General features: G+C 38.9%; 1 long non-coding RNA gene across 2 annotated transcripts; it reads left to right on the top strand.

Annotated features, from left to right (window-relative positions):
• Nucleotides 1-2,012: 2,012 nt before the first annotated feature.
• On the top strand, nucleotides 2,013-102,935 carry LOC117247433 (uncharacterized). 2 transcript variants are annotated; one of them, XR_013492268.1, is made up of 4 exons: nucleotides 2,013-2,142; nucleotides 2,588-2,707; nucleotides 102,479-102,585; nucleotides 102,715-102,935. It is a non-coding gene; the product is annotated as an uncharacterized LOC117247433 (long non-coding RNA). The 2 variants fall into 2 exon arrangements; XR_004500824.2 differs by having other exon boundaries at nucleotides 2,028-2,404.
• The last annotated feature ends 41,244 nt before the right edge of the window (nucleotides 102,936-144,179 follow it).

Raw genomic sequence — 144,179 nt, forward strand, 5'->3', positions numbered from 1 at the left:
GAACCAGCAACCCTCTTGCTGTGAGGTGACAATGCTAACCACTGCATCAGTGTTGGAGAGTAGTGAACTGTTTGTAATTAAACTAGTAGTTTAACTACATTTTACAGTAGCTCGCTGGTAGTTCCGCTACATTCATATCTGCACAGTGATTCAAGTACTTTTTTGCAATTTTTGTACTACTACTACAATTTTGGTCCATTAAAAGAAAAGAATGTTTTTTTGTATTATTTAATTTACAATAATGACTGTCACTGCACACCGATTGAACAGCCCCACCCCATTTTCTTTCATCCTGACCGCTGTGAAGACACGCCCAGGTAATGCATTCCTCAGACAGAATTTGTAAAGCTAAACTTGAATATGTTAGTTGTCAGTTACTGAGTATTGATTATTACTATTTTTAATAAATATTCAGATAAATTGTTGTATCTATGCTATTTTAGCATAGGTATAACTATGCTGTGCTATTTTAGAAGTTACATGGCTAACTGAGTAAACCTGCGTGGTGTGTTACTCCCACTTGGACCTATGTAAGGCAATTGTCTGACACTGTGAAGCCTACAAAACCAAATTTGAGATTCGTATCACATGTTCATTGTCAGTTTGATCATTCCTGCACAAAGTATCTTGAACTTAGTTTTCTAAGTAGCTTTGGTCAACCAAATCTGGATTTCTCCCCAGGCTAGCCTTGAAATAGTTCACCTTTCAGTGTGAAGTAATTGTTAGCTTGCAAAGCTATGCTTTCAAATTAGCTTCCTCAGCATTGCATATCCTCATTTTAATTTCTCCTAGCTATTTGGGATCAGTAGGACCCAATAAGTATAAAAAACTGAACATTGTCAATGATTATTGAGTCATAATGTCCTCAAACGAGACAATAATTAAGTCCCAATGTCATCAAACAAGACGATAATAAAGTCCCAATGTCTTCAAACGAATAGTTCCTACAGCAGCTTCTTAACTTGTTACTGGTGCTAAAATTTGTCAATTTTTTGCCATTTCTAACTACAAACATTATTAATCATAAATAAATGAGTTTCAACCACAAAATGTGATCAGGTTTTGGACCTTGTACACTTTTGTGTCGGGATCGGCTATAGACTAATTTTGCAGAGATGGCTGCCATCTTGTTTTTTGCTCTTACTACCACTTGATGGCACAACAAAGTGTCCCAAACAAGGACAACAGGTCTAAGTTAAGCAGAATGAAGTAAGGTCAAGTAAACCCAAAATGTGATGTCCTCATATGAGGACACTGGGTTTCAGGAGGATATTCCTGTTGCAGGTGTTAGAGGGATTTTACTGTTATTAATCGGTCAAAATAAAGCTAATTTTGGCTAATTCATGTATACTGTTACCGTAGATAATCTTTACTGAGTATATTTTACATTTATCAATATAATAACCAGTAACTATTTAGATAAATATATTGGGGTAAAAGTACAATATTTTAGCCCTACAAAATGTATTTAAGTAGAAGTATAAAGTTGTACAAAACTGATTTACCCATGTAGGAAGTTAGCACAAACAGCTCAAGTACAGTATTTGTGTTAATGTAGCCTAGTATTTGCAGTTTGCCAAGCTTTAGACACCATGTTTTTTTGTTCTAGGGTTTCAATATCTGAGTTACAGAAAGTACAGTTATTCAAATCCGAATGAAACGTTTGGTGTGAGAAGTCATTACATGTGTAAATTATTTATTTATTCACTATTTTAAAGAAAACTCTAGTCTTAGGTGGACTTGGAAAAGAGAAGCATCTGGTTCTTATTTTAACTGTAAAATTACTGCTGTATCCTTGGAACATGTCTTCGCTTCAAGGCTAATGGAAAACAAACTGAAGTGAGAACATGCACTGAGAATTTATCACTGCATTTTGGTTTAGACATCAGCTTGTGTTTTGTTTAGGCTCCCGGCACAGCACACGCGCTTTTTGCTCAGGTGACCATAAACTAGTAGTTGAAACCACGCCCCCATTTGCGCGTGCGGGTCAACGTCAGGTTATGGAGTCACCCAATTGATATGGCAGGACTTTGTTACCGCAATGCGCAAAAAACGTAGTTTGCTAAATTGACTTAGTTTCCCCTTGACGCAAGTTTATATCCTAATGGAGGCGAAGTGCAGCAGCGTCTGGAGGAGGCGAAAGTGAGTAAAACCAGAGAGTTCAGAGTTCAACAATGTCAGCGAAGTTTAAATCTTACCGGCTAGCTTAAATCAGTTCAGGCCCCTCTCCTACGTTCCCGCTGCTGCTGCTACTCTTTGGTACTGCAGCCGACGACCCTGAGTTATTTTGGAGTTGACAAATGAAACTGACGTGTACGTCTTTGTACACCGTCACCGAGTCAGTTTGTACAATGAAACCAGAGTCTTTTCAGAGAGCATGGCGTGAGGACAGAAGCTGGCTAAGGTAAGTCCTGCATAAAGGCGTTGTTCTCACAGTAATTTCAACATTGCTCGAGCAGCAGCAGCAGCAGCATTAGTGGATAGCCTTTTTTGTAACTTTTTCAGTAAGTTCTGACTTTCATTGCCACGGTTTAAAGTTTACCCCCCCCCTCCACACACACACACACACTTTTTTTACGAAACACAGGAGAACCATGCTTTACATGCGGAGGGCCCATTTTGTGCCGTTGAACTTAGAGAGAAACTTCACCCCAGGTGCACCAGAGACTGGAGAGATATTAACACTGCCCCCTTCACGAATGAAATGGTGAGTAACATGTTTTTTTTAAGTAGGCTATCATGGCATTGTTATTTTGATGTGTTGTTCAGCATATAGCAGTGTCACTGTCATGGTATTGAAACGTGAATGCAGCAAGACAGCCAGTGATGTGTTGGCTCTGCGCAGTGTGTATGTGCTCTCTGTGGTTGTTTAGTCTAGTATGTTCACCTTTTAATAGAAGAGTTGACTGGTAATTTCTCCTTGTTTAACATTCCCTAAGCTTGTCTAGAAAACTTTTTGAAACCTTTGTGCATGACCCTCTGTGGAATGACTTTCATTTGCCAGTTCATTATGTGCACCCAGCTAAAAGCATTGCAATCTCATACCAAAACAATAAAAACATATACTGTACTACACTACATTATAGGGGTGGGAATCACCAGAGGATCCATGACACAATTTTAACACAATACTCAAGTCACAATACAATAGTATTGCAATTTAAAATATGTTGTAATATGCTGAGTATTGTGATATATTGTGATTTATCACCCTTTTTCAACTGTAAATAATGTCCCCAAAGGAAAACTTTGTCAACATCTGTTTTATCTAATAAGATAACATTTTTAGACTCTTCATTTCACTCCAGCCATTTTTTGTAGTAGCAAAATGTATCTAGTGGACTGAAAAAGCAATTGATTACATTATTCTAGTAGGCTACCTTAGGTTTAATTTGTATTTGTCATATTAATGATTTATATAATGAAAAAATACTTAGCATTGTGGGACAATACAATATATCCACACAAAAATGTTGTGATACTATGCTGTTTGGATTTTTTTCCTCCACCATTATACTATACTATACAACACCTGCAGGTATTTAATCTACCCTCATTGAAATAAAGGGGTTGAGCAAAATCATTGAAACACTTAACACATTATGATTCAGCAGCACCACAAACAGTTTGAACAACTGAATGTTACAACTTTATTGAAGGTCACAGTCGTTGTTGGGTCAGTGTGTTTTAGACTGCATTAGTTTTAGCAAGGTGTATTTCATAAATTGGCAACTGACTGCTAATCTGAGGCCTGTCCATCTCACATTTGCTCTGGCTCAGACTGTGTGTAGGGCACCCCTTACTGTAAGTCTTGAAAATAAGTTTTGGACTTGGTTATTAATTGTTCACCCCTTAAGCCCAGTAAGGTTAAAATATGTCCATCTTCTCCACGTCTAAGTGACGTTTACTCTACGTATGCACTACATGACTGTATCTTAGCCCATTAGTGCAGCTTTTCATATGGGCTCTGCTGTGCTGCATTGGTCTCCAGGTTCTTGTTACATGCTGATTTGTTCTTAGTATTTAAATTTTCACTTGCATTTTAATATTTCATTAACATTCTAATACAGCAGCCTGCCTTTTCCATTGTTGGCTCCTTAAATCTCTCCTCTTGTTCTCTATCAGCCCAAACCTATTATTATGTCAGCCCTCTGCAGAGTGTACTCCTCTTACAACAGCCAATCAACAACTAGCAATTATTAACCAAGCATACCTAAGTAAAGCCTTTTTTCCCCCTAGTTTTGGTTCTGCTGAGCTTTATCATCTCCTCAGTGACATAGCTTTCATGTCTCTGAAGTGCAACTTGCCACTTTGACTCGTTTGTGTCAGTGCTTCAAAGTAAACAAACTGAGACCTTGATAGTCAACACAGCATAAGGTTAACTCTGACCGCTACCACACACAAATGCACACACACACATACACTTATGACACATATCACATCCTGTGCACTGAACAAGTACTGTAATAGCTTTCATGAACTGTATGTAATTGGAATAATGGCTACTTTACAGCTTCTGGTTATAGATTCTATCAAAAGAGATTTTCTTGGCACCCCATGTTTAACACAGTTTTCTCACTAGATTACTAAAGCTGCATTAGTAAAGTCAGAGTTGTAAGGCTTTTAATGTAATGGCAATATTGGTTACGTTACTATACTTTCAAGTCTTTACCATATCTTTACAATATGCAGTATGCTGCTATCCTGTTACATGGAAACTCGAAGGACCTAAAACTAATATTTAAGATGTCCTCTGCCTAATCCTGGTAAACTGTATGAAACAAACACACAGATAAATCCCTGTATTGTATTCCTTTTTGGTCTTGTGTGTTAAGCAAGGTCTTGGAAAGCCAGTCTAAAATAATAAGCAAAACAATGTGTTTTTGACCCTTGCTTTCATCAAAGAACCAGTCAGCACTTGTGATAAGAGAGAAAACATCTGTTGGCTTTGAAGAAAATTGCATTCTGTAAGATGCCCTGGTTGCGATAAAAATGCTATATTCATATACCACACAAGAGCAAGATGATAAACCCTATCTTAAAACATTACAAGAAGAACAGGTCATGTTCAATTGTGCAGACAAGCTTTGCTGTAAAAATGCACAGTTTTCTTTAAATACACTACACAGTAAAAAAAAAAAAAAAAAAAAAAAAAAAAATCCACAACACAATGAATTATAAAAAATAGTGATACTATGAGGACTCATATTAGTTTTAAAAAAGAAAATCCATAAAATAATAGAGAACCATAATAGGTTTTTATGATATAGATTCCCAATCCCATACCTGTGCTGTGTCTCTTTTCCCAATCTTAAATTTAGGAGGGAAAAAAAAGCGGTGTATACCTTGCTGTGTGAAGCTAATTGGCACAAATAAGGTATCATGTTGACAGAGCTGTATTGGCTCTACAGGCTAAGGGCTCTTTTTTGATGGCGGCACAATGAGCAGTACAAGCAGTGCTCCAATTGTTTGATGTTTTCCTTCTGTGTGGTAGTTTGGTGCCCAGCGCTAAGCGCATGGTGCACTGGTTGGTAAAGGGGTGCAAAGAGATGGGAGGTCCAGGTAGCACAAAGACAGTTCTTGGTATTTTGGTAAAAATTGGGTCTCAGACTTTGTGCTCTATTAAAACCTTAAGTTCATTAAATACCTGCAGCCTCCTGAAGGCAGCAGGAGAAATATGATTATAAATCTGCAGCTTGGTATTTGTGAAGTGCTGCGCTAGAGCGTAGTGGTATAATGCACAGCCATTCACTGCATTTACCTTACATTACATGTAAATGAAAGTGGGCTGCTACAAAATAACCACACTCACCTTTATACACATCAGACAGGTCTGTTATAACTCAGTATTCAGCCTGTTTATGTCAGAGACATCAGACTACTGGAACTCATTAATCCTGTTTATTACAGCCTCTTTTCCAACAACAACAACAAAAAAAATCAGTAGCAGTACAAAGCAAATGCTGCTGTGTCACATTTTATGATATGATGTAACTATGTACAACAAGAATTATGACTGAATTTGGGTTGGAATTATGCGATCAAATAAACGGCTTTACTAAACAGTTTTATTAAATCATTGTACAAATTAGATAAAACCCACTTCATCTGCCTCTGGATGCAGATTGGATGTGTTGTGTGTTTACACTGTGTCACTGCACCATCCAGACAACAGTGTGATTTTCTAAAGAAGCATCTTTCCATTTGTTCAGCAGTTATTGTCAAGCGTCACTGATTGGCACAACTGTTGAAACCAGCGATGTGACTGGCTGAGAGCATATGCGTTAATCACCACACCCTCCGATCTACATTCTGCATCACTTAGCCCTCCTGCACTTTGCGCTGTTGCTCTTAACATGAACTGAAACAGCAGGTGTGCTTGGAGATGCCCACACAGCCTGAGCATTTGATACCAACTACCCTAAGCCTGTTGTCACACTTGTATGCAGGGCCGCCCGACCCGAGCCTTGGGGGTATGTGCGGGGCCGGGAGGTCGGATGCTCCCAGAGAGGGGAGAGGGAGAAATATAGCTAAGATGAAAATAGAAAAGAATGTCTCTGTATTTTATTTCTGTTTTCAGTGTTTAATTAAGGTGGGAGAGGTGGAGGGCTGAGGGAGATCGGACGCCTCCAGAGAGGGGAGAGGGAGAAATATAACAAAATAAGATTAAATAGAAAAAACCTGTCTCCCTCTTTTATTTTATTTTCAGTGTTTAATAAAGGGTGGGGGATTGAGGTGGTGGAAGTTACTTTCTTTTGATGAGTAACTGATGGCTGTTTGTGACTCAGATTTGTTTATTTATTTATTTCAGTTTGAAGTTATTTTTATTTAATATTTATTTATTTCAGGTTGAATTTTTTTTATTTTATTTGACTCATACAGCCAAACTACTGTATCTACAGTACATTTGTTATTGCCAGTAAAGGTTGTCAAGTTAAATGGCAAGTTGTTGTACGGTCATTTTGTACCTATGATACATTTGGGATGGGGGCCTCCAAATAAAATTTCGCTTAGGCCCCCAATTTGGTCAGGGGCAGCCCTGCTTGTATGATTAACATAGAGTCCTGCCTTGGCTGAATGAAAGTAACTGAGAACACTGGATTTCATAACAATGTTGAAAAGAAACTAATTCATTATGGATCAGTCACGTCTGGGCGACACCCGATATGGTCCAGTGGATCAAATCAGTGCATTCCTATTTCCCTCTGTCTTGTGCATACATACATTATATTTAAATGTTAGCAAGAATATTCTAACTATACATTATGTTGTTATCCAAAATGTCACTTTAGTTAGATGGTTTACTGAAGTTTCACTTTCTGTTGGCCTGACTCTAAGAGCATTACATTTTGTAATATGTCTTAAAATGACAATATTATTGTCATTAATAATACTGAGGATGGTAACAGTGAATTTACCATCACTACTGATTTTGACCATGTTTGTTGATCGTCATTTGAAAATATAACATCCTAAAACTGATTGTTTGTCAGTGTGTTCAGCTGTTTTTCAGTCTAGCAGTCTCACTATAGCTTCATATTGTCCTGGATACCACTCATATTAATTCAGACATCAGTCATGTTGGTGATAAATTTTGACTTGTACAGTAGATGAGTAATATGATGTATTATTGTATGTGTGTCTTAGGATGTAGGGGTTATATTACAGAACATATTCTTATAATGGGTGACGCTCTTTTCACTCAGAAGATCCTCTGTTGCCGCCTTTGGATGTCCTCTTGATTTATTGTCTTATTTCACATCGTGTTGGAAAATGTCTTACTGTTTTTATTTATAAAGGCCAGTCAGTGTGACAGGTTGGTCATTTCTGTGAACTGGTCCGGGACCCATCTGTCCTCCAGTATGAGTTCTTACACTCCTAAGTTGTTCTCTTTTAAAATTAAAGTTGGTGTGTGGTAGTGCAAAGGCTAAAGGTCGTATACACATTATATCAGTGTCAATGCATTTAGATTTGAGTTGTGGAAGCAGAGATGTCATTTATACTGTGGATGCTGAGGACATCGGGGACTAGGGATGCATGATATTGGATTTTTTTGTTGATATCTGATATGCCAATGTGTAACAACTCATTTGACCGATGACCGATACCAATATCAGTGTTGATGTATCCACTTGTTCCCCTCCCTAATTTTAGTGATCATCAAGTCTCTTCTCTAGTGGAATGAACATCATATTATGCATACATACTCCTACTGTGTCCACCAGCTGCTGCCCACCAGCAGATGGAGACATGAAATACAATGCTTTCCAATGTATGTAATATTCATTAATTGTGCAAATTAAGAAAACGCATGCTGGTTGTTTCTGATAGTTCATTTTAAAGCCAGTATCAGCCAATACCGATGAAGTGCTAATATTATCGTGCATCCTTACCGGGGACATGTCCCCACCACTTTTTGAAAAGGCAGATTTTGTCATCATTACGTTTTAAAAGCACAATTTGTGTAGGATGTTTGGAAAAATAGCTTGCACCAAGAAATGATAACTAACAAATAAGAGCACTTTGAGAAAGGTTTTTGCACAATAAGAAAACATCCAGTTTAATGCAAGTATAGAAGAAAGAAATGTACATTGTCCAAAAAAAGTCACGTAAGCTTTAAAAAATCCCCCCAGTCTGCTGATTCTAAAATGACCACAAAACACTCAGTAACTTTAATTATTTTGACTGTTTCTTCTTGTCCAAGTTTTCCATTCTCTGTGTGTGAAAATAACAACACATTTAGGAGTTTATAAATGAATTAATGTTTCAGTGATGTGAATAGGTGCCACATTCACATTGAAAGAAGTTACTTCCCCAAACCAAGAGAATGAAAGGGTAAATCATGTAAATCCACATGTGTGTTGACTCAACAGGGATAACATGAAATGAGAAAAGTTGATCTACAGGAGAATAAATATTTTTATATGTCAGGGAATGGAAAGGAATATTGTAGAAATGTCTATAATTATGTAAAGGAAAACAGAATGATTTCCATTCTGTTTTCCTTTACATAATTATAGACATTTCTGTAATTATGTAAAGGAAAACAGAATGATTTCCATTCTGTTTTCCTTTACATAATTATAGACATTTCTACAATATTCCAAATTTCAACAAATTTCCTAGAGGAGGTACCCCAGCTTCTTAAGCACCCCCCCAATGTTGAAATGAAACCTATATTGACAGTTTTAACGCTCTGTTTTTTCCTAATCGCCATAATGAAATGCTCTGATCTCTTGCCAGTCACCCTATTACATTGCCTAAGATCGCACTTGTTGAAGATTTTTCAACAAAAAGTAACGCCCTTGTACGTAAGCACTGTTTGTGTTAATTTTACACTGTAAGAATTAAATAGCCACTGTGTCAGTTTTTCCCTGCAAGGTTCTGTTAACTAAAAATAGACTAAAGATGCAACCCAAACTGCTCCTTTGGAGCTTTTTTTTTTAGAGTAGTGGCTTGGCAGTAGTGAAAAAGTACAATAAAACTTTATCAACTTTCCCTGAATAAATAAGGTTTCAAAATCTGTGCAGTGAAACATCATTATATACTCAGCTGACCAGTGAGCAGCAAGTTGCAGCCTGAGAGGACCTTGTGAATGAGACCCCTGTGTCTGTCTTTAGCTCATGTGCCAGTCACCATTAATGCTTGTTGCACCAACATGGCTTTTCCCTCTGCCTGACACTCAGTTGTACTCAGTCTACCCTCAATTGCTGTCACTTGTGTCCTAAAGGCTGTCATCTCCACTTTGTGCTCCATTGCAACCATGTCTTCTCCACTGCTCTATTTTTCTCAGTTCAGTCAGGCTTGTGGCTGTTTGTCAGCAGAGGCTGATAGCCCAGTTATTTGGTTTAGCTGTCTGCCCCCCTGTTGGTCTGCCACTATATTTTGACTCCAGTGAGACATTTCATTATCTATCAGTGTCTCGGCATTTCTTACAGTACCTCATGCTCCTCGTTTTGCTCAATTTAATAAACTAATGTCATCCTATCTTGAAACGTCTATGCAGTACATACAGGCATGCATGCCTACAAACATTGCTTGGTAAGGTGTGTGTGTTTGTGAGTTGTAAATTATGATAGTTCATTTCAGTTTTTAGTTCAGATAAAAGCACCTTAATGTTCTCAATAATTTGAAGTGATATCTATCAAGAATGCAAGGCAGAATCACACCTGTAGAGGTCAGCATCTGTCTAATCTTTTTCTAATGGAATATGGATATTATGTGAACAGAGTTTTATCAGCCTTCCTCCTCAATAGCTGGAACAATATTTTCACAGGGAAAACATTTCTCTCCCATAACCATGAATATGGCTCAACAAAAATAACAAACTGTCTAAAATAAGTGATGATTCCCACATATTTGCTTACCAGACTGCAATGTATTGTTCATCATAAGGCTAGATTGTTGATTTCACTTGCAATGTATGATTTTTTTAAATGATTGGGCTAGATTGCAGATGCAGATTTCAACTGAACTATCCACCAAAGCTGTAATACTCCACTGCTTCTGTACAGGGATTTGATACATAATACTCAGTTCAAGAAATAATACTGTTTCAGCATATCAGTATTTGTGCTTATGATTCTGCCGTCTCAGTATGGTTTATTCTGTGGAACAAATAATATTTGTTTCTTTGGCACAAAATAACAGTGTTGACCTATGAATATTGTTAATTAGCATACTTGGTGTGATAAAACAAACTGATTACACAGCATATGATGACTTTCTTAATATAGGTAATTTAAACAACACTTTGACAGGTGAACAGCTTGGGAAAATATTCATAAATCTTGAAAACAAGTTAGCATACATTTTTTTTTGCAGCTGCATGCCAAAATATTTAATATTTATGTGTCAGTTCTTGTTAGTGGCCATGTCATACCACTGCCATTTTCCAACACAGTGATTCAAAGCCTTAACAATTATGAGGCAGAACTCGTCAGAACTAAAATGCTCCCTGGCAATTGGCATTTCTCAGTATAATGTCCTTGATTAGACATTAAAACATGTGTCATTTATATATTTGAAGTAGTGTATATGTACAAGGTGTACCATTTTTATATAACTTGCTTCTCCCAAAGTTCCTCCTCCTCTTTTCTGTATTTGGAGCAGTTATAGGAGTGCTTCATCTAGCCAGTTATAATTAGCTGAATGTATCAATGTCATAACATGCCAAACTGGATTAATATCTAAATTTGTAAATGTTCATTGCTTCAGGTAAAGCCTGTAACATATAAATTAATTACCACTCTTTGCAATTTAATTGGCAAATTAATTTGCACTAAAGAAGTGGCACATTTTCATGGCTGATTGCCAAACCAGTATATTTTTCAGTTGTAGGCCTAGATGAACAGTACATCGGCTAATCTACTCTGAGTAATCGGAACATCCCTTGTAGATACATACACAAATAGCCCCTTTGACATGTGTTTAATTGCAAAGTCAGAGAGCAGGATTGCCTCTACTGCAGAGCTGCTTGAGCAGTTTGGGCTTCAGTGCCATGTTCAAAGGGACTCCATAGAGGTTCTGTGTAACATAGATGCAATATCAGTCACCCTCCAGTCTCCTGCGCGTTGTACACCTACAGGTTGCTGCTACCAGATATCAAAACAGCAACCTTTCAGTCATCAGACAGCACCCCTACCCCAACCTACTGCCCCAGGAGAGTTTTCATCGCCAGTTGTCAGCAGGACATAGGTTTTGAAGTGTTGGTGAATAAAACGATAAACTCCTCTACCCCTGTGTTATAAAGAGCATGGTATTCCATGAACTTCAAGTGAAGGCTGACACGAGGATTTTTTTTTCTTTAAATGAATAATATAGTCTAGTACAAACAACCGCATGGGACTCTCTCAAACTCTGCTGAGCTAGAACGTCCATTTTTATGAAAGCACTGCTTCACACTGATATATGGTATTTACACTAAGGAGGCACTGAGTTTAACAACTGTGTCTCACTGAAGGAAACTTTGGAGCTTTCTTCCATATTTCCTGTCCACAACCCCACTACTCACCGCCGTATTGTAGTTTCACTGTTATGAAGGATTTGACAGAAGAAAAAAAGCAACAGTGACATTATTCCACTTGCCCACTAACCATCTACATAGAGCAGATCAGTGTATGTATTGTCCTAGTTACCAGTGGTAGGCTGACTACCCACGACATGTTTCCCACCACTGCAAGTTAACGCACAACCATAAATCCCCCTTAAAAAAGGAATTAAAAGATGGAATAAATAATAATGATAATAATAATAATAATAACAATAATTATAAATGAGTATTGATGAGTATTATTGAATAATAAGAAACACCACATGCTGAAAGCTGCAATCAAGAGCAAGTAAAACTAGTTACTAGCAAGCAGTGGAGTCAAAATAGATAGCCAAAATGTATATAGAGGCTTAAATAGTTGAAGCGCCTTGCACTGCCGCTCAAAGTGGTATTACAGTAGTACAAATGAATGGACCTATGCATCAATATGTCGAGGATGAAAACATTTTAACAATTGTGACTGTGAATTGAACTACCGACGTGAAAGCTAAGCAGTGCACTGCTGGGGATGGGGTGCAGCAGCAAAATGTTTGTTTAGCAACCTTAAAAAATCATTATCAGATCAAATGTATGCTATTTAGAGTATTAACACTACTTTACCTTTAACTGAAGCCATCAATGGCCTCAGTTCCCCATTTTTGTGGTTGTCAGAGCTACCAGATTCCATTGACAAAACCAGTAGTTTTTGTTTACACTTACTGAATAGAGGAGCTGTTGGTCTACTGCTGCCTTGATCACTTAGATAGCTTGTGTTATTGTGTGACTTTCGTCAATCCCAACTCACCCTTCTAAACGCCAAAGTCACAACAAACTCTTGTGTTCACTGATGTTAAATCACCTTTTTTCTCAGTGGAGTCTGGCTTTGATGAGAGCTATATGTCAATTTCAGTTCCTCACTGAAAATCGCTTTCCAAAGGTAAAGCAGTGAAAATATATTAAGAGTATACTTAAACAGTTTTTTTAGGTGGGACTTTTTTAGGTTGCTAAAATGTTTTGTTTTTGACCCCTCCACTGCAGTACATTGCTTGGCTTTTCATGTCAGACTCCAACCTGCCTCTCCAAACTGGGGGCATGCCAACTGACATCTACTGTATGTAATACACTATGGATAAGTACCTCATACAACTTCAAAAGAGACAAGATACTGAACCATCCCTTTAATAGTGTTAAATAACATCCAGTTTAAAATAGATTCAGATGTGAACACATTAGGACATAATGGGTGGTGTCAGTGAAGGTGCACTTGAGCTCAGCTGACAGGGCTGTGGGAGTATGTCAGATAAAAAGATGGTTGGGAATCACTGGAGTAGATGATACAGAAACCTACAGGACCACAAAAATGAGTGTTAAAGAGAGACAGACTTCAGACAAAAATAAATAAACGGAGGAAATTGGATTGAATCTTTAATCTCACTGAAATTGTAAACCATTAGCAGAAGAATTTTTCTTTCTGGAAAGGTAACAGTCCTGTAAAGCAAAACGTGGTAGTACAACTAGTTTTAGTGGGTAAACAGAAAAGATCATTCAGCATATAGGGTTTGTACTGAGGCAGTCAGTTGAGAGATGTAGTTCAGGTTGGAGGGCTAGCTGAGTAGGCGGACAGGTATTGGGAAGAGGCTGCAGTAGCGGCAGGCAGAGCCAGTGGAGATGGACTAATTCCACCTCCCACAAATCCTCCAACAGTTGATTGCCTGGGTGGGCAGTGTCGGAGGCAATCCTCCCTGCCCTCCTCTTTGCTCTGGCATTAGGCGACTGCTCAGTGGAGAGCAACTGGCAAGCAATGACCCTCTCAGCTGGATGACACACTGCAGTTTTTTCCCTGGAGCAAGAAGAAATGGAGCTGTGGCGGACCACAGAGGATATCAGGACAGTCTTGATTGTCGATCTTTATCCTCGGACAGGATATGTTCTGATATGTTTATCCTCCTTATTTGTCACAGAGAAAAACATATGTACTATTCTTTTCTTTTTTTTTTAAAGAAAGCTGCAGCTTTTTTATTTGAGCAAGTTGGAGATGATGGTCAGTAGTAAATGTTTTAGACTTTTTGCTAAAGATAGTATGAATTCATGGGTGCAAAAGTCAGACATTGTTTCTGCTGTTTGATGTGCTGACCATAAATGTGTTTTTAGGACACAGTGATGCCCATTAGTGTTACTAATGCTAATTAGTATTCAAAATATGAGCTTTGTCATGCCATGGTCTAAAGGATTTTAGGTGAGGCTCTATGTTTTTCATACTGTGTGCTGCTCACTGATTGCAATCATGCATTAAATGCCAGAATATTAACATAAGTGTATCCAAATTAGAAAGGTCATGTTTTTCACATTTAGGATTTGGGCTCATCCTAGTTACCGAAAACACAATATGGCATTTACAATATATGTTACAGATTATTAATGAGCATGTATAGACACTGACTGTGCCATCTGTTGTAACATGCCTATCCTGGTATAGTAGATGTGCTGCTATCGATACATTTAGATACGGCTGAGCAATATGGAGAAAATCAATATTGGTTGGCCACGATAATGGGCATCTGTGTTCTCTAAAACAGAACTATATTCAATCATGCAATGCACGTTTGAATTTGTCACTATATTCAGTGTCTCTCTTTCTCCTGCTTTCTCTGTGCTTCACCCATACAAATAGAGTGAATAGAAATGACCGCCGTGGTCAGTCAAGTTCAGAAGAAAATGGCGTTTGTTGTTATGTTGCCAACAAACGCAAAGTGTGTCACACTCACTAGACTGAGAACTTTTGGTCTAATTGTACACCAATTTCCTTACTGAACAGAAAAATATAGCTGTATACCAATCTTAACATCACCTGATTTGCCTAGTTAACTCATCGTAAAACACACTTAATTGAAACTCAACAGAAACAAAGTAAAATTCATCAACACCATCTTAGTTAGTCTTGTTAGTCATCTAGTTAGTTGATCCATGAACTCTGGTTTGCCTGAAATAAAGCCTTAATTCACCAAGATGTGAAAACATGCTGATCTGCACGCTATTTATCCTCGTAGTCTCTGCCTCTCAGCTGTTCACTGGGAAGCGGCTCTCCCTTGTTCATCTGAGGTACCTTCAGTACATCATGTTTCAACAAAATGCCATTAATGGCTAGGGTTGTCACAATACTAAAATTTCAAACTCGATATCGATACCCAGGAAAATATTCAATACTCAATACCATTTTCGATACAGCAGCAAAAAATTAAGAGGCATGTCATTTTTTAAATAAAGATCAGAACAGTAACATCAATGATAACAACAAAAAAATCCCACAAAATTAGGAACAACCAGAAACAAGATCTGTCCATACAAATGTATTTATCTACAGCCCTGTTTATTTTAAGTGCTTCTGGTGAATTGGCACCATATTTCCGTTGCTGATCAAATAGAGTTGGTAGTTTAGGAAACCAAACATTTTTTCAGCTTCAATCTGTGACTTTACAGTTAACATAACCTTTCAGACACACATAATTCTGTTGTCCTGTTAAACTAACATTGTCTATTAATGTTACAGACGGGCATGACTGATAAAGTTTTCTGCTTAGCTCCCACAATAACGTTAGAAGTTATATTTTAGTTTGATGCTGGCGACACCAGCTGCTCGTATGCTCAGCTGCTAGTGACGGGAGGGGCTGTACCTGCCGTCTGCAGCGTGCTGTGTTCACTTCACTAAATATTTCCAAAGAGCGCTTTTTCCTTTATCATTTTTGACCAAAACTGGCTGCTCTGATCCTCCTGCAGCCGCGCTGGCCATATTACAGCAACAGAAATGTGTACACGCATGCACAGCGACGACAACAAGCCGGGTTACAGCGAGGGCTCTGTGCCTGCCAGACGCTGCGTGCACAGCGCGTGTCCATCGGACCCGTCGTGCGCACCCGACAGGTGCAGAGGTGGTGTGCACTGTTAGTATCGATACTTTTGTAAATTAGTATTGTATCTGGATACAGCGATTGAGTATCGATACTTTTCAGAGTATCGATAGTTTTGACAACCCTATTAATGGCAACAAACAACAAGGAATAACAGTTAGTGATATTTTTCTTATTTGAAAATGTACTGCTCCTCTTCTCACTTGGTCGTTACTGCAAAACCTCACCTCAGTGAGTTTGTGACTTGCCGCAAGTCGGTTTGTTTCAATGACACATCTTTTTTATCCCAATTCTATATATTCAATGTTGATAAACGTGTTATGAAGTTAAAAAACCCCAAAAACATTACAGTTGATTGATTTGGTTTATTGATCTCAGCATGCTATTGTGCAAAATAGCGCATACTGCCTATTGGAACCAATTAAGGGTATTACGTCATATACTTCTCTATCTGTATCTATTTGTAGCTATGTGTGCTGGGTAGCTCTCTCCTCAACTTTTTTCATGTTTATAAAAATGTGTCGTCAGTGGGGGCATTTCAATATTGCCCAACCCTATTTGGACCAAATACCTCAATACTGATATTGTGACGATATTGCATGTTTGACTATTGATGGTTTCACAAAATACGTACGTTTTTTCATAAATAATTATCAGTAATGTGGATATAATGACTGGGGGTGGGTAAAGGTAAATAATAGCAGCTAGAGCAGTCTGATAAGTTAAGAAAATTACATCACCTTACTTAGCCTTTAAATCCAGGCATAGACAACACTTAGGATAGTACAATATCCAAAATCTAAGACAATATCTTGTCTCATATCTAGGGATGCACCGAAATGAAAATTTGTAGCCGAAGCCAAATAAAATTAAACGCTAGGCTGAATACCGAATGCTAGGCTTGTGCCGGTTTGAAAATTTTCCAACTGGTTTGATTTAAAGGCAAATATCTAACCGAACGATATATCAAATTATATACCTAATTTTACCACTGGGGGTCGGATTTGAGCTATTTTTCCCAATAAAAGCCCATTATAGGTGTAATGCGCTTCCAATCCACTAGGAGGCGGTAATGCTGTATTAACCGCCAACACACACAAGGTTACACAAGAAGAAGAAGAAGAAGAAGAAGAAGGACACCAAGACGTTAGGGCAAAGACGGTGGATTAACCAGTAATAATAGTAGTAATAGTACAGTATAGTATATACTGTATAGTACAGTAGTAATCCAGTATCTTTGGTTAGGGCAACAAACTGAATGACTGCGGACTCCCTCGTTCAGTCTACCATTGGTACCAGTATACTCCGCAACACTACTCTAGATAGTTCAGTATTACATTCTTTGCAAACTGCTTTTCTTCTATTACTCCCCAACACTTTGAAATATCGCCACACTGCCGACATTTTACTCCGTCCGTCACCGCACGCTGTTTGATTGTGTCATCAAAACACGCCGCTATTATTCGGCCTTGTTTTTCACTTATTCCACAGAATACTGAATGTGTGTTTTTTTTGCAATATTCGGCCGAATATATTTGGTTACCGAATATTTGGTGCATCCCTACTCATATCACTATATCAATATAATATTGACATATTGCCCAGCCCTACATTTTAGTAAAATATTACTTTGTATGCAGCAACTATTTTGCTACTCTGAAGTTTGCATTAAAACTTATGTCAGACTTTTTTTCTGTATAATGGCAAAAAGTGAGCTTCTGTGATTTGACAGAAGCTCAAAATCCAGGGCCTTCGATTTTTCATGAACTGACGTATAGAGGATTATCTACAGGCTCTTGATGAGATTATAATTCAACTTCTTCGTAACCGTCCTCATTCTGAATTACTCACTCTTATTTCCTTTCGTTTTTAGCATGTAGAGACTTAATACTAAATATCAGACGGATGAGTACAACTCATGAGTCTCATACATCAAGCGCACATCTAAATGTCACACTTTGAGAGACTGAAGCAATCTCTGGTTCTTTTTCTTGCACACACACACACATACACACACACAAAATTCAGTTTTGGAGCAGCCTGTATCAACAAGCAAAAAACAAATGGTAGTTATCAAGATGAAGCACGCTGATAATAGGTTCACCTTCTCTTTTGACCTAATGGGGAAAATCAAAAGCAGGGGCTGAAACGGATTGCTGAATCGATATAAAGCACTTATCCAGATTGGGTGCTACTATAGGGACAACAGTGTTAAAACTGGTAAGGTGGTCAGCTCCCTTTTATATGCTGCCTTTCTGTTGTCTCCTTTTCAAACAAGGAGTGATCCCTGTTAAAGAAATGATTGTGTGCACACTCAAACACTGACACACACACTGAAGCTAATTTTTTAAAAGGCTTGTCGAACATGCATTGTTATGTGTTTCTGTGGTATTCATCTTTTAATACAACACACATCACTCAGTAATGAACAACATGTGCTTACTCTAAATTAGCATTGGTGCAGCTGTCAGGTATGATTCAGTACATGCACTACTATCCCTCAGCTCTGTAAATGGAACATGGCCCCTAGCCTCGAACATGTTATCAAATACAAGTGTCCATCTGCCGAATGCTGAGCATTTGACAGTTCATCAATAGTGATGCTATTAATAACTGGGTTCTAACACAACAGCCCAGGGACTTGGTTAGATAAGAAAACATTCGTCTCCTCAACAAGTCAATCCATTGCGCAGCATAAAAAGGCACGATTGCAATTAACAGACAAGGTACTTAATCAGCTGCCATCTCAGCAGTCATTCCACAGTTATCACATAAAACAAAGTGCACTTAATGAGGTAATGCCCAAGTATAGACTGTCATTAGATTTAATTATCTATGTGATACTTCTTGTAAGATACATTAAAAATGAGATTTCCATTCAGAAATGACTGAAGGAATGATTAGTCACTTGAGCTGTTAGTTTCAGTCTGAACATATCTGAACCTGTAGTCTGATAACTACTGTACTGGATTGGAGTGGTAACATTTTTTTTTCTTTTAAATTTTTTTGAAAAGGGTTATCAAGTACATACTGTATACCGCAGCTACAGTGACATTTTGTAGCTGCTACATGTCCATGTCAGGTTTAGGATTGATCTTTGCCTTGCCAGTCTGAAAGACCAACAGCTTGATGAGTCCCAGAGCTTTTAATTTGATATCCTCAAACATCAAACTATACTCACTCAGTATAGTTTTGGCAAGTGGAAGCTGTTTTTTTAACAGTAATGTATGCATGATGTGATACAAAGGTGCTGTCCAATAAAATCAATGAGCATTTTAATGGATGTGGGTCAGTTTGTCCAATAATGTTATATAAGTCTCTTACTGTAATTCAAGGCTAATTAAGCTAGGTAATTTAACTCACTCCCCTACTCCAGACTCATCGATCTGGATATACATGAAACACACTAAACACCACCAAGCATCACTCATAAATCAGTGCTGGGCAAAACAAACAAATAAAAAAAAATGCTTTTTTTAAAAAAAAAAATCAGCATCAGTAGATGTGCTGAAATACCAACATACCAGTTGAACACAAAGTTTCCTGTTGCATGCACAACACTGAATGAATTCTACATAAAATTATGTAACGGTAAGACAAGATGGCTTGTTTTGGACCTGGTTCATTACACTTGTAAGGGAGATGGCTGGGTTGAAACTGCAGCGGCTAAATTGCTGATGTTTTTAATGGTCATTTGAATTGATTTCTTTATCAGGTGAACTTGATGTTAGACACTTTGTTGAAGAGCATCTTACCAGTCGGAAAGGAAAAAATTAAGTGGTTAATGCTAAATCACAAACCCATTCCTTCAACATTTACCAAAGAGACCACTGCTCTCTTTAAGCTATTGGATAATGTGTGAAGTGCTGTATTACTCATCCTTTTAAAAACTAACACTAAACATTAATCATACTGAGGGTAAATCCTGGGGGGAAGTAAACTCCACACATGATTTTCTCTGTTTTCTATCAAACAAAATGACCTGGTGTGTTCAGCCTGGTTTATTGGGACAAATTTGGTCTTTATCAGGTTTTACAGTTCTAAATGTATTTGGGCACCTGATGGAAAAAAAATGCATGGAGAATCCCTGCTACCTATGTGCTGATGACATGTCTCAGTAATACAAGATACGTTCATCCTTACTGTTTTAATAGTGCCTCTCCATGCCAACTTATCTGATGACATCACCGGGTAATGCAATTCTCTCCCTTGTTTTGCCTGGGTGTAAGAATTGAATTCTCATGTGATGCAATTCATAGCAATGAGTTTTATTCTATTGAAAAATAAAATAATTACAAGAATCCGAAAATTATGTCAGCAGTATACTACTTTGTAGTATAAAACTGGATTTATTTTCACTTTGAAAGAAAATCAAAGCCATTTGGTATTTTACCCTATCCATTTACACTTTCAGTGGGGAAGTTCATAAACTACACAGTTTATGGGTAACTTAAATCCAAATATTTTTATTGTTATGCATTACCTTTTGCTTAGCAATTCTATATTTATGCTACACACCAAAATGTTAAGCCACTTGCACATTAAAATTTTAACAATCACATTGTCACATTTGTGTACCAAAAAATAAGGGATCCGCTGATTTATTGGCTGCCCATCAGTGTAGGCCGATATTTGACTTGTTGACAGTCGTTGGTAGTGGCAGTGTCCATTGTTTTCTGTTGTCACATCAATTTTGCACAGGCAAAAAAAACAGGGCTTGAAATGAATGGCTTCCCGTTGTCGCGGGGACAATAGAAAACGTGTTTGGGACGAACAGTGATCTTCCCTGGGACGCCATAGGGACAAAACGATGCAGAAAACTCACTATTGATGCGTCAGGGGATGCACCCTATTGTTTTCTGATTATGCTACATTGTGAACAACAAAACCGTGTTGACTTAAGCAGGAGGAGAGCTAGTTAACCTTGGCAGTTAGCAGCTGGTGGCCAAAAGTGACTGCTGACGGAAGTAGCATTGAGTTCCATTATAATGTGTTCAATCTCTCTGTGGTTTAAAATGAGTATTGGGCAAAGGTAAATACTATTGTTCTCATGATGTTCAAATGTGATGTTGTAAAGTGTAGTTTTTGGTAAGAAACTCAAGTAAATACAGTTGTTTGAAGGATACATTTGTTGGTGTTTTCACAGCAATATATAATAGATATTAGAGAGGAAATTATGATATTAAATATAGTAAAAAGGATTTTGAAGCAGTTATTAGTTTTTTGAAAAAAGATTTTCATATTAAAAGTTGTTGTTCCATAAAAATGTATTATTGGATTTGTGTTCATTTAAATACAGAGTAATGAAGGACCGAATGGCTCTAAAACAGTTCAGTTTTGTTGTTGCTTTTGTTGTTGTTTTTATAATGAAGATTTTTTTGTTTCCCTGGCACAAAAGGGGGAATAAATTACAACAAAACTAAAATAAACAGCATCTACAAAAACAAAACAAAATAATAAAAAAAAACATAACTTAAAACATTAATATCAATATCAGATATCAGCAAAAAAATGTGTTAGTTTAGTTCACATAGGTGCTCAATTCTGAGTTGTGGAATTTAAAGTACAGTATAAGAGATAGTACTCTTGAAAAATGTTCTACTGATATTGGTGAAAAGGCAAGAAAGATCACTGGCACTTGACAGTCCTTAGGCTAAACCAAATAGATTGAGGTTTTGATTTATCCCATCATGCGTCATATAATTTGCCTCCCCTATATTTTGGACTATTCACCTGCTGCCTTAACTACCTTGGGCATTTAATTTAGCACTCCTTGCATTTTTTCCCTTTCAGTGCAGTTTGTTTGCGTCTGTGTTTATGTGTGTAGTGATGTATGCCTCGAAACACTAATGGGTGACATTTGGGTTCATACAAACCATCATTCTCCAGACACTGAATGTAAGAATACAATGTGCCTGTGATGATAATTGCATCACTACAAAAGCATGGTCACGTGATGCTACCAGAGTGATGAGGTCATCACTGTCATAACTGCATTTTTTTTGAGTCAATATAGTAACTTCATTGAAAAATGCACTGCTTTGGCTTCCTAACTGCCAGACTGTTGTGAGACATAGCTTTCTCACTGTTGGAGGAAAAATCCATACTGTCACAGCCCTAAATGTACGTCCTCGTCACTCTCTCTATTTAACTCACTACATTTATATGGTTTTATGCATGAGCATACAGTATGTGTGTTGCACACTGAATATGTTAAAGTGAAGGGCTGAATAATTATTGTGTTAAGATTTTGACTGGAAATGACTAATAAAGGCTGGGCGCCAGGGAGTGGAGTAAGGTTGTTCAATCTTAAATTTGGCTTTGGGCACTAAGTGAACCAGCTAAATGTACCCGACTTCCATGGTGAAATTGCACCAAAGAGCCCATTTATAGTGACACAAGGGTGATGATTTATGTTGTCCTTTGGAGCCCTCAGGAAATGGACTCTAATGTCATCTATATACAGGTGAATCACCTTTTCTTCACTGTGCTTGAGCGTTCAGACACAGTAAATGTAAAATGCCAGCACGATGTGAAGGATACCTGATGTTAGATTTGTTACCCAGAGAGACAAAGGTGGGACAATTATGCAAGGACAATATTGTTGACAATCAGTAATTACAACATAGACTATTAAACTCTAAGGGAGTGTTTGCCAGTGAGGCAATTTGGCCCCATGAAACAAGGAAATGAATGGTTTAATTAACAGCTTTTTAAATTTACAACTTGACAGGAATTTCAGAGACCATTTTCCCATAGAGTCTTTTATGCAGCTGTTTAATATGTTTTTTAGCTAGACAAAATATGCATGCTGACAAGTGGGGCAAATGTGTTTTCCAGCCATATCATTATAGATTAGATAGATAAGATTTACCGCCCTCTTACAGACTTCATTGGCTTTAACATAATTGTGCCTTCCTGCCTTATGATATAACTATATGCAAGTTGACAACCGTGACAATAGTATATTAATGCATTTCCCATAAGAGCAAGCTGGGTCATAGATTTATCCATAATCGAAATGTATCTGTAAAAACAGTTTTCATAGGACACAAATGGCAAGGATGATCAGAGAATGAACAAACAGAGCCATGTTTACTATACAAGAATAGAGTGGTCTAACGGCTAATGAAATTCCATTAAGCTGAATTGTGAAATAGGATTTGATTTGAGGTCACTATATATTGCTTTAGTGTTACACAGTGCAGGTTTTAAAGCATATTAAGATAATTAGCTGATATTGTCTTCCTGTCAATATGTATACTGTGATGTTCAGTAATATGTATACCTTTTATTAAATAAAGGTCACTGGAATTAATCATCCTGGTATTAGTTATTGAAAAATAGTCAAGTAGGTGATGAAAGGAAAGCCATTCATTGTACTTGAAAGCAGGATGGATGCAGTGATTGGATTGATTAATTTACTTCTTAAACTGTCAAAGCAGAGACTCGGTGATGGGGAGAACCATTTCAAATATTCAAAGGGGCGAATGTTCTTGTGAAACACCTATTAATCATGGAGATTTTGGCCGAGCAGATGAATTGTGGTGTCGGTTTTCTATGCACGCTGCCACAGAATCATTAGCTACAACAGTCGCTCAAGCCAGAACAGACATGGAGGCTAATCAGCAGCTGTAATGGACACACTTCATAATTGTCAGTCTTTTGCAGTATGGTAAAGAGACCTAAGCCGGGGAGGCTGAGAGCATGCTATGAAATGCAGGCAGCTTTGATCGCATGAGCTGAGAAAGTGATGTGCCTATATACTCATTATTTTACCTCAAGACTTGTGTCTAAAGAATACAAAGGATTTTCAACATTTAATACCACAGTATTTTCAAAGTACAAATGTCGTCCTTTTCTTATAGTTACTGAAGCGAAGTGAGTTCCCTATAATTAAGGCAACTTTATAGGCACTGTTCCCAGGCGAGTGTATGTATGAGTACCTGTGTTAGATGTTTCATCTTTATTAGCCAGAGCATGGTAAGCCTAGCTCTTCATGCACTAATCCCCAGCTAAAGAAACAGCTTTCAAGGAATTAACATCAAAAGTAAAGCTTTGCGTGCCGGCGGGGGAGCTTTCAACAGAGCCTGCCTCAACTATCTCCTAAGTATTTTCAGAGCCTCGGGGATGAAGTGGAAGTTAAGTTTAACTTGCTCTGTGTTCTCCTGCAAGTCTTTGACCTTGTTCTCAGGTCTCTTAATAATCCCTGATATGTTTGAATCTGTACAGCGTTTGGGGCATTTCCGTGGGGCGCTGCCAGAGGGTGAGGATTTTTTCACAGGGGCCCATTGCCCATTCTTCCCTTTAACCATAATTTCTGTGATCAGCAGGTTGGGGTACATGCAGCTGAGGTTTTGGATCAGCACCTCACAGACATGAATTACTTACAGTATCACCTACTGCGCGCAGTCAATCTGTGAATTTCCATATATATGCAGTACACATTCATTATAATTAGCTCAATATGTCATTTCATTAAAGGGATACTTTGCAGATTTTCAACCAGTTTTGTATCATATCATAACAGTGTGGTTAGTATGTGTAAATTATCTAGGTTTATCTTTCCTTTACCTTGCTAGTGCGAAGATCTCTTTCCCCATTTGCCAGCATTGTTGCCAAATGTGGGGCTGTTGTTCTAACTACAGATTGTACTTCCTCATTTTTGTATGCCTGCAGCCACCATGGACACAAAGAGTATAGAAGCAAATCGAGAGAGAGTGCTGCCCCTCTCTCTGTCTTTTGCTCTCTCTTTCTCTCAAACTTAGACCAAACTTGGATCAACTGTTCAGCTGTAATACAAGAGTTTGTGAACAGGAAGTGGTCGCCATACTGTTTACTTTATTGTGAAAACGGAAGCTGAAAAATCTCAGATCAAACAGTAAAACTAGGCAGCACTGATTTATGAAACAAGAATCTGTCTCTGCATTGCCTTTTTCTCAATTGGGGTGGGTTCTATGGCCCAAACATAATGTCACGGTATTTCAAGGTATTTTTGCTATAACAATATTCTTAACAATATGACAAATTAGTAAAAAAAATGTTATTAATATAAGAACAAACATTGCTACAAAATAAGTGATGAATTTTTCATGTTCACCTAACAGTTTGTCTTCAGTTATTCAGTAAAAACTAAACAAAAATTATCTCTGATTTCCTTAGATTGTAAACAACAACAGTAACTCAAGAGTGAGATTCACATTCTGTATACAATATTTAAAGCACAGCAAAATAAAATCTACCACAAATGACACATTTAACCAGCTCCCAAATACAAAGAATGTAACCTGGGATCTATATATATAAATCAACAGGCAATTTCCTTCTGTCTCAGCAAAATCCTAATTGATTGAGTTGTTTTTTTTTCCACCTGGACATTTATGCTCTGCCATTTCTCTTCCAATCAGTACGCTGTAACCTGTGACAGGCTGTTAGGCTACAATAACTATTAGACAATCACATATATGTAGTTTTTGTTGAGCCGCAAGCATCACATAGGTTTACATTACCAAAGGTTTATGACAAATTCACTTGATGACACCAACTCCTGTGTCACAGCAAGATAGGAGAGGGAGAGACACTGTGCTGCTACTAAAGGACCTGCTCAATGAGATCCCTTTCAGTGGTAACTCGCTAAAAGAGTCAGAGAAGTCTGCGGCTATTCATAAAACTTTAAGGATGCCCCAGGCCTCATGACACCACAGTTTATTCCTCACTACTGAAGCTGCTCCTCTTTTTGGAACCACTGCGAAGTCGGTAATAATTTTGCTTTCAGTCATGCTTGTTGTTGCCGTGCGTAACAGTATGACATCAATATGTCAGCAAGTTGAAATATTGCAAATATCACACAAATTTTTGAAGAAACATATTTTAGCTCACTGTTTCACTGCAATATGAGACTGTTTATTACCAGCTGGCCACCATATTATTTTCAGGTGGTTAGCTTATGTCACCCAACAGCAGGAGTGTTTATGGTCCAGTGTGGTGCAGAGATTCTTGTAGCCCTTTATCTCTGTTATCTCTGGTCATGTAGCACCAGTTTCAAGAGTATTTGTGTTTTCTACTGCATAGACAGCCTAGTTTTGTGAAAAGACTATATGTCCAGCAGTGAAACACTTCTTTGAGTAAAAGTGTCCACACTGTTATTTCACTGTTAACTGAAAACATGCATTTTACCAGTGAAATGTTTTTGAATGGATCATAAATGACAAATAATCTTACATTTATGTCATTATTTACCTATAGATGTTGCAACAGTCATGCAAAGAAATATTAAGTAATTTTGTGGCACCATATTCCCATTCATTTAAATAGCATTTTGTTGCCATCTTGCTCCTTCCATCCATTCCCTTAGATCTACAGATGAAGTGAACCAACAAGTGTTTGGAGCCTCTATAATGTTTATTTTTAATGTTTATATATTTGAGCCTGTAAAGCAACACATCACTGCCTCCCAGAGCCCCTTTCAGGAGATGGTTCTTTGGCCAGTGATGATTGCTTTCACAATACTTGCTCTTGCTTATGTTCCCATAACTCATTTACTCTTTCATAGACTGTGACAGCTTGGATTGAGCTAAGGGACAGTGATGACTGATTCATTGTGTCTTTCCAAAGTACAGTTGGAGAAAATGACATTGGCAGCTTCGCTTTGTAGCTGAAAGCAAAAACAAACCATATATCTCCTATTTTGTGAGGTCCACAATGAATTCTCCATGGTACAATAAATCGCTTGTCTACCTGATGTTAACATCCCATCAGGCAATCATCAGGCAATCTTCTTTCTCCTCTCTAAATCTATTTATATGGCTTTCTTGAAAGAAGTGCGCCGGGATTTATTTTGTCACATGTCACACAAGCTGTGGGACTCTGAAATAGGCTGAACCTCAGGTCCCGTCACAATGTCTCCATTATACACTTATGACAAGGTGAGGTAGTTTGACTGGGACATTGCATTATGAATATCTTTGATAACATTTGAAAGTCCCAGACTATAAAATGGTGTGCCAGAGCAAGAACTAGAAAAATTTTTACAGCAGCAACATGGTGTGTATTTTTACAGCTGCCACATCTCCCACAAATGATGTTACATTACCATAATATGTTGTGTGGGGAAATGTAATGCCACCCAGTTTATGTATTCATTCCTATTGTTTTTTAGTATCCTTCAGTATCTCCACATGGGTGCTAAGTTATGTTTTTTAATGAGTTGCTTAAAAGAAGTCACATATCCAAATGGTCACATATTCTAATGTACAAACAGAAATGAAATCTTAAGAAAAAGCTAAACTTAACTCCAGCATTCTGGCCTTGAGAAAACGCTGCCCTGAGGGTTTCTATTGAATAGGTCTCCAGCTGGAGGAGATCTTTGAGTCTGGCCCTCCCCATCACTGGTGTGTTTTCGAAAAACTTCAATAACCTGAACTTTAGGTCAGTTTGGCTTCTTGTGACCTGCATCTTTGAAGTTCTGGTTTATTGGATGGTTTGAGTTTTGAGATCAAACTGCATATTCATATTTTGTGCAGACTTTGAGTGCGTGTTTTGTGTGCCCAATATACAGCAAAGCAACCAAAATCAAACTCTGGCATGGTTAAAGATGTGGTGTTGCAATTAGCAAAGTCATTAGTTTGTGTGCTGTCAGTAGTCATGCTATCAAAATGGGCAAAATAGCTGCCCATGGGTTTTGGGGAAATAAGGATGTGGCTTGTATAGGGGAATGAATATTGCTCCTTTCCGCTTTTTCTTTTATTGTTGGAGCCCTTATAAAACAGTAGACAGGACACTTTGGGAGGTGAAGGTGGGGTTACTGAGAAGAATGCTAATTTTTCATCTTATTATCGGTCTGATGTTATACACTCGTGTGTTGTTCTGTGTAATGGAAAAAAAAATGTGCTGGAGTGGGATCACTGGGACTCGTTTTTATTTTTAGATTTTTACTTTTCAGTGATTTGGCCCTCGAGTAAGTTCACTCTTACAAGTGTGTTTTATAACCCCTTAGTTCAAACTGATAGATCATCTATTGCTTGGATTTGTATAAAAAAATCTTCTCTGTATATCTTAAAGCCTTCAAAGTCATTGCCAAAACAAATATTAGAAAAACCTCCTGAGGTGAAAACAGTGTTTACTTTAGATACAGTAGATTTGTGCAGATGTTCATAATAATTGACAGAGATTTTGAGGTCCAACAAGTGAAAAGTAGTTAAAGCTCTAAGCTGAAGTAATATTTTGGTTGACTTTGATGAGGAACTGATGGGAATCAAAAAGATGTTTTTGAGCTTAAAAAATATGAAGTATACTCATATATGATTTACTGTAGAAACAGCTTCCTTCCATTTGTCCTGGGGTGTGGGATTGAGGTGGGGGCAACAAACATCAAAGTCTTTTTTTTTAAATTTATTTATTTATTTTTTGGGGGGTGACGTTTTTGCATCTGCCAAAGGGCTGGGTATCGTTTAAATAATGAAGATACCTGTACCAATAGTACCCTTACAGTCATAATGATATCAATAAAGTACTTCATTTGATACATTTTTTTCCTACTTCATCCAATACCCGCCACCTGAATGGAAGCATTCAGCTACGTAAAATACCACTAGATGCCACAGGCATGTAGTATAGCCATAATTCTAAACACTATAGTGGCGTGTCTTTACACTGAGCTTCCAGCTCTGTCAAATACACCACGCTTGACTTCACCACACTGCAGACTGTAAGGTTGAAGCTGCTGCAGTAGTGGGCCAATCACACATTGCATTAAATCAAAGAATGCTTGCAGTGATTGGCTGTGAGAAAACCATACACATACTTTTTTTTCTAGGTCTGGATTCAAAAAGGATTCAATTACTCGTTACTAGGTTATTTCGGTAAATAAAGGTATTGTGTATTGATACCCAGCCCTAGTCTGAAATTTCTTTATGTGTATTATTTTGTGCAGAGCCTCTAAACCCATGGTAACTTAAACAAAGCAAGTAGACAGCATCTTTCAGATTTAATATGAAAATGTATGCATTTAACTGCTGGTTCAGTGATCATCCTAGTGCCACTAATTAGGACACTAATAATAGGTCTGTCTCTGTGATTGTTTAGGTCTCACTATGGGTCTTACAAAGCAGATAAAAGAAAGCCAGTGGGGCAACAAAAAAATCACATTCTTTCCCCATGAACCATTTATTAAGCATAGTGGAGACAGATATGTTTTTGAGTTCAGTTTTGGTAAGTTGCAATATTTTACAGGAGAGAGGAGCATCGACTTCCCTATCACTGAGCTGTCTGTGGGTTTCATCAATATATTGTTTCTTACTCCAGATAACAGTTGCACCCCCATTGTCAGATGTCCTCATTGTGAGATCGTCATTATTTTGTAACCACTGTTTGCCTTTCCGCTCCCCTGGGGACACATTGGAGGCAGCCTTGTCCCTTCCTTTCTGGAACAGTTTGTCAATATATCATACAATATACAATGTATTATTTTCTTAGAGAAAGTATTAAGTCAGACAGGGCTGTTCATAGGATAGTATCTGGTTTTAGGTCTTCATACACTATTCTGCTGTTTCTTTCTTTTAGTTGAGGGTCTCACCATTGTGTTAAGAGAATTATTATAGAATTTTAATGTGTATAGGTCAGCCTTAGCTTGAATTGTTTTATTGCAAATGGGTGCAAAGAAAAAGTGCTTACACTTTAAAGCCATACAGTCATAGGATAGAATTGTATCTGCACCTCTCATGCCTTTAATCTTAGTCGCCCCAGTCTTTTTTGTTCTCTCTTTCAGTATTGACTCACAAAAAACAAAAAGAAAAACAAAAGATACACAATTCTGACAATGAGTCAACATACAAGTGAGTCTTGCTGTTGCAAACCTCCTCCTCACCAGTATATAAAACTAAACCAACCCTTTGTCAATGCACCTCTCAAACAGTAGCACTCATAAACAATGTAAGTTGCTTTCACTTTTAACTGTACATTCAGCTTACAGCACAGGTACATGTTAATTTTGTACAACAGCTCAAACAGAAGATGAAGACAACAATTCTAAGTTTATATCAGAAAAAAGGGAAAAACATTTAAAAATGGTTGGCTTCGATTTTTTTTATTTTTCTTCCCCCGTTTTTTTTTTTTTTTTACCTTTATTTACTTTTATAGCGACAATAAGTACTTGCGCCCATGTTTCAGTGCATCCTGTCTTATTATTTTGCAGTCTGAAAGCTACCTTTTTTCAACTTAATCGTTTGTATTGCTGCAGTCATCCATTCTTTCTGAGTTAGTATATTTAAAGCAATTCAGTTTTTCATGATCACCGTCTTTGTGACTATACATAACAAGAGAAAGATCTTTTTATTCTTTGAGTATACTATGCTGACGTTGCATGCAAAGCTCCCAGTATAAAGTGCATTCAGAATGTTTTCAGACCCCTCCACTTCTTTCCCCTCATCAGTCTTCACTCAATACACTCAATAAATAATGACAAAGCAAAAATAGGATTTTAAAACTTGTAGCAAATTTATGAACAATGAGAAACTGAACTATCACACTGGCTACAGTTACATGATGGCTTCTCATTCGGAATGAAATAAATCTGAATGAAATCATTCGGAATTAAAGTTTTTCCAGGTAGTTTACATGGGAAATATTCATTCCGAATGAGGGTTTACACGGGAGATCAGTTTAATCGCCTTTATTCAGGTCTGCGCAAGGTTTGGGGCAGAGAGGGTTTCTGACTGGATAGGGGGCAGGGCGGATGTTACGTGTTTCATGTTTACCGGAAGAAAACACTGTAGTCCTTGCTCCGGATAACAAGATGCTTGACGACGCAGTTCTTAGTGCCTTTTTCGGGCGTGTTTTGCTTATATTCTTGAAGCAGCAGTATGACAACAACCTTGTTCTTCTAATGCCTCATCTGTTGAGGAGGAGAAGGGAGGTAGAAGACCGTGCTGTGGCGAATGGAAACCGGTGATTGCAATGAGTCCGACTGCTCTATCTCAGCCCATTGCTATGCAGCCCGTTGCTATGCGCGCTATATACGTCATCGCACCAGAAGGGCAAGGAAACGAGCATGCGCAGAAAGACCAGAATGAACTTAAAGAGGAATGAGTATATACATGCACACAAAATTCTTTCATTTGGAACGACAAATGGAATAAACCACGCCCTTTAATCGGATTTAATTTTCAATCGGAATGACCATTTTTCAATTGGAATGACCGTTTACATGACCACTTTTAATTGGAATGGCCTTTTATTCCAATTAAAAGTGGAATTAAACTGTCCATGTAAAAGTATTGACTAACATAAGTACTCAGACCCTTTACTTAGTACTTAGTTGAAGCACCTTTGGCAGTGATTACAGCCTCAAGTCTCCTTGGGTATGACGTGACAAGCTTTGCAAACCTGGAATCTGGGATTTTCTGCTATTTGTCTCTGCAGATCCTCTCAAGCTCTGTCAGGGTGGATGGGGACTGGTGGTGGACAGCCATTTTTAGGTCTCTCCACTCCAGAAATATTCCATAAGGTTCAAGTCAGGGCTCTGGCTGGGCCACTCGAGGACATTCACAGAGTTGTCCATAAGCCACTCCTGTCTTTGCTGTGTGCTTAGGGTCAGTGTCCTGTTGGAAGGTTAACCTTCATCCCAGTCTGTGGTCTTGTGCGCTCTGGACCAGGTTTTCATTAAGATATCTCTGTTCTTTGCTCCGTTAAGCTTTCCCTCAACCCTGAACAGACCCCCAGTCCCTGCTGCTGGAAAACACCCCCATAGCACGAGGGCATGGTCACACATGAGTGAAATTAACATTGGTGAATATTTGCTCCAGTTCACCTTCTGTCAATACGAGCAGAGGGACAAAATCCCCCCCCAAAAACGTTCTCTTTCATGGCCAAGCAAATTTGTATCTTGGCATCGCCTAGAGTTCAACTTGGGTGAACTTTGACCGGTAAAGTGGCAGCCTCAACTAATAGCAAAGGAATATGCTTGGAGGAGGGATTGATTGTTGCTGTGTTTGACAAATCAATATTGTATGATGTTGGCCATGAAAAATACGAGCTGCCCTTAATGAGATGCGGCCTAAGGTGCTTTTTTGCAAGCTCAGAGTTGGCTTTCCTGTGCCTTTCATTGAGGAGAAACTTCTGTCTGGCCACTCTGCCATAAAGCCCAGATTGGTGGAGTGTTGCAGTGATGGTTGTCCTTCTGGAAGTTTCTCTCATCTCTGCACTGGATCATTCTCCGCTCAGCCACGGTGACCATTGAATTCTTAGTCATCTCTCTTAGCAAGGCCTTTCTCCCCCGATCGCTCAGTTTGACTGGTCAGCTAGCTCTGCAAAGAGTCCTGATTGTCCTTAACTTCTTCCATTTAAGAATTATGGAAACCGCTGTGCTCTTGGGAACCCTTAATGCAGCAGATTGTTTTTTCGAGCCTTCCCCAGATTTGTGCCTCAACACAATCCTGTCTCAGATCTTGCAAGCATTTCCTTTGACCTTGGTTTTTGCTTTAATATGCATTGTCAGCTGTGAGAACTTCTATAGACAGGTGTTTACCTCTTCAAATTATGTCCAATCAATTGAATTTACTAAAGGTGAGGCTGCAACATAACAAAATGTGAAATAGTGAAGGGCTCTGACAACTTTCTGAAAGCACTGTACATGATTGAGGTGTGAGTGGAATGGCTATATTAGTGTGGATTGTCTCTTCCTTTGTTCTGCCAAACCAAATATTCTTAATTTTATTGCAGTCCCACAACAGATGGAGCAGTGTTTCTTCAGCAGCACCACATTGTATACATTTACTCTCATCCCTTGTGCCCATTTTATATAACTATGACGGGATGTAATATTATCTGTTCAGTATTTTAATTTGCCTCAGTTTGTTTTTTTCGACAACAGAAAGCCCTTTTGAGTTTGAGCCTTGAGTTTTTCTTCATAACATTGCAGGAAATATCATCCCCTTTATTGTGGAGGTCCCTGAACCATGTCATCACACAAGTCTTAAATTGGTTGTTGTTGTAAATGTATAACATATTTAGCTATATTTTTGTTAAAGAAGCTGTGGTTAAAAAGTATATTTTCAAAAGTTTTGTGTGTACGTGTTCAGCTTTCCTATGGTGATATTCTTTTTAATAAAATGCTGTAGAGTAATGTGATTTAAGGATTCACTTTTTGGGATATTATATTAGGTGATTAATTCAGTAAAAGGTTTTGAAACTGTTATTAGAAAATACCCTATGTGATAGAGCTTAAAGGGATACTTTGCCAATTTTCAGCTAGCTTTGTATAATAACAATGTGAGTAGTATATGTAAATGGACTGTGGTAAACTTCCCTCCATCTTACCGGCAGCATTTCCCTGCTCATCTCTTAGCTCAAATCTACTGGATGATGCGTTCTGCCTTTCACCTTTATGTTGAAAAGTAAGATCCTTTTTATTAAACCAGAATGGCTTGGAAATTGCTATTGCCAAACCCACCTGACCCCAGTTAAATAAACAGCAAGTTTATCATTAAAAAACACACTTCATTGAGAGTCAACAGAAACAAAGTAAAAGTCACGGAAGCCGTCCTGGTTTGTCTCTCCCTCTCTCTTTGAACAAACTCTGGTTTGGTTAAAATAAACTCTTAATTCACCCAGTTAGATGTGAAAATATGCTGCCACTATACATGCTTAAATTATTTTTTTATTTTTTATTTTTTTTTAAAAATGTAATCTGGTGGTTTAGCAGTTGCTACTTCAGGGCTGTTTTGGGTTAAACAAAAAGGATCTGTCTTTAAAGTCTGTCTCTTTACTGATCTTTCTATGATGTTGTCAGACACTTAGAATAATAATTTGAGCCTGTCAGTGGCAAAAACAAGCACTTTTAGTGGATGCAAAGTGATGTGCACAAATGCCTTGAGTGCTTACATTTGAGCCTGTTTTACTGCCGTGAGCTGCAGTGCTGTCTCTGATATTGGACACAAATTATTGCTCCAGTTAGTCCCTTAGACACGAAAACTTGAAAACTTGAACTTGAACAGGAGTTGCCCTTGAAGTATGAACATCTTGCCATTTCCCATTTCATATAAAGATTGAGGTTGTTTTATGCAAATCATCAAAGTGGGTTTTTGTGTTGTCACAGTAGGAAAAATGTTCATCTTTACTATGTTTCCTCAACCCTACAGAAATATGAGAAGATTTGATCATTGATCTATAATTGCGTTTTTTAAGTAAATACTTGTGTGAGATTTATATATCGTGTTAGATAACTATTTGTTGTCATTTTTATACTAAATCCCTTCTCATTTCTAATGTTTACGTGTGATTTCTCTGTGCTCATTGCATTGTGAAAAGCTGTTCTAGAAGCAGATGGAAGTGTATCCTCACATTTACTGGTCGTAGTGCTCCTGGGAATGCTAAACAAGACAGAGTGTGCCCATGCACAGAGCATGCATTTTGTCAGAAAAAAACAAACAAAAAACTTAAACACTGACAGCTTCAAAAGAGGGATACAAACCTGGGGTGTCAGGTTTGAGGACATGTGATTATAAATCCAATCACCATCCTGACCCTGACCCCCACACCCTTCATTTTTTACTGCATTATACTGTGCGAATATTCCATTATCTCCTTTCACACTAAATGGTGCCATTAAATGTAAACTGCAAATGCAGCATAGTTGCAGATGAGTGTAATACATAGAAGACTGGTTTACAGTAATTTGACAGAATTATTGTTTTAAAAGATTCACATTCAGACACCATTTATTGTTCACTGGATTTATATTGCGTGCATAAATATACCTTTCACTTTATTCTTATTTTTACACCTTCAATTTTATGCTTATTCTATTATTGTATTTCAGTTTCAGTTTTCAGTCACATCTGAGTGTCATTGACCTGAAGTCACTGTCTTTTAAAACAACAGTTATCAGTGCTATGAACAACAGCCTGCTAAGAGAACTGCAGATTAAAGACCTCCCTGTGAGTAAAGCAATAATACTGAGAAAATCCCTCGGTACTGTTGCACATTAAAGCTGCACAGTCACTGGTGGAAGATTGTGTAGAAAATGGTCGGAGCTCCTTATCTGTCTCTTCTCCTCTTATCACATAAAAAGAGCCCAATCTTCATACTTTCTTTGAAACTACCACAAAAATCAAGGTTGTATTCACTGGCATGTGCAAGCTGTCCATTTGTTAGTAACGTCTGTTAGAACACTGCATGCTTTTGCCACACTTTGACTGGATAAGAGGCAACTGAACTGCCAAATGCTTAATTCTCTTGGGACATCACTCTTAAGTCCTCATCAAAAAGGGTCATTAACACTTTCACTTCATAACTGATTAATATTTGATATGCTTTTATAAAGGTGACTCTCTAGCACTGTTGGGTCTGCTGTTACAATAATGATCATGTTGCATACTAATTTAGGGACTTAAACTCTGCTACTGTATTTTATAACATACAGACTATGACTTATCTCAGTCTCAAGTCAACTTTAACTGTACCCTACAAAGAGATATATAAATCTAGGTCAATGGAATCATATTTTAAACAACCGAACCAAATAATTTGACTCCTGGCTCAGAATGAAAAATTGAAAATACCAATTCTGACTCATTTAAAGGATGAATAACTTTCCAGTCATGATGAAAAGCTTGATATAAAACTGTAGGTCATCTCTATGCACAAGATGTTATCAGAACATGTTGAGTTAGTCACTACTGTTCAGAATTTGTGAAACCCCTTTATGTTAAATTTGTTTTTCAGAACTATTCACAAATCATAAATCACCTTCAGAATAACATTATTATAGATGTGTTCTCAGGTCATGTACATCAGAATGTTGCAGCACTGATTCAGAAGAGTGACCTCAACCTAAAGTCTAAAGTAAAACAGAAATAGTAATGCCTTATTGTAGTTTTTCATAAATTAATGAAAAGGTGAGGGTGGACAGGTTCCACTGAGTCGTAAAGAATGCCCAACGCAACAACAGAAACATATTGCCATTCAATGTATTGCTGGTGTTTCTGTCAAGTACTAGGGAGATAACACAAAGCAAACTATTACAATATTTTTCAAACTTGACAATAGAGTGAGACAACTTTAGTTTACCCATAGGACCTTGTGCTTAAACATCCATGCAGTAATATTCATCTGGGAAACAAATTGCATTCAGAAATCATGCCACCCTTGGTGGATTCTGAACAGGTGGCTTCCATCATATCTTCTTACTCCCAGGTGTCTTCACTTGCATCCTCATCCACAAGGGGTGTGGCATTGCAAAAGGAAATTCCTTTCCAGTAGAACTGTAGAAGCTTGAACTCCACAACTACAGTAGAGTAGTTTAATTTAAAATTTAAAAAGACATTTTTCCAACTATTAAGTTTGCAGCTAAAAGCAAAGCAGCACTGTAGCACTCTAAGTAGGATAAAAGCAACATCCAAGATTTCATATAGGTTATATAGAGCAGGGGGGGGGGGCGTCTAAATGGTACATACTATTCATAAGTATGTTTTCATCAGTGTATAATCACCTGAACATAAGAGTTGTTGTGTATTGTTCTCCTACATCCTAGCACATGGGAAAAGTTTCAGTTCTGCAGCCTTACTGTTAGATGCCACTAAATCCTACACACTGGACCTTGAATAAATGAATAAACATTAATACAATAAAAACAGCTTCTAACTGTCTATAATGCACCTACTTGTTTGTTGTTCTTATCTGCAGTCCAGAGATGTTTGGGTGATTTTAAAGCACGCTTACACTAAATTGTTTTATCCAGCAAAGTCCCATGCTGAATATACTCTTGGAACAAAGCCTGGTAATCCATAACAGATGCTGCACTGGAGTCTTACCCCATTCAGTACATGAGTCATTGGGCTTTATTAAACCCAAACTGGGCTGAACACCATGCTGTGTGATTGACAGACATATTGCTGTGACCCTCCGGCCTTTGTTGTTGTCCAGAGGCACAGCAAGACCCTTTTATTTATGCTGTGGTTTGTGTTGTCTATAATTGCAGCGGGCTAAGGGTAGGTGCTGGCTGGGTTTGGGTTGAAGTCCTTTGATTATGGATTTTGATTTCAATAATCAAATGAGTTCTCACTAGAGGGCCTTTTCCCTCATCCTGGTTGAACCTTCATCTACATACAGGCTGACAATATGTTTTGGCATAAAAACTACATTTCAGAAACCGAAACCAGTAAATGTTTGATGTCTTTACCTACCTTTAATGATCAGTGGATTTTTAAAATTACTGGTGATATATTTTCTATCAGTACACCAATTGATCAAGCTACTAATCATTTCAACACAATTACAAATAAAGCAAATCAGCTCTAATAAACATACATGGTCTGAATGCAGAAAACATTTTAGGGAGTGTGGTGAACAGTGTGTGGTGTGTATTTTAGTTTGGTATTTCCAAAACTGTAACAGCAACTATATAAATTCATGAAACTTAAGCCATTAGCATTTGCAATAAAATGAGAACATGCACTGTATCAGTACATTCTGCCCTATGGGAGAAGAGCAGCGTTTCAAAAGCATATGTACCAGTTTTTTCACACATGACTTCACACAACTAATTATTGATTTTTATTGAGACTCTTTCCTTTTCTGTAACAGTGCACTGCCTTTTTATTACCACTTCTAAGAAGAGTGAGAGCAAACACATAATGATTCTCCGTCTTCACATCCGTCAGCTGGGACTGTTTGACATGACTGCACTTGCAATGATTATGGCTTTATGAAGTCATGGTGCAAAAACTATAATGCACATGTAGCTTAAAATGATGATGAAAAGCTAGTTAAGATGGCAATATGGCGTATTATTCTGCTTTACTGCATTTCTTTAGGGGAAAAAGAATCTTTGACTTGAAAGAGGACACTGCAGTATTAGCTGTTGACAATATATTGTTGTCTATTCATTTGTTATTGAAGGAAGCAGAAACCTGACACAGACTAAAGGCTCCTTTTTTGTGTATAAATGTTGCTTCATAATGGTAGTCCAGGTCTGTGGATGATGGTTAAGTTGTACTCTTAAACCTGAAGAATTATCCTTAGAAACCTACGAAATAGTGCAGTGCGTAGTTTTCAAATGATAGTGTTTAGTGTTTACTGATTTTTTTCCTCATAAGTATATGGGAGACTTAAACATAGATGGCGGGAATGTGTAAAAACCAAACAAGAAAGCATACAGCTCTTTCTTAGTCTGTGCAAAGTTGACTTCCCTGTCAGTCTGTGATTTGGATGCATAACTAATTGCCATCTTGCAGTAAGCCTGCATCTAAGCTGTTTTGATGTATCAACTTGGAGCCTTGGCTCTTTCCTGGGGTTGATTATTATGGAGCTGTTAGAGTCCAGGCTCTTTAGTTATGAGGTCTTTCACTTTCCTGACTACTTTGTACTGTGTATGTCAGGTGAACTTACTTTTTCTCTGCAAAAAATCAAGCAGTGGTGCATTTATGTGCAGTGGTGCAATCTTTGATGGTAAGTGAACCATTCCCAGTATGGTTTTGAGGTCTTTGGAGTGTTCCTCCATGTCTTTTATAGTTGCAATTTTGGCCTTATGCTATCAGCTGTGTGTTGACCTCCAAGTAGCTGACTATAAGTTAGATAGTGCTCTTTTCTCTATCAAGTTTGAATTCTTGCCATCAGGAACATAGCATAGTACAAAGTTTGTTTTTTGCTGTCCTCCATTTTGACATAGATTAGATTTGGGTGGTATCACGGTATTACAGTATACCAGGGTTTTTAAAAATCCAGATGATATGATTTGCAGTACTATCAAAAATACAGACACTCAACTATCTATTAACCTCATACTGGAAAGGCTGTAATGAAGATGTATTGTATGTAGTGCACATCACACACGACCAGAGGTCAGTCTGGTGTATCAAGCCTCTTAGGTGACAAACATGGCAACTGCCAGTGGTTCGGATAACGTTACAGGACTGTAAACAGCCGGTCTGCAACAGCAGAGAGAGAGACTGTAGGGGAAAATGGCATACATTTTTACATCTAACACTGTGAATGAAGAGTTTATTTCGACTAAACCAGAATTAGTGATTGTTGGAACAGTGGACTATGACTGACAAGACTAACCAAGATGGTTTTGGTGAGTTTTGTTTGTGTCAAGCTTATATTAAATGTTTTTTATGATGAGTTAATAAGGCAGTTAAGCTGGTCTTAGTTCGGTAAAAGAAAGAAACTTGAATTCATAAGGTGTGCTGTTGCTTTTCTCTGTCTAATAAGGAAATTGGCTTTGAGAATATTACCTTTTGTGATATTTGTTGTTTATTAAGTAGACTGAAAAAATGAAAGAAAGAAAGAAAATAAATGGGCACCATCTCAACTGGGGTCCTGTTAGCCATTGTACAGATATTAAAAATGAACTGGATGACCTTGGTGCCGCATCAGTTTCCAACTGGATATTAGCAACTGTAATATCCTTGCATTCACTGAAACTTGGACTAATGTGACGGTGGGTATAGTTAAATCATTTCACAACCAAAAGCCATGGATTACCAGAACTATCCAGCAGCAGCACCACCACCACCACCACCAAAAAAAGGACTTAATTACCTTACCTTGTATTATTTCAATGTCATTAATGATTGATTCATTGATTGATTAATATACAATACAGGCCAAAAGTTTGGACACACCTTCTCATTCAATGCGTTTCTTTATTTTCATGACTATTTACATTGTAGATTCTCACTGAAGGCATCAAAACTATGAATGAACACGTGGAGTTATGTACTTAACAAAAAAAGGTGAAATAACTGAAAACATGTTTTATATTCTAGTTTCTTCAAAACAGCCACCCTTTGCTCTGATTACTGCTTTGCACACTCTTGGCATTCTCTCCATGAGCTTCAAGAGGTAGTCACCTGAAATGGTTTTCCAACAGTCTTGAAGGAGTTCCCAGAGGTGTTTAGCACTTGTTGGCCCCTTTGCCTTCACTCTGCGGTCCAGCTCACCCCAAACCATCTCGATTGGGTTCAGGTCCGGTGACTGTGGAGGCCAGGTCATCTGCCGCAGCACTCCATCACTCTCCTTCTTGGTCAAATAGCCCTTACACAGCCTGGAGGTGTGTTTGGGGTCATTGTCCTGTTGAAAAATAAATGATGGTCCAACTAAACGCAAACCGGATGGGATGGCATGTCGCTGCAAGATGCTGTGGTAGCCATGCTGGTTCAGTGTGCCTTCAATTTTGAATAAATCCCCAACAGTGTCACCAGCAAAACACCCCCACACCATCACACCTCCTCCTCCATGCTTCACAGTGGGAACCAGGCATGTGGAATCCATCCGTTCACCTTTTCTGCGTCTCACAAAGACACGGCGGTTGGAACCAAAGATCTCAAATTTGGACTCATCAGACCAAAGCACAGATTTCCACTGGTCTAATGTCCATTCCTTGTGTTTCTTGGCCCAAACAAATCTCTTCTGCTTGTTGCCTCTCCTTAGCAGTGGTTTCCTAGCAGCTATTTGACCATGAAGGCCTGATTCGCGCAGTCTCCTCTTAACAGTTGTTCTAGAGATGGGTCTGCTGCTAGAACTCTGTGTGGCATTCATCTGGTCTCTGATCTGAGCTGCTGTTAACTTGCGATTTCTGAGGCTGGTGACTCGGATGAACTTATCCTCAGAAGCAGAGGTGACTCTTGGTCTTCCTTTCCTGGGTCGGTCCTCATGTGTGCCAGTTTCGTTGTAGCGCTTGATGGTTTTTGCGACTCCACTTGGGGACACATTTAAAGTTTTTGCAATTTTGCGGACTGACTGACCTTCATTTCTTAAAGTAATGATGGCCACTCATTTTTCTTTAGTTAGCTGATTGGTTCTTGCCATAATATGAATTTTAACAGTTGTCCAATAGGGCTGTCGGCTGTGTATTAACCTGACTTCTGCACAACACAACTGATGGTCCCAACCCCATTGATAAAGCAAGAAATTCCACTAATTAACCCTGATAAGGCACACCTGTGAAGTGGAAACCATTTCAGGTGACTACCTCTTGAAGCTCATGGAGAGAATGCCAAGAGTGTGCAAAGCAGTAATCAGAGCAAAGGGTGGCTATTTTGAAGAAACTAGAATATAAAACATGTTTTCAGTTATTTCACCTTTTTTTGTTAAGTACATAACTCCACATGTGTTCATTCATAGTTTTGATGCCTTCAGTGAGAATCTACAATGTAAATAGTCATGAAAATAAAGAAAACGCATTGAATGAGAAGGTGTGTCCAAACTTTTGGCCTGTACTGTATGTAATCAGTTTTGTTGTGCTATGCTGAAATTTGGCTTAGGAATCTGTAGCATCCAAGCAAGCTGTTAAATTTGGTCAGTTTGGGTGATTCTTCCTTGTAATCTAATGGTCCATTGGCCAGATAGTATCCATAAAAGGGAAAACTGCACATTCCTACCAGCTTCGCCATGTCACAATGAGTTGGTAAAGGGTAATGTGGCCGTTAGATGCCCTTTTAGTTTTTTTTATCTCTAGTTCTGAGACGGACTCTGAGCTCTTCTTTGCAGGGTTTCTCTGCTGCTATGATTGAATTAACCTATTTGGTGGCTTCTGAGACTTCTACAATGAATTGTGGCTTTGCCATGTTCAGTAGATCCTCTCTGCTGCATAATGCAAGGATTACTCATCTTGGATGGAGCTGTGTTTCATTGGGGTCAAGATGAAATGTGCACCAGGGAAAACTAATGAAAACATCTGCTAACTCATTCATGATTCGCCCAGCAAGTGTCTTGGAAATTGACAAAAAATTCAGACCCCAGAAGTCAAAGAATACAGTGGGTCAATTCTTCTGCATTTTCCTCTATGTCTTTCTCACTCAGAGTACAGACCTTAATTTGTTTCTAATGGCATACCAGGGCTTGACGCTAACTTTTTTCCCAAGGAGCACATGTGCTCCTAAGTTGAAAAAGTAAGGAGCGCACAAAGAACTTAAGGGGCACAATGTAAATTGATCAAATAATGTGTTTTCTGTGATAAACGTGATGCAAATAGACATTTACAAGCAAAATTATTTAATGAATTTGTACACAAAATGTACAGAAAGGTAAAATCATCAAGTTTTGAAAAAGTATTGCAATTTAATTTTGTCTTTAATGTTATTATCTTATATATATATATTATCTTTGCAATATGATTATGTTATATAATGTTATTACTATCCTAAAACATTCTCCAGGTCCTCTGAAACTCTGCAGGACTTAAGAGTTTTTGCAGCGCCCACCGCGGGGTAGGGCGCAGAGGACAGGATTTGGGGGAGTACAGGCTTGTTCAGGAGCTACAGCTCCATGGTGACTGCTTTCGGGTCAACTTCAGGCTCTTCTCTGCTATTGGACGCGCGGCGCTGAGGTGTCGTCACAGCGCGTTGCGGTGAAATTAACAAAATTTCAATTCGAGTGCAGGCTGGCGCCGCGGTAGCACATACACAATGAATGGGTTCGTCGGCGGAGGTCTGCGCTTTGTGCGCTCTGTGTTTAAAGGGCTTTATTTCCACCCTGCCCAGCAGCGGTACCGTGGCGAACGGTCCCTAAAGGCCTCTACACATGATCAGCTGTAAAACTGCTTTGCACTGGCTGTCCCATTGTTTGTCTATGGAGAGGGCAGCAACGCCTGACAAAGCGGCACCGCTACCCTTGGCGTCGCGCACGATATTCATTGTGCCGACAGTGGCTTGGAAAACCGCCCATAACCATGTCACATGGGGAAGAGGGAAGAGGGAAGGCGCCTGGAGTTCCTCCAACATTTGCGGTTAGATTATCATATTTTTGTATTGACAAAAATATAGGCTGCTTCGGCTGATTTTTTTATGCGCACATGTGCCCCTAAATATTTTTTACAGTTCGCACACACCTATTTTTAGTCGCAAATGCAAGTGAAACGCTCGCACTATCAAGCCCTGCATACTTATGAAAATTTAAACGATTCCATTTTGTAACAACTCACTTGCCCGATCGAGCAACTAATTGATAAAATAAATGTATTTTAAAACGTGCTCTTCTGCTCTCTCTCTCTCTCTGCCTGAAGTCACAGCCACACGCTGTGTAACAATGTCCTGCCCACAGCCCCCACTGATATTATTTTGCGCGACGGACCCTTCATATAATAACATAACAATATACTATTTATGGTGTTATGTCATTGTGTCATTTCTGTCCCTACATGGTCACGCGTTAACAATTCTGCTCTGCTATTCTGTATCGCGCACGGTGGAGTTCCGCCACACACACAGGTGATCACGCTGGAGCGGCTCGGGCCGCATTTTCCTGACCAAACCTGACCCCGAGCCCGGTGCAGTTTGTCAGCTGACAAAGTTATTGTTATGGACACTATATAGGCCTAAATAACCATCAAGAGACTGCTGTTACGCACAAACAAAGCACAAGCGCAGCACGGCACTGGTGCTGAGCTTGTGTTGCGTTCAGGCGTTGTCACGTAAATAACAACTTCCAACACTTAAATAGGTCATAGCACAAAACAGCAGCATGTCAAGTGACTTTTTACTTTTATTATATTCAATAAAATTGTATGTTCCTAAATCTTGAGACACCTCATATGTAAGCTAGACAGACATTTCACCTGCTCATTACTGTGCACACATGTACTGTATGTACTTAGTCCTAAAGAGCCCTTCTGGTGCCAGTAGATACATAGAAACATCCCAGCAGGCTGTGCTTTGCAAGCATGCAAAAAAGTTTCACGCATGTGAAAATTATTTTTCATGCGTGTGCTTCACCTCTACTGCTACAACTCCATCCTAGGGGAAACACTGCTATGTGTGTTTTGTGCAACAGGTGGATATGGTAGTCTACTGGTAGAGTAGAGAGAGAGAGCTAAGTAGCATTGAAGTACAGTAGAGCAGGGCAGAGAGATGGGAGCAAAATATATTAAACCCGGTGTTAATACAGCAGAACTGGAGAGAGGGGTGAAAAATAAATAGAGGTGGGCATGGCTCAAGTAAGGCGCAAAATTATAGACGGAGAATGATTGACAAATTTTTCACTTTAAGCCCTGACACTGTCATTTTTGTGTAGGAATTAAGCTACAATACATGACATATGTTGTTTTAATTAATAAATACAGTGTGAATAAAGATTAGGCTACATAACATAAAAATAACTGCAGTCTTTGTTATTTGTTAGCCGCTTAAATTAAACAATTTTTATAGGGCAAGTAAAAACTGACTTTGGGCAAGTAGATCTCTGACCAACTTGCCCGTCCGGGCAAGTGAAAAAAAACCTTAGCGTTGAACCCTGTTTTATAAATTTTATACCAGGCATCGTCCAATAGCAGACCACGGTCCGGACCCAAACCCATTGACAAATCTATCCAGAAGTATGACCAGTTTCTGATAAATGACAATAATTTATCAGCCAGGGGATGTCTTTTGTTGCATATATACTATTTCATGAAAATGAGCAGTGTATGCTGATTTGTCCAACGTAAAAGAATCTGACACATTTAGCCATGACTGTCTTGGGTGGATCAATACAATGCTGTCTCTCATTATCTTTTCACTTTTAGCGTTAATCAGAGTCTTTCAAAAGCAGTAAGAAAATTGGTTACAAACTGCTCTGATGGCTCTTTATCTTCTTGTGCTTTCTCTTAAATTTTGTAACCACCAAATATGAGGATAGCTTCAGGTATAAAATACGTCTCATATCAATCTCACTATACTTTACTATGTTACCTTTTTTTTTTTTCCCCTAAGATATTTTTTGAGGCTTTTTAGCCTTTAATGTATAGGACAGACAAGCGTGAAGGGGGGAGAGAGAGAGGGAGTGACATGCAGCAAAGGACTACAGGCTGGAGTCAAACCTGAGCCGCTGCGGCAACAGCCTTGTACATGGGGCGCCTGCTCTACCACTAAGCCACCAGCGTCCCTACTATGTTACCTTTTACTGTTAATCTGGGAGAAAAAAAATGTAAATGTATCTTCCCTTTTCTCCAGTCCTAAACAAAAGATCACTGCACATCTCTTTAGCCTTCTTGAAAGGCCCTGAAACCATAGGGTCAACGTGTCTCCACTTGGGACATGCCTCTAGATGAGTAGCATCCTTCTTTGTGCGAAGCAAAGAAAACCCCAGTGATGTCCCTCATAGTCTGCAAAATTCCCTTTTAGTCTGATGGATGCACACAGCAGTTGTGTATTTGCCATGGTGATAAGGTTAACAGCAATATGTTATCTGAGCCGAGTCTTACCAATTTGCTTTGTAATGGAACTCAACAGGCCATTGACACAACTACCAGGAGGAGGAGGATACCTGCGTACTTTTACAGGTGACGTGTGGGACCACATCTTTTGTTTAATTTTCGTTGTAATCTGCATTCTCTTCTGTAAACCTGGATATAGCCTGTATCTGAAATCATTAAAATCGTAACCCACACAGTCCTCCACAAAACCTTTACTGTGTTTCAATTTTTGTTGTGTTGCCATTTGCACCCACATCAGAGACGCTGCACCAGTGAGTTATTAATTGTTATAGTTATTAAAATAGTTATTAAAATACATGTATTTGTATCAAACCGTTTGGTATGGGCTTTTGGTCCGATACACATTACAGACTGAACAGTGTGTTGAAGTAATCCTATTGTATTTGGAAAATAATATACACAGCTTAAACTGCTCAATGAGGCAACCCGCATGATGGAACAGGCAGCAGACTATCTGCCCCTCCCACCCCCAAACCAAAGCATTCTTCTCCAGTGGGACACACTGGGAGGCAGCTATGCTAAGCTAGCTCGTTACAAGATGCTTAGCAAGATGACAGTGGCCAATGTTTTTCTGTTCTCTCACATTTTTTACACAGGCTAAAAAGCAGGACTTGTGACTCACGGTCACAAACTTGAATTAATGTGTAGGTGTGTAGGTTCAGGAAGAATAAAATGACTGTTTGGCAAATAGGCTCTGTGATCTCACTGTTGTGTGACGAGATGGCTCTTAGCAGCCAGTGTCCTGGTAAAACTTGTTTGGGAAAAACATTGATCTTCCCTGGGGGAAAAAGGAATGCATCAAACTCACTGTCATTGCGTCAGTGGACACATCCTACTGTTTCCCTGATAATGCTACATTGTGAACAACAAATCCATGTTAAAATTCGGCAGGATGAGAGCTAGTTAAGCTTAGCTGTTAGCAGCCATTAGCCTCAAATAACAGCTGAAGGAGGGTGCATTGAGTTACATTATGGCGCATTCAACCTCTATTCAGTATACTGCGAAGGTAAATTCTAGGGTTCTCATGATGTGTTCAAGATTATCCTGTAAAATGAAGTTTTCAGCTAGAAACTTGAATAAATACAGTTTGAAAGAGAAATTTACAGCCATATGAAATAGATATGAGAGAAAAAATATGATTATATATAGTGAAAAGGCTTTTGAAGCAGATGTTTTTCATTTGAAAGGTTATATTAAAGGTTGTTTGATAAATGTGTATGATTGAATTTGTTCTCATTCAAAGGTAGTGTAATGAAGCTTGCTTTTTAAAAGGAGCAGTTTTTGTTTCGAGTGCTGGTAAGATGATACCCCAGAAGATGGGTCACTCAGGTATAGCTCCATCACTGCTCCTAGTCAAAATATATTGCACTTGATGATGTTAGTTTTAATAAATCTATGAATTGATATAAATTTAAAATCAAAAAGAAAAATGAAAAAAATCAAGGAATTTCTCTGGCATTTCTACTTTTTGCTGTATCGAAAATGTACAGTGTTGTGACACGACTGTATTGTATTGAACCTAAGTGTGAATTTTTTGAACTGTTACATCCCTAAAAAATGTACACACACACTTGAGTGACTAAAAAAAAATATACACCATATATATGGGTACCATATGATGTAAAGTAATGCAATAGAAATAAAAATGAATAAATACTACCTTACTTAAAATAGTAACTTTTTGTAAGGACTGCTTCATTTTTTATTTTTTATTTTTTGTATTGCATTTTGTGAGGCGGTACTCTGATGGTATTATACCATAATACTCAACTGGCCTGTGATAGGGTCCACGATGGCCTGCGACCATTTTCTAATTCAAAATTCAAAGTAAATTGGCTTACAGTGGGGATTTTTATGTACTTTGAATATAAATAAGGTGCCAGCGTGTGTAAAAAAAAAAAATAAAAAAAAAATAATAATAATATAAAAATTTTAAAAAAAGCGCCAAGGGAGGACTCCAAACAGAGGTCTGGGCTAAACCCAGAATGTCCTCGAACACTAGAAACTCCCCTGTGTACACCTGACCTATGCAGGGGTGCTGCGACTGGATTTGTCTCTTGGGAAAGATGAGTGAGAATAGCAAATGTCCAAAGCTTGAAAATAGGCAATTCATGTATTATATATTGTCAAATATAATTAAAGTTTGTTTAAGGAGTCCCCCCCCCCCCAGTCTCCTGTCATATTGCGAAAGTGGCTCCTGGACAAAGACAGTTGAGTATCCCTGGTATAATAAAAATACCTTAGCTAATGCAAAACATCAGGACAACAACACAAACTACAGCTTTAACTACAACCTTGACTTTAGTCCACACCTCTGGTATGCAGTGTCGACAACAATTAAAATATTAGGTAGTATTTATTTCGGGACTGCTGTATTGGATTGCATTTTAATGTTTAGGGAAAATTGTTGTGGTCACTCAGTGTGATGTAAATTACTTACCACTATTGTGGTGCTGAACTATTTGAGAATTGATAGCCTTTGTTATGCTCAGTGGGGGTTGTGTATAGTACTGTTTGGAAAGTGGGTGGAGGTTATGCTTTGTTTTGATTTAGATTTATCACTGATCACTGAAACTGCGGGGCTACTATTTTACATAAATCTTGCATGGTATACCTTTTAAGTGGAGGGTTATAGTTCGGTTATACGAGCTGTCTCATTGTGTCTATGGTCTAGGGAAATCGTGCTTAGTAACCACGGCCACCAACAGAGAAGATTTATTTTGAGCTGCCACTCTACATTGCCCATGTTATGACTCAGTGGATGTGGTGGAGAAGACAATGAATTCTCATAGAGAATGCGGAGAACAAACAAGAGTGCAGGAGAGAGTATCTGAGTTGCATATATCTTAGAGACGCACACGTCCCTCTCCGTACGGTGGGATAAAGCAGGCCTGAAGAGCGGTGATTTATTGAGTATGTGGAGGAGCCTGACAGGCACGGCTCTCATTAGACAGACAGAGTTTTAATTAGTGGGAGCACAGCAGTGATGCAGGTGTTTACATTTTGTGAAGAAAACTATGCCAAGAGCACAGGGGCTCGCACAGCTCTCTCAGAGCTAGAACAGCATGAGTGAGATTCTCTTACGACCTCAGAGGGCTTTAACTGAGCAACCTGAATAAGTGTAGAAAAACACCGCTACATATTTGCTTCTCTGAAGGAAAATATTTTGTGACTGCACAAAAAAAGACTAATTTATTTTGGTTTTACCCTTCAGTGATGGCAAATGATCAGCAAGGTATCAATTTTGCTCTTATATGCATAGGGAAATAGAGTATCCTCTTTACTCTCAGCGTTGTTGTGTGTGTCTCTTGAAGAGGCAGCCATCAACTGTTTGTTTTGTTAAAGTTCTGAATTCCTGTCTTTACGGTCACAGTTTAGCTTTGATTGGAATTTTTTACTGGAAGAAAATGCACAAACTATGTCATCCTTGGTGGCTATTAAGTTTAACATAAACTATCAAATATTATACATTACTGATATGTTTAAAACATTTATTCCAACTACATTACCTATCATAAGTGTAGGTTAATTGATATTTCCCATTATCAGTAAATTCACATATTGTAATACACTACAAGGTAAACTAAATGCTTGTTCCAACCAGGGCTGAGTACTGAAACCCGGTGCCAATATGGTACCGGCCCCTATATTGTATAAAGTTAAATGTAGTGGTGCAATGTGTGTAAAGTTTGGGCTGTTTGTCAGTGAATAAATGCTACACCTCCTCAAGACCCAATCCAAGTTACTGTGTGTTGCTTGCCAACTGCTAATAAAAGTGAAGCGAAGTTAGCCTGACACTGAAACCTGACCAGACTCACTTAAGGTGGACTGTTAAGGTCAACCAGCTATTCTAACTGTAGTGACAATCTCAGCTGCTCCTAAACAGATAATGGAGAAATGTCTGACTCCTGAGTCTCTCCTCAGTTAAGGAGACAGTTATTGATCCCAGGTCAAAATTCATTTTGCTATTATTATTACTGTAACTGTTATTTACAGGGTTCCCACCTTCATGGAAACACTGGGGAAATTCATGCAATTTCACAATCACATAATACAGACCTGGAAAAGTCATGGAACTGTGTTGTGTGTAATGGATTTTTTTTACAGTAAACTTCTGTGGTTAACCTTCCGCATAATGTAATGGCAAGTTTATTTTCTGAAGCTGTTGACAAAAGGCAGTTCTTATATGTGTCACTGTAGCGCTGGGCGATAAGTAGGGATTGGTACTGAAACCTGGTATTGAATGGGCCCTGGGGCTGAATTATTAAGACCATAGTATTGATAAGCCCTGACGTTAATGGTTCTGCTGTCGGTATTGGAGAAATTCAGGAGATGTATTTCTTGTTTATTTAGGTTACATAAACGTTATCTTGTACAGCTTTTATCTCACCAAATCTGTTTCTAATTTGCAATAACATGAAGACATTCATCACTGATGCATTTTTTTGCTACTCAATCCAGAGGAGAGCTCTCTGTGTTGGAGCCTCACAGCCTGCTGCATGTGCAAGGGGCAGGGCGAGGCCACCTCTGCCACTGTGTGTCACACACACAAAGAGGCCCTGCTCTCAGTGACAATGGTGGAGAGAGCAAAACGCTCCAAAATATGGTTATATTTCACAAGAGTTGATGCAGACACTGCTTGTTACCACAAGTTCAAGAATTCTTATACATGTAAGGGCAGAAACACGGCAATCTTTCGAAAACATCTTGTGAAAGTGCACCACATGTAGGTGAAGAAATGTACCATTTTCGACCGCCTAGCTTGTAGTTCATCTCCCGTTACCCCATCCACCTCAGGTATGTTATGGTCTATAATAGTTATTTATTCAGGTTTCAGAGGTTTCTACCATTTTTCCCTGTGAAATGTTTTTTTGGGAGAGTTTTTCTTTATCGGCTGTGAGGGTCCAAGGACAGAGGGATGACATATGCTGTAATGTCTTCTGAGGCAAATTGTGTTTTGTGATATTGGACTTTATAGATCAAACTGAAAATTGAAATTGAATTCAAAACAGTACTGGAGCAGAATGTTAATTTACATACTGTCCTTACATAAATAGAAAATGAAGCAATATTGTTCCTATTCTTACTTTGTTCTATTTCGTTTTCTCTCAAACCCCCATAAAGAACCAATAAGAGTACTGTTAAAGGACAGGATCAATAAGTAGTATCGCTAAGAGTAGTCGTGTCATTAAAATCTTAATGATACCTATCACTAGGGATAAGACTAAGAATGGGATCACGATAAAAAAAATCCTAGCAATATCTATAATTGTCTAAAAAAGTCAAAATCATTATTTTTGTCAAGTTTAATGGCTGATTTTTGCTCCAGCCTGAAAGTGGAAGGTACTAGATGGTGAATTGTGGTTTAAACTATTACTTATTGTCATAACGTGACAAACATTTGCCAAACAGCAGAATATTTCACAAATCTTAGATAGACTCAAAGCAATTATAATCAAAATACCCATAATAAATAAAACAAGAAATAGATAAAGATTCTTTATTCTTGTCAGGAGCATGTCAAACTCTCTGTACAGAAGGTCTTAAACATTTTGTGTTGTGTTTTAGCTGGCAACGTAAACAGAGTGAATAGACAAAGAAAAAAAGTTTTATACCCACAGTATGTAATTTCTGCTGTTTCTCAATCAAAACAATAACAAAAGACAACCCTTTGTCACTCCGAAGTAATTGGATTTCGGTGCTTGGTCACCTAAGAAAAAAAGCTGTCCTTTCATGTGGGCGTGATACGCAGCTGGTTGCCCTTATTGTGTAATGGCACCTGGCAGTGTCAGGGGAAATGCATTGGGCCAACAATGAAAGTTAAGGCAGCAGAAGTCCGAGCAGGGCAGGCGAGGATACACCTTAATTTTTGAAATTATGTGTTACCGTCACAACACAAGGCAGGTAATGGCAAGCAGCCAAGACAAAGACAATGAGGATAAAGTTATTTACACTGGAATAAAAAAGCAGTGTGGAAATATTTTCTTTTTTGGAGAAACTACAGGTCAGCAGACAAAGCACATGTCGTATGTAAACAATGCTTTTATGGGACAGAACAGGAGGTACCTAAGTGGACAGCAGGGTTTCCCCCAGGATTTTTTCACAGTGTGAGGGAGGGCTCTGGTGATGACGAAAACTGAATGTTTTTATAAATATCCTATTTATTCACTACACAACTGTAGCACAACTATATACACAGCTGTAGCCTAATCTAATGGCACCGTTTGCAGCATGGCTGAGAGCACTTAATTTTTCTTGATTTTTTTGAAAAAGAGCTCTAAGGCTCTGTCATATGAGGTGGCCCATTGATGCTGCCTGTTCCTCAGGTCTGTCTTCACCTACACATAAAAACAATTAAAAGTGTGTTTGATCCTGAATGTGCTCTTACACTGACGAGGTTGTCTGGAGGGGGGGTGTGGTAAACAGGTAGCAGGTGTCGCAAATTAATAAATGGCCCCCACTTGATGGCGCCACTGGCACGCACATGTGAGTTGTTGACAGCGACAACGTGTGTGTCAGCTTCGTCTAGTGTACCAAGTGCAGCACGGTGATGGTATAGGACAGCAAAAACACGGGGACCTCGACACTTAAGAGGCACATGACGAAGGCTTGCCATGGAAAGAAAGATGAGAGTCAGCCTTCAATGTCCATGTTTGTATCCTTAAAAAAATGTCGGGTTTAAACTGGGCTCAGGCCCATAATTACAGTTACAATTAAAGCTAAATTGGCTTGGTAGTTATATAAAAGACAGGGACCAGTATGTACAACTGGGAGAATGTAAATCTAGGTGTATGGAAATTACATGTGGTATACCACAGGGGTCAGTCTTGGGGCCACAATTGTTTGTTTTATATATCAATGATTTGTGTTCGGTGTCATCAGTATTGAAATATGTATTGTTTGCAGATGACACAAACATATTCTGTACAGGGGAGGACATCCAGCAGATTATGAAGGTATTATCATCAGAAATGAATAAAGTAAAACTGGGGTTCGACAAAAACAAGTTATCTTTAGACTTAAATAAAACAAAATGTGTGGTCTTTGGAAATTGTAAGAACAAAATAGACATCAAACTGATAGTAGATCACATTGAAAGAAAAGAGTATATATAGAGTATATGAAACCAAATTCTTAGGTGTGATTTTAGACCATAAGCTCTGCTGGAAACCCCATATAGAGTATGTCAGGGCTAAGATGGCAAAGAACATTTCAGTAATAAATAAGGTAAACATATTCTCAATCCCCAATCACTGCGCACACTGTACTGTGCAATGATCCTCCCATACCTGCACTACTGTTCAGAGGTTTGGGGCAATACATATAAGACAACAACAAACTCAATCACTACACTCCAAAAAAGAGCCCTAAGGGTGATACACAACACAGGGTATCGGGACCATACACACAGATTGTTTCTGGAATCACATATTTTGAAGTTCACTGATTTGGTTACGTTTAAAGTTTTGCAAGTTATGTACAAAGCAAGATACAATCAACTACCTGGTAATGTACAAAATAAATTTATGGAAAAGGAGGGGGGGTACAACCTCAGGGGATCATTGAACTTTAAAAAACCTGTAATGGATTCAACCCTTAAAATAATGACTATCTCCTCCTATGGTGTAACCTTATGGAATGGGCTAGAGGAAGAACTGAAACAGAGCAAAAACGTCATTCAATTCAAAAACAGACTTAAACAATCAATTCTCAATAGGTACAGAGATAAAGCAGAAGGGGAAATGATCTAATTAATTACTTTGCCATATAATGTTACAGTGCATACACTAAATTGTAGAATTTGATATTGTTATATATCAGTGTTTCCCACAGGATTTTGGGAAAATTTTGAACATTGTAAATTGAAATGAATTTGTATACAAAATGTACAGAAAGGTACAGAAAGGTACAGAAAGGTAAAATCATCAAGCGCACCTGCGCTTCGCCAACTGGGTGTGGCCAGGTGGATTTTGCAAGTTTGGCACACCGTGCGCGCTGGCGCAGCTACTCGTCTGTCCCACCTCCGTCCCTCCTACCTGTGCAAGTTGGAAAGAGGGAGGAGAGAAGGCGTGGAGTGGGTTTTACACACATCACACCAATCAAATGAGCCCCTCTCCTCGCCCTTAAATGCGCCACGCGAAGGCGTAATGAGAGTTTACTCAATTCGCCATGGCAGAAGAGAGCAGCGGCGTCAGACGGCCAAACTTCTCCCAGGAGGAAACTGATGTTTTGGTCCGGGAGGTCTGCTCCCAGTGTCTGAATATACGGAACTGCGTGCAGACCTCCACGGGCTGATGATGCAAAGGTAGCCTGGGAGGAGGTCACCACAATTGTAAATCAATGTTGCGTTTCTCTCGTGCGCGTGCTCTCTCTCTTTCTCTCTCGCAGTCTCACTCTGTTTCTTTTCTTTTGACTTTTCTAAAATGACAGATGCTGAATATATACTCCCTATCTGATGCTGTGGCTGTTTGTGGTTGGCTGAGAGGGATGTGAACTCATTAGTTTGCAGCTGTGTTAATCAAATCAGGTTGGGTTTCCATTACGCATGCCAAACGTGCCATATGGTGCCAATCCCCTTTGATCTGACATCAGATGTGAGGAGACAGTCGATATAGAGATACATTTATGTGCTGATTGCAGATAGTTGCATTGAATAGTGGTTTTGTGGCTATTTATTGCATCGTTAATGTGCCTGATATTCTGGAAACCTGCCTGTGAGGTTTTGGTGACGTGTGCGCACTGTCCGCCGGTCAGCCAAACTTCGGCTTACACCGGCTGCGTTCCGCCTGCGCTGACAGTAGACCTGGTTTCAGCTGGCGAGCTTTTAGCGCACCTTCGGCGAAGCCTTTTGGCACGAAACTGTCACTGCGCCAAGCTGGATCTGTGGACACCTCCCCCTGCTGCGCCACCACACCCATCTCAGCGCACCTCGGTTTGCCTGTTACGGCTGCGGCCGTATATTGTGACATTTATTGCATGTATGTTGTTTTTTTTTATGTGAGAGTAAGACCTCTTCTTTTTCTGAGGATCTGTGCCAGGTGCTGCTCCGTCTCCTTCCCTGAGTGGTGGGTTCTGGCTGGTCGTGGCTGCTGCTGATGGGATGTCGCGAGGGCTTGGCTCTGGTCGTGGCTGCTGCTGATTGGCTGTCGCGGGGGTTTGGCCTTTTTAAACCCCGGCCATCTGTCAAACTCAAGGGTCGTTTTGACAGCAGCGTTACTCCGCATCCCGACACCCAAACCTGCCTGTGCCTTTGTGAACTGTTGTGTGTTTTTTTTTTTTGACTGGAGAGCGGTGAGCCTTATTTGAACTGTGAGCTTGTTGTTTGTGTCCTGCCGCTACGAGCGGGGAACAGTTTGTCTGCTGCCGACCCGTTGCAGCGCTAAGCAGCAGTTTTATTGTCACCTGCACGTCACTTGTAAATATTTGCACATAGCACTAAGCAGTAGGGGTGAGCTGCCATTTATGTTGACTTGTTTTCTCCTGTTTTTGTTTAGTTTAGGAAGTTAGGTTTAGTGATTGTATTTTTGTTTCTTTTCTTTCACATAGGGTTTAGGTAGTACTTTGGGAAAGATGTTTGTTTTGTTTATTGTTTTGGCCTGGGCTCACCCTTAAGACAAGTTTTTATTTACAAAAATTGTTTCTATTTTGTGTGATGGTGAATAAACTCACCCGTTTTGTCGTGCATTATCTTGTGTCGGCTCATTTTTACGTTACACTTCCCGGCCCCTAGACGGGTGCGTAACATAGCTTAAATTGGGGGCTCGTCCGGGATCGTCTCTCCAGGTCGCTTGTGTGCCAGGCAGGCTGGTGGTTGTGGTTGTTGTGTTGTGAGATCTTGGTTGGCGTGTTTTTTCTTTGTGTGTGGAGTTGTAGGATGTCCAAACTACCAAACTGAGCGCGCCTCGGGTTGCGCTGCTCGAAACTAGCTCTGTGCGGGGTTCGCCACCCTGCGCTGCGCCGGGAAACTAGAGCCTTTTGGCTTATTTCCACGCTGCCGACAGTGGGACTTACATTCATTGTGCCGACAGTGGCTTGGAAAACCACCCCTAACCATGTCACACGGGGAAGAGGGAAGGCGGCTGGAGTTCCTCCAACATTTGCTGTTAGATTATCATATATTTTTATTGACAAAAATATAGGCTGCTTCGGCTGATTTTTTTTATGCGCACATGTGCCCCTAAATATTTTTTACAGTTTGCACACATGTATTTTTAGTCGAGTGAAATGCTCGCACTGTCGAGCGCTGGATCTGACAGCCTGAGCATATCGGCACAAAACGCTACGACGTTCGAGATATTATTTATATCATGAGAAGTCAATACTTTCGGCAGCCTAAATCTTTTATTTAGAAACTATGGCGGGTCAAATTAAACTATGGCGGGCCGCCATAGTTTCGTTAATTAATGGGAAACACTGTATATATCATATTAAAGCATCTATATACACTGAACAAAAATATAAACGCAACACTTTTGTTTTTGCTCCTATTTTTCGTGAGCTGGACTCAAAGATCTAAAACTTTTTCTACATACACAAAAGACCATTTCCCTCAAATATTGTTCACAAATCTGTCTAAATCTGTGTTAGTGAGCACTTCTCCTTTGCCGAGATAATCCATCCCACCTCACAAGTGTGGCATATCAAGATGCTGATTAGACAGCATGATTATTGCACAGGTGTGCCTTAGGCTGGCCACAATGCTTTTTTAACTTTAAATATTAACTGGTCAGGGGTATAAACTAGGGGTAGAGCATGACAAGCTAAGTGCTTCTCCCTATCCCCTTTTTTCAGACATATGAACTCAAAAATTATAAAAAAAAATTGTAGAGTTTTCTAAAAAGGGTGTCATGATAGGATTTGTATTTCCTTTTGCATTTTCTTTTTTTTTTCCTTTTCTCTCTTCATTTATATTTTCAAATGAATGTATTCAATGTGAATGTATTCTATTTTCTTTGTCCAATATCCGAAAAAATAAATAAACTAAACTAAAACTAAACTAAAGGGATGGGCTGAGCTGGGCTGGGCTCGGACAGAATATGCACGGGCTCGGATGGGGTCGGGCTGGATTTTTTGGGCCAATCTAAGCTCTACACAGCACTGAGGAATGCAGGAGAAACTTTAAGTGATGGCTTGTTAACTGCAATGATCCTGAAGGGCCTGCCTGACTCATTTAAGCCATTTTCCATCCATATTACACAAAGTAATGAGAAGTTAAGTTTCACCGAGTTTAAAACAAAGCTAAGGAGCTATGAGAGCAGGGAAAAGTTCAATGCCGTTTGTTCAGATGACAGCGTGATGAAAGTGAGAGGAAGAAACAGCGGGAACTTTAATGTTAACATTAGGGTTGTTTTCACAGACTTGAACAAAAAATGCATCAAACTTAACCTTGCTTAGGTAGGCTACCTATCTCTCACCCCTTTTCTCTCCCTCTACTTTGGACTGTTGTCTCTTTGCCTCCCCTCCACTCTTGAGCGCGCTGCAGTACAGCCAGACAGGCAGGTGATGACTCCGGTGTTCGTTTTTCAAAATAAAGTTAATTGCAGCATAGTGCCACATAACATTTCATGATTATCATTTCAAACTCTGATTATGATAAGTATATGTGCGCAAATATAGGCTATGTGTATACATATATATGTACGCACACACAGATATATATATATGTGTATATATATAGATATATATATATATCCATCCATACAATATACTTTACAGTGTTTTAACATCTAAAAAAAACAAACAAAAATCAGCATTCTCAAGGTGTGGCGGTGCGCCACGATCAATTACATGTAGCCGAAGCCCTGGACATCTCACTCTGCTAACCTCTGGCAACGCAGCAACTTTAGCTGCTCTGTTTTACAAATGTGCAAACAAAAAACATGTATGCAGGCTGAAATTCAGCTGTGGGGTTCTGCTATTCTTAAACAAACGGTGAGTAGGAAAAAGTATAAATAATACATGTAATTTGTTAAGCTATTAATAGAGGAAAAGTCTGCTAGCTGCTAGGCTTATTCATGCAGTGTAAACATGGTTGAGCTAATAATAGGTCACTAGCAAAAGAAATTGTTTTGTCCATGTACCTTAACAATAATTACTGAGCTGAAATTTATAATTTTGTTAAATGATAATCCATGTTTTATGGCTGTTTGCCTTTGGGCTTTAAGCCAGATAGACCTGAAGTTTTAGGGAAAAGATCATGGTTTGAATTAAAGGGAAAAGATTTGTTCCAGAAAAGTCTTTTCGGCAGTCCTGAAGGTTAATTTATTCCATGTGCTGTTTTATTTGTGTAAGTGGAGGTAATTTAAAGTAACCTTTACTGCTCTTCACTTGATTATTTGTGTTGTTTCTATCTTTTATGGCCAAAAGTGAAAAAGAAAGGGATGGCAGCTTCTTCCTCAATGGACTGTGTTGAATGGGCATATAATATTTTCTCATATTGATAGCAGGCCCCTGAATCACATCAAATTACAATTGTTTCGTAGCAGAATTTGTAATATCAGCAAATATTGTGTTTTTGTAAAAGAATTGCCATAATATTGTAGTGTGTTGAAACTAGTAATTTATACCATTATCTTTAATGTTGTTGACCATTGCTTTTGGCTGTATTTATTTATTTATTTATTTATTTATAAAAGGATTAATTTTCCCCATTATCAGTGTATTCACAATCACATATTGTAATACAGCACCAGGTAAACCAACGTAGTTGTTTTTCCACATAGAACTTTGAGCTTTACCATTTCCATAAACTATGATAATCAAATTTAACTGTGCTACATGTCTCAATTTCTCACTTATACCGTGAGCTGTAATATAGTGTCGATGTGAGCATGTGTGCTCTGTATAAGCTGTGCTGAGCTGTAAAGCAAACCTCCACTACAAAGGCTCTGAACAAGTTGTAAACTCCCAGAGGATAGCTCATGTGCACCAAACAACCAAAGGAGATTAAGATTATATCTATTTCTGTTTGTTTTTATGACTGTGCTTTCATTTGTCAGCGCTGACAGTTTGTCAGCAACAACTTTAAATGCTTTATTATTTGGAAAAACAAGTTATAAGACTCTAATTTGTTTTGTCTAATTTGTCACTATCTTCCAAAGCAGTTGGTAGAGCAAGACATCAGCTGCATGTTGTTCTGGCTATAAACAGACTAGCTTTCCTAACTGATTAATATGTAAAATACATTTTACTTTGGTGTTGTGTTTTGCATATACATACTGTAGTACAGGAGCCTTTCAATGGTCCACCAGTAAACCTGCCTGTTTGCTGGAGAAATCAGGTATGTACAGTACAGGCCAAAAGTTTGGACACACCTTCTCATTCAATGCGTTTTCTTTATTTTCATGACTATTTACATTGTAGATTCTCACTGAAGGCATCAAAACTATGAATGAACACATGTGGAGTTATGTACTTAACAAAAAAAGGTGAAATAACTGAAAACATGTTTTATATTCTAGTTTCTTCAAAATAGCCACCCTTTGCTCTGATTACTGCTTTGCACACTCTTGGCATTCTCTCCATGAGCTTCAAGAGGTAGTCACCTGAAATGGTTTTCCAACAGTCTTGAAGGAGTTCCCAGAGGTGTTTAGCACTTGTTGGCCCCTTTGCCTTCACTCTGCGGTCCAGCTCACCCCAAACCATCTCGATTGGGTTCAGGTCCGGTGACTGTGGAGGCCAGGTCATCTGCCGCAGCACTCCATCACTCTCCTTCTTGGTCAAATAGCCCTTACACAGCCTGGAGGTGTGTTTGGGGTCATTGTCCTGTTGAAAAATAAATGATGGTCCAACTAAACGCAAACCGGATGGGATGGCATGTCGCTGCAGGATGCTGTGGTAGCCATGCTGGTTCAGTGTGCCTTCAATTTTGAATAAATCCCCAACAGTGTCACCAGCAAAACACCCCCACACCATCACACCTCCTCCTCCATGCTTCACAGTGGGAACCAGGCATGTGGAATCCATCCGTTCACCTTTTCTGCGTCTCACAAAGACACGGCGGTTGGAACCAAAGATCTCAAATTTGGACTCATCAGACCAAAGCACAGATTTCCACTGGTTTAATGTCCATTCCTTGTGTTTCTTGGCCCAAACAAATCTCTTCTGCTTGTTGCCTCTCCTTAGCAGTGGTTTCCTAGCAGCTATTTGGCCATGAAGGCCTGATTGGCGCAGTCTCCTCTTAACAGTTGTTCTAGAGATGGGTCTGCTGCTAGAACTCTGTGTGGCATTCATCTGGTCTCTGATCTGAGCTGCTGTTAACTTGCGATTTCTGAGGCAGGTGACTCGGATGAACTTATTCTCAGAAGCAGAGGTGACTCTTGGTCTTCCTTTCCTGGGTCGGTCCTCATGTGTGCCAGTTTCGTTGTAGCGCTTGATGGTTTTTGCGACTCCACTTGGGGACACATTTAAAGTTTTTGCAATTTTGCGGACTGACTGACCTTCATTTCTTAAAGTAATGATGGCCACTCATTTTTCTTTAGTTAGCTGATTGGTTCTTGCCATAATATGAATTTTAACAGTTGTCCAATAGGGCTGTCGGCTGTGTATTAACCTGACTTCTGCACAACACAACTGATGGTCCCAACCCCATTGATAAAGCAAGAAATTCCACTAATTAACCCTGGTAAGGCACACCTGTGAAGTGGAAACCATTTCAGGTGACTACCTCTTGAAGCTCATGGAGAGAATGCCAAGAGTGTGCAAAGCAGTAATCAGAGCAAAGGGTGGCTATTTTGAAGAAACTAGAATATAAAACATGTTTTCAGTTATTTCACCTTTTTTTGTTAAGTACATAACTCCACATGTGTTCATTCATAGTTTTGATGCCTTCAGTGAGAATCTACAATGTAAATAGTCATGAAAATAAAGAAAACGCATTGAATGAGAAGGTGTGTCCAAACTTTTGGCCTGTACTGTAAATCATAGGAAAAAGTACTTGCATCTGCCACATGTATATCACACCAAGACTGAAAGAGAATTCACAGCAACCTACTTTAATTTGAGTCTTACTGTTTAGGAAGGAATTTTGATTGTGTGCAGTTTATGACAGCAGGAGCAGGACAGAAAAGTATGTAAGCTTAAAACTGAAAATGTTCTACAGATATGATTTATAATGAAGCCTCTGTAATGTAAATTAATCTTGCATAAGGAATTGGGAGGAATATGTCTTCTTGATTTCTGTCTGTCATTATATCCCTGTTCATTAGTACATGCCTCACTGGATAATGTCACTCTGAGGCAGTATAGCGACTGACACGTTTGATGTTAAGATTAATGACTGACTGGGTGCTGGGAACTGAATTGTATTGATCTCTGGTTAGATGCGATACCTAGTATCCATGGCAGCAGACCTGATATGCTGTGAAGTCGCATATCAATCTGAGAGGTCAGAAACTACATTTGTCATCAGTAGTCACTCCCCAGTCCCACACAGCCCTAAAAAAAGACCCAGTCCCCTTTCCTGCATAGTTAAAGAAGATATTTAATGAAGTTAGCAGCTTTCATTCTGTCTGCTCGATGTCAGATATCAAAAGATCTGCATGTCAAACAACGCCTTTTCGTTTAGAAAGCACAGTGACTGAGAATTCTTGTACCATTTTTTGTGTGTGTGTGTGTGTGTGTGTGTGTGTGTGTGTGTGTGGATCTGTACACAATTTACACAGTGATTACATTTGGTTGGATTGAAGAAGTGAAAAAAAATATGATTACAAAAACAGTGAGTGAATGCACATCATTTATCACGGTATATCAGGGAACAATGAAGCTTCAAATAACTGGATATGAATATAGGTGATATAAATCTCCATCAATCAATGACAAAAGTGAAAGAGAAACAGATATGATAAGGCGTATTGTTGTGGGAGAAGAAAGCAGGTCAGGACAATGTCTGCGTGTTGCTAGTGAGCCTTCGTGGTCAACATTAGCGGCATTACGCAGTGCTGGAACTAAGAGCAGCTTCTAATGGGCATTAGGGCTTAATAATGACTACGTTATTACTTGGTTACTGTATTATTCATGACTTCCTCATTACACAAGCAATTCTTAACAGTGAGGATCACATTTCTGTCGATGCCTGTGCTTAATTGTAAGTGTGCCGACAGTGAGGGAGAATCAGAGACAGCTGCTGGGACAACTGTTTACCCTAAAAAACGTATACTTCCTATGTGAGATAACTACAGCCCATGAGAATATGAAATGTGGGATGTTACACACAAGTTTTAGGAATGCAGAACTGCAGTGCGGATAGATAAAAGAGGACATGCCTAAAGCTTATGCCTATGTTTTTAGGGGAAAATGCATTCTCATTACTTTAGAGTCTTATTCTTATAGATAACCACACATTAAGGATTGTCATGAAGAGGTGCCAAGTCTGTGTCTCTATTTGTTAAATCAATTTGTGTAGTTAAAGCCTTGATTTATACATATACCAATTTGTGCTATACCGCCTACTGTATACCTGCAGGAAATATACATTTATTCCTGTGTATTCATCTAATTTACTGCAAAAGCACTGATGATATCATCTCCCAGTTCCCTGCTACGAGTGGTGTGTGGGGTGGTAAACAGTTTCTGTGTCTCTGAGGATGTCTCTCTCTGTTTGACTGTCTAAGAAGAGAATTATCTTGTTCACATGGATATCTACAATCCAGTTAGAGTGATGGCAAAAAGGAGAGAAATCAGAGGGCTTGACACAGGTTAGAAACAACACGCATTAATTAAATTTTGACTTTACGCATATTTTGCATTTTTTATTCACCTTTGGAATTTTGTAAAGCCTAAATCATCACGTTTTGTTTGGAAAAGGGGCAAAGAGGAAGAGTGTGGGAGAAGATAATTAAGTGATGTGTAAGAAATACTATCTGTTAGCAAATGCAGGTGGTAAAAGAACAGATATACAGAGCTCAGAATAAAATGTGTAATCAATAACCATACAAGTAATCCAGATAATATAAGGTCTAAGTTTGTGTTTCGCTTGATATGCTAGTGTTTTTCACATTGTTAGTTTTCATATGTGCAGATATTTCATTCACTTAAAATAGCCACATTATGCATAGCAATTTGTCAAATGAGAGCCAACAAGAATATGCAGTTTTCACAAAAAACATGTTTTGCTGTGGTGTATTTTAGGTTGAGCCTGGTTGATTGCTATACTGATTGTTTCTACTGGACTTAATCCGTGTGCTGCTTTGCACCAACTACCATTTTTGAAGTTGATTACAGTTGTGCTTGTTTGCTGTGTTCTGAAGTCATGCTTGTAGCACAATCTCCAGCAATTTTCTTAAAGAGTGCAAGAACACAGACGAGGCTCCAACAATGCTGTTAAAATATACCAACCATAATTGTGGGCCCTTTATTACTTCTTATAGTCAGTAGATATGGATGTGTTTTGTTTGTGTGCTTGTAGGTTTTGGAGTATTATAACCAGAAATACAGATTGCATGGGAGCTTCAAGGGACTGCCATTTCTCAGTCTTTGTCTTGTGTTGGGCTGCATTTTGTACATGATAACATTTGACGGTGTTTTTCCTTGGGATGGGGCTTGACCAGCTATACGTGATAGTTTTACAATGTCAAGAATATGTTATAATTGAGTAGTGTCTATTATGTGCTGTCTATTAAAATCCCTTAACACTGAATGAAGGGATTGTTCTACCTCAACCTAGGTATGAAGAAGAGAGGGATTTACCTGAATCTTTGACTATTTGGATACGTGTTTGTTGGGTAGGTGTTCGATTTCAATTTTGGGATCCGATTGTGTGTTTTTTTTCTTTTTCCAAGTCTTAAATTTGTTGGAGCTATGCTGTTAATGTGCCTCTGTTAAACAGCACTTTGTTGAGGCAGTGTTGCGGATTCGGAGCCTATCAATATGAGCTTTCAGTGTTTCCCACAGAATTATCTATTTGGGATGCATGATAATATCGGCACTTCATCAGTATTGGCCAATAACAGCTTTAAAATTAATTGATTAATCAGAATTGGACAGCATGCTTTTTCTTAATTTGCATAATGAATGAATATTACATACATTGGAAAGTATTGTATTTCATGACTCCATCTACTGGTGGGCCTTCATGATGCTTGCATGTATGACATGATGTTAATTCCACTACTGAAGAGACACTAGATCACTAAAATAGGTAGGTAGGTAGAGAGAATGTGTATATAAGGATAATGGTATCCGTTATCAGTCAAATGAGGAGTTACATATCGACATATCGGATATCGGCAAAAAGTCCAATATCGCGCTTCCCTATAATCTGATGGGGGGGGTGTGATCACCTGTTGGTGCTTATCTACAGTGTTGAGTATCCAGAGCTGCTTTCCTCCCAGAAAACAGTTACCTGAACATCTGTGTGGTTAGCACCAACTAACACTGCAGCAAATATGCTGGATATGGCTGTTGCCATCTTGAGATGGTGGCGTCATTTGGAGCTAGTGTCTGCGCAGTAGCGACGGCTGCAGTATAGAGTTCCCACTCACGCACATGTGCGATTAATCTTCAGCACAAAAATTGGCACGTACAACAGTCATGACATCAAACCCCCTTTTTATAGCATCAAATAACTAAATCAAACCAAACTTATAAGAAAAATGAGCACTGGAACAGACATTGGCATGATACAAAATACCTGAATTGACAGAAACCATTTTTGGAAAACATTTTATTTGACGTGTACCTAGATCTTGTAGTGTGGTCCATGTCTCTTGCTAACACGAGTTCATGACTCAAACTGCAGCCAAAAGCCAGGGGGCGATCTAGATGTTTTGGCTTCACTTTTGGGGAGCTGTCATGTTGTTCAGTTTTGTTAAACAGTCTGTGGTTCCAACCAAGTCACACCGATACTGACACTGCTTGACTCTGTCGTTAAACCTGTTGAGAAATCTTGGGTAGTGTTAACTGTGTGATACTAACAGTTATGGCCGGGCTCCACTAGCCACGTCAGTAGCGTGAGTCCCGTAGCAGCTTGCCCCCCTGTTAATCAATTACAGCGGCTCCACCGGCAATGGCGCGACAACCCCCGTCTGTCGCGCGACAACTCTATTTTACGCGGCTCTTCTATTTTTGTCGCGCTACGCTCCCCTATGCGAACCTCCAGCAGATAAAAATTACATGAAATAGTGTGCTAAACGAGCACAATGTGTTTGTGAATAAACCATTATCAGAGGTGGTATGTGATTATTTTTTTTTCATGCATTTCCCCATGTTTATCCGTGACATTGTGTAAATGTCCGTGGCGGACATTTGAAAGCGAGTAGATGACAAACAGTACAGTAAACTTGTAGATAACTCAAATATATCTAATAACTTAGCTGGAAAATGCTTTAATATTTCATGCAGCCTACATGCAGCCTCTCGGCTCGGCAAACGGTAAACAAGCCCGCTGGCTTCTCTACGTGTCGCTTCCGTACGCAGTCAGTGGAGCCCAAATGAATACGCCACGACGCTACGCTGACGTGACACTTACGTTTGCAGCCGGTGGAGCCCGGCCGTTGGCCTCGTCACTGTGTATGCTGATGGACTCTCACCAACTGTCTCTGGTGCCTAGCTCAGACTCCTGCGGCAGTAGTCTCATGATGAACAGAGAGAGTGAGAGCATGGCAAGAATGGGCTAAGTGCACTCACACATAAAATGTAGCAGTAACATTAACCCTTCAGGGACAAACATGTGGAGCTACTTGATTCTAACATAAAACTCCCTAAACACCTTCTAAGCATCCAGTGAGCATTAAAATATAGCTAAACATCTCACAATGATGTGCTCATTTGCAAATCCCTCATGTCATTAATAAATAAACAAGATTTATTACCCTAAAATAAATCAACCCTACCTTTATTTAGATGGATACAAGGGGTGGAATGTGTCTAATTCCTACTTCTACTAGTGGGACATGGCAATAGATGAACCCTGTGGTCTCCCAAGCTGGGCGTATGCACTCCTGCCCTTTTGCATTGCCACAGAATGTGCTTATTCATGTGGTTATGCACAGTAATTTGGGTTTGTGAGAGGGATGAAAAACAGGCTTCACACTGTGAAAGGTGCACCTGGTGCAGCCATACCTGATTTATACCAATTCCATCCCCCACCCACAGCAGTTGTCGCTGATGCCTGACAGCGTGTCTCAAAGAAATATTTGTCTGTTTATGAATGAACTAGATGGCTCACAGTTGGTGTTGTTGTAGTCAATCTAGGTCAAGTTAAGTTGTTTAAACATTTAAGTGCGCTGAGAAATGTAGATGGATCCAGTTTATGTCTGCTTTCGATATGCCACATAGAATTATGCAGACTTTGTGGTGTGACACAAATGTAACGTACTTAGTAAATTTAGACAACCTTAACAAGTGAAGTGTGTACCATTACTTCCACCTCTGAAAACACGTTAAACACCCAATGCAAAATATAGTTATAGATATATAGTGGTGTTGTATATCTTGTAAGTAAAGAAGTGATCACTAAGTGGCTTATTTATTAATTTTCAAATTACATTATGGTTTTAGACGGACTAACAGTGATGTGAGAGTAACAATAAACACGTTAAAGATTTTTAGTTATGGTGTAACAGTGTACTATTATTATCTGTCGTTTGGATTAAATTATGTGCCTTGTATAATTATGTTTTTCTTGTTAGTATACAAGACTACAGTATAAGTGGATCCCTCTTTCTACTGTATTGTATGGCTGTCAGTGCTTTAAAAGTGCTGCATACAGGACATTGTTACCTTAAAGTTGCAGCTGCAGCTGAGAGTATTATGGTGCAAAGTAGTTTATTGACTTTTAGTGACATTTAAGTGTAGCATGAAAAAGTAAATGCTGAATAGACCAAGATGCGCGACATAAATTAACATGGTGAAGCTGAATCGTTTTTTTTTTTTTTTTTTTTTTTTAGGTGTCACTTTATATAGTAAAGGTTGGGATATTCACAGTTTATGCTGGTCAGAATTTAAAGATGTGCAGGTATTGCAAGATTCTGCAAAAAACTGTAAGCTAAAAACATAGTGGTAAAAAATAGGTCTTTAGCTTTAAGCCAGAGTTAGATGGTACTCAGGGGAGCAAGAGACTAAGGTGGTTTACGGGTGAGTTTTAGGAAGTGTGACATCTCATGGGAACAAACTGTTGAGGTGATGTGCGACCTCAGTCCCAGAGGAAAAGTCTTCAGTGCAGATAGTATCTGGGGTGGACAGGAATGGTGACAGCTCTTCCTGACCCTTTTCTCACTGTGGCATCATTCCTTCCTGTTCGTTGATCGAGGGTAGCAGAAAGGAAGTGTTCTGCTCGGCAGTCGAGGCAACACATTGGAGCTACAGTACTTGGCGTAGGAGAAGCCACAGCTATAAGTCTGTAATTACTGCACCACAAAAATGAACCAGGGCTTCTTGTCAGATGCTTTGCTTTGTCAGTTGTCACATGGAGAACGTCCTCTATTGACTTTACTGAATAGGTATAATATTCTAAACACCACACACAGATTTGTTTGATCCCACAATTTAGATTTACTCCATGGGTAGCATTTATTGTCATGTGAACACTGGTTTATTCTCACCACTCTCGAAATTGCTAAATCCTTTCTCTCCACTGATGATAGTGCATTTCCACTAGCTATTAATTCAGCCCCTCGACCTTTTACTCTTGGATCAGAAAGGCATGTTGAATCCCATTCTGCCTTCCTCCTCTTTTTTCAGTCTCTCCAGATCTAATACCGTTTTGTTTTTGTCCTTATTTTAGCCAGTTGCACCATTTAACTGAGCACATGCAATCTCTCCTCCCAATCCATAGCTCTCCCCTTCCATCTGTCTCTCAGAGCCAAATGACTTCTGTGGCTTCTAACTCTCATGCTTCTTTCAAATCACTGCCAACCATACCTCCCCATTGGCAGCTGGACAAATTTTGGGTCATTAAATCCCATTTGAGCACTTAAACCATGTCCTGCACCCCCACACCTACAAATAAACTCATGTCTTCACACCTAGCCCACTTCACAGTTGTGGGCTAGGTTTCGCTTAATAAACTACGGATGTGTGTCTGTGTGGAATTCTGAAACTGTTTGTTTCATTAGGTATAATGCTTGAGGAGAAGTACGCTTTGGGATACTTGCCTAATTGACTTGATAGCAGGCCTGGTTCTAGACTGCTTTGAATTGGGGGGGCAGTAAGAGATGTTGGTCGTTAACCAATGACTAGTGTTATAGGTTCATTTGAGTGTTCTTTAGGGCATTTTTTATGGTCTGAGGAAATTTGGGGCTTAGCCCCGACCTCCCCCAGAAATCTTTTTGATAAACAAGCTCTATATTGACGCCTTTTTATGCACTTTGGCACCTTATTTACATTTAAAATGCAAGTCTTAATCATCAAAAAATTAAAATGTGAACAACAAAGTGTCATTTTCTCTCCACATTCATTTTGACTCATGTTAAAAACATTTGTAGCTATTTGTAGAATCACAATTGCTGTCATTAAACATGTATTGAGTAGAGCTGTATTCATGTTAACAGTGGTGGAATGTAGGGCTGTAGTCTCCTAGTCGATTATTTGGTCGCTATGCTCTCATCCGACCAAATTCTCATTAGTTGAATAATCGCCGTGTTACTTTCATAAGGAGAAAAGTGCTACATCAATAGCTTTCCTGGATTAATCCATTATTTCCTGCGGCGGGGGGACAGGCTAAGTAACCTGTGAAAATGGGGGTGTTTTCAAAACACCCCCTTTGTTGACAGAAAGTTGGACTTGCCCACGCTCAGTGTCCGGTGATGCAGACCTCCGCTCGTTGCTAGGCTAATTTCGCCTATACAGTGTAAAATGCCATAGGCTGGCGCTACTAAAGTTAGCATGTTGTATTTGCTTGGAAAACATGTTTAGTATAAGACAGTTGTTTTGTCGGTGAATCTTGTGAGTTGTAATGGAGCCACATTGAGTGCCGTTACCTTTGTTACATGTTGCTGTTGTCCCTGGTTTTATATGAGAAGAGGAAAAGATCGCTAGATGCTAGGCTAGTTTATACAATGTAAAATGCCATAGACTTGTGCTAATGACGTTAGCATGTTGTATTGGTGGGGGAAATTTGTCCAGATAAAGACAAGTGTTTGTCTCTCAGTTCTGCGATTTATAGTGAAGCCAATTTGCGTACTTGTGTTTGACATTGTCTCTATTAAGCCATGTTTAATGTGTGTTTTGAATCAACTATATAAATAAAGTTTGATTTGAACTAAACTTTACAGCACTTAACACAGTCCTCCACCGCCGACTAGTGTTTTGGAGGTGTAACTGCAGAGTGACTCAGACACCACTGCAGAGGTAAAAATAACGTGCAGATTTTTTTTCCCCCACGACTAATCGATTAGTTGAAGATTATGTCAACCAAGATATTCTTTGGTTGACTACAGCCCTAGTGGAATGTAACTAAGTACATTTACTCAGTACTATAGCCTACAGTTTTGAGGTACTTGTAGAGTATTTCATGTTATACTAGTTTATAGTAGGGCCGTAACGGTACATGTATTTGTGTCGAACCGTTCGGTACGCGACTTTAGGTTCGGCACGACCCTGTACTGAATTATTGGGCGCAGGATATTATTTTATTTTATTTTGTTTTATTTTAATTCCGTTTTTGCGAGCCGAACCATTTGAAATATCTAGTTCCCCAACGGACATAATTGAGTGACGGACCGAGTCCGACCGTAAATCTCCGCTTTCACTTTGTGCAGCACATTCTCGCATTTTGACAACATGGCAAGTGAGCCTGACGAACCTGAAGACCCACCCGCAAACCTTAAGTCCTCCATTTGGGAGCACTTTGGTTTCAGGGTAAAATATGAAGATGGAAATAAACAAGTTGACAAGACAAAAGCAGTGTGCCGACACTGCAGAACAGCGGTCGGGTATGTACTTGGAAACACGTCTAACATGGTAACGCATCTAAAGCGACACCACCCGAGTTTGAAAGTTAACCGGCACGACTAGAAAAAGCAATCTGGTGCAAACTACGATATCGTCGTCGTTTAAAAAGAAAGAGCGTTTCCCTGACCATCGCGCTAAAGAAATAATCAACGCCGTTGGAGCTGAGTAAAATTGTTTAAGCTGCACTTTAGATATAAGCATGTTTTGTTTACTGCACTTTAACAAAGTGGGAAAGCTAAGTAAGTTCCTAGTAAAACTGAATCTGAGCAGGCTTTAAAGCTGACCAGCTGCACTATACTTTTTATTTTAATTGAGTAAAACTGTTAAAGCAGAAATGTATATTTATATTTTTCATTCAAAAAATGTGTTAAAAAAACAGCAGGATTTTATTTTTCACTTTTATATTTCTATATTCATTCAAACAATGTGAAAAAGCAGGATTTTATATATATTTGTTTCATTCAAAAATTGTGTAAAAAGAGTTAACTGCTGTGTTGGTATGTTTTAATAAGGTTACCAATAAGTAAAAGATATTTAATAGTTGTCAATTTTTTTTCATTACTGTACCGAAAAAAAAAAAACGAACCGTGACTTGTGTACCGAGGTACGTACCGAACCGTGATTTTTGTGTACCGTTACACCCCTAGTTTATAGGCTACTTCTGCTCCTCTTTTAGAGGCAAATATTGTACTTTTTCTCCACTACATTAATCTGCTGTTTGAAGATACTAATACAAAGTATAAATCAAGTAATAAATCATGATGTTTTGTTGTAGATTAAACAACCCAGCGGTATATAAAGTAATTAAGATGAGCTCCACCTTAACCAACTGCAACATTAAAATGATGAGCACATGAATGTGTCAATCATTATAATATAATAATATAATTTATATTATTCTGAAATGGGCCATTTTGCATAATGAGGACTTTTACTTTCACCTGGCTATTACTACACTGATGCTGCTTTTACTCTCACTTTAGTCTTTTACTTTGTCCATCTGTGTAGTGTGTACACTGTTCATCTGCCAATCATCTGCTGATGCTTGTCTGTCCCTCTCTGCTCTGACTCGAGGAAGAGAGTCTTTTCGTGAGCAGAGTTTTCACCTATATTGAAATGAATGAGTTGTGTACCATTTCAGCTTGTTTTGGATCCACACTGTAATGTTATGCTATGTGATTTCTGACAGAGAATCATCGTTGATTTGATGTGTTTTTGCCACAATCTAATGAGTACAGTAACCAGAAAACACTCCTTTGTCACCCAGGGAGAAAGTACCAGACTTCCTTAAGCAACTACTGGGTTTTGTGAGTTGATAAGTTGGGGAAAAGTTAATAAATGTTCTGAAACTCTGTGTATGACAAATTCTCAATTATTTACTCCCTCTTGTAAATTTGACAAACTTAACACATTAAGTTATTCTTTTCTTTGTATTAAAAAAAATGCATAATGTCAGTTTGTCCTAGTGTATTGCAGTACTTGGTTGTAGCCAAAGAACTGACAGACCTGTCACCTGTCAGCCAACAAGAAATGACTATTTCCACGTAGTTTCCGGTAACCCATCTTTGATCGCTCTCATCTTGTCTCCTCTCTATTCACTGAAAATACAAAATTACTACACAGCCATTTTCTTTACTCACAATTGACATCTCAAATTGGAGAATTATGTAATGCTTAGAACCGGCCTTGCTTCATATTGTTGTTTTTCTTGTTCTACTGCAGCCCTATCCTGCCTTTCTCTCTTTTGCCCGAATTGATTTTAGATTGAGATGAATCTGGTAAACCTAAATCTTTAAACCATTCAACCAGAGAACTTTGGCCGATTTCACATGCTACATTGTTATTTTGTGGTGGTGTTGGGATTCACTGGACCACAGATGATTTGTCATTTGTTAAAATCTAAACTGGACACATGAAGGTTTTTCTTCTCTGCATGCTCTTTACTCTTCAAACAAAGACACATGTCCACAGGATATCTCATGGTCACACCCAAGTGAGACCAGTCGTCAAACTTTTTTGGACTTGTTTGTTATTTTTCTGCTGGACCAAGACCTGCATGCCCACAACAGGAGCAAAACCTGGAAACCAGAGAAATTAGGGTGCCAACACAAGGTCTGAAGCTAACTTTCCAGCAACAAGGAAAACCAAGTTGAGTTAGCACCCCAACGTCTAACTCTGCAAGGACCCCAAGTGACCAGCTTCCTCGGATCTGCACCTTTGGAACAAGGGCACATCGAAGACTGCTTCTGGAAACACAGCCCTTTCCAGCCTTCTTCTGCCGGTTAACAAAAGCAGCACACCACAAAGCCAGTCTTTCTTCCTTCCATTCAAGGATTGGTAATGTAACAACTGGGCATAGCTTTATCACAGTTGTACAAGCTAAGCAAGACTGTTTAATTTGTTGATTGAGATTTAATGCTGTTTATTGAGTCGTTGTTGTGATTGTTTGCAGCTAGGTTATTGGTTAGTTGACTTTGCCAAAGTTACGTGATGTTAGTTTGCTAATGCTTTCCCCAGACAGAGTCTTGCATGCAACTAAACATTCTGTGCACTAATCCAGACCCTTGGCAACACATATCACATTCACATAGACTCTTTTTATAAATTTGCTTTCAACAGAGCTACACCCAAAGAGGCAGCTCCAAGTTCCCGCTTCTTTTCCTGTGTCTTTGTTCTGACCACACGGTCAAGCAGACCTACCCCAATCTAAAGCCAGCTTTGATTTGGCCATCTTGCAGTTCTCTGTTGTCAGCCATTTTGTTTTGTAGGCCAAACGGCCCTTTGTTTCACACATTGACCTTTGTCTCTTGCGCGTGCGCACACACACACACACACACACACACACACACACACACACACACAGTCAATCTCTGCTACGTCAATGACGCTGAAATCCTTCATGCTTTACTATTACTTTGGTTATGTTATTAATTTAATTATTAATCAGAATTCCAAACTGATAGTTTAGTGAACTAATCACTTATTGGCTATCATTTTTCCCTTCTTGGGAATGGTGCCCCACATGGTGATTTAATGTAAATTAAGTCATATTATTAAAAATAATTAATAATTGTTATTAATAATAATTAATTATTTCAGATAGCCAATTTGATACTTTAATTGGAGATCTATTATGAGGTCAGGCCCGTGTTAAGGCTTAAGTCCCAACAAATGGTGCGCCATGTAAAACATAGCACATAGTATTGTTTTAGATTTCTAACAAATAGTATCCCCACTTTTTACAATACTTGTAGTTCCCAACAGTAGCCTCATTAAATTATCCTTCAACTTCTCTGTGCATCCACTCTGTATAGTGGCTCCCTTTGTTCTACGGGGTCAACAAATGATAGGAAAATAATAAGTCATAGTTTTCAGTTGTGTTTTTTTAATTAACGCTTTGCCTCACAAAGTAATTTCTTAGTCACAGCATTGATTTGACCAAGCCTAAGCTTAATGCATAGTATCCCCAGTGCTCTATGCATGTGCTTTGTGATCTTTGAAACTGTGTTGTTTGTGCTAGTTGTGCGTTTCATTTCTTGACCTGCAAATATTGGTCAGATGGAAACATCCAGCTATTGCTTGATTTGTACACTTCATTATTATACTTAGTAATTTATACGTATACTATTAAGTATAATTTATAATAACATACTTAATAAAATATCAGTTTGTATACTCCTAGATAAAGCAAGTTCAGTGCTGCTGTGGTATGATCTAACAGTATCCGGTTTTATAGATGTTATACCAACCTTTTAAGCAGGTTATTGATTCACATTTGCAAATTTTGCAGATTATCAGGCCTGCAGAATACAGTAAATTGCAGTTCATGTTTGAGACAGAAGAAGACAGAGAGAGACAAACTGAACACATTTTGTTATTTAAAATATTCTTGGTGTATTGGATCCTATTTCAAAATGTTTTCCCCCCTACAGTGAAACCCCTTCCCCATGTCTGGCTCCATCCACCTTTCTCTGCCTGCGCAGAGCCTTGCTATGGGCTGACTATATCAGCATCTGCACCAAACTGGCAATCAGTAGCTGCTTGTTGACACCACAGTCAGTGCCTGCCAGGGGGATTCCAGTTGCTAGGGGATGTGTAGAGCATGGCACTTTGAGCTTCTAAAGCAAGTATCTTTTTGTAAACTAACTACTGTACCAGCTTATGAATATTCATTGCCAGATTCTAAACAGGAAAAACTAGATTGCTTATGTTTTCCATTCTTACTTATGGCTGAATAGGTAATTATAATGAAATTAGCTTCCTACAAACCTAAATGTGCACTGCACACAAACAACTGTTTCAGTGTCTCATGACAAATTCATGATTTGGTAAGTCTGTTGACTGCAGAGAGATTATTAAGCTATCATATTAATCATTTACTCTTCTATGTGCCATATGATATAGCTCATGCACAGTGTAACATCCTTCATCTGTATGGGTTACTACAGAACAAGAAGTACACTGGGAAGACTGAAGAGAGATATTTTAAATATAATAGGCAGCCTTTCAATGTAGAGAGCGTCACTTGTTTTTTAAAAGGCCTAGTTGCCTTATTTACTTTCCCATTTTGTTTGCAGTGCCTAAGCTTTTCAGTCATCTATATGAGTCATCCATACTGTGCCATCGTGTACTAACAGGGAGATTAAGTGGAAGGGAATACATCATTTCGTGACACATACTTTTTTATTCTTCATTTCTATACAGGATCTTAAGCCCCCCAAAAAAGGTTTCCAATATATATTATTTCCAGTGCCAAATTGATACTACTATGTTTATCCTTATCATTTCCACAGGTGTTCTCCAAATATATTTAAGTTGGCAGTTGTGGTTGATCACAGGTAGATTTGATTTCATGCAATCATTAGAGTTGCAGAGCTGGCTTTTCACTGACTGCTGGCAAAACTCATGCCTTCTCTCGATCAAGAGAAAAACAACATTATGAGAAAACAATCAGTCATCTCTCAAAACCCAACACACAATATCAATATTACAAAATTATTGCAGAAAATGTTATCATTCAATAATTCTGAAGTGTTCAAGAAGTGTTGAATGGTGTTGAATATGAGACAGTATCTGTGGTCCACACCTGCTTTATATTTTATACTTATTAAATCCCTACAGTCACCTGAAGGCAGCAAAGTGTCGATAAATCTGAAAATAGCATTGGAATGATGTAGCCATGTTATTTGTTATTTCTATCATCATCGTACAGAATAAATAAAAACAGCATCTGACTTTGCAGATTTGAGGTGTTGTGTGTTCAGGTTTTGCCCCTCTGCACTACTGATAACAGTATGATTTCTTGGAAAAGCATCTTTCCATTTGGTTAGCTGTGCCAATGCAATGTATGGATTGGCAAAACTTTTTAGACTGTGTCATCTGACAGGCAGAGAGTGTTTTTATTCACCACACCCTTCCATTTCATTGAGCCCTTTTGCTCTTTGCGCTGTTTCACCCACATGAACTAAAATAAGAGGTGCGCTTGGAGACACCCACACAGTCTATGTGCCCAAGGCCTACGGCTTTGCACTTGTCATTGCGCTTGCACGATTAAAATAGGGCCTGTTGTGTTTCCTGCTTTTAATGAGCAGGAGACTAGAAAATAAAGGCACATCTCGGTAAGATGGCAATATGGCAAGTGTGGACTCAGTAATTCAGTGCTTGTTACAATACAGCATGTTTAATGGTATGGTGTTACTTTTAGAGGTTAAAGGGAATGAGAAAGGGTCTTGGTAACCCGAACAGTTATGCAGTGAAGCTAATGAAGGCCACAGTTCAGACCTGTTGTTGTTCTCTAAAATGAAAACATATCTTGCGGAGTCAAACACAGCCCTAGCCCTATGGTAAAACACAGTTGACAGCTTTACATTGCTCTTGCTCAGTACTGTGCTATACTAAGCCATGGACAGTAGTTACTGACTTTGCACTACTTTATAGCTTCACGCAAGTGAGAATCCTCCCTTGCCTTATACACTCATGTGATATCAAAGTGTGAATCTCACACAGCTGAGGATCTCCCCACCCTCCAGCAGAACTGTTAAAACTATGTGTAAGAGACAAATCATCTGCACAGTGAGATAACAGTCACCTTAACCCTTGTTTTACTAACTGCAAGTGCCCCAGGCCTTTAGTTTATTTAATTAGATAAGAAATACTATTATTCCTACTGTAAAATAATGAAATGTCTTTATAGCACTTTATAGTATAGCTCCTCATGACAAAGTAATAAAGTGAGATCTTGGGTATTAAAGATTTAATACCAGTGACAAACATCTTATGTTATTAATAGGGCCGAAGGCGCCTGAGCAATGTAGCAAATGCATGGCCATTATTCATTTAGGAGGAGCAAAGTTATAGTTATATATATTTGCTACCTCACTTTTTCTCTTTCAAAATAGATGTCATTATATAGTTCCCCAAATCAAGTGATTATATTTAAGCAGCCCATAACAATAATAATTTTACTGTTTTTATCAACTGACAGAAACAAGTAAAGAAAACACATTTTAAGACCACGCTGATCGCACAGCTGATCAGTTGATTTAATAGCACACAGCAAAAGTTAAAGTGAAAGTCCTGCATCGGCAATGGAATTGTCAGCACACTTTATTTAAATTGAATTCAAGGCTGTTCAAGGTGGAGATTTTAATTCAAACATAATGCCAGATAGTTTAATCAATAATAATGCATCATATATCAACTGTTGTGTGGTTTTTTTTTTAGCAGAAATCTGAATCTGACACAAAACCAGGAACATTTATCTGTCAGGTAAATGTAGTGGTACAGTGTTTTCCTCTGACGTACAAGTATACAGTTGCTTTTTCATAAAGGGTGCCGTAGTGGCCTTTTTTGGGGTATAATACATTACAACTGTAACATGAGTCAGTGTTTTTTTCATATCTTATCATCATAATTTCTCAATGTCAACCTGAGCCCAGCGGGTTAGACCGGGTTCGGCCCTAAAATGTGCTCTGCTTTGCTGTGTTGGGTGGGGCTCGTGCTGTGGAAAAAGAAAAATCTTTTTTTCTTTTTTCTTTTTTTTTTTTTTTTAAATAAATAAACAAAAAATATTAAATGGTGAGCACTCTGCAGCAGCTCCCTCTCCTTCTCACTCTGCAGGCAGGGAGAGAAGGAGAGGGAGCAGCCAGGCACCGTGCCGGGCTCTCTGTCCTTCCTCCCAGCAGGAGCAGAGAGCATCTCTGGTGGGGGAATGCAGTGTAGAAAGTCGTTGATCCACCCAGCTGGTCCATTTTCTGCTGGAGAGGCGCGTGGTTTGTGCCTCCACACAGCTGGTGTGTCTTGGACATTAGAAGCTGACTATTGCTTTTTGGGGGGGTCGGGTTTGGTCAGACCCAGGCTCAGTATTTTATGTGATGATCTTGAACGGGCCGAGTTCAGGCTTCCACTCACATGGGTTGGCTTGGTTTAGTTCGTGTTGTAATTTTTTCAGCTCATTGAGAACTCTAGTCCCTTTTAGTTGGGGGCCTAATGGTAAAGTCCATGCCTGATTATTATTATTGTTCTGATTTTCTCACACATGGTCCACCCAATTATACTGTTCATGATACCCCCATTTTAAAACATAATCAGGAACAAGGCAGAACATGTCTCATAACCTGGTAATGATGGGGTAACTGTAGTAGGGCTGGGCGATATGGACAAAAATTCCTATCTTGGTATGTACAGGCTGAACAGCGATACACAATATATATCAGGGTATTGTCTACTTGGGCTAATGGGCTAATGGGCTACATGTTTTCAGTTGCAAGTCACAGCCACATTTGAGATGTCCCAGGAACTTTTGTAAAAAAAACCCATCAGTAATCAAAATAAAATGCACAGACAGGGATTTTTTTCCCTTGTTTGAAAATGTGCAGCTACACAACATGTCAATGAAAAATTATATAAAATAGATAGCAGGGCTGTACATTAACGAGTTACAGAGGTTTAAAAGTTTGCAGTACAGGACACAAAACTATAACATGACTACAAAACTATCAAGTAGGCCTAAATCCATTGTAAGGCTGGGGCCGTGCGATTCTTGACAATATATCGATATATTTTCAAACAAGATATAGATTTAGACAATACCGTTTATATCGATATAGGGTCAAGTTGCGCCACATAACACATACCAGTGCAAATCTCTACCCTCTCATACTCTCTGCACAGCTCCGCCCCACTCACTCATTCACATGTTCTCCAGCAACACTCAGAGAGACACAGAGCTGCTCCTCTGTCTGTTAATTAGTCTACGGTGCGACATCGGTCTGTATGTTGCACAAGCTATCAGGGCTCGACAGTGCGAGCGTTTCACTCGCATTTGCGACTAAAAATAGGTGTGTGCAAACTGTAAAAAATATTTAGGGGCACATGTGCGCATAAAAAAAATCCGCCGAAGCAGCCTATATTTTTGTCAATAAAAAAATATGATAATCTAACCGTAAATGTTGGAGGAACTCCAGCCGCCTTCCCTCTTCCCTGTGTGACACGGTTATGGGCGGTTTTCCAAGCCACTGTCGGCACAATGAATATAAATCCAGTGTTTCCGCTACATTCATTTAAATTATTGCCGCTGCCGCTGCTCCTTCAAAACATTTTTGCAAATGCACCACCACTCTGAGACAAATGTACACTTGCACAGCGCAGCAGCCAGTATAGTGAGGAGAGCAGCGGTGAGGGGAGTGGGGGAAGGCTCCTATTTAGGGATGCACCGAATATATTAGGCCGAATATTGCAAAAAAAAAAAACACATTCAGTATTCGGTGGAATAAGTGAAAAGCAAGGCCGAATAATAGCGGCGTGTTTTGATAACGCAATCAAACAGCGTGCCGTGACGGACAGAGTAAAATGTCGGCAGTGTGGCGATAAACAGTAACGGCGAATCCCGCCGGTTGTGGGTTGAACGGGGGTCACAGACACGGACAGGAATACGTATTCCTGTCAAATACGGCGGCGCATTATAACGGCTTACCGGCGAAGAAGTCCGGCTCCAGGTGAATAACTTGTTGTCATGACTACCCAAAAGTACCTGAACAGCTGAGCCATGGGGGCACACAGTATGTGGCGTATCAGAGGAGAAACTTTAGGGACTGTTCGTTACTTATGAAGGGACTTGTCAGGGGAGGAGGGGGGCTGGTTGATTTTTATTTCATTTATTTATTTTATTTTGATCCCCCCTATGTTAATCACTGATTGATGCTGTTTTTGAAGTATGAATAAGTCAATAAGTAATTTATTCCATTGAAATATCATTGATGTATTATAGAAAAGTGATTTATCTTTTTATAAATGACAAAAGGCACATCTGCCTCATTTTCACTGTGGTATCCTGATACTACTCAGAACCATGATACTGTCACTGGTATTGTACCGTGGGTCCCAATTGAGGGATGTAAGTTACTCCAGTAGCCGTAGTAGCTCTAGTGCTAACTCCGGGAGCTAACGCTAACGTTCCTACTCTTCTGCGTGAGCCGGAGTCGTGGGCTCACGGGGTCATGGAGAAGAGTAGGAACGTTAGCGTGGCAGCCGACTAGTGCTAACGCTAACGGGAAATCAGGCGAATAGCTAAACACAGCAGAGACCGAGAGTTAACGCTAACTGCTAAACTAAGCCAAACTAAGTTGGCTGTTTGGCTGTTTTTATTTCCTCGCTCCTGTGGCGAGTGAATGTGCCTGTAGTGAAACTGGGGCTAACTGGTGCCTCCTCCTCAGGCTCCACTTCACTCAGCTGCTAGCACAGCCAGTTAGCCTCCGCTAGCTTCCCAGCTAGCCCCGGCTCTCCGTTTGGATCCAACTGGAGCACCGAGCCCTGGTTTGTTATTCAGGTTAATGTAGAAGCAGTGGGTATATCGTGCAGCTGAGGGAAGCTGAGTGAAGTGGAGCCTGCGGAAGAAACACCGACGAGGCGAGTGGGGGGGGGTGTGTTGCGAGCAGAGATAGAGGGAGGTGTGGCTCATGCACACTTTGTTTTGGTCTACAGGCAGTGCACAACAGCAAACCTAGCGGTGAAACGATTTCGCTTTTTGCCCCTTTAAGCATTTTTCTGTTGTTATAGTGCCACCCAGTTGCCAATTAGAGTTAAATTTCTCCAGTCACCTTGAGGCGTCCTGTTCTACATATCTACCAAGTTAAGTAAAAATCGATATGGCGGTTAGGCCTAGATAAGAAATTAGCTCTCTAGCGCCCCCATTTTGTTTGATTGGGTCAATAATAGAGGGGTCCCCTCAGCTTATGTGTGGTCATATGCCTACTAGGGCTGCCACTAACAATTATTTTCATTGTCGACTAATCTGTCGATTATTTCTTCGATTAGTCGACTAATCATTTCATCGAAAAATGTGTTAAAATGTTGAAAAATGTCGGTCTGTCTTGCCCAAACCCCAAAATTACGTCATCTAATGTCTTGTTTCGTACTCACGCCAAAGGGTTTTAGTTCACTGTCACGGGAGAGTGTGTAATGCTGCCAATATCTGAACGTAAGAAGCTGCAGTAAGAGTATTTTGGGGTACTTTTATAGTACTATTCTATGAAAAATGACTCAAACCGATTAGTCGGCTACTAAAATAGTCACCGATTATTTTATTGGCGATTAGTCATCGATTAGTCGACTAATCGTGGCAGCCCTAATGCCTACAAAGTTGCGTGGTGATCGGTGAGACATTTCAGATGTTATACACCTTTATGTGATTAGCCACATCCTCCGCAATATTCATTGCCTTAAAGAAGCTCAGTTTTAGTGAGTTTGCCAACTTTTGTCAAGAGGGAACTTTAGGTATTGGGCCCTAGATTATGTTCACCGAGTTTCATGCAGATTGGTCAAACATCCTAGGAAAAGATCGATTTTAAGTGTTTTTCCAAAAATTCAAAATGGCGGAAAATCTATACCGGAAGTTATGGGTTCTTGTGGCAAATTTGTTCCTCATGAGGAGAGGCATCTCTGTGCAAAGTTTCATGTCTCTACGGCATATGGGATATGAGATATGCCCATTCAAAGTTTGCAATTTCAGTCGGTTGCTATAGCGCCCCCCTTTGGCCAATTGATATAATATTGCTTCATTCCCATCCTCCCATGACCCTCTACCACTGTGCCAAATTTCACATGGATTGTCAGTGAGGAGAAAAACGTGGAACAGACACATCCACAGACACACCTACAGACAGAGTTTTCGTCATTATATAGTAAGATAAGAATAATATTCCCCTCAATACACATAAAGTACTATTAGTATATTATCTTTAGAGTTGCAGAGAAAGAATGATGGCAATATTAAGTTAGGGTCATTTTCATAAAAACACAGGGGGCATACACTTTGTTTTCTCCACCGTCGGAGTCGGTACTTCCCCGGAGCTAACCCACGTCACTCCACTCAGCAGCCAGGAAACATGACATGGAAAACTGCTGCTGGTCTTGTTATTGGCTGATTATCAGCCAATAGCAATCGACGGCCGATCAATCGGAGCATCTCAATGAAAGACTTGACTACATAACATTTACTGTTGGCACTTTTGTTGTGATTTAGGCTTGAGAAAACATGAACGCAACACCTTTTAAAATGTTGTGTTAGAATGTTGAGAGTTGTGCTAACCTAAATGATAGATTGGTTTGATAATTTCAACTATTAGTCATTTCTAATAACACTTTAGAATGTGAATATCAAAAACCTTTTTTGCTGCATTTTCTTACAATTTTTCAAAGAAAGAATCTAGTCATTCTGTGGGTGTTACATTAGCAGAATTTTTGGACAAAGGGCCAGTGAGTCACAGGGAGATTCCTGGAGATTGTGTTCTGGCTCCTGGAGAGGAAAACAGTGATACATTTGCGATTGGGCACATCTCTGTTTGAAACAACAAGAGGCATCAGGGCCCAGGCTGCATAGCACATAACAAATATGGGAGAGAGCAAAGGAACAGCTGTCAACACTAGCAGAATCATGGAAAGGTCACACTTCAGTCCTTTCCTCCACCAGTCACTCTTTCTTCTGCAATGACCTGGAAAAAGCATGCACCTGAAAAAAAGCTGCTAGTCTTAAATTAGGGCACATCCAATCTATCTACAGATAGAACAGCAACTCAGGAGGTGGTTAGGAGTCAGCACCTTGCTCATTGACATTTCAGCGGAGATATTGGATGACAGAGGGGCTTCAGTCCAGGGCCTCAGGCTGCTGGTTATGTCTTTCTAATGACTGAACCCTCCACTGCCTGGTTTCCTGGTTGATGGTTGTGCTCCAGGCATTTGTAATAAGATGAACAAGTGTGAATCACTTGCACAAGCTCTGACTTCATGGCGTTTAACTGTGCCCAAACTTATGGTTGCCATCTTTCACACTCAAGACCTGCCTGCATTAAGGTTGGAGATTAATGTGTAAGTTTCACTTATATCCTTTATTTAATAGTAAGTAAGAGCTACCAGTCTATAAGTTAATCGTAATAATAGGCTAAAATGGCCAATACAAAGATTGTTTTGACCACAGAAATGACCTGCATATTGACATTATGTAACTCGAGAGGCAATTGTTGATTTTCTAAAATGATCAGTAATGCAGGGAATTGAGTAAACCCTCTGTGTGAGTGCATCTGTTAAAAGACCTTGTAAATCAATTTGGATGCAATAGCAGCTTCAAATCTGTTTTGATATATGGTAATGAGGTTAACCTTTTGTTTGGCTTTAGGTCATGGATATTAGGTTGAAGAAATTATAAAGTCTGGATCTCAGTCCTCTACACTTGAGACAGCCCACAGAATAACTCCTCCGTCTGTCAAGGGCAGTATCATCCTGGTATACATAATCTGTTTATTGCCTAATATGACCCATTTAAACAGAATAACAGAACTGTCTTATGGGAGGGAATTGCAGAGGGCATACTGTCCATTAATAATTCATTTTAAGAAATCTTTGAATTTAATGCTTTGCACAAGCTCGTGTTAGTAATGTATATATAGTAGGTCATTTAGAGTTTGACTAGCTTCCACAAATTAAAAGCCATGGATGAATGTGATCACTTATGACATTGTATCCGTTTCTAATGATGGGTTTGCAGCATTTATTTTGTCACTGTACTTAACAGTGGCTTTGAAAACTTTATTTTTAATTTTTTCTTTCTTTTTTCCACCTAATTGGCTTGTTACAGAACCAGTTTTTAGGTGATGGCAGTAACAGGATATTACTGGCATCACTGAAACCATTTGGGGTTTCTGCCCCCAAGGAACTGAAATGCCCTGTGTCAGTGCCTGATGCTGCAATGTCAAATGACTGCAGCACCAGGGCTGAGTATTGGTACTTGATACTAGGGTACATGTATTTGTGTTGAACCATTCGGTACGTGACTTTCGGTTCGGCACGACCCTGTACCGAATTATTGGGCGCAGGATATTATTTTATTTTATTTTGTTTTATTTTAATTCCGTTTTTGCGAGCCGAACCATTTAAAATATCTAGTTCCCCGACGGACATAATTGAGTGACGGACCGAGTCCGACCGTAAATCTCCGCTTTCACTTTGTGCAGCGCATTCTCGCATTTTGACAACATGGCAAGTGAGCCTGACGAACCTGAAGACCCACCCGCAAACCTTAAGTCCTCCGTTTGGGAACACTTTGGTTTCAGGGTAAAATACGAAGATGGAAATAAACAAGTTGACAAGACAAAAGCAGTGTGCCAACACTGCAGAACAGCGGTCGGGTATGTACTTGGAAACACGTCTAACATGCTAACGCATCTAAAGCAACACCACCCGAGTTTGAAAGTTAACCGGCACGACTAGAAAAAGCAATCTGGTGCAAACTACGATATTGTTGTCATTTAAAAAGAAAGAGTGTTTCCCTGACCATCGCGCTAAAGAAATAATCAACGCTGTTGGAGCTGAGTAAAATTGTTTAAGCTGCACTTTAGATATAAGCATGTTTTGTTTACTGCACTTTAACAAAGTGGGAAAGCTAAGTAAGTTCCTAGTAAAACTGAATCTGAGCAGGCTTTAAAGCTGACCAGCTGCACTATACTTTTTATTTTAATTGAGTAAAACTGTTAAAGCAGAAATGTATATTTATATTTTTCATTCAAAAAATGTGTTAAAAGCAGGAGCAGGATTTTATTTTTCACTTTTATATTTCTATTTTCATTCAAACAATATGAAAAAGCAGGATTTTATATATATATTTGTTTCATTCAAAAATTGTGTAAAAAGAGTTAACTGCTGTGGTGGTATGTTTTAATAGGTTACCAATAAGTAAAAGATATTTAATAGTTGTCTATTTTTTTCATTACTGTACTGGAAAAAAAAAACGAACCGTGACTTGTGTACCGAGGTACGTACCGAACCGTGACTTTTGTGTACCGTTACACCCCTACTTGATACCTTTTAAGGTGTCAACTGAAATAAACCAGTACCAAGTAGTATTGAAATTTCTCCAGTCAAACTATGCCTGCATTAAATTCTTTATTGCATCAAAGGTCTGATCCTGTACCATCCCTACTTGCTGTCAGATCAGGAAATTTTCTGCATGCTACTGTCTCTGGAGCCGTGTTCCTACGGCCACCAGTCAGTTTTACATCTGCCCAGTTAGCACGAGCTAACACAGCAGATGTAAAACTGACTGGTGTTCCTACGGCCACCAGTCAGTTTTACATCTGCCCAGTTAGCACGAGCTAACACAGCAGCAGTGGCTGTCATTAAACCCATTAATACCTGTTAAGTAATGTTAGCCATGTGATGCTAACAGCTAGCCCTGTCACTATGTCTGCGATCGAGCGAACTGTTGGCACCTGTCCTCGGTACAGAGCTCACACTTAAGCTACAGCACAGTCTGTGGTGTGGTGAAGTCGAGTTAGGTGCATTTGACAGAGTTGGCAGTTCAGTGTGCCAAGACACCACCAAAACATTTGAAAGGATGGCTATACTACACGCCACACCATTTACATTATGGGTATCGAAAAAGTACTCTGTTGATATTGTTATCACTTTAAGGGAACTGATATTGGTACTGGTATCTTAATTTTTTTTCAAATGATTACCAGCCCTATGCAGCACATATCACTAAGGGAATACATACAAGAGTAATCTTCTCTCAGTACAAAGAGAGTTGAATTAGGATGCAGTAATGTCTTTACATTGCAGAGTAATTCTGAAATTTGAAAATAAGCATGCTTTAAGGCGGATAGTTAAATGTGAAGATTGTTACCACTCTCATATCTGTTCTTTAGATATACAATGCCTGTAATCACGAAGGTTTGGCTCTTAACAGGGTCAAAACGATCATGAATTACTTACACCAGCAGTTTACAGTCATTATTATTTACCAGTTGAAGACAGTTGGTTTCCTGGTTGGTCCATGAAATAGTGCTTCCATCATATGTCAATTTTTAGCCACACTGGGGCCATTAGGGTTTGTGAGACATAATCAGTTCTTATGCCTAGGCCACACTGCCTGTGTAAACAGTGTGTGATGTCTACCTTGCTGAACTGGTGTGGCTCGTATGTGTACAGTGTTCACACAGACAGCATTGCTGCAACAGTGCTACTGCAGAGCTGCCCGCTGCTATGAGCACTGTATTTCCACAATTAAAAGTGCTGGTACTCCACTTATTTATGGAGCTGTACAAGCCACTGCATTGTCAACAACTGGTCCTGCAAATAATTTGCAATAAAAGGGATTCTATCCAGTTAAGAATAAATATGTATTTTTCATGTCTGTGACAGATATAGACATTAACACTGTAATGAAAGGTGATATGATGTACATATGATCATCAATATATGATATATGATTTTCACTGTCTAACTTTGCTAAAAAAACAAAAAACAAAAACGTACACACCACACACAAAAAATAAGCAAGACTTCTAATCTCTAGATGTTCCGCAGCTGAGCAGCAGCCATGTAACTCCTGAGCAGCGCTGCTCACATGGGCAGTGTGGCTGCTCTAAACCGTTAACATGGTCACCAAAAAAAGTTCTGTGATGCACATGCGCTGCTCATACAGGCAGAAGGGCTTGGGTATTAGATGCATTGCAGTTCTTTTCTGAAAGATTGTGTCCAGATACAAAAAAGCTTCATGCAAAAGATATACAGTGTCAGGTTATGGAGAAGCTGCATTCAATTTTTGGTTTAATATTAACTAGCCAATTACATACTACAATTGTATTAATTCTCAACCCTGTCCTTATCTCTGCAACAACATTTACAATGCAACTAGGACTCATCTCAGATCAGCCATTGGAGAATAGCACAGCAAATGCAAGAAATCTAAACCTGTTTTCCTCAACAATTCATGAGTAGACTGTGAAGCAAGCCTGTGTCTTTTAGTTTGTGCCATTTCTATTCCTCTCTGGATATTTATGGAGCTACTGACTCTTTGTGTTCTGTTGTTTGTTGGGTCTGAAATTTGCTAGATAAGATATATCTCTTTCTGTTCACAGTGAGGATTTTGTGCTAGTACCTGTACAGTATCTAACCGAGTTAGTGTATATTAGAAGTTTCACATGGTTTCAAACAGGGCTGCTTACTAACAATCTACTGTTAGCAGTCATGTTAGCCACATTTAACAACCAAGCAGTTTTACACTGCTGACTGTTAAATGTTGTCAGCACATAGCAGTAGTTCAAAGCAACAATTAAGTAGTATCAGGTCACTGCTCTCTTGTTCCTGTTGGCAGTGGTTGTTTTGGATTATCTATAAAGATAATATGCAGGCCCTCTTGGCAAACACTCATGCATTGAATCAGGAGGTAGAATTAGAGAAATGAATCGGCCCAACAAGAAATAACAGTAATTTGGTTTGTGATGTTACTCTTGTTTGTGGCCAATACCAGTCTGACGTTTTTGCTTTTTAATAACTATAATGTCAACCAAGATTTTAATCAATCATCCATCTAGAATGTCTATTAAAATTCACCAGAATTAGTGTCAGATTAAGATGCAATAAAAGACAGTTCATGCAGTTTCTGACTGTCTCATGCTTCAGTTTGTATGTAAGTTGTTTATGAGGTTAAGGGATTTGTTTGTATGTTTTTAGTTTGTAAAGAGCTTTGGGGTTGCATTTTTGATGTATGAAAGGCGCTATATAAATAAAGTTTGATTGATTGATTGATTTAATTTGAACCCTGTGGATTGAGTTGATTTGGTCAGTTCTCTCCGGATGTAAATCTTGTCGTAAAAACTGAGCTTTCGAGATGTACTCTGTCTGTTTTAGCCTAGTTTAACCACATATATGATATGATAAAATTAAGTTATATTTAAGTTGCAAGTGGTCATTAGCAAGGTAACAGGTAGACCTGACACAATTCTTTAAGCAGAGTGCTCTTTGAGGTATTTGAGATCTTTCTTTTCTTTTCTTTTTTTTTTTACAGTGACTATAATACTCAAAGCGTCTGAGCTAGTGACAACTCTTTCCTCAAACCTTTGTGATCACTGCTACTCTAATGTGCTCCAATCCTGCTCCTATGGGCTGCCAAATTCAAAAGGAATTCAGCAAAAATGCTTCATCCTTTTCACCATAGCCTTGTGGTCAGCTCTTTCAGCAGATGAACTGTGTGACATGCAGCCAGCAGTGTTGTTTTGGTACAGCAGGGTTCCAGGCTGTTCTGCCCAGAGGTGGTGTCTTTATCATCTCAGGTACTGAAGGCTGGTTGGGCAGTGTTAGTGCCTACAGCTAAAAGAAACCAGAAGGATGAGAAGTTTACTCAGAAAATGTACCTGGGGTGTTTGCATTGTTTATTTCAGGCAAGGACAACAAAAGCTAGCATGCTCACATATAAGTCACAAAACTTCTTTATTGACAAGACTGGCTATTAACTACCAGTGCATCTGCAGTAGTGGGAAAGTTACTGGACATTACACCATAATTGTGATTATAACTCCTACTATTATGGCATGGAGATAAGAAAGTAAGTAAATATTGTGCAGTTAATGTAAGACAGAAAGACAACACTTCACCTACATGTAGCATACTAGGGTCCTTGTTAAACCCCCTGGTTAGGGCTGCACAATATATCCTTTTGTAGTTGTCTTAGAAATGACAACTTGCGCAATAAACACATCGCAAAAGACTGCAATATTGCAATTTAAATATAGTAACAACATATTAAATTATATTCTTTCTTCAGGCACTATTTTGTCTGATACACGCCATGCTGTTAACTCTCTGGCCAATCATACACAGCCCTCACTGATAGGGTTCAATAAGGTTTGCCTGATGGCCTGGGCCCAGTAAATAGTTGTGTTGGGCCAGTAGATGCAATCAGACAGTTGCCTGATCAAGCTATTGCTTAAAAACGTGAGCAGGCAAATGAAGTTATTATGTGTCTGTGTCTGTGTCTGTGTCTGTCTTTGTGCATTGCCCTATACTCATGCGAATAGCTGAGTGCATACTGAGTGTGTGGTCGGGTGAGAGAGAGTGACGTGGATGCCCTTAGAGCAAATGGTTTTGGCTATACAGCAACAGAAGCAGAATAAATTAACGTCAAATTAACATAACATAAAGTTGTCAAGTGGTAGTAAATGTACAGTGTAGGTTTCAGTTTGTCCATGAATAAACACTGCAGTTCCTCAAGACCAGAGTAATGTAGAAAAAAAATGATGAAAAAGAATTTCATCATCAGTCAGTTGGGTCTATGTTATAATGGACGATGTGTTGTGACAATGTCTCCTGAGGTGGTGGGCAGTAAACCAGCCAATACTGCGCCCAGTGTATCTTATGTGTTGTCCCCAGTGCAAGTTTCTGTTGTGAAGAAAGAAGGGATTAATTTGACACTGTCTCTGACTAACGGCATAAAATATTCCAAAAACTAGTTTTGACTGATAAACAAATCAATTTTTGCCTCCGGGCCATTGATGTTTAATGAGACCTGGATGCAGCGTAGGAGGCGGGGCCCCATTCATTCCAATGAATGTTGCTCTGTGGCGCATGAAACCAAAAACGTTCAACTGCTGCGTATAAAATAATCTAGATGATCAGCGCTGCTTCCGCATCATTGAACCCATACAGCTAGAGACTTCCACCAGCCAAGCCAGCTGCTTCCAGTTTAGCGCTCTGCTAATTTAAATAAGGATAAAATCATTTAATCTTCCAGCTCTCCAAATGGTTTTGGACCGAATGGATCAAATCCTGATAGTGAAATTAGCCATTGTGGGAGTTGTGATGTCTTCTTCAGGGCGTGGCAGAAAAAATCGCCCTGAAGAAGACCTGGTGGTCCAAACCGGTCAGCGTTTTTGGCATTTGGTCGTATGTATTTTAACTCTGACATGCCGGATTAAAATAAAGGCTTTTTAATATTATTCCTTGGCTCGGTGCGTAGTGTGCCTGAAGAAAGCCCGAGTGGCTTACTCCTCTTTTGAACCTTGCTTAGCCTGTTGTCCCTGTGACCTGGCCTCGGATAACGGAATGAAGATGGATGGATGGATGGATGCATGTATGGATTGATGATCAACTGCAGCCCTAATAATATGGTTATCATTATATTCAACAATGTTACTGCATATCACATATTTTCCTCATATCATTCAGCCCTACTCCATCTGACCGTAAAGCCTAGGATCACTCCTGCCACTATGTGGTTGTGTGTTTTATTGAGTCATCTAATACATGGGCTGTGTGGAAGTAACTGTGTCACGGTGTCTTTGCCAGAGAGCTCCATTTCAATGGATTTGTAACAGGTGGACTGTTAGTTATCCTCCAGTGTGTGCAGTTGTTTGCTTGTGAATTTAATTTATCACTGAAAATTGGTCTGCAACAAAAAATTACATCAAATATTATCTGGTTAATGGCATTACACTATTAACTTTTTGGCATTTTATGTAATTGAAATGTCACGTGTCATTAAATTAGTGTTTCATATTTAATGAAATATTCCTCTCATAGTGAATTAATAAAGGCAGTCCTATCTAACAAGTTAGACTGCAGCAAATTAGTGGTCATTTTATCTCAAAGTTCAGGCACACTACTTGATAAATTGGCCAGAGGCATAGGCCAAACATCCGACCTAATCTTGCATAGCCTTGCCTCAGGCTAGTTAAAATTCAATTTAACATCTCTGTTTATTGGGACTTTAAATATGGATGGTTTAAAGGCAAGTCCAATTTCTTTGAGACCTTTGTAGGAGTTTATTGTGGTCTTGATTTAATTAGAATTTGCACTTTGCCCGAGCTCAAGACTCTTCTTATTTTGCATTTCTTCAGGGCTGGGATGTGCCCAAGATCAAAGAGTGTATGTCCTTTTGGCCTGCCTTTTCAAAGTTTTTGAAAATACTGCAGCTGAAATATAACCCTGATGCATTTGCTTCCTTTTGACATTACTAGGAAAACACTCTCAGAGGAATCTCTCCTTTTGTTTTCATAGGCCAGATGTGAGCTGTTTTTTTTTCACTGTGTTACTAGACTGTGCAAAACTCATGCTTTTGTGTGTCATGTGTAAGGAGGCATTGTTCCACATTAATATTTTTCTTACGTGACTATTTCTCATTGTCTTGACTCTTAATAATTTACTGCTAATACCAGTGTTTTGTTACAACTCTAAAGCAGAGAAATGACTGGCCTTTCTATATTACGACAGGTGTCTAAAGCCAATTTGTTGCCCGTCACATATTTTATTGAAAGGATGCCCATGGGAACCTCTTATCTGATGGACGCTTTCCAACAGCTTTGTGCCGACTAAAAGGCTTGGAAAAGTCAACCATTTACCTCAGCCCAGAGGTTTGGGATGGTTCTTTGTTTGTGAGAGCTCAAAGGCTTAGAAAGGCCAAATGCTTATCATAGACCAAAAGACCTTTAAGGCTTTAAGGCCACCTGCTCACAAAATATAATCTGTTTTGTGACTCTGCTGCTGGTGATTAATGCTGCTGTGAGCTGACAAGAAAGGCATCTACTCAATCTTTAACATCTGCGGGCATTATGTTACCTGCCCTGTGTACCTTTTTAAGCAATGATTTTAAGCTTTTTATTGAGCTCATATTTAAGAAGAAAATTCCAAACGGTCCCTTGTTATCATTGTGTCTCAATGTTTTTCTTCCTCAAAACATACTGTAGCTTCACTACAGGCTTGCTCCAATATGTTTTGTTTCATTTATTAAAGGTTTTATGTATAACATTCAGAGCATTAAAATAGCAAACCACTATTTGCAATGTTACGATATAGTGGAGGAATGGCACCCTGTGCAGAGAATGAGGTCATGCTACTTCTATGTGTCTTGTAATCTGAGCTTCTCTATGGTTTGTAGTGGTATGCTGGCCTGGCCATGCATGCATGTTAGTGCATGTGTGTTTCCAACTGGTAAGCTCATTGCCGCCGCTTTGCACTGCTCATGCAGGGGTTACTGCTGATACCAGGACGGAATAGTCGCAGTAGTGTGGCGGTGTAGCGGTGTAGCTCTGTCAGCACTGTTGCCTTTGTTTTGCGTTGTTTATGGAGTTAGTACCATTTGCTGCTAGCAGCCGGCTCAGCCACCTCCATGTTGACAACAGTATCCAAAGAACTCTTGAATTTCACATAGATCCTATTAAAATTTAATGTTTTCTTGAAATTTTCATGTTGCAATTAGTGTTATATATCTAGACATCATTCTAGCACAGGAATAGAAGAAGTCTAGATATATAACACTAATTACATGTTGCAACTAGTATTATATATCTAGACTTCTTCTATTCCTGTGCTAGAATGAAGCTAATTACATGTTGCAATTAGTATTATATATCTAGACTTCTTCTATTCCTGTGCTAGAATGAAGCGCAGGCGTTTATGAATGATCTGACATGAGCTTATTACATCTCCATAAAGAGCCATTGCATATCTGCATCCCCTCCTTGATTTCAAGGTTGCTTGCTGGCATGTGTGGTATTTTTCCTTGATCAAAGAGATATCCAGACTGCCCTCCAACCTGGTTGTCATGGGAACAGGTGTCACATGACCTGAAGTGAGACAAACTTTGGATGAGAGAGGATTGGCTCTCTGGAGGGCGTCAGTCCTCTCAATTCATCTGACATGGTTGCCTAGGAAACAAGGCTGTGAGACAGGAAGCTGAGACGAGATGTAAGCTCTTGTTTGTTTGGATAACAGCAAAGAAGCTGCCTGGACTCTAGGCATCCAGGGAATATGCTATTAGCTCGAAGATTTTAAGCATACAGTGAAACACCTATTTGTCTGTCCATTTATCTATCTGTCTATCTACCTATCTGTCAGGCTGTCTGTTGGCCTATTAGTCTGTCTGTCTGTTAGTCTATGGGTCCGTTCATCAGGAGAGAGAGCAAAAGCAAATCCTAGGATCATGGCAGTGAACTGGAACTAGTTGGTGTTTCCCTTGAGATCAAAGACCATTATTATTTAACATCAAACAACAAGGTTAATGGGCCAATAAGAGAGGATGTTTGATGCTCCCAGCAGCCCTACATGACTGATGCTCACATTTGATTTGGATGGCACCAAGAATGAGTCTGACAGTCTCTCAGTAACAGTGACAGCCCATATACTGATGGAGGCGGTAATCAGCTTGCCTTGGGATGTTTTACAGGTCCCACTGGCTGCCAGTCATCTTGAAATCCAGTCACTGTTGTGTCCCATGTGTTATTTATTTCATGCTGGGGTGACGTTAGTGCTTGTGGGTGAGATTATATGAGTAATCACTCAGATTGGTTTTGCATGGTAGGAGTACTCAAAATAATGTTGTTGTTTTTTTTTTTTTTTGGCTGTGCTCTCTTCAGATGAGTCTCTTTAGATGAAATGTATTTTATGTCAGCTCTGCATGCTAATAAGAAACCCCCTTCTTCAGCTTGACACAATCACTGAACTTAGTGTTCAGAAAAAAAGTTCCTTTCTGCTATACAGCTCGCAGATACTGTTTATGGTTCACTAGGCCACTTTCCTGCCAACTATACATTGTACCATTTATTTTATTGGAGGATCAGGACAACCATAAACAGAAGATCACTTGCTTTCCTCACCTTATTCTTTCCCCTCCTTTAATCAAGAAGCCCGAAGCCTGCTCCATAGTGAGCCATCAAAAGAATGATCCAATATCGTATGATACCAATGTACTGCTGTGTGCAAGCGCAAGTTCAATAATCAGTGACCCAGTTATTTTAATTGCTTACCCACAAACACAAAAAAGAAAAAAAGATAAATAGCACAGTGTTGTTCCTGCACCAGCATATTATGGCATAAATAAGGAGGGTCTCCCCATTAACTAGCATGTGATCAAGGCATTCTCTCACACAAAATCATGAAAGAGAATATATAAACAGCCTAATATCCAGAACTACGTTCTGTAAAAACAAAAGGGCAGAATCCAAGGAATAATTCAAACACTTCCTGACCTAATAACAGAAGAAAGAAAGCTATCCAGGATTTTCAGGTACTCGGTAATAAATATGAACTTAATTTGCTACTTCTTTGTGAACAGCATTTTTCATGACAGTTTTATAATCATTTTGTATATTGAAATTCATTCACTGCACAACATTTAAAGTGGCAGTGAATTATGGCTGAAGAGGCTGATTTGGGAGCACTGTTGTTCAACTGTCAGTATTACTAAATTGTGGCGCTCCTGCTCCAGCAGCTCCATGTGCTGTTTCACTCTAGTTTGTAGCCTGTCTGAGTTTCAAACAAGGGAACAAGGTGGTGCCATAAACAGGTTGGCACAGAAATTTTTTGATGCAGCAAAACCACTGAGCAGTAGTGCCTACCACCAGCTAATCATGTGCTAGTGTTGCTTCCTGCTCCACAGCTAGCAATCAGCTCACTCAATTTAGCTGGACAGACGCATTGCAATATGGCTTTAGTAGCTCTACCCCACTTCTTCAATCAGTCAGTAGGCAATTTAAGATTTGACCTGGGGCCTCCTTCACAGCACTGCACTTTTGCTTTCAGTCATTTTTGCTGGGCACCAGGCTTTGAGATGATTGCTGTATTATCTGAGAGCAATGAATAAGACAATGGGTCATTGTTTTTTCATTGAAAAGGTCTGCAAAACAACATTCCCCTTTTCTTATAGTTATTTTATAATAGAATGTTAAGTTATCATGTTTAAATGTTGATTTAATCCTGTAGAGAATATAGCCTGAGAACAAAAGAGAACTAGGTTGTAGCACAGCTGATAAGTAATTCTCTTTTTGTAAGAAAGTCCTACTTCTGTTTTGTTTTTCGGAGTCTAACCAGGCAGTGCAAGCAACAGTATGCCAAATGCTGTCATTCAGTATTTCATGCATTCATGTATATTTTTGGCAGAGTTGGGATTTGTGTTCCTTTTCTGCACTGAAGATTGGAAATTAATATTTTTAGATATAATAATGACAAACAGCTGGTTAGCAATCATAGAGAAATTCAAGTTAACAATTTGATGTGATTTCAAATGATAAAATATACTGTAACAGGAATGAGACATGTCTATTATCACATGATCCCAGACAACACCTGTGCTGAAAATATACAGATTCAACACAAAAGCATTTACTTGTAGTTAGATACTCAACTTTTCCAACATGTCAGAATGGAAGCTCAAATGGTCATTTGTTGATCGTGTGATCAAACTCATTAATAATGATGTTGGAATTTAGCCTAACCAGTCTCCTCTGTATAGCTTTGCAGGTTTTGCACATCTGTATGTTGTTGGTATTGTATCTTATAGGACATAATGATATCATTATTCATTTCCTAGTAATATACTTTTATTCATGCTGCCAATTTCAGTTATTCATCAGAATGCCATAAAATCAATCTGAGAATATGATTGCAACAACAACCAGTATCGTCTAACCAGAACTTCAGTCTAGTCATAGTCTGGTCCTGCTGTAATTAGTTATGACAAATATCAGAAGTGAGGCAACAACTAGAAAGAATATTGAATGCACTGAGGTAAAGAAAAAAAAAAAAGATAATAATCATGGCATTGATTAGTTTTTAAGGTGACAATTAGTTGGGTATATTCATAGGTTTTGTTGTATTGATTTTGGCATTTGTGGTGGTATTACAGTGGTCTGATGATAATTTGAATAACAGACATGTTGTCTATGGAGGATGAATCAGTCTGACTGTGGTGATCCCCTCACTTTCCCTCTAATGCCATCACCAAGTTCACTTTTGTTGCTTTGAATGAAATGTCTCTACAGCCATTATTGAATGGATTGCCATGAGATTTGGTACACATTCATTTATTTGTTTCAGTATATTGTAATAACTTTGGAGAACCCCCCGACCATTCATCTAACTTCTAGTATCCAGCATCTAGTCCAATACTTAGGTGTATGACTTAGTACTTGCAAAACTATTGTACTGAGGTACTTCATGGTTAGTGCTAATTGGAAAATGTAAGCATGCTAACTTGCTAAACAAAAGGTTCTTTCACGTGTAACCTGTTTCAAATGAACTCTGAATCTGCTTGCCTGTTTAGTTTGGTTTGTTTGGGTTGCCCACCCAATCAAAACAACCGGACATTGGGCTGCCCAAAAAGGTGGGTCACTCTACTTTCAAGCAAATCTCGGAGTCCTTCGGCTATTGTCAGACAAAGATAAAGCCTCGGGGTGAGGGAAAAAATTTTTTGTACTGATCCAGACATCCAGGCTAAGACTTCCTCCTCCCTTTGCCCATCATTTCAGTGCATCTCTATGAACAGATATCTGCATATGAATGCATAGAAATAAATTTAAAAAAAAAAGGTAATATAAAGCTAACTCGTCATCAGACCCAATTGTTGAATACATATGCATACATGTGTACAAATCTGTTTATAGAGATTACTTTTAAGCAAACTCTGGTTGTTTGTGGTGTTGAAGTAAAGCAGTCCAACATGATTTTAGCACAAGTTTGATAGATAAGATTCTATTAAAATCCATCTGCCATTGTGAACTGCTGAAGAAGCAGACTTAGGCTATATATGTAATCTGTATAAGCAGTTTATATATATTTATTCAAGATAATTTGAAACTATAGTAACTTGTGTGAGATTTTTCCTGATTAATCAGAAAGTCAAATTAAAAAGAATTTAAACTGCAATGCAGTTTGGTATTTCTTCATTAAAGTGATGTAGCTATCCCAAAGTAATCCCCCTAATAATAGTAGTTTGTCAGAAAACACCTGTTTTGCCCTTTTTAGCATTATTGATACAGTAACATGAATCATGTGAGTCATGTTACAGTCTGATAATATTAATAATGCTCAAATCATTGATCACTTTTACCCACAAAGATGCATATACACATAAAAACCAGTGCAGTGCTGGTGTTACCTGCATTAGTCACAGGGGTTTTATTTCTTCCCTGTGTGGGTCCATGTAGCTGATGATACAGCACGACTGCCTCAGAAACTGTCCTAAAAATAACTTACCTGTTGGTTTGTATAACGTCACTTACTGCTCTTGGTTTGTTTATAAAAAGCCAATGTGAACACAAGCCGCACCACAAAAGATAGTGAGCATGGTAAACCTGCTTAACATCAGCACTTTAGAATTGTCATTGTGAGCATGTTAGCATGCTGACAATAGAAATTAACTCAAAGCACAGCCTCGTAGAGCTGCTGCCATGGTTGTAAACTCTTGTGTCCTGCAGCAGTTTGACAGCCTATAATATCTAATAGTTAATATGCAAAGAAGAACTAGACAAAATCTGATGAGAGAATACAGACTAATGATGATCCCACATGCCTTTAGCAGTCAAAAAGTGCGTGGATGCCAACCTCTTGAAGACAAACAACTGATTGGTAAACTGGACCTATCTGCCCACACAGTGTTGGTTGGAGAAATGAGATGGCAAGGCATAACATGTCCTTGTGTAAGAGCACATGCCAAGCGTCCAAAATGTGTCTTTTTCATTTTGTTTTGTGAATAATGTATATTGATTAAGTTAATTGATTTTTGGACACTAAGGGTTCATGAGCCAAAGCCAGCAGGGGATTTAAAGGTGTCTCATTTCTGCTGAGGTTAACTTAAAATATTTAACACTTCGAGTTAATATTGCATCCTGTTAAGTACTGGAATTATACTTCTATGTCACTGTATCCTGTTTATGGATCTTAAACAAATTATGTTAAATAGAAAGAAGATAAAGAAAACATAAAGTCAATGTGTATTAAAATCTGCATCGCTGCAATTTTTAATGGAAATGCTTTTCTAATAGGAAATAAAGACAGCTATGGAAACTGAAAATTAAAATGATCATTTATTGCAGACTGCAAAGTTGCTGCATATTTATGACCAAATGGGACAGCAGTCAGCAATTGTGCTTGTGTAAGCCAACTGTAATTGGTGAGCAGACTAAAAAATTAAGTGAAAGGTACTTAAAGACAAATTAAATGATTTTGGAGGTGATGAGAAGTAACTCTCTTATTGTGAGTTCTCATTTGTTTGTATTTCACCAGTCACATCACTCTGGTTTTTCTGTGCATATGTTTCAATGGAAGAGCTAAAATTGCGGACATAACAGAAATCTGCTGTTCCAAACTTTATCAGACATAATTGACATTTGCAACCTTTATCATGCCTCCCCCAGGCCTCGTGTGAATGAGTCGGCATCTGGATTGTGGCCTGTGACATTTAGACAACAGTTAGAGCAATTTCAGTGGCCATTTAAGCACTACTAGTTGCTATAAATCCTTGTTTTTATTTGAACAGATTTCCAAGAATAATGTCAGTGTGTAGAATTAAAAGCAACAAATTCAGAATGCCAGAGAATCTGTGAATAATTCACATTCAAAAACCAATAATCGCTTTGCCAGATAAATCACAAATTATAACCATTTAAATCTTATGTTGTAAATCCCATTGCTTTTTAAAGCGCTGATCATGTGATCATGATTGTTGATTATCAAGGGTGGCCTGTTGGGACAATTTGGCAAACAGCTGCTTGTTGGTGCAAGGATCTGACGAGCAGTTGCACTGCCAGCTGCACAGACTGTTTACAGTAATACCTGTCTTTATTGAAACTAAATTCAGAAAATGAATATAATCAAACATTATGTAACCTGCATGCTAGTTGAGCTTGCAAATTTTTTTAGAAAAAAATCCAACATTTTGGATGCTGTTATCCATTTCTTAGGGAGGGATATTGATACAGTAGCTATACGTCAGTGTGCGCTGTCATGCGCTTGATGGGACTATATAACTTCACCAGTGCGTGTCATAGTAATAATAACATTATCAGGTTCATGGTAATTATAGCTGCAGGCTCTTCATTGATCTCCGGGCAAAAAGGGTGATCCCCTTTCAGCTGCAGAATAATAGCTACACCTTTAACCTGGAATTGAATCAATAAAGCTGTAGGATTCCCTCTTCACTGTGAATGAGCACCACGTGGGACACTCATTAGGCATACTGGTCATGACATTTTATCATTGTCTTCTGCCTCAGAAACTTGCTTCATTAGATAAAAAGCTACTGTGTTTGATTTGTGATGAGCTGATTGTTCTTAATATTTATTATGTTGAGAAAACCAAGAAAATCTGGGTGTGGATGAATAATTCATGTTTGTTTTTGAACCAGCCTTGTGAAACTGGCATTCACTAAATAATGTATGACTGTGTGTCTTTGATAATAGGGTTTGCATTAGAAGTAATATGCTTCCCTTCATTCCACAGGGCAGATTCTTGCCTGGGCTAGTTATTGTGCAAAAATTGATTTCCCTAAAACCCCGTGTGCCAGAAAACATTAGTCAGCATTGTCTGGGAGCCAATGCTGTACATAAGAAAAGGGCCCCACGTGTTGCCGTTGGAAGGTGAGGGATATTTTTTAATCTCACATATGCAGCCTTGGTAAATCTGATTATTCCCATAATGAAGAGAAATTGCTGAACAAAGAGATCAATAAGATTTAAAGTACACAACCATCTGCAATGATGAGAAATCTACATTCTGAAGTTGAAGCAGGACCTCTGTTGAATGGGGTTTATAGCATCCAAATGAGATTTCCTGGTACTAAGTGGCAAGAACATGAACCTTTAACAATTAGTATTTAAGATATCCCCTGCTCACTGAAGCTTGAAGGCAAAGTGTGATTCACATATAATTCACTAAAGCGTGTGTAATTTCAGTGAGTGCTGAAAGAATTGCTTTAATGAATGTTCAAACAAAGCAGGGAATTAATATGATATGCGTGCATCCAAACTTGTAGTCTCAATGCTAAATAAAAGTGTCCTCTGGTAGAGGGTATAATTGTGGCAATACACTGAGGTTAATATGCAAGCTCCTAATCAGCACTGGTGTATTAATGTGGAAATATCTTTAATTGCAGGTAAAAAGAAATACTTTCACTAAACCAAAGTTTTATATTGCGTCTCATGGGTGAACGTCTGTTTTTCCTTTTCTGACATTCAGCAAAAAATATTTTAAATACTTTAAAGTGAACAGAGACCCAGGGAAATGGTTGGATTTCAAGTTGACATTTGTAGGTTTCATGATATTTTTAGATGCTCTGATACAAACAACAACATGGCAAAGCATTGATCATTGTATTTGTCACAGACATAGAGGAGTGGGAGCGAAGAGACTGACAGAAACAGATTCCTGTCAAAACTTGGCTTCATAATATGTCACGCTCAAATTCACAATTACAAACGCATTGACATAAAACTGGTTCATTTTCCCCATTTATTATTTCAAAGCTGAGATTAATCACATGGAGGGAAATAATGACTAAACCTAATCACAGACTTCTGCTTCTTGCTCAGCAATAATTACAGTCAGACTGGCTGCCCAGCTATATGATTTATGACAGAACATGATGGATATTAATGGATTTTGTAATTGCTGCATATGTTTATGAAAATGGCTGTCTGGTTCCGACAATATGAAAAGATGTCAGGTAAAGTAAGACCTGTCCAAAGACTGACCAGCTAAGGACAGCACAGAGACTGTTGTTTTACTTCCATAAGATCAAGTTACACATATCCAGTAAACATGTTGTCACAATTCAAATATGGTGGACAAGTTGGTTTTATTGCAAACAGAGTTGCAAAAGAACACAACATTTGCATAAATTCCCCATTCTGACTCCATGAATTTGCACTTTCAATTGCATTTTCAGGCAGGAAAAAATATGTAAAACAAACAAACAAATGAAAAAATGGTTGGTAGTACATCTCTTTGGGTTGGCTGCCAAAATAAAGTCTATACTGGGAAAAACGGACTAAGTCACACGTTCTAATTTATGTCTATCCTGTTCTGCTCTTATTAGTGTTGTTCCCCAGAGCTTGAGGCATTATTCTGTAATGTCCTGCAGGCATATGAAAGCAACATAATGCTAGTCATCTCAGCATTAAGTAACTTAATAAAACCTGCCCATGTGCTGGGATCAACCATAGACTGTATACAAGAAGTGGATATAGCCTTTCAGGGCTGAACAGTGAAGTTAATGTAGAAGTGCATTGAAGCTCGGGATGTCGGTGGCTTAGTGGTAGAGCACGCGCCCCATGTACAAGGCTGCTGCTGCAGCGGCCTGGGTTCGAATCCAGCCTGTGGCCCTTTACTGCATGTCATCCCCTCTCTCTCTCCCCCCCCCTTCACGCTTACCTGTCCTGTCCATTAAAGGCAAAATGGCCCAAAAAATATCTTAAAAAAAAAAAAGGAAGTGCATTGAACCTGTATTCTTTCTGATGGCCAGCAGGGGGCGACTCCACTGGTTGCAAAAAGAAGCATAATTGTAAGGAAGTCTCTTGCCCTTTATAGACAGAGATTCCAGCATACTGCCGTCAAAAAGATCTGCCATTACACCAGCTTTGCTTTTTTACATGAAGCCAAACAAGTGTGTGATATTAGTTTTCATGCCAGCCCAGCGTTCCGGTAGTATAGAGGGGGTGACATGTAACACAGCAGCATGGACGTCTGATGTGTCTGTGCGCGTGATGTCCTGCCATGCAAGCTGTCCCTTTTACACTGATGTGAATTTGGCTGTGTGCATACCTCCAGTGCTGGGTTAGCGGTGTAGCAACATTGCCCCCTCCATGCCATGTCTGTACTTTTTATACAGAACAGTGAAGTGGAATAATGTTGCAACAGTCCCACCATGAACAGGTTGTGTAAAAGGGGCTGATGAAAAAATGACATTACTTATCACTTGACTTACTACCTGAGTAAACATTTTCCTAATGAGTTTATGGTCTCAATTGCTAGCTTTAAATCCTCTTTATGTCTTGGTGAGTAAAAACAGATGATAAAGCAGGGTATGCTTTAGGGTGTGGCTACCTTGTGATTGACAAGTGGCTACCACAGCGACCTGTAAATCGGGATAAAGACTTAGCAATGCATATGTTTGGCACTATGTACATGTAAATAACCGTGAACTTGTTTGTGGGTGTTGTTTGTGTTTTTGTCCTTTCATGTTTTCAGTTTATGAAAGTTAATTGGTACATTTTGGTTGCCTAAAAATTTCTTGTTCAGTGTTCAGTTGTACTACACTTGAAGGAATCAGATTTGTTTTAAGCCTGTTTTTCGGTAGCCGAAATTACACATTGCAAATTCACAGTTACTGTGAATTATGGATGCACCTTACTAATCAAGCTAGCTGTCCAGCACAAGCATTTGTTGATAACTTAGGGTTTAACGTTTTGTTAGTAGGGACTTTGCATGGTGTACCCTACAGCCAGGTGTAGTTATCTTGCCAGTACAGGTGGGCTTGTATCGTGTCCTCTGACTCTCTCTCTCTCTCCTCACCCTTTTGTCAATATATGGTCACTTCTGGCTTCAGAAAACCAAGATGGTGACAATCAAAGTTGAGGTTTCAAAACGAGAGTCCAATGGGTGATGTCACAAAGGCTACATCCACTCCTTTTATACAGTTTATGGAATGTGATGGTTTGTGATGGATGCAGCTCCAAAAGGGATCGTGAGCCACGTTTAGAAACAACAGCAACTCTTGGCTGGAAAGAAGGAAAATTAATAGCAGTAGAACTTATCAGCTGCTACAAAAATTAAAAGTATTTTAGCTTGCAGCTGTTTTTTTCCACATTTACTTTTCAAGCTAAAATTGTTTTTCCAGTTTGACACTCAACAGGTGGAGCAGCGATCCCTGAGGAGAACCTGAATGATGCCTTAAAACAATGTTGCCATGCCCCTAACCACTCAAATAGCAATATTAATCATGCTGTAGTCCAGTTATTGATGGGCTGTCCTGGCTTGTGGCACACATTTTGTAATCAAATTCAGTGCCCTTTTGTGAAATTTAGTAATGTTGGTCTACTTTCAAACCAGTTATGAACTCCCTGGCCTGCTATCTGCTGAGTGCAACACTTGAAACTACTGCAATTTACAGACATAACACTAACTGTGATAGTGAGAGAGAGTGATAGATGGTTAATGAGTCATAGAGGGTGAGTGTCTTTGAGTGAGTGGAGTTTTTTTTTTTTTAGTGTGTGATTTTGTGACAGGCAGAGGAGACAGAGACAGAGATAGTGAGAAGGGAGATAAGAGGCGAGATAAGAGGTAAAGGGTGGCAGGTTGAGGAGTAGTCAGGCTGTTCACACTGGCAAAATGGATCCCAGAATAATGTGAGAGGTGCTGGACTCAAAACTATCCTGTATCCCTACGTGTCAACAAGCAAGGAAAGATTTGAAATAAAGAAAAGGGTTTACATGTACAGGGGAAAGGACAAGGGTTTGTCAAATAGACAGTACTTTGAAAAGCAGTAATTCTCTGCCATGGATGTGCCCCCAATATTCTAATATATCCAATATAATACCAAAAGGAGACCTGTGCATGTGCACAATCAGAATAAGTCCTGTCAAAGTGGTCTGCAGACAAAAAGTTTCATTGCAGTCGTTTTGGCGGCTGTTTCTGGGAAGGCCTGCAGTGCAATAGCAGGCCATTATCTTTTCCCTTGTATGGGAGCTGACATTCACAAGTGGATGAGTTGGTATCTTCAAAGTAATGAGGTCAAATACTTCACATTCAATAACAGTTCACTAGTTTATTCTTAAAAAAAAAAAATGTAATATGTATTTTTTGGCAAATGTCAGAAGACGGTCCAATTATGACACACTAAAGAGAATAGTTATTTGATTTTAGCTTCTTTATTATGATAATTGTTGATACACTCAAAAGCCTCTACTCTGTTCGCTGATCAAAAGGTGATTGTGTTGCCTTAATATTTTCATCATAATTTTGAATGTAGTGTTTGAATGAGAACTGATATTAAAGAAAACAGAATATTATCTACTGCAGGTAAAAGAAACAAAGAGACATTTTGTCAACTGTCAATCAGTTTTATTCTGTGTAACAGAACCTCTCTAACACATGTAAAGGGACCTGGTTGGTAAAATGACTAGGAGAGAAAGGTGGCAACCAATACCTTAACAAGATGAGTGTTTCATCAAACGAACAGAGGCTAAAACACTAAACAGCTAACAACAGAACAGAAGAGATGAGAAATTATGCACTCGATTTCTTTTAAGAATGTGTTGCATCCTAAAAACCTGTTAACAGACCAGAGCCGAGACTTTCATAACAAGGCAGAGCAGAAAAGGTATTGTCCATTTCCACTATGTAACTATTGCTTTGCTGAATTTAAAGGTCAACTACGGCCGATGTAAGCTGCAGTCCATTGAACAGAGCCTGTGTTCCGCCTGACATTCCCAAGCTGAGCTCCATATGGAACAACTGAATGGCACAATTCAAAGGTCTGCTTTTAGTTTTGCCCCGTAATTTACCTCATGAAGTTAAGGATAAATGTGTATACCTTGTGTAATGATGCTTGTAGAAAGTCCTTTTTTATGAACAAATTTCACTCTGTCTTCTTATTTTTACAGTTAAACTCTGGGGAGTTTTATGATCCCCCTACAAATAAATTGATGGCTGACCAACATGCAGCTGTCTCAGGTGTCACACGTGATAGTTCCAGATGCAGTGACATTTTTAGGGATACACGATACATGTCGGGCTGATAACTTATGAGCACATAATAGGAAATTTACATTATTATTCATTGTTCCAATGATAACATTTTTGCCAATAAATAGAACTGATAATACAAAGCGAAACTGCTTTGACTTAACTGATGCAACATCTACACTGCCAATACAAGACAAGAAGAAGAGCAAAGGCATGGAATCTGCCTTCCCGGAAAATGGTGAGTTCAGCGTCTACCAATCTAACTGTCGTCTGGCTCGAAGTAACACAGCAGCAGCAACTAACAGCCAGCACAGAGCTGTTAAACGGTCCCCATGAACACCACTGACACCGAAACGGCTTGACTCTGTTGTTAAACCCGATAATAACTAGTAGGTAACATTGGCTGTGTAATAAACCTGTTAATAACCACAATGTAATGTTAGTTGTTTGATGCTAACAGTTAGCCCTGCTTGCAGCTCTACAATAAAATCAGACCTACCTTTTTTTATAAGTAGAAAACAAAATAAGAAAATTTGTTGAAATTGTGGCAGGTTGTCACAAATTAATCAATGTATGGAAAACACAAAGCCTTTATTTTAACAAGATCCCCGCCATTGACAAGATTTTCCATCATTTATGACAGAACGCTTCCCCGCCATTGACGAGATATTCCGTCAATCCGTATTTTCACTGGCATAAGATGGGGGGCGCTGTCACAGATCTTGAGGAACAGAACAACACTGCTGAGTCCAAAAAAACAAAAAAAAAAAACTAAGAAGAGGATCCTCTGGAAACTGGAAGAAAATGTTGTTTATAAAGATACAGCAGCTTGTAAACCATACAAAAATGCTGGCAGCGACGGAAAAGTTTATGGTTGCGCAAGCCACGGAGATGTTAGATTGACAGACTCTTACAGTTCCTGTTTTGATCAACATTCTGAATCCGATTTTGACAGAGACGCAAATGAGATTGGTTGGATGAAACAGGATCATCATGATGGTGACACTGACACAAAGACAAGACGACCACAGAGAAGAGGGAGACAACAGAACACTGAACATGACGATGCACTCCACTATACCTCAAACAGAATATTATTTTCCTTATTTTTTTATTTATACAATTCAAACTGACATAAGGAAATGAGGAAAAAAGCAAAAAATGTTCATGTGAAATTGATTTTTTTTTTTACTTGGAAATGACATTTTTTGAAAAAAATGCAACTTTTTGTCCGAAATTTTTTTTTTTTAATGAAAATGCACAAATTCAAGTGTTGATAAAAAGAATGGAATAAGATAGAATAAAATGTTTTTTTATGTTTAAAAACAGAAGGTCTAGTGTTTCGTTTCATGTTTATACTGTTTACATATTCATAAAAGCAAATTATTCTGCGGGTCTTGAAAGATTAGTGATTATGCTCAAAAATGCTGCCGGTGGCTGGCAACTGAGAAATAAAACTCTAGCGGGGAAAGTGTTAATATTGAGTGATGCACTCACTTCATTTACTTGTATATAATACGTCCACATGTCTGATTTGACAGATTATATCAAAGCATATAATTTGAAACCTTAGGCAAAACACCAAGGCATAGCTTTTTTGATGAAAAATAAAAACATTTGAAGAGTCAGAACTGTTTTTTGTTTTTGTTGTGCTAACAGTAGTGATGTCAGTTAGATTAGGTTAGGTCTGACCCATGGAATATTAAATTATCCCCTTTTTATCACTTCATCTTAGCCTTTCTTACCCTCAGGTGTGCATGCACTACAAGTTATAAGCTCGCTTTTAAAATACAACAATGTGAAATTTTGGTTATTGTATTGGTATCTGCCATGAAAACTAGTTAGTTATCGGCTATCAGTATCCACTGGAAAACATCCATATTGTGCATCTCTAGTTAAATTAAGTATTTAAAAAAAAAAAAAAGTACATTTTTGGTCATCTCGATCTAGTGAATGTATGATATGGTATCCGAAGCAGTGTAAAAATGGACAGTAGTATAGCTCTATGATCGTTTGTGTAAAGGCAAACGTGAATTTAAATTTAGATACTGCATTCTGTATAGGTAAGGTAACTTAAGGAGCTGGAAGCTTGTTTGGGTCTGCACAGAGGCCCCCAGTAGCAAATAAGCTGATGCTAACATGTTACAGGTGACTGAAATATAAAGTTGAATTTCATTGCTACTCAAGACGGCCATATACTGTATGCAACTTAAATAATTCACAGCAACAGGAGCTGTGCAAAGGCCCACATGGACTGAACTTGAATAGAAAAAGCCATCTGTTTATGTAAAAGTTGGGAGATAGTAGTTAATCCTGATTTTTTTTTTTTATTTATTTTTTTTTTTATAGATAACTAGTCTGCACAAAATATCGAAGATGTAGGATTGAACCATTAGACATCAGACATCCAGTTCACTACATCCATCTTGTCAATTTGCAGATCAGAGCTAATTTTAGGAAGGCACTGTGAGCATGAAACATACTAGACAAATACCCAACAACTTCCTGTTTGAGTTTTTATTAAATACTATAGGTCAATTTGATCTTCACTGAGCTGGACATGACATTAAAATGTACTATCTTTCAAGTAAGGCACTTTCAGACAGTTTATAAAGAACACGTAATGACACATACAAGATAGAGGAAAGCCCAGCTCTAAGCTGAAGCTAATTAAAATTAGAGGGTCAGATGTTTGCTGCTGCTATTTACTAAACGTAACCCTTTGGCAATTAAAGCTTCCTGCCAACATTAGAGATTTTGACGCCCCGTGAAGTGAAATTCAGACACAAGTTCATGACATTTGGCTCATAAATATGGGTGGGAGTTTTGGAATATGAAGGGTGAAGGCGTGCATCACATTGCTGACAGTGCTAGCCAACGGCAGGACTCTCTGTAGTTGAGTTGGTGACAACAAACACACAAAAATGATGAAATACTGTTTAAAATCAGGCCTCAACACTCTGCTCACTTAAACATATTGGGAATGTTGCCTGTTGATGTAGAAACTCAGCATCTAATCTGTGGTAGATAAGCACTCTGCTCTTTGAATGCATGTTGTCTCAGAAATGAGCTAATAACAGACGTTCAAAATTCAGGTCTAACTGACTCAAAATGCAGATGAAACATTCAACAGACATCACACACATGCACATGGCCTCATTTTGCTGCTTAAATTATGATGTGACATAGATGTGCTAGATGTGCATGGCATAAATTAACATTATGCATCTTGAAGACTCAGTTCATGAACAAAATGTATTAGATTCTGTTAGATCTCCTTCCAGTATTGCTTTGGATCTTCCTGACTGGCAACAGCAGGACCTTGTTCATCAGCTCTCTTGCAACTCTCTCTCTGGACCTCTTCTTTGAGGTCATCTGACTCCCTGACCTGCAGTGTTGCCCTAGCTGCGTTTCTGCCCTGTCAGCTGTTGCTGCCATGGAGTTTGACTGAACATGACTATCATAATAAACTGTGACTGTGAAGAGTTTCCTCGGCACTCTCCTCAACCCTCTCTTCAATAATGTTCTGGATGTTTTCTACCTCTTCCAGCATTTGAATCAACTTGCAGCCATCATCATAGCTATGAGATCCAGATTGCTCTACTTCTACAACATTCTACATCCCAACTGGTTGCCCTTCATCCATCCAGTTACAGCTGGCTATTGTTCTTTTACCCAAACCAACCCCCTTTTTCACTAGCAGTTCACTATGGAGTTACGGCTGAATGATTATGGCCAAAGTCATCAGAATTATTTTGATCAATACTGAGATCATGATTATTTATTGTTTTTAGGGACAAAATATATTTATTGCACTTTCACATGGAAATAAGCAGAGCACTGATGTCACTTCCATGTTGTGCTAAATTCCTGCTAATGTAGTAATATTTGCATCAAAATAACACTCCGCTGCTGTATGATTTTTTACAGTGGTCATGGTGTTGTGATGTGCTGCATGGTTGCTCTCATGGATGTCTGAGTTGATGCTGGACAAGGACGGGAATTCAATGAGGTAACGTTAGCGATACTATTCTTATTGGCCTTCATGCAGTCATTGTCCTGCAGTTGAGATTTTTTCAGGTAATTTAACATATCAGTTGTGTTGCTTTGTGGCACAGACACAGTGCACTCTTTGCATATGATTTGTCCTATCTATCTATCTATCTATCTATCTATCTAGTATAAGACAAATACACCTAGCTCGTAGGGACGAAGTGATTTTTTTTTTTTTCCATTTTATTTTAAATTTTCCTCTCACATTGTAATTTCTACTGCTTACAATTAATAACCAAATGGGAGCAGAGCAGGTAGGTTGACTATATGGGGGCTGGAATGAGCTGCAATCAAGCCTCTCTGTCCCTCAGCCTTTGCTGGAAGCAGAAGTGGTGCTATTTCTTTACTTATGGTGTGTATCCTGTGCCACTGCACACTTCTGCAGTGTGTGATGTCCTGCTATGGTCTTGTTTTCCTGTCTAGTCTCCTGTTTACCTAGCGGGAGTTGGGGAAATCTTCTTTCCAAGTTTTCAGACAACCCTCTCACTGACTGATGCACTGTGAGGGGTGTGTCATCTGTCAGGGTTTAGGGGGAGGGATTCTGCATTCTCTCAGTTGTCTGCTCAGCTTTAGAGTTAAGTATGCGGTCACCTCTGCCGGGACCTTCTTTTCCTACCCCTTATGCTTCCCCCTTATGCTCTGTATTCAATATACACCGTAGCTTAAAAAAAAAGTCAGACTATAATCACTGCTCTGATAAATCAAGATGAGTTGAACAGAATAATTTAGCTTGTTTATCATAAGGTGTTTCAACTTATCTACTGGAGGTGTAAGCACAGGAACATTAGGTCAGCCTATAGATCCTGAAGATGAGGACCGAAGGTTTGCTAGCTAGGCAGTGAGAAATAAACAGCAGCAAAAAGGGGCTGGTTGGCAAAAAATATTTGGATCAATTTTAGATTAAACACAAAACTCAAAAGCTGATGGAGTAAAAAACATTGATAATGTAATCTGTGCATAAAACTGATTTACATAGAAAAAAAATCTCATTGGTTGGTTATTTGGTTATTTTTATAAGGTTTGCATAGAAAATGCTTTTGACAGATTAGTAACCTCAAACATTTGTGTGACTTGTAATTAAAGTGGCCTATGAGTTATTTATAATTAAATTGGAACATATGTATAATTTTTCATAATGGCTGTATTTTCAATACTTTATCAATTTTAATTGCCACGCCAAATATACAGGAAGTCAGGCAGGAATTTGAACAGACCACCATAGTCATAATTTTTTTTCTATTCCTTTTTTTTCTCTATTAGATGAGTTAATGTTGCTCTACTTCTCCATGTGGCCAGTGTGAATTCATGCACCATCAATTTATCAACTCACCATGTCAGCTGAGCATACTTCACCCATGCTGTAATGTACAGCAGTAACACATCACCGTCCCTTTGCCACTAAAGGTGGAGGAAGAAACAGAGATTTCTTTTAATAAGCATCATTTAAAATGTTACTGAACAAACCAAATGGAACACCCGTGGTTCCTTACTCTAAGCTATGAGGAGACTCTTCACATGTGTTGGTCTTAAAAAACTGACCTACTTCCAAAACTAGCAGACAGGACTGTTTTCTGAAGTCTAGATGGATTCTGGCAGAGTCCACCAACAAACAAAAATTCTTTGCAGATCTTCCAATGTTTGCTTCAAAATAACTTCAAGCATGTCGCATCAAGTCCACATTACCCAAGGCCAGTAACATCTCCAATCCATCTCCAGTCTCACACAAAGTCAGAGGAATCAATTTAGGTGGACAAAATATCTACCTATGAGTCTTAAAACCATCTATGAAGGAGGTCATAGGTGGACATGATTTAGAAAAGAACTATAAGCTAACAGTTATTGAACAGACCTTAAAACCTTAAAGAACAGCTCACTGTCATTCAAAGAGGAAGTACAAATACACTTCCAGGACAGACTGCAGCTATATAACTCCAGTCAACTGCAAAGGGAGTCAACCATAAACAATTCAACAGTCTAGTAAAAAAGACCATGTCTCTGTGCATGTTTTCTCCCCCAATCTCCTGTGGATGATCATGCTCTGTGCATGTGCACTCAGCGTGGAATCACCGGCCGCGCCCCCAAACACAGCAGTGACTGAGACATGCAGATGAGCAGATGATGCCTGGACTTCACCTAAACACACACACAAACTGGGGTGGACCTTTTGCATAGCACTTTTTATTCGGCTTATTTTACACACACACACACACTATTATTTTATATCAGCTTTGATCTGCATCTGGGTAAACAGTCTGAGCTGTAGAGCTGGACTCTGCATCACTCTTTTTCCACACTCATCTGAGTACAAAAAGTGTCCTTATCACACACTGTGAAGCGATTGCTGCCACACCCACTGATCCACAATATACACCCTTTCTCACCAGTGTTGGGCTGGTGTAAAAAAAAAAAAGAAAAAAATCAAACCGGTTTGATATTAAATTTAACACCGAACTGGATTGATATACTGATTTTTACCACTAGGTGTCGCACTTGATTCAGCAGCTGCTCCTGAGTTGAACATAATATCACAATGTCCCAAAAGCAAACAAGTGTTGGACTATGCCGTGTCACATAACACTGGAGCTCTCTGTCCACATGATATCCATTAAATATGCACTTATATTACATCATGAAAACATACCAGGTACTAATCAGCTGTGTGCTTGACTGGAAATGTGACCACGAAAAAATTGGGTGAGTATATGCTATCTTCCAGGGGTTGTACTTTTTAAAAGGAAACATACACTTTGTAATGGGAAACTTACTGGGAGTGACATATGATATGGCTAACAGCAAGTAGGTTGTTATTAACGTCATTTATCAGAAACTTTCAGCCTGCTGGCAATGTCCCTCCAGCCAGCTGCCACCTTATTTTGGTTTTTGTGGTTAGATAAGGAGGCACGTACGGATAATTCCTAATTTCAACTTCATGAATCAACCCTGCCTTGTCCATAGCGGCTCTTTCAAAGCATGCGACAGGAATAAATATAAACAGGCTGTCTGACAAAAGCTCTATTCAAAACGGTGCACCCCGTCACTCACGGCCACTTACAACAACTGAGCTTTAAATCCAAAATGTTGCCATATTAGTGCAGACCAACTCTGCCAGGTCATGTCTCATTACCCAAAAAAATACATGAACATTCTTGTAAACAACACAGCTTGGTTGCTCATCCATCCTCTAACCTCTATTGAGGTTTGATCTCCTTCATGTTTCCGGTGCTGGGCTCGGCAGTAAATTGCACATGGCTTGTTGCGCTAGTGGCTCTGTTAGTCTGTTTATAAGCAAACACAATATTATGTTTATCACATTGTCATATTGCTTATTACCAGTGCAGTACAAGTTGGATTAAGTGTTGTATCACCACAAGCACAGGTTGCTAATGTAGGCCACAGCTTCAGCCGGTTTGCATAAAATCAAAGCTGCTCAATCTCGTAAACTGTAAGGGACGGGCAAAATCAGCAATAAACCCAACATTAGTGAGAACACATATAAATTGTAAGGAACATTGCCTTTTTTTTTGAGTTTTAAAATCTGACCCTTTTCCATCCTAAAACATTCATGGCAGTTTACCACAAACTGAAGGGATTACAGTTGTTATTGCAGATTTCACAGTACTTATTGGCTTGACTTGAACATGGATAATTAAACAGATTTTTCATTGTTTGGCCAGATACAGTCAAGGTTAAAGTTCTCTGCTTGTGTTATAAAAAAAAAAAAAGCTCTTTCACTATGCAAGGACTGAATCCAGTTAAGACTTTCCCACCTGTCTACCCTGTTCCCTTGTTAGTTTATTTCCATTCCTGAACCAAGAACAAACACATTTTAAATGGTGAATGCGCCAAATTGTGATAGGACCTACAAAGTGAAGCTGCTCATGCCAAACTTGTCATGTTTATCTATTATGTCAGACACTCTGTGGCACCTGGTTTGGCCTTTACAGTATTTGTATGTTAATGCCGCACTAGTGGAAGCTGATGGGGCTCAAAATATAGCAGACCTCCACATTCTGCAGCTAAGCATCTTTTAATTAAAGGTCCAGTTAGTGTATGTAATACTGCACTCTCATTTCTCCTCAGCACCCCCTTTTTTATTGTCTGTTTCCTCCAGTGAGGGGGGCTGGCCAGTGATGCCAGGCCAGGGTTGTTTCTGTGGTAATGAGCTGTCAAGGATATAAAGAAGGCTGTTCTTTTTTCTTTGCATATCTCTTCCTTCCAAGTAGGGGAAGTAGATGGGAGAGCTAGTCTGGCAGCAGCATCTGTGGAGAGCACGCCCTGGGGATTCTAGTGTCACAGATGCAGTTTAAAAACCATGTGAACGGAGTGGCTCTCCCTGACTGCAGGCTGTGGGACTGGCATGATTAGACCTTTAGATGTTGTCTGTTGAATGAGAGCTGGGTTCCGAGGTGCTCAGAAGGACCAGTCTAAAGCACTGATTTAATTTGCCAGCCTCTAATGACAAAAATAAATTCTCCAATCAGTCTCTGCTCTTTTGGGTTTGCTGATAGGTTTCCCTCTTATTGTGTAAGTACTAATTGTCTCTTTCATCATGCATTTCAGCTTGCCTGGAAGCAGCACACTTGTTCACCAGTAATATGCCCAGATATTAAGGCTAGCTGAAAATGGAATTTAATTATTTTAGTCATCCCTCTCTCTGTCATTCTGTGCCAGTGTCAAACACATGCACACTGCTTTCCATGATTTCATTATGCTATTTATAAGCTACATAGCTGGAAATCTAACTGAAATCATAATTAGGATCCGAATTAGTGTGGATTAATTGTTTTATGTATTTAAAATGGACTCGGAACTGGTAGACAAACTGTGGTAGAGACACGATGAAACACTAACATCAAATGCAGACTCATGATTTGCCGTAATTGGTGGCATGACCACCTACTATCATTCTAGCATGCACAAAACTGTTGAAACAAGGATAAGCTATATCTTTTTGCTGCTCACCCCACTAATAGAAACTGTATATGCAACTGGTTCCTGGAGTGATTGGAGCCCACCTGTGAAATTCGTGAAAAAAAACAAAAAAAACAACAATGCCTAGGAACAGGATCATTAAGTCGTGGCCATGCTTTACTCCAGAATGGGATTTAAATAATTTTGTGTGGTCACAAAAAATTGTTAGTATCTCCATGGAGATGATTATTGATCATTGATTAACTAGCGGGTATCATTAGCTTAAGCCACTTGGAAACATGGAGAACTTTAAATTGATTTTGTTTTATTTTAATCAAGAAATTAATTACAATGTCATACATCAGTCACATGTGATTAGGCGTGGAGTCATTCTTTGCAAGGGGAAGTGCGGATAGGCTGGTGCAAAAATCTTTAAACCAGTTTGATATTAAGAGCTGAAATGTACTGGTATTTTGAATTTTACCAGGTGTCGCAACTTGACGAACTGCCGTTCCCGAACATAATGACATCATGTCCTAGCAAACAAGCATCAGACATCACATAACACTGGAGCTCTCTCCACACTGATTCCATTAAATATGCTCCTCTGTTACCTCATGTAAACAAACCAGTAAATATCATCTGTGTGCTCAAGATCAGACTGGAGACGTAACCATGTAAAAGATAGGTTGCTATGTTCCTACATTCATAACACGCTTTTCCCACCTCCAACCTCTATCAAAATGTCATCTCCTTAATGTTGCAGGCCCTCGGCTCACTGCCTGTCAGACCCTCATGGCTAAGCTCCATTAGTTAGTAAAAACAATCAAATGCTAATCACTTTGTCACACTGATTATTACCAATGCAACAGAAGTTGGATTGGGGTCATCCCTATGTTTCCCAGGTTCTATGTTCCCCGCTTACCACCCAAAAAGGTTCTATGTTCCCCGCTCAAACAAAAAGGGTTCTATGTTTCCGCTTGGTTGAGCGGGGAACATAGAACCCAGGAAACATAGAACCTTTTTTGTGTAAGCGGGGAACATAGAACCTTTTTTGCAGGGTTAAGTGGGGAACATAGAACCCGGGAAATATATATACGCCGTGACAGCATTGGCACAAGTTGCTCATGTAGGCTACTTTCTAACTTGCCACAAGTGTCATAATGATAAATGCCGTGTTGCATAAACTCAAATTGGTTTAAGCCTGCACACAGAAAAATGGGGAAGTTATAGATTTAATCATGCACCCGGTGGAAGAACCTGTAAGACAGATTCCTAACACGTTGTTCAAATTCAAGATGAATGTTTAATTATTTGAATTATTTATTATTAATCATTATTTTTTGTCATTGCCATGCAGACCTAACAGCAGTGCTGCTGCCGTTTTTGGTAGTTGTTGTGAATTCAGGACAGGGTCTATGTCATCCTTACTCAGAATTCCTAACTTTAATCCTAAATGTGGTTCTGTAATAGCTAAATTTCTATCCTAAGATAAGATAGGATTTTGTCCTAAATGTTAGAAAACCTGTTTCTGTAACCCAAGAGCCTGAATGTCATCCTTAACTGTGACAAGATAGGTTTTCAGACTTAGGTCGTTTCTGTAATGAGGCCCCAGATAACCAGGTTAAAATGATGGAGGTCCTTGAGCTGAATAAACTGGATGAGGAGTTGAGTCACTGGAACAGAAAGGTTCACTGGCATGAATTGTGACTATAAGGTGTCTGTTCAGTGAAAAGTTATGGAAGAAATGCCACTTTGGCAATACCTTTTCACCAATACTATTGATAGAATTCCTTATAAATAGTGTATTCTAAATGAATTTGATAATAGCTCAAAAACAATGTTATGTTCAATAATTTTTATTTCCTGTTAAAAACTTTTGATTTTGAACAGTTGCCTGTTGCTGAATTCTCTAAATATGGGTTGTCACTCTAGTCCAGGTGTTTCCTTTGCTGTGTGATTGACAGGTCATTAATTAGCTAATAAAGTGTTCAGAAATTGACTATTTTGTTGACCTCAGTAATGTGTCAAGCAAGAAACCCATCCATTTGAGTTTTCACCATGCAAATTAGTGAGGAAAAAAAAGTCATTTTCAGTGCTGGTAAATAACATTGAATTCACAGCTCCACTGTTGGCATTTGTTGGAGCGGTGCAACAGGTGAGTTCTTCCAAATTAATTGAGAGTTGGCACTGACTGTATTCTCTGCCTTCACATATTTTCACTGTTATAGCTGTAGCTGCAGGCAGATTGTATAATGTATAACAGCTTGTCGGCATCATTAAATTAAGCAGTCCTCCTCACATTCTCTGCCTCAGATACAAATGTACAATACACACATACACACACTTAGGTGGCCATCTTATAAACAAACTTGCCATACCGTTACATTTTGAGTTGTCATGGTGAGGCTGCTCTCTAGGATGTGAGGTTCAGGTTTTAATATTTTGCTCTAACATAGTTTATGGTTAAAGGATTACTATGTCACTGTTATCACTGAACGCTGAGCTTTGTTGAGCACTTGATTATGATTGGTTTGTTATTTCTGAATAACAGACTCCTGCTATGAATTACAGCTTAGCAGAAGCAGTAAATTCATTTTTAAATCAATATTTTGAAGGAAGCAGGATAAGCAGGTAATAAGTTGGAGGTGCTGAGTCCTGCATCTCTCTGTCGGGGTTCATTTTGAAATAATGAACCACCTGCTGTAGATCATCCCTTACGTAACAACCTTTGCCAAGTGCATTTGTTGTAAAAAGTCTTTGGTCTTCTGCAGTTCTTGTACAGCCTGCATGGTATCATTTGTACCAAATAAATGTCCCTGTTATTCTGGCATCTGGACATCTTAGAGAAAAGCTAGAATATAATGTGTTTTGAGCTCATAAACATTGTACTACCATCACCTTAACCCGCAGCACTATCAAGAGCCCAAACTGAAAATGAGATAACACAATGTGGAATAAAACAAACGGGAGACAACACAGAAATATGAAAATATATTCCAAATCTGGGACTCTTGACACTGTGATGATCAGTACTGGCAGAAAATACAGAAAAGTGCTCCTGCTGCTCATTTTACAATGTCAGGCTGTAGTGGAAATCAAATTAATTTTCCACCCAGGATTGCCATATCACTAGTCAGACAAGAATGATATATTGCACTTGATATTAATTTTCCATCATCTTTGGCAATCTTTGCACTTTTTGGCAGGCTAATAGAGGTCTTTTAAGAGTAGGGACATCATCCATTTCAAATTCAAGATAACCACTCGTGTTACATAATGACTATCTGTGGGACTGCAGGAATGTGTTTCCTTTTAGAAGAACCAAACTTGTACTATTTACAAGCCTGAGTATGACCGGTATCTGCTGAAAATAATGATTCACATTTGTAACAAGGTGCAACAACACTGATAATAATAATAATAAGAAGAATAGAAATGCTGTGTTTGATGCCGTGACTTACCCTTAAAAGTAATTAAAGGCTCAGGAGGTAATTCAAGCATAGAAAATGTGTTGGTTTATCATAATCTGAGTTTCCAGTGCAGCCAACTAAGAATTTTTCATATACGCTGCACTTGACAATACACTCGTAGACATCTATACATTAAAAGCCAGCCTTTTGATAAAACATAATTAGATTTTGTTTTATGAAATATGTGGTACATTTTATGTCAGATTATGATTTTGTTACAATTACGCTGGGATTCTGCAAGTGTGGGGCTGTTGATGTGACAACAGTAGGATGAGTGGGATGACCATGACAATGCAAACAATCACAGCATGACGTGGGCTACAGAAAGCGAGAAATACAAGGAAGAAATCATAAGAAATGTGTTTTGTGATTCTGCGTGACCACCATTCCACAGAACAGACAGACCCCTCCACACACTGTATGGTAAATATGTAGAGCATAAATAATTGTATCTGAAATTAATAGGCTACACTTTTCACATTTAAAAAGAGCAAGAGAAAAAGTTGAATAACTTCTCTGTTAAAAGAACAAGCAAAAAGGCAAATACTGTATCCAAAAGTCATTTTATACCTTTTCAAAAAATATAGGCCTCTAAGGTATTGTAAGCAGAGGTAATGTTAGGACAAAATAAACAGATGGCCTCCTACTGGGTATAGCCTCGAGAGGCAGTGACAGACATATCCCCACCAGTGAGAGCACACAGCCTTACACTGTGCAAATACACAGAATGCATGCCCTGATATGATACTCCCATGGGGAGGATATGTAAAGCCATGTGCATACCAGTGTTAGGCTTGATTGACAAATACACTTCAGTCAATAACACTCATTCCCTTGCTGTGCTCTATAATGTGCCGTTCAGTATTTGTAAGAAGCCATGTAACCTGGAGGAAAACAAAAGGAGAGGATTAGCTTGAGGTTGGTGCTTGTGCCTTCTAAATGTGTATCTGTACATGTAATATGTGTATATCAAATATGTGTACATGTGTATATGTATATGTGCATATATATATATGCTTGGAATTTTATGGAAATGTGTGTGTAGCCAGTAAATTATTCTTTCCTTTGTTTTTGTTTTTTTTTATGTTTGCCTTGTAAAGCACTTTGTAATTGCTTGTTTAAAAAAGTGCTATATGCCCAACATGAGACCTATAGTCTGCAATCTAACATTAAATATTACAATTACACAGAAAAATTGGATTTTTGGATTTTTTTTATGCTTCTGTGCCAGCAACAGCTGTGGCTAGAGAAATTATGTTTTCAGGTTGTCCATCCATCTGTCCATCCGTCTGTCTGTCCATTTTTCCCATTCTTGTGAACACGATATCTCAAAAACACCTTGAATGAATTTTTTGAAGTGTAGCATTAATGTCCAATTGGACTCAATGAATTGATTAGATTTTGGTGGTCAAAGGTCAAGGTAACTGTGAACCCGTCTGTCAAATTTTTGTGAATGCAATATCTCAAGAACAGCTTGGGGGAATTTTCCTAATTTGGCAAAAAAAGTTCACTTGGATTCAATGAGTGATTAGATTTTGATGGTCAAAGGTCACTGTGACCTTGCAACCCTTTCATTCTCTTTAATGCAATATCTCAAGAACAATTTGAGGGAATTTCTTCAAAGTTGCCACAAATGTTCACTTGGACTCAACAAGGAACTGATTAGTTTTTGGTGGTCAAAGGTCAAAGTCACTGTGACCTTGCATCTGTGTCATGCTGGTAAAAGTGTTATCTCAAAAACACCTTGAGGAAATTTCTTCAAATTTGTCAAAATGTTGCTAAACATTGTTACCTGTGCTAAACAATGAACTCAAAAGATTTTGATAATTAAAGTTCAAAGTCACTGTGAGTTTGCATCCATTTCATTATCTAAATGCACCATCTTGAGAAAGGCCTGAGGGGTTTTCCTCGAGTTTGGCACAAATGTCCCCTTGGACCAAAGTATGATCTGATTAGAATTTGGGAGTCAAAGGTCAAGGTCATTATGTCCCAATAAAACATGTTTTTGGCCATAACTCAAGAATTCATACGCTAATTATGACCATTAGCCAACATTACTCGGGAACAGAGGGAGAGACATTGGGTTGGATATTGATTTGATGACACTAATAAACTGTGGTGATCATATAGATCTTTGCTTCAGGGGGGAATATGCGTTTGAAATATCCATCTTTTCACAGACATGGATATAAACTGCAAGTACAACTTCAGTGGTTTGCAGAGGCATTCAACTGCAAGGCAGTAATTTAAAAAAAAAAAAAAAACTTGTTATGTTTGTGGTCAGAAGTAAAAGCCAGGTGACAGCCAGGTGTTTCCCATATTGCCCTGAGTTTTGCAGTGGGTTTACAGATGCTGAAGTCCCTGGCTCTCAAAACTGTGGCTGCCTCAATCTCTTGAGGCGATCACTGCCCATGTGAGCATAACATCAGAACAAGTTGGGATCAAGTCAGAAACAGATCCAACTGGCATGCATTGTGCGGTGATCCCTGATTGATTCTGCACAGGCCAGACTCATCTCAAATGTTGCCAAACAGGATTTAGGTAATCTACAAAAAACTTTGGTGTTTCTTACTCCTCGCCTGACCCAAAAGTTGTTCAGGTCCACAATCATGAAGATCATTAATTCCATTTCCCTTATTTCTGCTGCAAGGAGACTGAGTAGGGATACCTGAAGAGGCATAAGCAAGGATAAATGAGACCAGACCTTGCAGAAATGTTTACAGGACAGACACACCCCTCTATTGGAAATCTGTTAGTGATTGGACACCGATACTGAACAAACAGCTCTGGAACTGCATCACAACATCACTGCTGTTCTATACCAGGACAGATGACAGACTGAAATGTATTATTCACAGGTTTTTATTTGTTGAATCTATGTTAACTGCAGGTCAAAAAAAGGAAAAAAGCATAAAACAACTTTTTCTTTCGTTGAAAAGATTTATTATTTCTCACTCCTCTTAATCTATATTATGGACAATATAGTCAGGGAGTGCAGGAGAGTGTTATCTTTCAGCAAAAACACATTTTGATTGTCTATTTCCATTCAGTAAGGCTGAAAATCTCAATGTGTCAGATCTAGACCATAGTTTGTCGAGGGGTATATTTACATAATGTAAACCTTCCCCAAAAATGTCTGGCTAAGACACTGAAAACAAACAAACGAAAACAATGCTGTGCTGGCAGAGGTAACTGCACACCCTTATTAGTATCAGAAGTCTCTACAGAGTCGTAACAGCCAACTGACAGGTGATCCAGCTGTGAAGCAGTCATCAAAAAGTGACGCTACATCAGATGATAGTTCGGAGGGAAGGAACTCTTCTATCTTTAAAAAACAAGTTTCCTTGATTCCACTCTCCTTGTGTCTTCAGTAAGAAGGACTAAGATGCAAGGGAGGGAAATGGAAAATGGATGCAATTAAGGGAAGCTGAATGTACCCATGGTCAGCTTGACTGGCTAATTGCCTATATACACAGAAAATCTTCTGCATAAACCTCATGAGTGAGATGTAATATTTCTAATCCTTGGACTATTTGGGAAATGTTGTTCTTGAAAGTAAATAGGCAGTATTTTCTCAACAAGTGTCCTACATCATGGCACTTACTGTGTTCTTGTGCCTTGTGAGCCAATCAGTCACCAGACTGGAGCTGTACTTGATAACTGGCAAGAATAAATATGTGTAAGAAGTGGTGTAAGTGAGAAGCAGGACATTTTTAGAAAATGACATACATATTCAGTCTACTTTCCTTTAAAAAATAAAATTACAAAAGGTAACAAAAAGACATTTAGCTCGGCCCTGTCTCAGATAAATTACTTTTTTATATAAAACAGCGAATAGATTTTTAAGGGAAACCTTTTGTAGAGCAAGTTATGTTTCGACTGTGAGGGTCCAAGGACGGAGACATGTCGTATGCTGTAAAGCCCTCTGAGACAAATTGTGATTTGTGATATTGGGCTTTATAAATAAAATTGAATTGAATAAATGAGAATATGAGGCTAATTGAGGTAGCCTATCTGGCATGTTGCAAACATGTTAATACTTATTGAATCAGTCTTTCCCTTGTCTTAACCAAAGTTAAGCCTTAGCCACAGACAGGAGTCTGCATACAAGCCCACGATTTTGGTGTCACAGTCCTGCACTTTGCATGCCCGCCATCCACCCAGACCACCTCCCAGTGACTCCATACACTGTCAGTGAGATGTGACAGTATGGTACATAAATGCACTGTTTCATTAACTGAAAGAAACATCTCTCTGAACATAATCCAGGCAGCCATTTCCTTGTCACCACAATGTAATTATGAAAACAATTTAGTAATATACAAACGTAATGTCTAGGAGACAGGGTTGCTCAGCAGGTGGTTAATGATGCCTCTTTGTGCTCCACCTGGTCTTGCTGCTTGAAGAAGAAATCCTCTGCAAATTTGGACATTTTTGTACAACAGAGTGTTTCTTTACCTCATCTCCTGCTTTCCAGAACCTCAGATGTAATGTATAAACATGGCCATTACTTTTGTATTCATATTGTATTTGGTCAAACCCTGTTCAGGAGTTCTGAGTTATGACAGTCACCAGTCAGATATAAGTTTCAGGCAGTCTTGGTTGTAGTAGACAGTGTGGATTTAGTATGCCCAACTTTTTACTTTGGGCATGCTAAAGCAGTATTGGAGAGGTTAAGTCTTTTTGGTAAACATTTCTTTTTAAATTAGTATCTGTAAAGAAATCATCCATCCATCCATCCATCCATCCATCCACCTTTGTCCGCTTATCTGGGACTGGGACTGAGCAGCAGGCCGAGCAAAGCACCCCAGACATCCCTCTCCCCAACAATGCTTTCCAGCTCCTCCTGGGTGACCCCAAGGCGTACCCAGGCCAGATGAGATATGTAATCCCTCCAGCATGTTCTGGGTCTTCCAGAGGCAGGAGGCGCCCAGGAGGCATCCTGATCGGATGTCCAAACCACCTCAACTGACCCCTTTCGACGTGAAGGAGCAGCGGCTCTACTCCGAGCTCCCTCCGGATGTCCGAGCTCCTCACCCTATCTCTGTGGCTGAGCCCAGCCACCCCACGGAGGAAACATTCCTGCTGCCTGTATCCGTGATCTCATTCTTTCAGTCACTACCCAGAGCTCATGACCATAGGTGAAGGCTGGGAAGTAGATAGACCAGTAAATCAAAAGCTTCGCCTTCCAGCTCAGCTCCCTCTTCACCACGATGGACCAGCGCAGAGCCTACATCACTGCAGAAGCCGCACCAAACCGCCGATCCATCTCACGCTCCTTTAGTAGTACAAAATATGTGCATCCACACAAGAACACAAAAACAAGTTCAAATGCTCACAGGTGTTACTGCCTTCCTCAGTCTTCCATTATATTAAAAGTAGTAAAGTGATAGCTACAGTCTGACATTACCTACCTTTTCAAAACATCTATTAGAGATCTCATCGTTCTTGATTCCTCACAAGTTTTGAGGGAGCGTACAATTGGCAATTGGCCTCAATCCCTTCGATACATGGATGAAGAAACGAGTGATGCTCTGGACACGTGGAATTTTTCTTTACACTCCTCATCAACAAAAATCCCATTCTCAAAATTGACACACCCTCTGCTGATTTGACCAGTCCTATGGATTGTAAACTGCGGATGCTGAGGGGGACCTAATAACATTGGATGCAACAGACGTCAGCTCTGTTTTTCCTTGAAGCGGTGCAGCAATGCTTTGTTTAAATGGAACATTTTCATTTGACCAAGCAATCTAATAACATGCCCATTGCGTAATGGGCATGTGTGAACTAAGGATATGATGTCATGCTTCCCAAATGCTCTTAAAAAATACATGTATAGGTGTGGTCAGGGCCTAATATTAGAGGTAGCCAGCACTACATGAGTAAGAGTAAGTTAGTCTGTAAGATGTTAATAAGATGCAACAATAACGTAGGTATCTGTAAATATTCACCTTGTTGACTGCTGTCGGCCTGTCGGCAAGTAAGATGACATTCACCAATGGTAATAGCTGATGTTTTTCTGTTGTGTCAGATTAATTTTGCGCAGCCTGAAAAGCAGGGCTTGAAACTAATGGTGTCCTGTCGTCTCAGGGACAACAGAAAACGTGTTTGGGACAAACGGAGATCTTTCATGGGATGCCTTCAATACAAAGGATGCAGTAAACTTACTGTGGATGTGTCAGGGTACACACCATATTGTTTCCCTGATAAAACTACATTGTAAACAACAAATCTGTGCTGAAATCGGCAGGAGGAGAACTAGTTGTTAGCTGTTAGCAGCTGGTGCCCGCAACTAACAACAGACGAACGTTGCTTTGAGTTACATTACAATGCGTTCAAGCTTTTTTCAGTAAAACTGAGTACTGGGCGAGAGTAAATTCTAACATCTGTAAATTCTAACACATCACGTTATCTTGTAAAATTCGTTTTTGGCAAGAAACTATAATACAGTTGTTTGAAGGAGAACTTTTTTGATGCTTTCATAGCAATGTAAAATAGATTGTGGAGAGGGAATTATGATATATTGTAACAAGGCTTTTGAAGCATTTTTTAAAAAGATGTTTTTCATGGAAATGTTATATTAAAGGTATTATCATAAATTTGTATGTTTAATCTGTGCTCATTCAAGGATAGATAATAAAAGGCTGAATGACTTTTTAATAATAAAGATTTCTTTGTTTCCCTTGCATAAAAGAGGGAATAAAAAACAACAACGACAAAACAAACAACCATGAAAAAAAACATACATTGGTGCATCTCTACTAAGTTCTCAGTAGTCCTAGTTACTAAACCACCCTCAATTGATCATTCTGCAGGGGATAATGATGTCGAAAAGGGTCCATGTAGAAATGGAAAGTAGGTAGAAGCTGAGTGGATCATGCTGGACATATCTTGGTGGCTCTGTATGAAAGTTTGCTTTATGACTGGAAAGCACAGAGGGCAAACAAATTCTGCTTATCTGATCTGATTGTTTGCTGTTGTGTATATGGGTTGTTCCACAGCACTGCCACCAATTACTTACAGGCTTGTTAGCCAGCACCACAGCTGTTATGCTCACCTCCCCTCCAGACATAGTGGGATGCTTAAAGTTTCAACAGACACGTGGGCTATTATCTGCTGTTATGTTGTCAGACATCCACTGGTATGCTTGTAGGGCTAAAACCCTGAAGCACACTTGTGCTGCTAGCGGAATTCTTAGTTTAACTTGAAATGATAAGGAAATTGTTTTACAAATAGCTGCATTTTGTGTGTGTGTGTGTGTGTGTGTGTGTGTGTGTTTGTATGTGTGTGTACATGTGTTCCTTTAGCATGCTTTGGAAAGCAAAGTATTGCTATCAGCAAAGCTACAGGGGGCCAAAGGTCTGTGCGATTGGTTGTGACGGCTGCTGCTTTTTTCTCTTCACTCAAGATTTCATTTAGTTAGTTGGCTGACTGTAATCCAGTTGACTGCTCAATCGTTGCTTCAAGCCTAGAGGGGCCAAAATTTTTTTTAGTTAACTTTAGTATAGTTTGTCAGTAGTTTTTGCATTAAGTTTAATTGTAAGAAGAGCAGCAGCTATATGATGGTATTACATTATCAACTCCTGTAAAACTAGTTTTATGTTGTCACAAACTTTGTAATAGGAGAATTAACTTGAGTGCATTGCCTTTAAAGATGTCTGATGTCGGCTCTGCTAAATTTGAGCCACATTTATGCTCTTATGTCTGTTTTGCTGGTGGTGTTTTTGTGGTTGGTGTGGAATGGTGTTGTGTGGCTGCAAGTCAGTCACTCGAATGAGGAAATCAATTCACTAGTCTGTGAACTCCCCTGTCCTGCTGACTTCGGCTAGCTGGCAAGCCAGGATGAGGTTTTCAAATGTAAACATGAATAAATATTGAGGAAAAGGTGGAGACGATGGGCACATCAAAACTAGTGTCTTGCTAGCCATTGAACAGGCTCTGGATATTAAACTGGCCGACTTCCATGCCGCATCAGTTTCCAGCAGGATATCAGGAATTGTAATATCCTTTGTTTCACTAAAAGTTGGCTGAATCCTGGACAGTGCCATTCAACCAGGTGACACTTCTTCTGTATGCCGATATGACAAAGCAGAGGACTCTGGCAAGAGAGGGAGAGGAGGAATGTGGTTTATTGTGACTGATATGACAGTGGGAATATGAGGTGCCGTCCTGTTCCTGCTCTCCCTGCGTACAAGAGGAACAAACACTTTGGATCACTGCTATGAGCTGTTCAGAGGCGGCTGCAGAGCAGGGCTTATTTAGGTGGTGATATGTTCACAAACTATAAGACATAAAGCCAGTCTGGGACATGTTCCAAGACACCACTGTCAATAACACCGATGAAATCTGCTGTGGATTTAAGTTTGAAAGCCCAGTTCAGACCAAAGATTTGTGACGGAACAAAGCTATTTTAGAACGTTACAGAGAAAAGTTGCCGTGGTGTGAACTGGCCGGTCTGAGCTCGACTCAAGCCAGCTGATGGTGTCAGCTGCAACTCAGCTGGTCAAATCGCCACCAGCTGGTTTTAGAATGTAAAGCAAGTCACCTGTTTCAACAGTCAATCAGCTTGTAGTGAAGTCCGCTGGTCAAATTAAAATGGCTGCAGGTGGCATGTCTGCTTGCTGCAGCAGGTTATTTATTTTTGTGGTGTATTTATCATGAACACAGTCCATCTGATGCTGGTTTTGTTTCTGTTTTTTGCCGCTTCATCACTACATTTGCAACTGTAGCCAGTATCTCACTATCACGATTGTCATTTATACAGTATTTTAAGAGGCTACAGATTATATTCAGCCACAAAACAAGTGTGAAAAGCTGGAAATCAGAATGGAAATACAGAGAGTAGTTACATAGAGATGATACACTGCCTAATCTAGTTGCATTAGTGTGAACTGGCAGGTTTTTAGAACGTTGCTCAATGGCGCATTGCAAGTAGTTGCCTGTTTCAACTTGTCTCGCTGTGAATCTTTGGTCTACACTGGGCTTAAAACAACAGAAGCAACTGTGCCCAAAACTACAGTTAAATCATTCCACAACCAGAAACCATGGATTACCAAATACTGGATTACCATTAACACATGCACCCAGCCTTTATGGAAACATTGACAATTATAAAGCAGCAGCCTTGTAAGAAAAGGCAAAAATGGAGATCACAATGCACACGTTAAAGGAACTGATGGGATCACACTTCACTTGAGTTGACCCTTCAATCAACCAAAGGAATGATTGGTTGATTAATGTTACATATCTGATGATACAGGGTAAGAACAGTTATAATCAGAGTGTTGTAAATACAGGCACGTGTGGTGTTATGTAGACTGGTTTTCTTACATCTGTATGAAGTTGTCCAACAAAAAATGTATTCAGAGTATATAGAGTTTTGGACTGATGTGCTGGATGGTTTACTCATTGATTTACAGTGCCTTGTTTATGATACCAGTTAATATAATCATTGAATACTTACATTGCTAATGTATAAATCTCATACTATACTGTACACACTGTATGTATTGTATTCATACCACCTCCTGTTTATTTATTATTCCACATTTTGTATTTTATTCTGTATAATCTGTATATCAATCTGCACTTCACTGCTCTTTTGCACTTCTTGTTAGAAGCTAAACTGTATTCTGTGGACTTTGTACTTGTACTCTGTGCAATTATAACAAAGTTGAATCTAATCTAATCTAAAAAAAAGAACTGTATGAGCCACTGATCAAAAAATAAGAATCTATCCTAAAAAAAAACAAAAAACAAAAAATGGGCCATCCTTCTACTTACCATATGTGCTCAGTCTTGCCAGTAATTAAGTGTGTGTGCTTAAAGTTCCATTAAGATATGTTTGTCATATTAAGAGTATATCAAATGACTGTATAATAAGAAAGGGTTGCTGTACTGTCAAACCCACAGTGAAATAACACACAACTATTGAGCTCTAAGGAGCTTTTGGCCACTTATTGAGCCCACGCACTATATAGTTGGCTCCCAACAGCTTTCACCAACCAACTGTTAGGAGTCTTTCTCTCTGCAAAACATACTTGTTATTTGACTGAATCCAACTCATGATTTGATGAACTTCTTATACCCTGAAATGCATGCTACTTTTACCTGCATCAGGTTCCATAAAGAAACTCCTCTGATCCAGTGAGAATTGCCAGAGGCACTGCATCCTCCCACTGACAGACTAGGCTACATGGAAGTGCGGGATGGCATATGTTCAAATGTGAAATTTAAATGATAGCAAGGTACTAGACAAGGTGTTTGTAAACACTAAGCTGCATGCATGTTTACAGCATTGCAATTTAATACATGCATTTGACTTTTTCATGCACTGCTATGCCCCTTTTTTTTTTTTGCAATAATTGGTCTCCATCAAAGCCTCACAGATGAATGTAAGACAAAAACACCATGCTTTGTCTTCGCTTATAACAGGGAAATTGAATTTGCCATATTCCACACGTCTGAATTTTCATTGTTCAGTTACACTAAGTACACTATTTTATTTAATAAACTGATTAAGGATATGCTGAGAATCCACTGCCTGTGGCGTTTGTCTTTTAACTAGGAACCATTAGATTAAATAGCCACATTACCATCTGGTGTGTGGATTAAATGCATGTGTTGGAGTTGTCTTATCAGCAGTGACAGCCGACCAAAAGATGGCACATTCCCTACAAGCCAGCAGGCTTCACTCAGAGTCAGCAAACTTAATGCTTTTAATTACATCTAGTGCAGTGCCCGTTCAAAACATGCCTGTTCGGAACGGGCCGATTACTTGGCCTTCGGCAGGCCCAGTGGGATGCCCAGCAGAGCTGCCCCACCCCCCAACCATAGTTCTCTATCGATTGTTTCATTCCAAATAGATTTAAACAAAAGTAGGAGAGGGGAGGGCAGTGGGCAGGGGTGTGTTCTGGCTGTCAGGCTATTGTTCTGCTGTAATTTTTTTAATGCAAAAATATGTACTGTGAATATGAATTATGAACCCATAAACACTGAATTTTGTGTGGCAAATGTACTTATCCCCGCTCGTTCACTCACGTGATTGTACCTGACACACGCAAGTAGGGGATGGGAAGTGTCATGGTGGATGAGAGGTACGCTGTGATTATTGCTAAAAGTTCCATGTGTTTATGTGTGTCTGTGTGTGATTAGTACAAATCAGCCATGTAGAGGCAGGTACATGTGCACATGTGACTGACCCATCTTAGAAGACATTACTGTCTTTAAGAGTCTGTGTTGTGCTCATTTTTTAATCAAGTGAAAACTTTGAAACTAGACACTGGTACCAACCATGTTGTGTTAGCCTATCAGGAAAGGGGGCTATTAGCACTCCAAAGTTAGGCTAAATTTGGGCGAGGGAAATACTGGCATAGTCATTTTCAAACCACAGCAATATTGTTCAGGTTGTCCACTTTATGTCCTGTTATGCTGACCAGAGTTATAACTGACCAGTCTGATGTGCGTAGAGATCTAAATGCTCTAGAGTGGCTGGTATGATTTATGGTAGCTTGACTGTACTCTAGAAACCGACAAAATCCTTGCTTATATAGGTGAGGACTTGCTTGACTCTCCACAAAGCCCTTAAGCCCTGCGGCTGCACTGAACGCACGTCGCTTATTCATTCAAGGTTTATCAATATAAAACGTGTCTCATGTCCAAACTGCACCAAATTCGACACTGCACATTCTTGGGTCCAAGGATTTTCTTTATGGCCACCATCTGAGTCATGCAGCTGACACTGTAAATGAGCAATCCTCCTAATTCCATCTATATTTTACTCAACATACAAGACTAAAAAGGGCACAAATTAATGTGCTACAAAAGTAATAAAACATAAGGAATTTAAGACTGATTAGTTGAGCTGCTAGTCAATAACTCACTCAAGGGAGGCCTTCCTTGTTGTTGTTTTTTTCCTTTAATATATGTGTGCATGTCATGTTCTTGTGAGAGGAATATATCAAAGCATTGTACTAAAGTGCCAGTTTCTTCCTATTATTTGCCATTCATATTTCAGACTGTACTGTCCAGTCCAACAGATGACATTGACATGCTGTGAGAAGAGGGGACATTATGAAAACTGAAAGGCTGGCTGCACCAAGGGCAAGTACTTGAGTTTAAACCTGCATTTATTTATTTTTGGACACTTGGGGGGCAGCAAAAACAAGATGTGAACACAACACTGACATAACTATGGGTTGAAACTAGGTTCAAGTCTTCTTCTTTTGACCAAACCCATCAACACCCATCCCAAATTCTTCACCAGACATTTTCTGTGTTCTTGCACACATTAAAGCAAAACTGCTAGTTGGATTTGACCTGGTGACCAGTGGTTTCATTTTCTTTAATATATAAATATGTATAAAATATAAAAGGAGAGCTGATAATATCAGCCTATTAGTCTGTTAGCTCACTGCCCAGAGTCTTTTTCAACAATTCATTCTATATATTGGCACATAACTGGTAATTACCATGTGGAGGCAAACCATGTTATTTTCATGAACAGAAAAGTAAGCTACATCCCACTGCATTAGAGACTTTCCTTTGTATAACAGTAGCATTGATGGCTTGCCTAAAACAGAATAAAACACCCTTGTTCGAACAACAAAAACACTGCAACTGTTGCAGAGATCAACCAGTTACTGGTTTGGCAAACGTTTTGCAAACTGTCATTATCAGCGGAACTTGCCTCAGATAGTGGCTAACGGCTGTGCAGCCCCTACCTATCAAGCTGGCACTTAAATCTTAAGTGCGATATCGTAGGCAACTAGACTTGCTTGAGTTTCTTGAAGACATTTCACCTCTCATCAGAGATTCTTCTTCAGTTCTAACTGACTGGTGCGGAGTCACAGGCTTTAAACCCTGTGTGAGTGTGAACCCTTACAGAGTCGTTGAGGTCACGTGAGGCCTGAGCTTTAGAGTTGTTAGGGCCACGTGAATCATTGACCCACCCGGCCATCGTGTGTGTCACTAAGGTTAGATGGTTTCAGACGTGAATGGGTTCTGCACCGGTCCATTAGAACTGAAAAAACCTGTGAAATGTCTTCAAGAAACTCAAGCAAGTCCAGTTGCCTATGATATACCACTTAAGATCACTATGACCTGGATAACTGAGAATCTTCACCAACAACTGGTGATGTACATCACTGACTGGTGCTAAAAAGGTGAGGATTGTGTTAAGTGATTAGTGGGTATAGATCCAGAGAAAGCAGGTCCCTTCTGCAGTGTGACCTCATGTGTCTTAGTTTATTGTTCTCCATTTTAACATGTATTTACAGTACATTGATTTTGTGGCAGGGCTGTGATAATGGGGCTAGCGCTGTAGTGCTAGACCGAATGTCTGTGACTAAGTGAATGCTGACACTTCTTGTTTGAATTAAAAGCCCTGGTGTCAAATTAAAAGCCCTTAGGGGTTTTGACCTAGTCTTGGTTTTTATGTTTTATGAATCATAGAGGGAAGTATTTCGAAAACACAAAATTACTCCACTCTAAAGTTTCTTGTTACGAACAACATTTGATTTCTTTTTCAGTCAGTTTGAATAAAACATACTTGAAAGCAATGGAAATACATATTCCAAATACAAGTAATAGAAACACTGCCTATCTCTGAGCACTGTTTTGCACGGAGGCTCCATACACAAAGTGAAGGTAATGTCACTGTGTACCTGAGAATCTCAGGTTAAAAAATCACTCCCACCTCGATTTTTTTTTTTTTTTAGGTATTTATTACTTTTAGTTTGATATTCAGTGATCATGATTTATTTATTTAGGTATTTATTACTTTGACTTAAATGCTTATTTCAACAGCTATACAGTCCTAATAAAGTCAAAGATTGTTCATTTCTGACACTGTCAGTTTTTTCTGCGGGGTATGAGGTTGATATTGACTGATTAATCAGCTATTGGCTTTTTCCTGTTCCAAGCTATCATTACAAAATTGACTCTTAATTTGTTGTTTGTTCCAATGACTTTCACACAGGAGATCCCAGTTTGCATCCTGCCTCTTACCAGCTGTGGATGGTTTTTTTTTTTCAACCATCTTTTCCTCACCATGATGATGATCATTTAGTAACAAAAGTTACAATCTCAATTTTGATTATATGCCTTGCAACATCTGAAAGCTTCTGATGTCTGCCATCTAAGAGTACATGCACATGGTGTGGATAGGCAAACAAGCTTTCATGCAACAGATACAGACGTTGAAGATACTGGTTCGTGAGTTAGGAGTGATGCTACATTTACTGGCATTCATGCCTGAAATTGACAACAACTCTTATAAGGTGAGCATGTTAAGATAAACTTTAAGATAAACAGTGCAAGCCTCCAGGAATATATCTTGCTATATTTCTTATTTTACCTATCAAGAACTTTTTCGACCTTGCAGTGACTCTTGTAGTCATGTAAGCAGCTGCTTTGCTGTCATTGAAAACTCACAGCAACATAAACAGAGAAAGTGTCCTTCACAGATCTTATTACTTCAGCTAAGTTTTTCAAGTTTTTATAAATGACAAGGCAAAGTGTTAGCTTTCCCTTAAAAAGCTTGTCAAGAGTCCAGATCACTATAGATAACTACTTCATGAAGTTACACAGTGCAGGAAAGTGTGGAATTGTGTGTGTAAATCAGCAGATAAAAGGACCAGACAGTTTTGAAAGTGTTTCCACTAGACAGGGGGACAGTTTTATTCAAGCTCTGAAACTAGTTCTTCGCCAAGTTGCTTCAAATGATAGCAAATGTCCCTCAGAAAATAAACCTTGACTGCAAATGCATCACTCAGCCTGAGCAACACATCCACTACCTGTCAACTGTGGATGCTTATTAGTGACAGAACTATTAAGCATGTCCGTAACAAATTTTAATTGACACCAGCTTTCACGTCAAGATTTGAGAGAAGGGACAGATTAGTAAACACAGATCAAGTTTTGACAGAGTGTGGGGACCAATTGTGAGTGTAATTTATGAGCTGCAAGAGAAATTGAGGCAAGTTGTAATTTTTTTTTTTTTTTTGCAAGCTATCTTCAAAGCTGCACATTGCGTAGTGCAAGTTTGGCAGTTTGTGTCCCCCACATGAAAACTCTGGGAGAGAGAGGAGTAAAATTCATTGGAGTTGACCTTGAGTTGTCACCCTATTACACCCCGCATTTTACAGTAAGTAATGTCAGACTCAGCGCTCTACTGTCAATAAGACATGATCCTGATAGCCACGTGTGTATATGTCCTGTTGAAACCAAAGGTTGTTGGTAAGCACCTCTTCAGATTCTCATGTGCTCAGAATCTGATGAAAAAAAGCTGCAGCTGATATTGGTTTATGTTTTTGCTTTGTTAGTTTTCAGGTAATCTTCACTCTGGTTGCACTGCCCATATACTTTCAACCCAGGGTAAGGGATTGCTTCACAGCCAGTGCAAGCATTACATTGTTTTTGCTTACATTCACTGTGTTAATTTAAGGGTACACAATTATAAAGCTGGAAATGAAGAAGAAATGTAAAGAGTTGAGAGGACGGAAAAAGGAAGCACAGGATTAGGAGCATAGCAATGAACACAAAGAGAGCTGGAGGACAGGAATAAATGAGAGGAGCAGAAAACACAAAAGGAGAGGAGAGAATGGAGGAGAGAATTAAGAGTAAAAGGCCAAGAGGAAAGATACAAGGTGGAGAATAAACCAGGAGGAAACAAAAGAGAGAAGAGAGGAAGTATTAAAAAAGGCAAGAAGGAGCAGAGTAATACAATTATTACAATAGGAAGAAGGTGGGAGAGGTATGAAGACAAACAACCAGCGTGTATACAAAAGTGTGAATAGCAAAAGGTAAAAATTACAGAAGAGAAGCAACAGGACATTAAACAAATGAAAGGAAGTTGGGGAGAATTTTAAAGGACAGGGAACAAAGATAAAGAAAATGAAACAGTAACAAAAGAAGGACAAAGGAGACATTAACAACCTGTAATTGGTGTAAAAAAAGAGGGAATGTACTGAATTATTGGCCAGACATTGCTACCGGTCGATATGTATCTTGTTGACTGCCAATCTTCCTATTGGCAAATTAGATGCCAGTGGCCAATGATTTTCCATTGTCTCACATCACTTTCGTGCAGGCTAAGACTGAGATTATCAGTGTCCCATCATCCCAGGGACAATAGAAAACGTGTTTGGGATGGACAGACATCTTCCCTTGGAGGCTGTTGGGACAAAAGGATACAGTAAACTTACTAACCCCACGTCAGGAAACACACCCTATCCCTCATAATGCTACATTGTGAACAACAAATATGTCTTGACATCGGCAGGAGGAGAGCTAGTTAACGTTAGCTGTTAGCAGCCAGTGGCCTATACCAGCAGCTTATGGAGGTTGCATTGAGTTACGTTATGATGCGTTCTGTTCAGTGTTCTGTTCAGTAAAAATGAGTACTGGGTGAAGGTTAATTTAAGCTATCATAATGTGTTCAAATGTAATCTTGTGAAACTTTGTTTTCGCCGAGAAACTTGAAGAAATACAGTCGATAAAACAACTTTTTTCTTGTTGTTGCTTATTTTGTTTTTGTTTTTATTTATTTGTGCCAGGTTGGTATTCCATCAAGCAGGCTAAAGGCAAATCCAGGCTTAAATGGCCAAGTCTGGCTAATGTGAGCCAGAGTTCTGTTCCATCAAAGTGGCTAAGATTAGCCTCACATCGGTAACCATGGAAACCATGGTTCTGACTAAACCTGATACATCGAGCTAAACTCCAGTTTCCGTTCCATCAAACTGAGCCACAACTCCGTTCCATCAAGGTGGTTAACCTGAATCCCAGCCTAGTAACCATGGGAACTTATGCTGCCGGGCAATCCTGGTCTGTAGCAGGATTAAGGTGAGGATTAGCTCCATCTATGATCAAAAAATGTTCAATAGACAAGAACAGACACTTAAAAGACAGCACAAAAAAACACACAACAGTAAAGCCATAATCAATTTAATGAAAACAAAACTATAATAAAATGAAACTAAGGCATTATAAAAAAGATTGTACATGAATATGTGATTGCCCTCCCATCCCCACCCCACTGTGTTTCCAATTGGCTAGCAAATTCACAGCCAATTAAGGTCAACTGACAACGGCCAGAGAAGGAGAGGGACACACCCAGAGAGACACAGAGACAGAGCAAGAGAGAGTAAATTAGGAAATAATGGCATGCCCCTTCATTGAGGATCCTGTTGATGAGGAGGCCCACATTGTTCAGAGGGCCTTCCAACCACCACCAGCCCCAAGGGTCTTCCAGGACAGGACCAACCCATTGATAAGACTCCTATCCGTGGGAGAGGTACCGGTTCAGCAGGCAGAGCATAGTGTATCTATGCAGTTTGCTGGAACCACACATTATAAAGGTCACACGCCGCAGCCAGTCTCTGACCACTGTGCAGTCAGTCTGTATTGCACTGAGGTTCTATGCTAGCAGTACATTCCTGTATAGTGTTGGTGATGCTGAGAGGCTAAGTAAGGCAACTGTTTGCAGAGAGGTGAAAAGGGTGTATTTTCTATTCATTTTGATTATTTCTGGCATCACCATACATCATGTATAGGGCTTGATTTGTTCACATTAACATATGGGTATCTTTAATACTTATGAATTAACCATAACACAAAGCAACCATTAAAATGGGACACACACCATTGTGGTTTGTCTGTTCCTCATCCTATAGCACATTCCATACATTTAAGGGGATTTTCCTTATTTTGATATAATAAGGGATAGAGCTTACAATTGACTCCCAAATGATGAGAAATAGATAATTGATTCACTATCACCTGCATTCACTTAATAGTTTTCCTCATCTCCACTGAATTGATGGATTTGCTAAATGGAATTTTCTACAATCAACAGATAAATGTAATGTGATTATTTCCTAAACTGATCATTTTGGAAATGTCATAACCTACATCAATCAATTATGTGATAAATGCGATGAGTGACATAAAATAGTTTGATTAAATGCATCATCTGAAATGTACACAGGAATCAGTAGATACATGTGATAGTCTATCACTAATATTAATTTACACATTTGGTTAATTTCATTAGGTATACTTGAATTGTTAGATTTGATAGGTGTTCTTATCTACATATCCCTTTGATGCGGGATTTATAGAACATGATATTATGCTGAAATGCTGAATTTTCTTTGTCACTTATGCATTTAGCCTGTCAGCAATATTCCGCCACGCCACCTGCCTTTCTTTATTAATTGCTGCAGTACCTATTGCCTTTTTCTTAATTATGTCCTTATAGTCCTCATAGACTTCCATAAAGAGTGTTTGCCCCTCCATAGAAAAAGCCTCCGCTCACTCCCTTCCTTTGCTTTTTGACATTTTGACACAACTGTATTTATTCAAGTTTCTCACAAAAAACTACATTTAACAAGATTCTATTTGAACACATCATGAGAGCATTCAAATTAACCATCTCCCACCACTCATTTTTACTGAATAGAGACTGAATGCATCATAACGTTACTCAGCCTTGCGTTTTAGTCTGCGCAAAATAGATGTTGCTCAAAGGAAAAAAAATTGCTGCTGGGATAAGTTTGCTTTCAGGACTTTATGTCACAAAGGGATTTCTTGGTAAAGGTTAGGAAAAAATGGTGGTTTGGGTTAACATACATGGATTTCTTCCAGAAAGGGCAGAAAGGCCTGAAGGCACACTTCTCCACTGTGCAAAAACATCAGCCACTGCCATTGGTTAACATCATCTTATTTGCAGATAGGCTGATGGTAGTCACAAGGCGAATATCAGCCAACACTGATATACAGCCAACAAATCGGTGTATCCCAATTAAAAACAATTCAGGAAGCCATTATTAGTATTATTTTTGAAAGATTTTTATTTTATTTTAAATGTTATAAGCAAGGTTGTTTTTTGTAAGACTGAATTTGCGCTCATTCAAAGGTAGTGTAATGAAGGACTGAATGACTTAAAAAAGTATTATTTTCTTAGTGAAAATATCTTTCCCTATTACAAAAGTAGGAATTAATATGCAAAAACAAATCAAACCATGACAACAAAAAACAACAAACAAATATTGGTATCGGCCAACCCTAGAGCACATATAATCAGTAGAAATAAACTTCTTAACATCCATACTCCACTGTAAGGTGGGAGATTACTCCAGTAAGTTTTTAAACACAATTTAGAAGTCTTAAATCCAAAGGTCTTGAATCAAGCATTGCAGAAAATTGCATTTTCTCATTTTCCTTTTTAATGCTGTTAGAACACAGAAGTGATAAGAATGTCAGCTCACATACTGTGTAGAAACCAGTGTCCCCTTTGTTCTGTTTTATTTATTTAATTTATGTCTAGATAATGACATAACACTGTTGTAATAATGGGCAATTGAAATGCATAGAGAGTGGCTTTGCTACTGTTGTCTTAATTTGTATTCTTCTCCTTCTGTATAACCTCACATAATAGTACACTGTCAGTTGCAACCTTGTCTTACTGACTGATGTTTTCATGTCCTTTTTTTTTTTTGTAAATCCAAACTGTATAACTTTGAAGGTACCACTGCTGTACCAGTGAGATTACTGTGAGCTTGTCCAATTGGCCACACATAAAAGATGATGACATATCAACAACGCATGTCACTGAAGAGGCCAAAATATGCTCTCACAGTGTGTGGATGTGTGAATCATATCCTCTGTCTGACTAGATTTAGATTTTTTGATAAAAAAAAAAAAAAAATGTCAGAAGCATTCCGAGCCGTTTTGGGAGTCCAGACCTTTTCCTTCACTTTTGTAACGGTTGATTTGGTTAGACGTGTGCAGCTGAAAGAAGCTTGCTTTGTCCAGAGTTGAGTAGCAAGGTTTGAGCATCAAAGCTGTGGATGTGTTAATCAGTGCTGTATGTGCTGAGAATGATTGACCCATCATTTTTAATGCACCGGCCATCGATATTCACTGAATGCCAGAATGTCCAATTTCTTTCTGGTAATGTGAGCAGACTTTGATATCATGCCTAATACACGGTTTGATAAGCTGAAACATCTGAGATTTTTTCAGCGCATGTAACCCAGAGTTAGCATGCCACTCCATGTGTATCTGTCCTGATCGGAAGTTCTTAATTACGGGCCTCTGAGGTTGCTGAAAGGCAGCATAAAGTACCCACTATTCTGTCTTCTCTGAAGCTGTAGGCCATGTCTGCTGGTTGAATTAATGATTGGGCTCACGCATGGAAACGAATCAGGCTCACCCAAAGGGTACACTGGCCTGTCAGCTGGAATAATGACTGGAGCGTAGCAGATCACTAATGAGAACAGTAAACGGTCAATTGTTCCATAGTATGGCCAGAAGATAAAAGAAGTTGTGCTACAGCCTGGTTAGATTGGAATACAGACTTAATATTATCAGGAACACCATTTCAAGTTTGTTACAGAAAAGCAGTTTACATTGTGAAAAAGCACGGATAAGACAACCCAGTGTGCCCTGTGAAAAAGAAGAAAAATGAAACACCAGAACACTGCATCAAAACTATCAGTATGGTTAATGATTTGTAGTTCGAAAACATGTCACACTCCAACAACTTAGTGTTTGAGATACTATAAAAGAAGTGAACAAAACAAAAAGGATTGACACAAAACAACAAACACAGATAAAAGACAATATTGAACTTAAAGAAGAAATCAGCTGCAAGTAGCCTACATTTATCTCCCTCTCACAGACAGGCACACAAAGAAAGACTCACAATCATGACACATCACACACAAACTTTTCGGCCTGCCGTTTCTTTTGAGCGATGGTGTGTGAGTGGGAGAGGCGAAGTATTTTTGTATCTGCAGGGCTCCAAACTGCTACTATGAAGTTGCATTTTGCGACCATGGAGCACCACTGCAACTTGGAAATGTTATTAATACATAGACATCATAATGTTTAATGGTGCTGCGGTAACAGTTTAACTTAATGAGTTTAAGGCTAGTGTGAGCAGATAGGGCAAGTGTTATTGTATCTTTAACCTGCAGGGCTCCAGACCACGACTATTTTGTCGCATTTTGTGACCATGGAGCTCCAATACATGAAGTGGAGAGCTGTTAGTGTGTTCCCAGCTCACAGTGAATAAATCCTTATGTTTAAAGTGGCAATATTGTAAAATTCTGCTAACTGCTAACATCACCCAGCTGTTCACAGCAAAAACATATCTGGCCAGAGACAAGCTTTAAAATAAAAGCACCAGTGGTTCAACTTTGATTTATTTAATTATGTCAATAATTTATTTAACTTTAGTATAACAGTACTTCAATTTCATTTTAATGGCATTTGATTTAACTTTGTTATAACAGTATTTTAACTTTATTTGGAGAGTAGAAACTTCATTTAACTCCATTGTAACTGTAGCTCATTAAATAATTATGAATTTTACTCGTCTAGTTAAGAGGAGATTTCAAAATATCGGGATGTATCATGTATCGCAATATAGCCTAAATATATCGCGATAAGCCATATCACCCAGCCCTATAAGGTGCTGGTACCACAAGAATAATCATTCTCCCTTAATAACTCTTGATAAATATGGTCTATTTGTATATAGCACAATATAAGTGTTAGTAGTTTCCAAATAACTCTAAATTAAGTCTTTCTAACTCAGGATATGTTCACTATTCTGAAGTGAGGTCTTGATCATAACCCTAACCCTAACCCTCATAGTTTAACCCTTATTGACCCACACAGGTTCCATTTTCTAAAGTTACTTTCTCCTTACACTACTTGAATCCATTATAGCACAAAACTACTGCATTTAAAAGACTCTATGTTTTTAAGCAATGGGTTACACCTTGAAAACATGGAGGTCTATTGAAATGCAAAGGTTTTATTTCCATTCAGTAATGGAAGAACAAAGTCAGCACAAGCAGAAATGTCCCCATTACTTATTGACCACTTGAGAGATTTTCAATCATGTCTTTTCAAAATGTAAAACCTTATCCCTTGAGACTAGGGTCTGTTAAATGCAGTAATTGTGTGTTGTAATAGATATACTAAGTGTGAAGCGGAGGCAACTTTAGAATAGAAAACCTGTGTGGGTTTATAAGTGGCGGAGTAGTGAATTTGTAGTTAGCATTACCTAATTTTTACCTCATTTAGAACAGGGAACATATTATGAGATAGAAAAAAGTAATATAGAGTTATTTTGACACTATTACCACCTGTACTTTTGTGTTTTGTTTCATAAGGACAGACTAAATATATTACAGTGTTTTTTTAGGGAGGATGACTATTCTTGCGGTACTACCACCTTATAAGGCCCATACTGAACAAAGCATATCAAGCTCATAATTTATCTATGACATTTTCCTTACTGTCTATTAATAAGTAGTAAGGGGGATTAGGGGATCAATGAAGAAAATGGCCTAGTAGTTGTAAAATATTGTCATGCAGAGTGAAGCATTATTAAATGCCCTATAATGACTAATAAAGAATGCTACTAATAATATAACTAACTAGTAAATGGTGAATATGTGTACCTTAATATAAACAGTTACTGAACATACTATGTTATCCAGTCCAGCTATTTGAAAGGAAAGGACAATGCAAATGTTTACACTGTCCATTACAGTCATATCTAAGAGGGGCAGATAAAGACACACAGGCATTTACTTGAAGTATTACAACCACCAAACTTCATTTACCTTGTCTGGGATCACCACATGCAACCTCTCCACCAAGTAATTTCTTAATCATCACTTATACAGTATATGACATCCAATCCACTTTACCATTAACTTCAAAAGTGAATGTGGCATTCTGGCTGTTTGATCTTTTACTATAAAATGCATTTTTATTACAAACAATGTAATTGTGCATGCTGTTCAGCAGTCGGGGGTCAATGTGAGACCGAAGCACAGCATAGAGTGTGTTTGTGAATACGCACTGACTTGTTATATCCTTATGAATGAACAGAATTGTTTCCTGTCGTTTCCTTTTTCCTCCATGTGTGGAATGGCTTATTCACTGTGCCATGTGTTCCTTGTCCCTACATAGTTTCACTGTTGGCCTATGGAGGGTATGAACAGCCATGTAGGAAGGGAGTCGCATTAGCCGCTTATTTTCATCTGACTGTGAGGAGCTCGACTGGGAGGACCTGATCCACGCAGAGCTTCATGGCATACTATCCACCCCTGAAGTTCCCACTCTGTTCAACCAGTAGGAGCAGTAAGTGCAGTGAAGAGGATGTGATCCCTCACTGACTTCCCACGAAGGTACACTGCTGATTTTGTATGTGTTTATAAGGCCAAGCTAGAAGTAATTCTGCTGGGAAATGAACCAGGGTTACTGCAGTATTAGGTTAGTTAGATAGTTTTAGTTTGATGGTCGGTTGGTCCAACCTCAAGACTGAGATATCTCAAAAACTATTGGATGGACTCCTATGACATTTTCTACAGGCATTTATGGTTCTATGACAGTGTATCCTACTGACTTTGGTAACGCCCTGACCTTTCCTCTAGGGCACTATTAGGTTCACATTTTTAACCATCCATTTTGTTATGGGTTGGGTTTACCCACACTGTTTAAATTCACTCACAAACAGGAGACAGTTTTGAATCTTAAGCTTGAAGCTTGATGTTTAAAGCTTGATTGCCTTTTTGAAGAATTTAGTTTTAGTAATTATTTTGTCAATCATAGCCACAATTTGGGGTTGCAAATGTAGCAGCCAAAATAGCAGTTTTTGTTCACATTTATTTGAATACTTTCCAAATCTTTTGCTTCTGGACAGGCAAAGCCCCTTCCCTTACTGAGGACCACCATGGGACCTCTGGAAAAATATGTACATTAGTTCTTAGCGAGAGACAACTATACATATTTTTGAATCTTGTTTGGATAGTACCATGAGTTTTGCAAGTCAAGAAAGTGGTTTGTCATTAAAGTGTTAAAGTATAAGACTGTGCTAATATGTAATTAGAACAAATACACAAGTTGCATTAGTGATGTCGTAGCTTTCTACTTCTCTTTTGTTTCCTAGCTGATAAAAGGCCAGGAGTCGCTGGATAGAACACATCAGGTAAAATAACGTTACAGTTGTGTGTGGGACACAGCTAAGTCAGTTGGCTAGCTAGCTAGCTGGTGCAGGTGACATGTATTGTGTGAGATGAGAGATGTTGCTCACTGAGCGGTTTTACACAAAAATAAATTGTACTACGTCAAAACTAGGACAAACTGGGACTTCTTGACTTGAAAAAATATGTTTTGAATTGACAAACACCATATGTGTAATTCATGGCTCAATTCAGAAGAGTTTAAAACATTTTTTTGTCTCTCAACGTTGACTACAGGATATATATTTTTTTTCCAATCCAAGTTCTAATCGGTAACACAAGCACTAAATGGATTTTTTTCTCTCTGTAGTTATGATATACTGCTTTGATTGACATCTTTGCAACTATTGTTTTTTAATCAGTTACAGCCATGGTAGCTGAGGGTGTGGGATCATTATCAAAAGGAAATTTGAAGCACGCAGAAAAATGCCCTAGCTGTTGTTGAGACTTTCTTCATCATATTATCTCATCTCATCATTTAACAATCTATTAGTATCGACTTGTATACACAGTATGATCATCTGTCTTTCTTTCACACACATGCAGACACACATAGCCTACATTTGAACCTGACATTTTTTTCTGCATTGGCCTAAAAAATGTTGGTGAGATATCTGAGTTTAGGCTATTTTTTATTTTCAAACAATGCATGCATGGTCCCTGAATCTGTAAGAAGTTGCATTCAAACAATTATTTTATTGCTGGGGCAGTGGCTATAAATTTGCAAAGGAAAAGCCACAAGCTGGCATTTTGACAATTCTTGTATTAAAGTATTACAGGAATTTTTCACTTCCTGTTAAAGGTCCTCTGTTTTCTTGTATTTTGTAAAGGTAAATACCAATAGTGCTTATGATTTGAATGCTATTACAACAACTATAGATGTATTTTTTCAAAAATCGCCCCAACTCATGTCCACAACTATAATGACAACGTTGCTATCATTCATCAGTATGGATGCTCATATTGTTATCGTTATAGTTGTATTTATTGTTCTTGGTGTAGATGGTCCTTAAAACTCTATGGCTGTGCTAGCATTTCTTTGGTGCTGTAATTAGGCAGAGCACTTGCTATGAGCTAAATGCTAATTTGAGCATGCTAACATGCTCACAATGACAACACTAACATTCACCAACATTTATTTATGTTTAGTATGTTCATAATGACGTGAGTTTTTGCATTCAAACCTTTCATGACAAGTCTGACATAAATATTTGACTGGACTGAACAGAGTCCACATTTGTTTACTATATGTACAGTAGGCTATGTGTTTGTGATACATACAAGGCTTGTCATCATATCATATGGGGGCACACAGGCTCTGGGGTTTCTCAATAGATGTCAGTGAACTCATGTTGTCATTGCTGGTGACAGTAATAATAAATATTCATATAATGCTATTGCTTAACCTGTATGGTCAGGTTTTATGATAAATCTTTCACAACGACTAGGCTACATGTAATTTCTGACATGTGTCTGCATAATGTCTGCAGCATATTGTTAACTAATGCAAATGGAAATGACTCGTTACAGTACCCAGCAAAGCATGTTTACCGCTCTTTTGTTGCCTTCTCACCATCTCAAGCTGCTACACTTCCATGTTCTTCTTATATTTATTGTCTTTATAATCTTTATTTGTCAAAGAGGACACTATTTTGCAAGCTCAATATCCATATTGTTGTATGACAGTACGAAAAGAATTATGACACTGAGGTCTGAGAAAATATACTGATCGTATGAGCAAAAGTCATTATTTTATTATTATTATTATTATGTAGATGAGGTGTTAAGAGAATCATCTGAGTCTTAAGGATTCATCCGCTGACTCAAACTATAGGCTATGAATCCATCCAGTAATTGTAGAGATATGTCAGTCAGGTTGTTGCAAAGCCATTTCATTGTCTTGTGTTGCTACACTGAGTGAGAGTTCCAGTAAAGTAGCCTAACTTTATGGTGCATCTTCTAATTTACCTCTTTCTCTTGCTTGTGTCTATCCATCTCACTCACAGTATTTGTGTCAGCCTGACTATTCCCTGCATGCGTGTCTGATACAGTGTTGCGGCACATTTTACACCTTTTTTTTCCTGACATAAAATATCAAACACAATTTCCTCCGTTGCATTGGACAGTATGCAATAAATAAGGTGGGGTGGCTATTTGTATGGATTTCCATTTCTTGCTCCCATATTTTTCGCTTCTTTACAGGAATGCCTTAATGTAGGCTGCATATTGCATCAGACCAAATACCCAATTTTCTTTGGTGCTGCCTTTACTCTGTTTCTCAGGGGCAGCACCTTGGTGGTCCTTTGGTGAATATAATAAGACAAACACACTTTGACTTATTAGTGGCGAAATGTAGGCTGCACACCCAATGTTACCAGCAATAATAATTAACCATTAAAACTACCGCTGAAGACAGATCTTAGTCAGACCTATAATCAGTCAGCCAACCATAAAGGCTGTGGAAAGACAGCTTCACTTTCAGCTGTTACATGAGCTACTCTCAAAAGTGTTTGTTGTTGCCTGATGGCAACACCAATGATAGAACTTGTAACAAATTGTACAATATGATATGCAAATTAGCATTTGTAGAAGAGATGATGAATACTGGAGTGAAAGCAGAATTATTTCTTCATAAAAGCAGAGATTTTAAGCTGATTCAAGTAATAAATGGGCAGGTCTGACTCAGTTATATTGTGAATCATGTTGTGTTTAAGAGGGACGCTCTAGGTTGTTTTGAACAAGCATACACTGTATGCGAGACTCTTAAAGAAAGGTTCTCATTTTATCAGTCCTTATGAGACTGGTCCTGTTAGGCAAACCTTGCTGCTCTTTCATGCCTTGCTCATATCACCATAGCAACACACCAGCCCCTGCAGGCGTCTGCCAAATTGACAGTGTAAAACAGAGCGCACACATCCACCCATTCATCCAACCCCCACTCTTTCTTTAGCACAGAGACACCGGTTATATAGTTAATTAGTTTATGTATACGTATCATGCTGATCATTTATCAAGTGGTACAAACTGTCATATATAAGGTATAAAATCAATGGCAGCTTTGTTCCCTTTTCAAGGATTAATTCGTTGGAATTCAAGAGAAGTAAATTGCAATAGGTGTTGCTGACCAAAAGCCTTACAGGTTGAGATAGAATCAGGCGTAGGAGCAGGATCACAGTGTAGGAGGATTTAATAGACCCTTACCTGCAGGGTATACAGACATTTTCAACAATTGAGCTGTGATGTTAGTAAGCTGTTAGAAAGCTGGAGATGACACACACTGTGACAGTTCACCACTGTCTCTCTACATAAAGACCATCCATGTACTTTCAGCACGCAGCATGCATCAATAGATACACTACAAATCTATTATTTTTGACATTTTGCATTTAGATGAAAGGGCAGAAAACCAAATGGGGATAATTGACATGACTAACATGCAAAATTGCATGCACAAAAACAAAATAAGTGTCTGAAAATGTACTTTTGGATGGGATTCAGTGAACACCAAATGAACAGCACAGGCTTGTTTGAAGACATTTTTTTCCAGACCTGTATACTGTGAACTGATAGCCTGCAGACTGCGTGGTCTTTTTAATAGACACTCCCAAAGGATTACAGAGTGCCCAAATGTTCTGAGGCTATGTATGATGCACTTGTCAGTCTCGACTTGTTTTCAGTGCCGCAAATGTTAGTAATTATTATTAAGATATGTTATAGTACAAAAGAGATACAAGCTGTTTATATTCAGCCTTTTTTATAGTAACAGTCTTTCAATGAAAAACATTTTTTTTTTGCAAACTAATTTGGAATGTGACAGCAAGATTGCAAAGCTGAAAAGCAGTTGCCTTATTCATTCATCTGACATCTTCTCCTCTGCACACTGAAACAGCTAGCAAAATAAAATAAATACTAAATAAACTCTCAATTCATTTTAAGTGCTTGATAAAGAATAATACTGGCATAATTAGGCTTCATGCATGTGTTTATGCGCATTATAATTTTTAGTACTAATTTCAGGTTTCTACTAAATACGACTTAATGAATGAATTAACCGTAATATATTCCAGTGGATAATAACAGCCCAGATAGGTTTCCAACTATTGCACACAATGAACACGTCCTACCTAGTGCTGTATATATACATATGAAAAGAGATTTCCACATACAGTATATGGTCATGAGCAGTTGGTGGGGGCCCTGCTGTGCTAAAGATTGAAATGATCTATGCTCATTAACAGTCCCTAGTGCAGTCTAATTAGCATGTAATAGGACACCAAATCCAGCACAGGAGGCTTGTTATTTAAGGATAAAGCTCATCTCTCATTTGAATGCATTTTTCATAAGCTGCTCTAATTAAGTTTCATTAGCATTATTAATTAAACATGAAAAGCTTCTCATTTCCTCTGTATCTTGGCGTCTACTTCAAAACAGCACAGAGTGACATTTCTCATGGTAATGACAATCTCCGTCATGATATCATATGCCTCACAATATGATCTTCTCCAATTTTTGAATGTTTGAGAAGAAAAACCCTACAAAATGTCTGTTCATGGTACGACTGTCTGAGTCATTAGACCAATCTTTTTCCAAAAATAAAAAATCCAAAACAGCTTCATGTATGCCAAGTCTGACCCTGTGGAACAGACTGGTGTTTTTAAACGTCCTGGTAAAAAATATCACAATGGATAGTTGAGGACTCCAACTATGGATTACAAAAAGCCTGCTGCTCACAAAACTGCTAATCTGTATCCCCTTGGTTCACCCAGGATAGCTCGCTATGTCACAATTATTCATTCTCACTCAAAAGCTGAAGTACTATCATCCTTACCTTTTTCATAGAAAAGCCTCTTGAAACCATCTTAATTCTGTTTCTCTGTCGCCAGTAAATCATGTGGA

Source organism: Epinephelus lanceolatus, chromosome 11 (genome assembly GCF_041903045.1).
Source record: "Epinephelus lanceolatus isolate andai-2023 chromosome 11, ASM4190304v1, whole genome shotgun sequence".
Taxonomy (NCBI): domain Eukaryota; kingdom Metazoa; phylum Chordata; class Actinopteri; order Perciformes; family Serranidae; genus Epinephelus; species Epinephelus lanceolatus.